At 43.5% G+C, this 116667-nt stretch overlaps 2 protein-coding genes across 11 annotated transcripts; one reads left to right on the top strand and one right to left on the bottom strand.

Annotated features, from left to right (window-relative positions):
* The first annotated feature begins 26141 nt into the window (after window positions 1-26141).
* FBXL2 (F-box and leucine rich repeat protein 2) lies at window positions 26142-79530 on the top strand. The gene is made up of 15 exons (XM_061996394.1): window positions 26142-26259; window positions 39371-39432; window positions 56098-56152; window positions 57444-57518; window positions 61029-61123; window positions 64066-64134; window positions 64221-64316; window positions 64628-64754; window positions 64959-65033; window positions 68386-68516; window positions 72378-72438; window positions 74078-74122; window positions 74407-74463; window positions 77312-77524; window positions 79423-79530. The coding sequence occupies exons 1-15, from the start codon at window positions 26257-26259 to the stop codon at window positions 79528-79530; spliced, it is 1272 nt and encodes a 423-aa protein (XP_061852378.1). The 5' UTR covers window positions 26142-26256.
* Window positions 79531-81181: 1651 nt separating this feature from the next.
* On the bottom strand, window positions 81182-114223 carry UBP1 (upstream binding protein 1). 10 transcript variants are annotated; one of them, XM_061996216.1, is made up of 17 exons: window positions 113675-114223; window positions 106328-106479; window positions 101317-101393; window positions 98806-98911; window positions 98117-98223; window positions 96221-96373; window positions 95957-96067; window positions 94745-94852; window positions 88460-88560; window positions 87669-87723; window positions 87425-87515; window positions 86094-86184; window positions 85370-85482; window positions 84362-84440; window positions 84119-84280; window positions 83496-83547; window positions 81182-83106 (listed from the first exon to the last, which is right to left on the bottom strand). In XM_061996216.1, the coding sequence occupies exons 1-16, from the start codon at window positions 113785-113787 to the stop codon at window positions 83499-83501; spliced, it is 1668 nt and encodes a 555-aa protein (XP_061852200.1). In that variant the 5' UTR covers window positions 113788-114223; the 3' UTR covers window positions 81182-83106; window positions 83496-83498. The 10 variants fall into 10 exon arrangements, with proteins under 10 accessions (XP_061852200.1, XP_061852199.1, XP_061852201.1 ...); XM_061996215.1 differs by having other exon boundaries at window positions 87425-87518; window positions 113675-114222; XM_061996217.1 differs by lacking the exon at window positions 84362-84440 and having other exon boundaries at window positions 84119-84306; window positions 87425-87518; window positions 113675-114221.
* Between the last annotated feature and the right edge of the window lie 2444 nt (window positions 114224-116667).

Raw genomic sequence — 116667 nt, 5'->3', positions numbered from 1 at the left:
ATGATGGAAAGTCATAGGAAAGGTCACTTTTCATATCAGAATAAAGCACAATAGAAATGGAGTTTCTGTTCAGGAAAAAGAGGGAAAAAAAGATACTTCTCTGTGACTAAAGCATGAGACGCTGTTTAACTTCTTCCTCTGCAAAATGCAATAGCTTCAAGCATTCCAACACTCTTGAGTAACTGAAATTAAATGGAATATAGGTTTTAGGTTTATTTATCATCCTAAATTTTAATTATTTTGTTTAAAGAGCAAGCAAGGTGGTTGGTAAATTGCTCTAACCAGCATTACAGAGTCTGGAACTTCCTACAGGCTGGACACGTTGGCCACGGCTCTCCCTAGATGTGGTGGTAAGTACTGTGCAAGCAAACAGCATTCGGGTTCTGCAGCTTACTGACACATCAACCTGGGAGTCCACACAGCCTCTCTGTCTTCATGTATAAATGGAGATCACCAACTCAACACATAGGATCATAGAATGGTAGGGTTGGTGGGGACCTTTAGAGATCATCCAGTCCAAGCCCCCTGCAGAAGCAGGGTCACCTAGATCAGGTCACACAGGAACGTGTCCAGGCAGGTTTTGAAGCCCTCCAAGGAAGGAGCCTCCACACCCTCCCTGGGCAGCCTGTGCCAGGGCTCCCTCACCTCAGCAGGGAAATAGTTTCTCCTTATGTTTAAATGGAACCATTTGTGTTCCAGCTTCAACCCATCACCCCTTGTCCTGTTGCTGGCTACTATAGAAAAAAGTGCTGCCCCAACCTCCTGACACCCACCATTGAGATATTTGCAAATGTGAATGAGGTCCCCCCTCAGTCTCCTTTTCCCCAGACTAAACAGCCCCAGTTCCCGCAGCCTTTCCTCATATGAAAGATGTTCCAGTCCCCTGTTCATCTTGGTGTCCCTGCACTGGCCTCTCTCCAGCACTTCCCTGTCCCTCTTGAGCTGAGGAGCCCAGAACTGGACACAGGACTCCAGATGAGGCCTCACCAGGGCAGAGTAGAGAGGGAGCAGAACCTCCCTTGACCTGCTGGCCACACTCTTCTTGATGCATCCCAGGCTGCCATTGGCTTCTTGGCCACGAGGGCACATTGCTGGCTCATATTCAGTTGATTATCAGTCAGGACTCCCAGGTCTCTCTCTGCAGAGCTGTTCTCCAGCAGGTCAATCCCCAGCCTGTCCTGGTGCCCATCTTTCTCAGATACAAGTCTCTTTACAGATACCTTTGTATTATCACCCTTATGGGAGACATCTGATTTCCTGAAGTCTACCAGTTGAGCTGCTGCTAGAAACAGGACATCAAGAATTACATGTAGAGGGGTCTGAAACACCTAATAGATGATACAGCATTTACATACAAGCACTGCAATGACTGACATCTCCAGGACATGGAGCCTGTGCCACTGAAAGGCAGGCAGGAAACCTCAGTAGTACTGTACACCTATTGTATTCACGGATAGTACACCTACTGTTTACTGGGTTCCAAACTTATTCTGCAGCTATATCCAAGCTTCCAACTGGAATAGGGAAAGAAAAAAAAAAAAGAAGAGGGAGAGAAAGATTTCTTTGTTTATAGAATGTGAATTATGAAGCAACTGTAGGAGAGACAAACATTTCTCGGTGTCTGGCAGCCTGCAACAGTCTGCTAACTGCAGGAAGGTTCATTTTATTTATACTGAGTGTTTGCACCTAATTAAATGGAAAAGCAGGAACGTGCAGAGCTACCTGAAAGTAATTCAGGGAGCTGACAAAAAGAAACAGCAAGCAAATGCTGTACAAAAGGGAAAGGCACAGGCCCCGCTCTGTGGGTGGTGTGTGCTGAACACAGGGACCCCAGTCACCGTGCTGCTGACCCTGAGAAGCAGTGTGACTCTGACACTTACATCATGTGGGGTCACATGTGCCAGGCCACGACCCTCCTATAAATCATTGCTGTGTGAACTGTAAAAAAAACCACACTTCTTTTCTTGAAGAGCAAGTGTTCTCAAGAAAGTAATGAAGGTGTCTGGCCATGAAACAGCAGCTGCAATGTCACTGATATGCAAAACTGACTCTTATTTTTCCCCCTGATGAGCAGAGGTAAGCCCAACATCTGGCTGGTTTGGGTTGGTGTTATTTAGGGGGAGGGTAATAAGTTCTACTTTCTTCTTTTTCTAAAGCCTTTCAGCAGTTTAATGGGTGAAAATTACGTAGCACTGTAAAAAAAAAGCACTTGAATTTAGCCAGACGGTTTCTCTTTGGTCTCTGGAGGCTTCTGGGTACAGACAGACTCTCTGGATTTCCCTCTTCAGCCTGCAGATGAGCTGCTCCCATTTCACAGTTTCAGCTTTCTTTTCTCACACCCTCTAACCTTCACCTGCCACAGTCTCCAGTTAGATGAAAGACAGGACAGCTAAATTCAAGGCTACCTACAAGGTGATAGCTGCTCTCATGCTGAGGATAGGCACCATGAGCAAGCATGGCATGTGACTCATCTTCTCATGGTTCCTGAGCCACTGACAGAGAAAAGACAGTCTCTTTCTCACTCGAGGATCTCCCTGATGCTGAGAGTCTCCTCTGAAGCAAGGTGCCCAGGCCAGCACCCACACCTGCACCAGCAGGGTACCGCACTGCAGCTATCGCTCTACTTCACCTGGACACACAGGGCCAACAAGCGACAGCATTTATCACAGATTCCCATATCCACACCCACCTTCAGTCCCTCCAGCCTTCCCTGAGCCCCATTCCATGGAGACCCAGGAATGCTGAAGGCCCAGAGCACCTGTGGCAGGGAGAGTTTGGACCCAGCACTTTCATCAGGTGCCACCTGTCTGGCACGTGGCGCTTGGCATGGAGTTTTCTTCCTGTGGCAGAACTGTGCTCCAGCATCTCAGCTGTGGTATTCAAAGGTACACATCTAGTCCTTCCTTTTGCTAACAGACCCTTTCAGCTTTGGGAGGAGGAGGTGAGCAGAAAGCTGCTAAATGGCATCTTTGAGAGCAGCAAGCACTCCTCGTCTGGGCAGTGGGAGATATGCAGGGCCATGGCTGTAGCGTTTGTCCTGCTTCATGCATAGTGATTAATTTGCCATTTATTTTACCAGTCACCTAATCTTTTGGCTTTTGTGTCTCAGCCTCCTTCTCCAGCTATTTCCTAAAAGTTTATGTGTATTATAACACGTGTTCCCTGGACCTTACCTTTAGCTTGCCATGAGCTGCTAGCTCTGCCCTCTAGTGCTGCATGCCCTGCAGGAACCAGTCTGTTACACACCCGTGTCTTTGACAGCCAGAAACAGCCTGTGTTTAACAACTGGCTGGTCAAATGCTAAATGGTCAAAAATCTACATGTTGGCTAAACTGACTTGACATTTTCTTGTGCTGGGAGTGGGTTACCAGTCTGCTTGTAGTCATTTAAACAACAAACCTCTGAACCACAGCCCACCTAAACCCCCAGTGTTTCACATCATCAACCAGCTCAACTGACATCCATTTCTTCCACATATATGTGTCTCAACCTGTGGCTCTGATCCTCCCCACAGGTTCTCAGCTGCTGAGGATGTGACCCAGTGATGCTCTGAGTAAAGAGCAACTGAGAAAGTTCTTCACCTCAGTGCCTGGTCTAGTCATAGAATGGGAGTCTCAGCCTCGACACTTTGCAGTTTGCAAAGTAGAGAGTCATAGAATTGTTTTGGTTGGAAAAGATCTTTAAGATCATCAGGTCCAAGCAATAACCTGACACCACTAAGCCATGTTCCCCAGCACCTCATCTATAAGTCTTTTCAATATCTCTAGGGATGGGGACCCCACCACCTCCCTGGGCAGCCTGTTCCAATGCTTGACAACCTGCTCAGTGAAAAAGTTCTTCCTCATCTCCAATCTAAGCCTCCCCTGGTGCAACTTGAGGCCATTTCCTTACTTGGGAGAAGAGACTGACTCCCACCTCACTACAACCTCCTGTCAGGTAGTTGCAGAGAGTGATCATGTCTCCCCTCAGCCTCCTCTTCTCCAGGCTGAACATCCCCAGGGCCCTCAGAGGGTCCCCAACAGATTTGTTGCCCCTCCAGAACCTCAGTGTCTTTCTTGTAGTGAGGGGCTCAAAACTGAACCCAGGCTGTGCAAGGATTTTTGACAGTGCTTTACACTTAAACAGTAGTATTTTTAAGTAGAGCTTTATGCAAACTCTACAGTGATGTGTTTCCTTAATTCCATGAGGAGAAAATGATGTTTGTCAAACACACTGAAGCAGTTGGGATAATGTCATGTTTCCTAACCCAGCAGTGCTGAGCACAGCGAGATGAAGGCATGGTTGTTGGTGTCAATGTTTGAAATGCCTTCCCTCCTTGCACAAGCCATGCATGCCATTGCTGAGGTTACTAAACCTTTTGGTAAGAAAGTAGGGAATAAGAGAAAGGCATATTCTGAAGAAGCTTTGAGTCTTTCTTGTCATAGATGTTCATTCATATTTGGGGAAGGAAATACCTTTCCACACTTCCCATCTTCCCTTCTTCCAGTCAGCCCACTTAGCTTTCACAGACAACTCTTTCATACATCTCTGTGATCTCCACAAGATATGCAGGTTCTTGAGGAGAGTGCACCTGAGCACCTGGTAGTCTTATGCTGCTGGATGCTAGCTTAGAGTTTTACTCAAAGGCTGTTGAGGAACTAGCATGGCAAAGTAGGCTGGAAAAGCTAATGCAGATACAGATGGTACCAAGTTCCTGTGGGAGTGTGGGTCCCTGAAGCATGGAGAGGAGAAGGGTAGAAAGAAAAAGATCAAGCCCTTTAGCTCATAGGCTGGGGAAGCCTAATTTATGTTGTCTCAATCTCCCACCTACATCCCTGCCCACAGTGTGGCTTTTCATCTCTTCAGAAAATGTGCTCATCAAGTTCCTCTCAATCTCTTCTCCCCCATCTTTTCTCCAGCTCCTCAGCTTGTGAGTCTTATGCTGATACCTAGCTCTTGATGGTGGGGTGGGGAGGGAAAGTTGAAGAAGCAGAGCCACATTTGCTGGGCAGACAGTGGGCCAAGAGAAGTGCAGCTGGTTGAAAGACAATGCCAAGGTCCTGTGCAAGGTGATGGTTACCAGGGGTTCAGAGGTATGAGCAGGGGGCAGTTGGGTTGGGCAGTATGATGTTTCAAAGAAGATACAGTACCTAAGCAACTTACAACAGCAGAGCTACCTGCCATCAGGTTTACAAAGCCTAGGTTACACTCTGGGAACAGCACCTTCCATCTTCTCCTTTTCAATGCAACACTTCAGTTTCTGTCAGGGAAAGCAGATAACACAATATTCAGACCATATTCACACTAACCAACAAATACCATCCACAAGATCTAAAGTTCTCTATGCTTCCATCCTTGCAGTGAGTCCAGTCATCAGGAGTTGACTACTACTTAAACAGCTGCTAAAGTACACCCTACAAGCCATCAGGATAACCCAGGTTGGGCATCAACATCATTGGTGTACCAAAATCAGTAGGTGGTCTCAACAACCTGTAAGCTAATGTCAGCCCCTTGAACTGGTCAGCTGTTGCAAAGGGTTTGAGCTGAGTCATGTGAGAAATTGTAACTGGGGAAGCCATAAATGCATTTGCAACCATCCATTTGTATTACCCACTACAAAAATAGGAGTGAATTATTATTAGCTAAAAAAATACTGAATATATATATATATCTGTTGGCACATCGAATTTAAACTGACACCAAAACATGCACTAGGATATTTTTGATGTTAAAATGTTTATTTTAGAAAGAAAAGCAGCATTCTCCTTCATTCAGTCAAAGAAAATCAACAGTGTGTGTCCTCAATGAACTGAGCATTTTAGCTCTATAAGGAGATTTGCCATAACTCTGGACTCTCAGGCCAGTCCAGGGGTTGAATCTTACTATTGAGGAGATGACTAATTTTAGGGGTTTTTTTAAATATATAGAAATCATTCATTTCATTTGCAACTGAAACCAAACCCTGCCCTGAAGTTGGGGACATCTGCGATTTGCAATTGTACAAAGAGGCTGGGAGAACTGAATCAAAACAGAAGCTGTTTGTGTGGACGTGCATGGACACACACACACACACACACGTGTGTGGGTTGGGTGAGCTCTTGTGTGGGTGGATGAGAAAGAAGAAGGGAGAGGAAAAAAGGAGAAACACTTTCCTTGCTTCCTTACCTTTGCAATTCAGGACCTGGCAATAGGTAGTTTCCAGACATGGATCTAATGTTGCAGACCTCATCATATGCTGATACCTTCAAAACTAGATTTGTGCTTACGGCTTGGACAACTTCAACATTTATTTTCTGTGAGGCATGTGAGCATGTGCTATGTTTCAGTAAATGTATAAGAAAGATGCTCTAAAGCAGGAAATTAAGCTAGATCTAGGTGACCCTGCTTCTGCAGGGGGGTTGGACTAGATGATCTCTAAAGGTCCCTTCCAACCCCTACCATTCTATGATTTAAAGCTTAATATTTGGAAGGGAAAAAGAAAAGGTTATGGAATAGGAATATTAATTAGTGAGGTATCTGATCAAATATTTGCATAAATAAACCAATATTCCATTCTACAATACCTATCATCTCATTTCAGTAGCTGAGACTTTGCTGAACAAGCCACTTTACTAAAAGCCAATTTTAAATGAGTAATGAATTATTGACCAATAGTCAGTGCCTCAAACGAGACCTGCTCATTCTGGCTTGGTCTGTGGTCACAGCACATTTATCAATCCATCTCTCCTCTTTATATGACTGACCTGTTTTGGTCTCTTTCAGTCTGTTGCTCTTGTGGAGCACAACCAATGCTTAGAACTGAGCCAAGCAGTCTTAGGGGAGGAGAGATGAGTGTGTGAGAGCTTTGCATGTGACTGCAAGTGCAAACAATCTGTGCCTCTCAAGAGAGGGAAACCTATTTTGTCAATAGTTCAGCCTTCTTTACTGGTCAGAGTTGTACTACAAAAGCAATCCCAGCTTCCCATCCCAGTCATGGTATTGGTGCTTCTGAAGGTTACCCTTAGACTTGTCTAGTTTTGTATTCAGCCCTCAGTGCAAACACTTCAATCAATGTAGATCATACAAAGAAGCTTTGCATTTGAAATCTAGGGAGGAAAACAACCCTCTTAACATCCACTCTAGAATAAATATGGTTCATCAACTACAATACAGGTAAATTCGGCCTCTTGAACTGCATAACCTATTAACTGCTCTGTGTTCCATAGGGACACAGGAGACACGGAGTGGCTGAACAGGGACTAGATGTGACACATCTATATCACAAGCTGTAAGAGTAGATGGATACAAAGAGAATATGTTAAAGCCAGAAGTCTTGCTGGCAGATTTAAGGGAGATGGGAGACATTTGATGGACTTAGCAGATGTTTGGGACAGAGGGAGAAACATGTAAAAGCCTAATCATAGAATGGTAGGGGTTGGTGGCGACCTTTAGAGATCATCCAGTCCAACTCCCTTGGTAAAGCAGGTCCAATAAAAGACAGAGCAAGGAAAAGACAACTATATCAAATGATAGAGATGGGAATGCTACAGGAGACACTCTAGTAAGAAATATACAGAGGGCTAAAAGGGGAAGGAATTCTAAAAACAAGAAGAACCTTCTGCTTTGAAGAAACAGATTTTCGTGTGTTTTGCTGAATTATTCCTTCAAGACTTCTGAAAGTCAGGCATCACAAGTACTCAGGCTATGGAAAAGCAGATTGTGACAGCCCTCAGCACAGTCACATACCTGCTAAGGAAAACAAATCTTGCACCTCAGAATAAGAGTGTCCCACCAACCCAGCACTCTGAGAAATCTCTGCATTTCAAGTGAATTTTGCCCCCTGGAAGACACACGCTTGCAGGGCAACATGAGCATTTAAAAGCTTGAGAACACCTGCTCTCTGAAGGTCCACATGCTGCTGCTCATTTGCTTTGGCAGGGCTAATTCTTGGTTAAATATTGGCATAGCTTCAAGTCATTAATTACAGATACACAGCTATTTACAGCTCTGATCACTTCCAGAGCCCCAGTGCTGCTGCCACTACACAGGAACAGGTACAGGCAGAATGATACTTATGGCTATAGGTAGAATGATATTTCCTGATTGTCTGCTTTGCTTTCTCCTCTTAGATCTTCCCCATTGTGAATATTGCCAACCTCCTGCTTCATCTCTGTTTTCACTCTTGCTTTCCTTCCCCTGTTTTTCATTTCACCTGTGAAGTTGCTGCCCCTCCTTCCCTAACTCTCCATTCCTGTGATTTAATTCATATTAACTCGCCTACTTTCTTCTTTCTCTGTCATCTTGCCCTGGACTACATCAAAGTATGAGGGAAACAAGATGAAGGATTGCAATTCTAGTAAGCTTATTGCACTTCTCATGCCATTTGGTACATGAAGCCGTAGCACAGGGCTGGGGCTTGACTTGAGAAACAGCAATTTTTGTTTGGAAAAGAGAAAGTAGCCTTGTAGCACACGTGGTTTCTGAGAAAACATTATCTGAGGGTACCCTGAAGGCTAAGAAACCAAAGGCAAATAAAAGGAACCTCAAATTGATTCCTTTTAAGCCAGAAGGCAAATAAAAAGGAACTCCAAATTGATTCTTTTTAAGCCACCCTCATCACATATGATTTTGCAACACAAATGCAGAGCAGAATCTGCCAAAAATGAGTCTGAGCTTCCTCCATCTCTTTGCTTTCTCTTCTACCCTTACCTGTTAGTGCAGGATTTTTAAAGCTTGACTGCTAAGATCTGTCACCTGCAAACTCACAAAACGGCAATGTGCACCCTGAAAACTGGCAAAAAGAAGCAGCAGTGGTTAAAACAGGGAACAGACAAGTTTCATGACCGGTGTGCTCCCTCCTGACTCCATTCCCAAATGGGGATGCATTCTAAGTTTGGCTCTGAAACCAACACACTCTTCTGCTTTGTTTCTAGGGCTGCTCCATCAGGCCATGTGTCCTCTTTGACCACAGATAGTAAATAATGAGGAAAATGAGCAGTACTGTGAGAGTGAAAACAAGTGGTGAGCACGTTATTTGTCCTCAGGCTCCCAGGGGTGAGAAAGGAACCCGCTAAACCATAACATCATCTTCCTCTTGGGTCTGCTGGGGGGCATTTGGCTTACCCTGATTTGCTTTGCTTTTAATAGCTTTCATGATGTCTCAATAACAGCTCAGCTTAAATAAGAAACTCCTCCATGCTTGACCACATCTTTGCAATGGACGACAAACGGTTTAACTCTCCTCAGCTTTGCATTTTGTTATGTTAGAGGATGGAGCACCAGCAACAACAACTTACAGAAGTGCAACCATATTGCCTGTTCTCAGTTGTTTCCTTCTGTTTGTGTAGCTAAGGTGTCTGGCACCCTGGTAGGTACCACAGTATTTCTGGTTTCATTAACACATGTACTGGAAATACGACACGACAGGCTCCTCTCTCTGCAGCTAGTACCTTATTTTCCAACCCTTTTCAGGCATGAATCCATCTATTCTGAGCTCAGAAATTGTGGAATCCATAAAGGAAATAGCATACAAAGAAGAAAAACAGCTATTTACAATTATAGTGACTGGCTTTCTTTCCAAGAAACGCTGGGTTTGTGTATTCCTCTGCCCACGGTGTTTCAGGTTCTGCGGCGGATCGTTTGATGGGTCTGAACTGGAACCGTGTTCAACACAGGAGAGGCAGAAACAAGTGCAGGAAGCTTGGCAGCACTGCTGCTGGCTGGGATCTGGAGACTAATCGACAGTGTAGTTCAGGACACGGTGAGTTAGGGCTTAATTGGAAAGACTGAGCCATCAAAGGTATCCAGTAATTCCCATCCAAACCGAACCTAACACAGGAATGCTATGGGTATATCACAAAGATGCCTGCCTACTTATGGCAATGTCATGGGGAAGATGAATGTTTCTTAAGTCTCAGGAATGCTAGGAGAATGTAGATTGAGGTTCACCTTTCCAGAAGTACATAAAGCTCTTTCTGCACACTAACATCACCCTGTTTCTCCTCTAAGTGCTGGCACACCTGTGTCCATTGTGAACTCTCTTGCCATTTCGAAGCTTTTGTGTTACTGGGTAAACAGGGATAAAACAGACCCTCAACTCATCCTGGCTCTTTCATGAACTCCACAGAAAGAAAAGGTGCTTGAAATCAACAGGAATATTCGAGGCTGGAGGGTGCATTTAGGAGCTGGCAGAAAGTGGCTTTTGAAGCAGCATCTTTTTGAGAGTCAAAGGATCCCAGAGATACAGCCAAACTGTTCACAAAATTCCTGACTGCAGCGCTCATTTGTCCAGTTCATAAATCTGCCTCTCTCTTCTTTAAAGTGCCAAAAGCTATCTAGCCAGACATTCAGCTTTTATAAGACAGTCTAACAAGCTGTCTGGCTCAATTAGTTGAACTCTGATGGTTCTCCAGATTTTCAGCCAGCAGACCACTTTGTAAGGAAAATATCTACTCACAGACCCCGTTCCCTTCCGGCACCAGTAGCTGAATCTACCACATTAGAGTTCTAAACTGGTTTTTTTTCAATGAACCACAAGAAAAAGCTCTGCAGCCCATCCACACACCACACTTTCAGATCTTCGATTCCTCAGCCTGGTTTTTTGTTGGCTGTCTTTGCTGTAAATGGTGGAAATGATACTTTCTATGGGCTGGTTGTGCATAACACACCGTGAAAATAAAAAGCCGTGTTTTTGGTTATGACTGAGAAATTCGGAGTACAAAAGTACTCTTTGGGATTTATTCAGCTTGAGCTCACTTTGTTCTTGGATAATCCCATAACAGGCTGTTCTGTATCACTACAGGTGTAAAAAGCCCCACAGAAGCTGGACTCCCTTACCAAGTTAGATTGTATATGGTTATATGTAACCACTGCTTCCATTATAACTTCTAGTAAAAAGCTGGTCTGGCTCAGTTAAACAGAAGCTGTCCTTATAAAAACAGTTAGGGCTTTCAAAACAACCATTAGAATGATAGGTTTGTTATGATGCCTCTTCCTAAAAAATGACAATGCTTAAGAAAATACAAGCTGGGGATCAAACTGCAGGAGAGCAGCTCTGCAGAGAGAGACCTGGGAGTGCTGGTTGATAATAAACTGACCATGAGCCAGCAATGTGCCCTCGTGGCCAAGAAGCCAATGGCAGCCTGGGATGCATCAAGAAGAGTGTGGGCAGCAGGTCAAGGGAGGTTCTGCTCCCCCTCTGCTCTGCCCTGCTGAGGCCTCATCTGGAGTCCTGTGGCCAGTTCTGGGCTCCTCAGCTCAAGAGGGACAGGGAAGTGCTGGAGAGGGGCCAGTGCAGGGACACCAAGATGAACAGGGGACTGGAGCATCTTCCTTATGAGGAAAGGCTGCAGGAACTGGGACTGTTCAGTCTGGAGGAGACTGAGGGAGGATCTCATTAATATTTACAAGTATCTCAATGGTGGGTGTCAGGAGGTTGAGGCACCATGTTTTTTATTGTATCTAGCAGCAGGACAAGGGGTGATGGGATGAAGCTGGAACACAAAAAGTTCCATTTAAACATAAGGAGAAACTATTTCAGTGTTTCAGTGAGGGAGCCCTGGCACAGGCTGCCCAGGGAGCGTGTGGAGGCTTCTGCTCTGGAGGTCTTCAAGACCCACCTGGACACGTTCCTGTGTGACCTGATCTAGGTAGGACCTGCTTCTGGAAGAGGTTGGACTGGATGATCTCTAAAGGTCCCCACCAACCCTACCATTCTATGATTCTATAAATGTACTCTTTTTTTATCCTAGCTGTTCAATTAACCTAATTCTTCAGGTTTTTTTACCTAATTCTTCAAGTTTTACCCCTGACAGTCATACAGACAGATTGTGTTTCTCTCCTGTCAGACAAGGGGCAGAGACATTATCAGCTTCATGTGTTTCTACTGATTGTCACTAATGGATTCAGCAATATTCCACCAGTTCTCCCAAGAACTCAGCTGCTTTGGTGACCCTTCACTAGTGATGTAGGCATCAGTAATGCAGCCACACAGACAATATACTAAGGAACAAAATCCAACCAGAAACCTGAAAAATCAAAGCCTCAAAATGAATTATTCCCCACCATCTCATGCACTGTTTTCCTTTTCTAACTTTGGCCATGCAAAGCTTATTCAAATATGTCCCATCCTGTGACTAGAAACTGAGAGTGATAACATTCTCAATCATGCAAAACACAAAGAAAATAGGCAAATACACAATGAGGATGCAATGTTCTTAGAGCTCTTATGTTTTCATACATTCAGCAAGCAAATTCAGAAGAAACATACAGATCAGGTTTTGTCTGTGTTTAGCTTTTGGATTTTCACCAGCCTCTAGCAATACAAAATGAATCCAATTCAGATGCTACTCCTGTGTGCTACACAGCTAACTTAATTCAGCAGAGAACTTCAGCTAAGTGCTAAATGCATAACGTGACAATTTATCATCCTATGTGAAGCAAATATCAGAAGACAAAAGCTGTTTTTAGACTAGCTGCACTGACTTCAACACATTTTAGGGCAGGCTTTATTTTCATACACTTCACAAGTCAGTACTCTGTGAGACAATCAGCAGGATTACGTGGAAAGATGTTGGCAAAGTAACACGTAGAGTAAAACAACTCTGGTCATTATTCTCAATTATATTTTCTATATGATTGTTAAAAGCCAACCTTGTTGACCCAGCAATATACACTTGGCTTTGGAGCCACCATTGCTGCTTAGCAATGTCTTGGGAAATCCTATGCCTTTGAAACTCTGTGCAAACTGCCTGCAAGGAGCCAACATTAACACTCAGGCTGAATTAGAAAATAGGAAAATACACAAAAGTAAGTAGTTTAAGGACAAAGTTGTCTCTAGCTAAAATGGAGCACCGATTCACAGTGACATTATAAAAACACTAAACTATACATTAAAATTCCCAAACATCACTGCTATTCACGACTGGCCAACGCAAACATTTGTTACTTCTGTGTCTGAGGGTGAATTTGTAAGTTAGGAAAATGATGTCAGGATAAAAGAACTCAAAAGCAATTTTATCTGATTGGCCGGTGAGTTCAAGCACTGAGATACTAAATAAATATTTGACAGCACCATTCCATAGTATAATTTATTTCACATATGCACTAAATTAAAGGGAAAGCTTTTCTGAACTGCAAGCAATTTCCAGGCAAACCACTGAGCAGGATGACGGCGACCGCTGCCATTTTGTCACGGCTGAGCACTTTCTCACTCTGGTAAAGGTCACCAGAGTTTTAAGCAAATAATCAAAACCACAAGGCAGAGAATGGTACAGGATATCCACTTCTCTCTACTCTTGATGGGGAGTTTAAATTTGTACCACTGAATGCTTCTGCTTATGAGGGAGGAGGAAACAATGCTGAATGCTTGACCTTGTATTTATGTCAGTAGAGCTACCACTATAGATAAAGAGTTTAGAGTTTTGCCTAACAATGGGCATTTCTGGGACAATTAATCCCAGCATGATAGGGCTGTTGTTAAGATCCTATTCAAACCTAGGATGTGTCCTAGTGAACATATGGAAATATGTTATCTATGCAATGACCAATACTCACAGGCACACCGACAGACACAAGAGATATGTAAGAACAAGTAGATGTGATGTACAAACAGACCCAGGGTTCAGAAATCCTTTCAAAGAGGAAACTGAAATAGAGCATGCACCATGTGTTTTTTGGTTCTATGCTGAAATGGAAGTTGCAGAGGCACTAGACTTTCAGGTCCCTGCAGTTTTGGAAAGCATAGGTGTCTTTAGTGGTTCCTACCAAAGCAGAGCTCTGTAACTGAAGAGTTAAGCTAAGAACAAAGGGTTTCACGTCATCACAAGGGCTCAGAGCTGCATTTTTAATGCTGTAATCATGGAAATAGACAATAAAGCTGATTTAGACCTCGTTGAAACGATAGGGTCAGAGTTAGAATGGAAATTCCCTCAAATTGAGAAACTACTACACAAATCTTCTATTGAAATGCCCATAGAGGCAATAAATAAATAGCTGCCAAGATCAGCTGGTTTATATCCCAAAGGACTTATCAAGGGCAAAGTTCATAACCAATTATGAGAAAACACAGGTAACACATCTCAAATGCCAGCCTTACCTATATGTAATACCATATGCTTTTAAAATACTATATTGTACATGCCACTACAATGTTTTGGCTGTTAAATGCAAACCAAAAAGTGTTTAATAATAGTTACACTTAGAAAGTGACCATCAAAAAGTCTGTGCTTTTTTTTCCCCATTACAGAAAGAAGAAGAGTTGCAGATATCTATTTATCAAAAACCATAAGGAGGCAAAATGGCAATGAAAACTCAATTTAAATGGGGAGATTTGTTTCAGGATTACATTTTTCAGGGTTTTATAACACATTTTATGTTTCCCACTTTATTCTCTTTCATAACTTAGAGAAGCCTGGAATATCTACTGATTGTCCTCCAAATCACGAAACCTTAACTAAGATATCATTCAAATACTTGAACTAATAAAAGGAGAGTGAATACTTATAGTATTGGAGGTTCTGCATTTATCTTCACTCTCAGTCTAACAATTGATATCATATGTGAATACACATGCTCTCATCTTCTTGATATACTTTCTGTCATGTGCACAGGACCCTCTTCTTTCTAGAGAGTGCTAAACCAGTAAAATGCATCTGTTGTGAAGCTTCAGTAATACAATACAGAATCTGTATGGCACTTTGGCATTGTTCTGGGTGAAAAGCATTACATGCACAGAAGCTGTGTCATTAAAAGAATACAATTTGAGAGATTAGAAAGAGAGCAAAAGAGAAAGGAAACAGTGGTTCTGAAAGAAAATAATGGTGCTGGGAAGTCAACATCCTATCTTCCCAGGCTTTACAGTGCCACATAATTACCAGTGTGAAGTGGCTGTTCGCTTTGTTTCTCATTGCAAAACAAACTCTCTTTGTGGGCATGGATGTTCTGATGCACTTTGGAATTGACTGCAATCCACGGCTATTGAAACCCCAGCAACAAACCACTTTCTAACAACGTGCAGGAGGAGTCAGAAGGTTAATTCACAAGTGAGTGCTTATTCAACTTACCCGCTAGCCTTATTTACAAAGGTCAGAGGTCTAGATATCTTCTTTTGCAATTTCTTCTGGTTTAAAGCTTCTGGTCTACCACGCTCACACAGAGATGCTGCACCTTCTTCATATGGGTAAGTACACAAGCCTCCAAGCTGGGCACAGACTGGATGCAGCTTTTGGGTTTGTGGGTGTTTAAAAAGATATTTCAATGACAGATTTAGGTAAGTTCATGCATAATTTGTTGCACAAATGTGGATTATCTGTATTCTTTCAATCTACAGGGATTAGATTGTTAGATTTAATAGTGTCTCTGAGAAAAGGAGGTATGAAGCTGTGGCATACTGAATGAGTACAGAACTTCTGAATACCACTGCTATGAAACAGCTGCTGTGATGTCCAAATTATGTGGGCATAAATTGGTGAGATTAACTTAAAATTGGTGACATTAAACTAACTGTATTACAGCTACACTTGATTCTGACCACACGTAGTTTGAGCTGGTATGACACAAGCTGACATCAGGCAATTGCACTGCTTTTCTTTCTCTGATCTATAATTTCATTGACTTTTGGCCAGTTTTTCCTACCCTGTCACCTTCTGTCATGACTCTAGTGCAGTGCTGCGTTGTCCATCAAGCTGTGCTAAATTCTCTTCCGACTTTTTTTCTGAGCGTAGGCTTTGCTGATTTACATGGTGCTTGGAGAATTGGTTTGTTTTGAAATGAGGTTGGTTTACCATCCTGTGTTGTAAATGCCACTCTAAACAGTGCAAACACATATGTTGGTTTGGCTTATCCATGTCTTTCAAATCCCCAATGTTATGCTCCAGTAAATGTTACCATAGAACTTTAGCAACAGGCACATTCCACCCATCCGAAGCCTAATCCTCTACAAATGTGCTCGCACCAATGTCTTGCTTCTCAGCATCATTTTCTACTTCATTTCTGTACTGTGGAGTGCTCATTCTTGCTGTCAAGTGCCATTTTCATCTGGAATGGGTTAAAAAAAGAGGAGCAAAGAAAAATACACGTGTCTACAGGAACAAGGATTGGTAAAGCAACTGGAACTGATGGTGTTTGTTCGTTAGTGATTTCAGATGTCATGCCACGCAGCGAGGGTGTGAAATCAAGATTCTCAGACTTTTCCTCACCTGAGGAAGAGAAAATGTTGGGAGCAAAGTGATTGCTGGGGGAAATTGTTGTGACGGTCACTGCTTTACTCCTGCCTCACTGAACCAGGAGCCTGCTCCTCTTCATTCATCACAAAGGGAATACAGACACCTTGTTTGCGTACTTAATGCATATAACACATTCTTCCACAGCATCCATTACATAAAGGCCATAGCTCACCTGGCAATATCTGCAGTCCTAAACTCTCTGACCCTTTCTGAGAAGAAATCTCCCTTATTTCCTTCATCTGTAAGACAGATGAAACCTTCAGGCTCCAGGGCCTTGTCACCAGAAGAGGTGAGCAGAAGAGGTAAAGCCAGACCAAAGTGGTGTCCCCTTGGCTGAGGCACAGCTGTGTGGGAAAGACCGGTGGTCCTGGGGGTCAGGAAGCCAAAGCATCAGCCCTGGCAGCAAAGGCCAACTGCATCCCGTGCTGTATTAACAGGAACACTGCCAATAGTTCCAGAGAAGGTATTATCTTCCTCTTCTCAGTGTTTGTTAGACCATATCTGGAGTATTACATACAGTTTTGGATCCCCAGTACAAAATAAATTGGAGTGAGCTCCCAAAAGGCCACCAAGATGGTTAGGGAGGGTTGGAATGCTTTTCCTATGAGGAGAGGTGGACCTAATAGAAGCCTGCCAGTGCCTGTTGGGAGGCTGTTCAGAGATGAAGCCAGGCTCTTCACACAGTGGTGCATGATCAGAGGCCAAGAGGCAACAGCCATGAGACCAAAGAACAAAGGTTTTTACTGGATACTAGGAAAACCTTTTTCTCTATTAGTAAAATCAGGCAGTGGAACAGGTTGCCCAGAAAGACTGTGCCATCACCATCCTTGGAGGATTTCAAGATGAAATGGGCTAAAGCCCCAAGCCACGTGCTCTGATCTCAGAGCCAGTTCCACTCTGAGCAGCAAGTCAGACAGGACGACCGCCTGAGATCCCCTCCAAGCTGAATTATTCTGTCATTCTGTAAGTCTAAATCATTATGTGTGCTGTTCAGAGAAACAGCTGCTGGAAAAGGCAACTTAAGTTGCTTCTTATGTGTGGTTTTACCCTGTCTGACATTCTGCACTCGGATGAATACCGTGTTGCAGTCTGAATGATTTTAAGGCGAGTCTAAATTCATGGCTATCTTCCCAATTCATAAGCTTGAGAAATGTAGAGACTTCTGATGTTTCCACTTGAGTTTTTTACTTCCAGCATCCTCTCTCCCAAATCCACACCTCAATCCTGTAAGGACTCAGTACAGGGTCTCCTGTGCTGAATGCCAGGAATAGAGCAGGGGCATGATCATGGACAACTCCAGTGCAACCATGTAAAATCAGATAGAAAACATCAGGAAGAGATAAAAGGAGTATTTGCAAGCAAAGTAATTTAATTGATATGTAAAAATCTTTCTCTTCCTTCCTTGCATAAGATTACTGTTTGCTTGCCATCACTTCAGGACTGATACTGGTTTGCAGGACAGAATGGAGGAGTATATTAGCTAAGGTCACATACATCATCCGTAGTAATAGTCTCACACTATAAATGATAACTCTTTCTGCTTGAAACTTGCTATTGCTTCACCCAGCTGTCACTACTCCTCTGTATGACATTTGGTTTTCATTCATTCTCACTCTCCTCCAAATGCTGACTTTTTCTCCTCATAGTTTCAGAGATGCAAAGACGTCAGAGATCATTTTCTGAGTGATTTCTGCCCTCAGTGTGAGCCAGTCTGTGAAAAGAAAATATGGAAGCCTAGAAAACATACACAATGGATACAAAAAACAGGTAGCACTTACAAACAGCTTTTCACTAGTGTCAAGTGATTTGGCAAGTAGCTCTTTAAGGAACAACCTGGAGGACTTCTGTTTGCCTTCACCCCAATCATTGGACATCACTGCAATGTCAGATGGGACCAACAGCAGCTATTCAAGAGGTCAGGGCCTTCCCACATACAAGTCAGATGCTTTTACATCACCTGACACTGAATGCAAAATATTCATGAACTTCCAAGGAAATCCTAAACCACCCCAAACCTTGATCCTCTGTCAGTGTCATCTTCCCAATGAACTCCATGAAGTTGAGATCTTGTCCCTAGACTAATTCCTTGCTCCATTCTGTATCTTTGAAAGATTCTCTCTATTCGATGTACACTGCCTGTGAATTTGTTGTAAATCTAGAAAATCTTTATTCCTGCAAAGAGCTTGTCATCCAGAATTAACACAGCATCATAATGCATGGACCAAATAAGTGTGCTTTGCAATTCACGACCTCTAATAAAGCAGATGGCACCTCACTCATAATTTCTAGCCATCCTTTGGGATTGCTCAGCTGTTTCTATTTTCCATATAAAGTATAATTAAAAAAGAAATCCAAGTGAAATTCACAGTATGAATTCTTGAACTCATTTCACTGATGTCAGTAGAATTACAGTGGAGATTAATTCAGTTCTGTGACTGTTTAGCAAAGAAGATGTTAAAGTTATAGATTGGTTTGGATGGGACTTTATTTTTCTAGTAATGAAAGGACAGGAAAAACATATTCTGTATAGATCCATATATTGTTTTAGTAACACATCCCATCTGAAATCAGTCTGATTCACCCTTGATAATTTATTATTCCCTTCACTAACGTGCTTATTACAACAGATAGTTGAAGGGTTGCCATTAGGATTTTGTCACCACTTGATGCAACCCAAACTGAAAGCTGTTTTTACATCTCATATATTCAATGTTTGAAATATATTCCCTACATAAAAAATGCAGAGATTGTGGAAATTCTCTAGAAATATGATCTTGGCCTTGTTTTTGCATGTTTTTCTGTGTTATTGCACAGTTTTTTTGGATATGTTACAGTATTTCCAATCAGCCATTAGTAATAGGTTTAGCAGTTGTTCAACCTCGCTTAAAATTCTTACTCTCATTTTTATTCCATAGAAGGCAATTTAGGGATCCATCAGCAAACACTTGCTGTTCAAAGCAGTGCTTACTATCATTAGTAGCCCTTGGGAAATCAAAGTAGCAAGTATTTTACCTAGTAATGGGAGTCTGGAGAATTGGAGCTTAGGTTGCAAATGCTCATTTCATTTTGAGAGAACATTCAAGGCAATCCATGTTTCACACTTCAGGTGTATGCCATGTTCTGTAACAGCTGCTTTCTAGTTCTAACACTGCTTCTGACCAGCTCTACATCACTGAATATGGGCCATACTGTCTCCATCATTCAGTTTACCTGGATTTAGACAAGGAACAAAATCTGTCCTCGGGCATTTGAGAACAAAATGCTTCATTAGGTAATTTGAGAACTAACTGTCAGTGAGAAAATGGAAATGGAACCCTTCTGAAGAGCCCATAAAAAGCAATCTTTTCAAAGAGATTTTTCCCTAATCATTTCTATTTGGGCATCACACCTGAAACTCCCAACTGCTGTTTTGCCAGCAGCAGTATCTAGTGGTCTGACTCAGGGGCACATGGCACTAAACACTAAAAACCAACAGCTTGATAATATTAATAGTTATGCTTCATTTTGTCCATATAACTATGTTTACATTTTGAGGCATCTAATTTCAGGTTCCCTATACAATCAGTGGAGATTCTTAACTTCCCACAGGGACGGGAATCTGTCCTCTGTGAGATGGCATCTGGAATACTGTGTCCAGTTCTGGGCCCTTCAGTTCCAGAAGGACAGGGAGCTGCTGGAGAGAGCTCAGCACAGAGCCACAGAGATGATGGAGTGGAGCATCTCCTTCTGATGAAAGGCTGAGGGAGCTGGGGCTCTTTAGCCTGCAGGAGAGGAGACTGAGGGGTGATCCCATTAATGTTTACAAATCCATAAAGGGTGGGTGTCAGGAGGATGGAGCCAGTGATGGCCAATGATAGGACGAGGGGCAATGGGTATAAGCTGGAACAGAAGAGGTTCCAAAGAAATACAAGGTAAAACTTTACTGTTGAGGTAAGGGAGCACTGAAAGGGGCTGCCCAGATGGGTTGTGGAGTCTCCTTCTCTGGAGACATTCCAACCCAGCTGGTTGAGTTCCTGTGTGACCTACTCTAGGTGGTCCTGCTCTGGCAGGGGGGTTGGACTGGATGAGCTTTCAAGGTCCCTTCTAATCCTTAAGATTCTGTGATTCTAATTTAAGCAGCTAATTTAGATGTCTAAAACTCATCTGTGTCCAAAACTGTGCATTGAAGCAACTGAATATAAACAAAACGAAACAAAAGCCTCAAGCATTCAGTTCCAAGTGATAATGTGGGAAGAAATCACCACTGAAAGGAACAATGACTGGAAAAGAACCTGCAGACTGTACAAAATAGGTATCCGTGCTATCTCTTCATCTCAATTCCCTGCCGTGCCCCAGCCTTTTGTTGCTGAGCCAGATGAGAATGACCTCCCTGCATTTAAGTCTAATCCAAAGTCCAATGTTTCCCAATGTTTGCTTTTTCACAGAATCAAGCACATTTTTTACATTTAAGAAATCATAAATAAGAAATATATGATAATGGAAATGGCAGAGGCACAAAATATCTGCTCTGTTAAAGCAACAGCATGTATGCCAAGTTTAGGGAAAGCAGACATGCTGCCAAGGCATTTGACCACAAACATTTTCATTCTCCATTTGAAAGTCTGATATTTATCTTCTCCTCTATCCAGTAAAACTCCATTCAAGTTTCCACCTGATAAGACAACACAGATGCAATGATTTTTTCTTTTACCTGACCAACAACTACATTAAAAGGCTTTTATTTCATGGTTCCATACAAACATTATTAGAAACTTCCAAGATACAATGTACAGCATAGAACAGGTTTATCAAACATCACTTTCAAACTGCAAGGTTGTTGGATGCTACCACACACTTAATCTAAACTCAAATTAGGTCCACTAAACTTCACCCATAACTTGAGTGAAAAGACCTGAATGCTTTTGACTATTTTCATTCAAATAAATATACATACATTCCCCCCAAAAGACAAAGCTCAAGCAAACATATTTGCCAAATACCTTTAAGAGTTTACATCTGTTAGTGAGTGGCTTAAAAAAGCCTGTAAGCTAAAAAGAAACAAGCAAAAAGCACAGCAGCACAGTCTACGAGCAAAGGACTTTATCATTTTGTAAAGGGTACCCTGCTGCATCCCTGCTTCTGCCAATCTGATGTCTCACATGAACCCACAAACAGGAATTCATTCAAATGAGCATTATCACTAGGTTTTATTGAAACATATTTTGATTAGGACAGGCAACAAAATATCACTCTTCTCGTGAACCTAAATCTTATTTTTATTTGCAACCACACAGATCTTACTACATTGAGCATTTATGCCTCTAATTTTGACTTCATTTTTTTAAACAGAGCTCTGAGCCAAGAATTCTAGGCTACTGAGGAAGCCATACATGGTGAAACTGCTACCACAAGTCTGTACCTCATGGGAAGTTAGTTTATATCTGTTTCTGTTGATAGACATATGCAACAGCAGTTAAACATATGTACTGTGTCCTTGTCAGGAACTTAAGTCAACTTTTCAAGCTTTTATTAAACTAGTCTTCCCAGACAAACATCTTCTAAGGGCAAATGTGATACAAATTTCAACACTTTTTACTTCAACTAGAAATTTCAACACTTCTTATTTAAACCAGAAATGAACTGAAAAGAAAAAAACCTTAGCAGAGGTCCTTCTGCATGGCAAATGAAAGTGTGCTCTGAAACACACTTTAAATGTACCACGTTAGCAGGAACACAGCTCGAGAAAACTCTGCAGCTGGACTTGGAAGAACTTCTATAGCAGCTCTGTGCTATTGTGCTTATTGTCTTCAGTAAGTAGGTGAGGGTAACTAACCACATATGCACTTCCAGGACTGGTGCCATGGCTTATCAAAGTCTCATACACAAGTAACAATTGTAAAACGTTGCCAGCTCATTAATATTCGAGTTCAAAGGATTCTATCTGATTCAATCTTTGTTCCTTGTATAAAGTAATTCACCACCACAAAGACACAGAATTGAGTTTAAAAGCACCTCTTTGAATTTTTCTGGGAATAACAGGAACATAAAGGAAGGATCAACCATGATCTCTCAAAACTGGGAAAAATGTGTGTTACAGGAAAGTCTTAAACACAAAGCTGCCACACAATCTCTTTTTACTGACTGAACACACCATCCAGTTGACACTCAGAAGACTTCCTCATTTGTCTGGGATATCCTGGTGTTTGGCAGCATCTTCAGAGACACTCTACAGGGTCTAGAATTGGGCTGCCACGCATTAAGATGACCTCGAACATACTCACAGACCTGCATATGCACAGAAGCTGGTGACTTTTGGGAGACACTAGGCTAATATGTTGGTGCTATGCTTAAGGAAGAGAAACAGTTTGGGAAGTCTTGACCTATCAGTTCTTACAGAGCAGTAAATGAAAAGATGTGTCAGACATTGAAACACCATGCTTTAATGTGAGCATGTACAGCATACCAGAAAAGCATCCCAGCAACAAGACAAAATCCCTTCACCATTTGTACTCACAAAGGCAATTAACAGATATGAACACTCCTGTCACAATCCTTTAACTTAAAGATGAGCTCCTTTAGACCCAGTACAGTAGCTTAAAAAGTTAACTACCTACAACCAGTTTCCTACACACTTGTAATCAAAGTCCTACTCAGCTGAGCTGTGTTAACACAACCAGTCTTGGTGCAGGTTAGCTTGAAGCTTACCACCAAGTAAGCTTGACGAGCCTCTGCTAATGCTGTAGAAGCAAGGGCTGTAATAAATAGTTGGGAATTGTGGCATTTCTCTGGGATGTATTTTGATTTGACTTGCATAAAGGGAGATGAGGAAAGGTGTAACTGTTAGCTTGTTTCAAACCAAATTCCTTCAGCCAGCAAGGCAAATTCCTGGAAATATTTATATGTAGATTTATACACACATGCCCACCACTAAGAATACTGACTCACTTCTAGACTCGAGGGAGTTCAGTGATCAAAGGACCACTGTAGATCAAACTACTTGCATGGCAAGTTCCCTACTGGACTGAAAAGGTTCAGTTAAGGCAGCCTGGCAAGGCTCAGGAACAACACACACAGCGAAATCTTCACTGGTTATGGAGTGAAGTTGGGGAAAGTGTGAATGGGTGGAATCCACAAACAAGAGCCCTGATACAAGACTGGGCTACTTAGTCTCAACGGCCTGAACAGCCCTGAAGCTGCTGTTCAGCAACAGCAGAGACCTCCAGAATCACACTGCTAACCCACCCTCTCATGAGTTCATTTTCTCTGACAAGTACAGAAACTATTTCTCATTTAAGTTTGGTAAAAAGGTAAGAAGGGAACTGAGTCACCATTCAACAAGAACCTAAAACAATGAGGAGGAATTTCAGACAGTCAAGTCAAAAGGCCAAGCTGTTGAACACAGCTTTGCAGCTCACAAAATATAGAAAGACCTCAGCAATAACTTACTTAATCAGTCATCACAAAATGGCCAGTGCAAAGGTATTATCTATGAACCTAATGATTGTAAAAGAATGCTAAAATTAGAGCTAGCTGGGAACTGGCTGAAAACAAGACACTGACCATGCATGGATATGTTCTCTTAACATTTCACATGTGTATACTGACACATTCCAGAGGCAAGAAATGAAGAAGGCAGACTAGGACATATATGCTTCAGTGCATGCATTTCTGAAGTCTCTTAGTAAGCCTTTCTTAAAATTTTAAGTGGTAACATAACATCAACAAAAAGAGGAGTCCAGAAAATCTGTATTGCAGTGCTCTGACACCGTTAATTGGTCCAGATCCAAAGGTATGGATCTCTTATCCTCTCTTATCCTAAACAAATACACCCGTGGCAAATATACGTCTGTCCTCTCTTTCTCAGGGGATGAAACAAGGAGCTTTCTTTCCTATAGTCCTATTTCATTCCTAAATCATTGATTCAAATCTGCTCTGCAGTGTTTTTACAACACTTTTGAATCCAATGAGAGCTGGTGTTAGGCCATGGAGAGCCTACTTGCACATTTGCCTCCTGTCTCGGCTTCCTTGCACAATCAGTTCCCAGTTGGGCTAATTAACCTGAACTCCTCTTCATCATATACTGTTACTATTTTGCAATATTCCCTTCTTTTTGCAAAATCAGATCTTTTTTCCCCTCTTTTTTTCAAGTTGATGCAACTCAATCTAATTCTGGTTCCCTATTTTTTCTTTTTACCGTAGTGGTAGGAAAATCTGTCACTGTAACACAGTCCAGAGATTTGCATTGAACTAAAAAATAGATAATCTCGGGGGTTTTTTTAATGTAAACTCAATAGATTTGAGAAACTTGTGGTTTGGGCCTTCTGTGATTCAGCTGGACATGTCTAAAATGTTTACAAGTACTCCACATTTCTGAGGCTTTCTTTTCAACTATACAAACCAGATCAACTGTATGAACTGGGTCCTTCTCCAAAACCTGGAGTGTGTAAGACAGTGGATTCAGAGATGTGCCAATAAATGGTATGTGCATGTACCAACTATTTCCGTGAGGGTTCTGAGAAAGGACACTTTCATAAGAAACTAAGGGGTTTTTTTACTGTTAATCAAACCAGAATGTTTCATTCCTTAAAGGAATGAATGCAGCCCGTTCCAAATAGCAAACTCCTGTTATTCCACAATGGCCACTTATGTTTCTTAGAAATCTGAAGGACTGAATCAACAGAAAATAATACCTGCTGGGATAATTTTTTTTCTCTCCCCAATTTTTCCCATCTCCTTGGTTTTGCATGTGGTGTTGTGGCTGCTGAACAGATGTAACCTGTAAGCGTGCTATTAAAAATATTGTCGTTGGCTTTGACGGTGGTTTGACACAGAGGGTGTTTGCAGAAGCAAGCTGTGCCCTTACTGACAGCACACATCGCTTTAAAGCTCTTGGCTCTCCCACAGATGAGCTTTTGTGGATTTTTCTGCAATTTAGGACGTTGTCATCCCCGGTTATCTATGGCTGTGGTCGCAACAGGAGTGACTGTGTGCTCTGCTTGCAGCCTCTCCAGTTTACGAGGCGGGATCTCGGAATAAACACGTTCTATTTTTCTATACATAATAAAAAATACTATTGGAAAAAAACATACAAGAGGGACTGTGAGGTGCTGGAGTGTGTCCAGAGATGGGCAACAAAGCTGGTGATGGGTCTGGAGCAGAGGTCTGATGAGGAGTAGCTGAGAGAGCTGAGGTTCTTTAGCCTGGAGAACAGGAGGCTGAAGGGAGACGTGAGCACTCTCTAAAACTACCTGAAAGGAGGTTGTAGTAAGGTGGAGGTCAGTCTCTCCAGTAATGAATGATAGGACATGAGGAAATGGGCTCAAATTGTGCCATGGGAGGTTTAGTTCGGACTTTAGGAAGAATGTTTTCACTGAGAGGGTTGGAATGGGCAGCCCAGGGAGGTGGTGGAGTCCCCATCCCTGCAGATATTTAAAAGATGTACAGATGAGGTGCATGAGGGACACGGTTCAGTTTAATGATGGGCATGGCACTGTCCAGTTAGCGGTTGGACTCCATCTTGAAGGTCTTTTCTAACTGTAATGATTCTATGACTCTACGATTCCACGTTACCAGTTGCTTTGCCTAATATGCCAAGCTGCAGAATGAAGGAGCATGAGGCTGCTACACCTGCACGCCCAACACCCAGCAGACTTGACGGGAGCCTGCGGCTGAGGCTAAACCCCACGGGCCGGCCGCCGAGGACTGCATGGGGATCAAAGGCGGCTGCTTCAGAGCCGCGGGAGGGGCTGGGCTAAGGCGACAGCATTCCCTTGGCCGCTATAACAGGCCGTAGCGCCCGTCAGCAGCACCGTGCGGAGGCCCCACCCGAGGCCGGCCCCGCCGCCCGGCCGCCATGTCGCCGTCCCCGCCGTGACGGCCCCACCTGAGGCGCGAGGGCGGGGCGGGGCCGCCACGGGGGCGGAACCCCACCGCGCAGGGGCGGGGCCGGTCACGTGGGGCGGCGGCGGCGGCGGCCCCGCCCCGGCCCGGGCTCCGGCAGCGGCGGCGGCGGCGCGCGCGCGCAGGCGTTGCACCTGGCGCCCTCTTCGGGGCTCCTCGTCGCCAGGACAACCGGCTTCGCCGCCGCGCCTCTGCCATGGTGAGCCTCCGGCCCGGCCCGCCCCGCTGTCCCCCCCTCGCCGCCGCCGCTTGTCACGGGGGTTGGCCCGGCCGCTCGGGGCCCAGGGCGGGGAGCGGCGGCGAAGCGAAGCGGGGCGGGCAGGTGGCGGGGCGGTAGTGGTGGCGGGGGCCGTGTGGAGCGGCCGCGGGGCCGGGCGGGCTCTTCAGCCCGAAGGGAGGGCGGCGGCTGGGGCAGGCGAAACGTCTGCGGGCGGGGGGTATGCGGGGTACGGGCGGGCGTGCACGGTGGCGGCGCGGATGCGGCGCGGGGAGCGGGAATGTGTCTGCTGGGGGCTGTGGCGGGCTGCGCCGGGCCCCGCTGTAACGGTGCGGAAGAGAGAGGCAGCTAGTGAGGTGTAACGGCAGCCTTGTGTCCCTGTGTAACGCCAGAGCAGCCATGGCTGGAGCCTGCCTGGCTGTAGAGCGAGTCAGGTGTGGCACGGTCAGGTGTTCCCCTGTGAAACATACGTGTGTGTACGGGTGTGACAGAGGTGTGTCGTCCCCCCGTGTGAAGTAGGGAGGAAGGTAATGTGTGTGTGTCAGTGCACGGAGCAGATGTGGGGTGTTAGAGCACGGATGGATGGATGGATGGATGGGGTGCTGGGCCGTGCGCTGAGCAATCGGCTGGTGTGTGTGCAGTGAGCCAGGGTGTGGCCTGGGGTGTGTGGGCATAGCAGATGTACGGCAGGACATGGGCATCGTGTGTCAGCCTGTGCGTGTATCTGCTGTGATTCGGGCTTCGGATGCATGTGTGTGTGTTTGTAGCAGAGATGTGACATTGTGTGCAGGGACGTGACACGGCATTGTGTGTGGTTGTGTCTGTATGCTGCTGTCGGGTACAAGCTTGCATCTGTGTGTGTGTATATATAGTGAACACTGGGTGTGGAGAAGTGGATATTTTTATAGGCATCTATGTTATGGGTGTGGCAAGGACCATCTGCACTCTCATATGTATGTAGCAGATCCAGGGTATGGTATTTGGTGTCTATAGAGTGTCAGTTGTTTGTATGTGTAAGTATCCCTAGCTGTGATGGCTTTATATGTATGCACAGATGCATTTGCAATGGATTTGTGCTATGTGTGTGGTGGGTACGAGGTCTGTATGTAGAGATGGTGTGTCATGGAGCGTATGTGTGTGGAGGGTGCAGCAAAGGAGGAGGACGGGTGGAGGTTTGCTCCGTGGGGAGAGTATGTGGGGATGTGATACAGTACGTGTACACAGCAAGTGACAGGAGAGAGGTGCATCATGGTGTTTGTGAAAGGAGGATGACAGGGTGTGTAAGGGGGAGTGAGTGGCGTGTTTACAGACGATATTGCTATGATCCCTGTTTTCAATCGCAATTTGAACATCTAACACCTTACTGCTCCTCTGTTTTATACAGGAAGAAGGCACAGGTGCTAGCCTTTCACATGTGGGGAAATGCACAGTGGCTCAAGGCAGAAAATCAGTTGATGTGTTTATTTATGTGTGTGTAATGATAGTACATTTCCTGTAGCAAGTTCTGCTGGGGAGAAGGGAGTGCTCATCCTCACAAAGGAAAGGAACATATCTCTGTGGCGTTGTAACTTTTCTTCCTTTGCATCAAGGTTCATTTGTGCTCCCTCTCATTCTTCTCCTGCACTCTGCCTTCTGTTGTTTCACAGTTCTAGCCTGTGTGTTTTGAACCTAAGCAAAACAACCTTGAAAACCAAAATACGAGATGGAAAAAAAAGTACAGACAGACTGGGATTGCAGTGCGCTGCTTTGTAGAATCACGTTGGATTTGGTTTGCAAAGGTTTTAGGATGTATCTGTTGCAACAAGGAGGAGTAAACATCTCTGAATGAGGATGCAGGTGGTAATATTGGTGAAGTGGTTATGATGTGACTTAATGTCTTACTCCACATTAGTTTTCCATCAGACACATTTGCATCAGAGAAGATTCACTTAGAAGTCGGATGAATAAAGTGGCTTTATCTCATGTTCTAAACTTGTGGAAAAACGACAGGCTGAGAAACAATGAGCAAAATACTGAAACTGTTCCATATCAGCAGTGAATATTTTCAGTTTTCATTCATTTTATTCAGTGAATGCTTATAATTTTAATTTCTTAGAGTCCTGTTTAGGTTTTTCTTTGCCTCTTAATTCTTCCCAGCTGCATAGTTTGAATTTCAGGAAAGGTGAGGAAGCAATTAATTTTGCCCAATAAAAACTAGATCATTTACTATAAGGAGTATCCATGTTCCTACAAATCTGAAGGCCCATTAGCTTTATTGTTTACTTATTTTGACAATAGACTGGAATATTTAGTCAGCTTGGTTAACATTCAGGATAACATGGGGCTAGCAGATGTGGCAAGTTTAAAACAAAAGTCAGGTTTTCACCCAAGCATGGCAACTATTTTTAGGTTAGTGTAGGAAAGTAGTACTAATCTTGGCACTGTGACAATATCGATCTGAATGCCAGCAGAAGGCTACACATTAACAGTACTTTAGCTGTTTTGTCAATTATGAATCAGAATAACTGCAGTAATTTCATGTAAATTATTATCAACTCATCTAATAGTTCTGGTTGTGTTTGTTCTCGATCGGAAATGCAAGGAAACTGGATGTGCTAAGTAGGACAAAACCAGATGAAATTGTGAAACCAAAGAGTTCTCTCCTGCAGTTCACACAGTAGCCTTGAGCCAGTTTAGACAATAGCCACAATGTTCACTTGCATTCTTTCTAATAATCGTTTTTAGGAAGGTGATCCGTATACTCCATAGATTTCTTTTCTTTTTCCTTTGTTTTAGCACAACTGAGCAACTGTTCCAGTTTCTGATCACACTTGAGCTGTGTATTTTGGGTGACTTGATTTGAGTGTGATAGGGTTGCAGTCCAGCTGTCTGACTGAGCTTTTACAAAACAACTTTCCCACTTGAACTTTTAACATGGGGTGGGATATTCTGATTGTTTGTAAAGCTTCTGAGAAGGAAAATTCTAAACACAGTCACTTCTAAATGGAGAAAGGAAGGTTTGCCTTCTTAAAACTGCAGGAATAGGAAAAGGTACACGTGAGGCATGTCAATTTCATGTTTATTTTCCAGTGTCAAGGAATTGCTTGTAGGTCTGTTGAGACTGAAACTCATTCTTTAGCACGCTGTGCTATGAATATCTGAAGATCTCTGTATATAGTGTGTTTCTACAAGACTGCATGAAACCAAATGGATTCTTTTTGTGATACTAATTTTTTTTGTAGTCCAGTCCCTGTGAGTGGTAGAAGCTGCCTTTCTATTCTATTTCAGTACCCCTGTGCAGAGTCTCACAGTTACTTGGATGGTCACAAGGAAGTACGTTTCTCAGGTGTTTTGAACTTAGGCTTTTGCAAATTGCATTTGAGTCTCTGTATGATAATTAAGGAAGGATCTGTTATTTAACCTATCCAGGAAAAAGAAAGCACAGAATCTGTAGGTTGGATGTTGCACTTGGGGAAATGGTCTAGTGGTTGATAGGGCTGGGACAAAGGCTGGACTCGATGATCTTAAAGTCTCTTCCACCTGAAATGATTCTCTGATTCTGTGCATAGTTTTTGCGGACTCCAGTGACCTCTCTCCTATCCCCAGCCAGTCCCCTTTCCCCAACCAACCAAGCAAATCTATAGTATGAAATTAAGCATTTAAAGGGACTAAAATAATTTCTGTTGGGTACAGAAAGGTAATGGAAATGCAACAATAGTTGCATTGATTACAATGCAAGGTCACCTTAGCTGCTAAAGTGAACTCCAGCCCATGTGGTCAGTGATTCCCTCTGGGTTGTTATCCTTTCCCTGGAGGAACACTCCACTCCTGCTAGAGAAAGATTGGAACTGGAAGTGTGCCTTTTTCTGGGCTTATGCCCTTATGACTACTAGGAACCACGAGCTTCTGCTGTGTAGCCCACAAGAAAGTACTTAAAATTTGGTGTCACGCTGTTACCCTTAAAATATTTGCCATACTTGATGATACAGGGGTTTTTTTCTATCCTAGTGTTATCCTGTGTTCCTCTTCAGGCAGAAGGAAGTACTAAACTCTGTTTTCATTGGATTTGATTGCTGTTAAACTGGTTAACCAGTATGTTCTGTAAATGTAAATCAATAATGAGTATCATCAACTCTACGTAAACATGAAGCTCTACCAGTATGTCAAGTTTGTCTGTCCTCAAAGGTTGAAACTGAGGTCAGAGCTTCATAGAAGAGGGGCATTTCCATATCACAACTTTGATGTTACATGGTATTCTAAAAAGTAAGGGGCAAAATATCTGAGTGTATTGTAGTTCTGAAAATGGTCTATAGTCTACTTCTAAAGCAGGAGTATCAAGGTTCTTTTATTTCTGTAGAATTTCAAGACCATAAAGTTTGGAAAATACTGACAGTTAAGCAAGTGTCCCATTTCTAAATCTCAACCTTTCAGTACTAGGGAAGGCATTTGGTCTGACATAGCGTTTATGATGCAGGTCAGGCACTGCTTTGAAATGTCTTTGTAGGAGCTATAGAGTCATTTCTTACCTTTTAGGTCTCAATATGTTTTTTAAGAGCAGTTATGTTGGAGGTACTCAAAATATTTGTTTCGCAGTTACTTAGAACAAGGGGTTCTGCTTCAACCAAGCAATCAGGACTTAATCTCATTTACAGTTGAGCTAAGTACAGGAAGAACAAAAATTGCCTTTCTGGATATGGAATTGCGTGGCTGGAGGGAGGACTGTCAGTTCAAATTAGAATGGTGCAGACTCCTGGGGAAATGGACCTGCAGGAGAATCACTGCATGCAGACTCTGGGAAGATTTCAGGTCTTCATTGTCATGCCATCAGTGTGATGGTTTGTATGCTAATATTGGAGAATGGGAATAGAATCTGGCCATATGTGTGACAATAAAAACTACTATACACAGGAATGCTGATGCAGAGGAGGAGTTTTGAAACATATACTCCTGAGGGCTCTGATGAATCAGTGATGTGGATTAGATTTGGATGGCTGAGACTGAATGGCTATCCATAACACAATATTGCTGCAGTAAAATAAACAGACACCAACTTCTTGCTCAGACTGATTTTTCAGGAATCTATCGTACTCTGAACATCTGAGCATGTGTGTTATATAGCATGTTTCTGTAGACAGACTGTGTGAAACCCCATGGATTATTTTTGTGATGAAATCAATTGTAATTCAAGCACACAGACCCTGTGAATGGTGTGATGGAAGCTGCCTTAGAATCTATTGCAGTGTTTCTGCTTAGAGTTTTAAAGTTACTTGAGCAGTCAAAGGAAAATAGCTTTCTCAGGTGTTTTGAACTCAGGCTTTTGCAAATTGCATTGGAGTCTCTGCTTGATGCTTTAGGAAGGATTTATTATTTGTCTGATCAAGAAGCACAGAATTTGTACAATGTATGATCTGCCCTTGTGATGGGCTACAGTCAACAACTGCTTCATCCATCTGATTTTAGTTTTCTGCCACAGATTTGTTATTTCCAAGCCTGTAAAGTAGATGACACAGGTTTCCCCATGTTTAGCTGTCAAGTGATTTCTAGATTTCACTGTTAATTGAATGCTTTGTTTTGTTTTTTTAGGAATAATGTCTCCATCTTATACTGCTTTTATTTAGAAGTGCTTAGTCTTAAAAGAGGACTAATGGATAAATATCTGAAGAAGGAACTATTCAGTCATTAAAAATGTATTTATAAAGAACACAAACTGAATTAATGATGTCCAATCAGTGTATGACTAACAGATGATGAGGATAAACCTTTGTCAAACCTGTTTTTTCAGCTGACTATTTATGTATGCTTACAGAATATACAGGGATACAATTAACAGCTGTTTCCAAACTTCCTAGTGTTAAAACAGTAGTTTTTGGGGTTTGTTTTCATCCCTGAGCTGAACTAGTCTCTAGTCACAAAGAGTTAAGTAAGGGATAGTTTATTTTTCCATGTAGTTTAGCTTTGTTTTACTGTCTCTGGTAGTGGTTAGAACAAGATACTCTAAAAGACAAAGAGTGAAGTAAGTAGCCATAATCTGAATGGAAGGTTAGACTTCCATGTATTTCCCATCTCAGAATAACATGAGGGAAGCAGAGTTTGCAAACCCTTTTTTGCAGGTAACAGTGTAATGCTTGTGTGTTTCTGATGGGTGTTGGTTTGAACCTAGGGCTTTCTGTCATGCAGGCTACCAACTGTCAGTCACATTGATAGCAAGTATTGATAAAATGCTATCTTTGAACTGAATTTTGGGCCTGCAAGTAATTAGGTCAGTCATTACTTCTTTGAGCTCTTCATAATTTGAACAATTTCAAGTAGGAACCATCACACTCAAGTCAGACTGAAATGTTAACGTGGTACAGAAAAATGTATGCAACTTTGAGTTTGTTGTGTTCCTCTTTGACTTGTGTCAGAATTCACACTGAATTAAATGTTTAATATATGTCACAGTAAGACAGCAGTATGTGAAAGTGTGCTTAATACATGGGGCAGGTTCAGAGGCTTGCCATCTCCATGGTGACTTTGTAATAGATGAGGTTAAGTCTTGCATTAAGGGATGGGCAGCTCAGCTAACGGGTCAGGCTAACCTGTTAGGCATTAACATGTTGGCTGCTTGCAGTAATTAAGATACACCCTTGGAAAAGCTTGACTGGTGGTTTCCAAATACGTTGGCAGTAGATGACTGGCCTTCTGAAAAATACATAGGAAAGTGTCATGTGAGCTATTTGGTCAGCTGAGAATGAGCTGGTGTGCCTGAGAAGACAGGCAATACAACCTCCAAGCACCTCCTGCTCAGTGCTAAGAGGCAGCTGAGTTGAATGGCTGATAGCCTCTAAATAGAGTTGAGCAGTTACAGACATTTGCAAGTTCACAAATGACCTTGATCTGTCACCCAGTGAGAACAGGGCCTTGCAGGGCCAGACTGATGCCTTCCAGTAAAATGTGAATGATGTGGTATGAATACCAGTGCTGGCAAAACAAGAATGATGACTCTTCTGGAAGAAGCCCAAGCAGCAAAATGGGCAGTGTGGCCAGCTGCTTCTGCCTGGCAGGTTTTTATTGTATTGGACAGCACTTACTCTGAGGAAAAGCAATATGGCCCTTGTAGGCAGCCCTAGGACAGGCAAAGGCATTATGGGAAGACAAAGAGATGTTCCCAGGTGTATCTGGTCTTGTTCTCTGAAGGAGAGATGACCAACATAGTAAGAACAAAAGGCTTTGATGTCAGATGTTAGTTGTTCTGCATCTGTCAGTTCGTGACAGTTCTGAAAAGGATCCTGAGGAAGGACCGGTGTGAAAGATCCATTGGGGTGTTTGGCAGTGAGGAGGAAGCTATAAGCCTACTGAAGGCTGTGCCTTGGGCTCTGCAAATAAGTATCCAGGGGAAAAAGAGTTTAGCGACTACAACGGAGCAGGGTGGCTGGGATTTTAAAGTGCACAGTCAAAGCCTGCAATGGAACACAGCGAGCAGCTGGAGCATAGGAGTGAGAGCCTGGAGGGCAGATAGTGTCTATGTGTTGAAATGAAAGACTTTGCCAGTCTCTCTGCTGTGGGCAAGCTCGGTTCAAGACAGGATTGCCTTTCGAGGTTCACTTCGGTGTGTCATAATTTTACTGCTTCTACAGCAAGCTTTACCATGGGTTCTAATTTAGAACAAGTCCTGTGCCATCAGCTGTTGTGTCTTTGATATCACTTATTTCGGTGCTGTTAGCAATGCATATCCCTTTGCCTGTCTCACACTCCTTTTGTTGCCTAGATACGGTTACATTTTGCTACTTGCATGCCAGTCTAATGCATTAATTGTACACTTCTGGAGGAAGCGCCAGCTAGCAGCAGTTCTCTGACCATCAGAGAGCACTCTGTAGTGTAACATCAGATAATCTGACATTTACAGTAAAAGAAGATTGTTTTCTCTTTTTTTGCTCCCTCCTCCACTTTTCCACTGCATTTAAATGGAGAGGTTTTTAGGATGCCATTCATTAGTGTGCTCCTGAACTGCTCTGGGCAGCACTGCAGATCTGCTGGCTCTCCTGTCATGAAGCAATGTCAGTAGCATGATGCCCAAGCAACAATGAAGTGTCTCCAACTGAGATGTGCAGCAAGCTGATGGGGTTTGTGTTTGGTACAGAACTCTACACATCTGGAGAACTAAATAAAACTTCAGTTTTATTTTGTAAGGATTTTCCTTTAAAACATCTTGTTCTTCTGATGCCTATTACTGCATAAATAATACCAACTAAATACTGTTGGTGCCATTGAAAACCTGGAAGATTTAATGCTGTTTACACATGGCAATGTTTACATTTTAACTGGGACATTTGCTCTGTCAGCCATAGCAGAAGGGAAACGTATGGATTTAATTCCAACCTACAGTCTCATTTGATGACAACCTTGGGTTTTATTACAGATTTGATAAATAATGCAGCCTTATTTTCAGTATATATCTGTCTTCTCTTTTTGCTGATGTTCTTAGGGGTCTCTCAAACTTCATCTTCTCGCTTTCCCAAGTACACATTTACCCGTAAATTACTTGCTTCAGCACAATTCTAAGCAAGACTATTTTTTGAGTGTCTAGTTTTTAATAACTTTTTATGTGAGAAGTTGACAGGTTGAAAGTCCTTATGTATTCTGAATTCAGTGGAAATTAGATGCATAAATATATCTGTGGAACGGAGCCATAATGTCTGAGCTGCTAACAAAACTGTTTCATCTGTTAAAAAAAAATAGAGCTCATCAACAGAGGACTGGATCACAACCAAAATGACATTATTAATAAAAACCCAAACAAAATTAGTAGCACAACCTTATTTTGATCTTGAAATACTAGTTGAAGGGAATTGCTAAATGTTTTAGTTAAGCATGATAAACCAGGTTGAGTGTTCCTTGGTTTCTTTGTAGAGAAAAGTGAACTTTTTTGAGCTTATTACAGTTCAAACCCACAATTGCACACCTTAATCAGAAAAGCTTTCTTTCTACTCAGTAATTTTGGTGAAAACAGCAGAACTTTTAGCACTGTTAGATAGGAGAATGATATGTGGTGCTTACAGTGGTGGCAAGCAAACTGTGGTGTGCCAAGAAGTTCCATTCTAGGACTAGTAGTGATTAGCGTGGTTAGTAATATGGATGGGGAAGCAAAATGGGGAGATTGTTCTTCTATGATTTGGTGGATTCACACCATGAATGCTTTGTACAACAAAGAGATTCAAAGCACTTAAGTGTAGTTGAAAAGGAAATTTAGTGTAAGTAAGAATCAGGTCCTGTTTTAAGGAAATACTGCTTTTTTTAGCACACTTTAACCAGTCCTTTGAAAGTGCCATGAAGGTACAACCACGAGAGGTCAGTTAAAGAATGTAAAAAATGGCTCAAGGTGCAATTAACAATCAACTGCAGTTTTGTCTCATGGGTTTTTTCAGTTTATTCTTGTAATTCCTTTAAGCATGTAGAGATTTTCCCCATCTCTTCTTATGTTTAAAGGAAATTTAGAGCTGGTTTTATTGTAACATATATTACATATGTTCAATCTCACCCACCCTTTTTCCAGGTGCACAGATTTACTCATCGTATTTTTGGGTTTTATACAGTTAAACCCCCACCTTTCTAGAGTTCGAGATGCTTTGTCATAACACAGTCAAACTTGCTACCAAATGCAAAAGCAAAGAAAGAAGAAATACTCTTTCTATATCCACAGTATTGTTATTTTGTATTGCTCTAAACGGGTATTTTGAGGTTATGTCACGGTCAGCACTATCTGTAATGGAAAAATAATAAACTACATTTAACAAGATTATTGACAAGAGCATTCTAAAAAAAACCAGAGTATTTTTTACAGTGATTGAACACTTCCTTGATTGACTGGTTTTGGTGTCTTTAAAAATAAACAGAAACCGAAAACTAGAAGTTACATGATAAAAATCCAGCTAGAAAAATGAAAAGAATGACACAGTTTACTTCAGAGAGATAATGAGTAAATGTACTCATGTTAGTTATTTCATGAATGTAAAATTTCAGACTATCAGCAAATGTTCAAAGAAGAAATAGCTTGTTTTCACCTTTTGTCTTTTCCATGCACACATTTGAAATCATGTTACAGATGTTCATCTAGAGGATGACTGCCTCAGTTGCTCATTTGAAGGAAAACTAGGATTGAAGAGCCTTTCCAGTCCCTTTCTTCTTCTGAGATGCAAATGTAATATGACTCTAGAGGCTAATATACTTTTTTCAGAGTAAGAGTGTACTTTAAAGGACCACTTTAATTGTTTAAAATATTCTTATTTGATGAGAATAGCAATATTTATGGTATGCTAACTGTAGCTAATGCATACAAGACCACATAAAACTTAATGCTTGAGGAAAACAGCATTGAATCTGTTTGTGGCCTGATCTGAGTCATGTAGCAGGCATTGTAGTTTTTGTGGCTGGCATGTTGCACACTTCTCATATTTGGTAGTAAAAGCTGTGTTGCTTTTTTTCAGTTGTAGCTGTGTTCCTAAATGTATGCATATTCATCATATCTACTCTCATGTATTCAAAATAGTTTGGCCATCCAACTTTTAAGTTAAAGTCTAACGATATCTCACATAAAAATAGAGATTATAAGCTTTTTTCCTATAAGAATTACCAGTTGGATTCTAGGTTTAGATTTACATCATGGCCCTAGTAGGAAAAATAGTTGCTGTTCCCAAAAATCTGTGCTGAGATTTGGCTTGTTAATGCAGGAGTTGATGAGTGGTTGGAAATACTCAAAAGTTAGGGGTGTGCATTGTAGCTGTTTCTATGAAATAGGAACTTGCTTGTACCTTACAAACTTAAATGCTGTGTCACCTTCACATGGGGAGCGTGTGTTTATGTTACTGTACATCTGAGAATCTACAGTGCAAAGAAGAAATGGATAACAGCTTTTGTCCTGGCAAAGGGATGTCTTGCATGGAAACTAGTAGCAGTCTGCAAAGTAGCTTTATTTAAGTATATATACTTTGCATGTAAATGGGAAGTGTGTGCTAGCTGATGTAACTTTTAAGGCATTATCTGCAACTGTGCAATAATTAAGTTAAAAGAGGATTTTTAGTAGTCTGTGACACTAGATGTTCAGGTGCTGGAGCAGAACTGATGAGATGTAAGTTCAGTTGTCTGTTTTACCATGGACTTTGTGTCCTCTCTTGGAATTAATGTCAATTTTTGCAGCTTAATGTTTTTTGCCCTATAGTGCACAAAATTATTTCCCAGTTGGCTCTTTAGCAACCTTAAGCTCTATGAGGCAGGTATATGTGTCTCCTTTTTCTGAATGAATACTGCAATAAACACAATTAGGCCTATGTTTTGTCTGTTCTAAAAAAGAAATCCCAATATATACCATAGTTTTCAGCTAGTTCACGAATCTGTGACTTGCCAAGCTCAAAAGCCATAAGTTACAGGAACCACGTTGATGTATTTCAGTGTAAAGGCTGAAAATAGCACCAGCCATAGATATCGCAGGTAAAGCAGAACCAGAGCAAACCTGAGCTTGTGGTTGGCCTTGTGGAACTGCTTAAAGCCAAGAACATCTCTCTTCTGAGGGAACTAGAATTGTCCTATTGGAATAGATATGTGTAGGTGTTTTATGCTTTGAACATCTACAGTCACCAGCCTGTGAATAATTGTGCTGCCCCAGTTGCAGGAAAGGAAGCGTGATTGAGCTTATTGGTCCTATTGAAAGTTGACAGTTTTATTGTCCTCAAATGTGTGGATAACTGCACAGAGGTGATGGATGAAGAAAGTGGCTTTTGCTGTTGTGTCAAAATCGAGATGCAGTTAGACTTGAAATCAGCCTAGGATATACTGCAAGGGAAAAAAGAGATTTTTGATGGTAGCCAGAAGTTTCTAATCTTAGAGTATTTTTTAGTGAGATATACTCAGAGTGCCCAGATGCATACTATCTGCTCTCTCCCTGGTTTTTATGAAGACAGAGACAAGCTTACATTTGGCTTTTTATTCTTTGCTTGATGCACCTTTTTTTCAGAACCACCTCTTGTTGAGCTTCCTCTCTTTTTAAAACCAAGAAGTAAAGTATATGGTATGTGTTAATGGTAGGATGGACTAGGGGTAATACCCTGATGCTTGAGTCAGGAACAGCACATTCTTAGTGATGGACAGGGGAAAGATTTCTTCAGTAATTTTTTGTGTTTCTGTTTTTTGTGGTTTTCATGTTTACCTTTTAACGTCCACAAAAGTCTCAGCTGTTTTGGATTCCTCTTTCTAACATTTGGTTCTGCTAATGTGGACTGCAAATGGACTGCAGAAAGGTGTTCTCTTTACAGGGAAAGCAATTGCTTGTGACTGACTTCCTCTAGTCTATGCCACGTTTCCTTAAATTCTGATTCACCTTCTGTTTCATTTATTGCTGTGTTCCCCTATTTACAGGAAGTTGTAAGTCTGGCTGATATCTTCTTTGTTTAGTATTTCTGTGTAACTGTTGTCATCCTTTTCTGCTTTTGTGGAAGTGTTTTCATTTACCATCTTAGTATTACTTGCCTTTTCCCTTGTGTGTTTTCTTTCAGTCTCTCCGCTTTCTTTTTCTTAGGAGATTATGTAAGGAATAAGCAGCTCTGGGTGAGAGGTATTTTCAGTTTCTCTTGTAGCATTTCTTGAGGTGCTTCCCTTGCTTATGTAGTAGTGACTCTCATGTCTGTGACAGTAAATTCTTTACATCTTTAGTTATATTTTATCCATATTCTCATACCTGGGCCAAAGTATTTGTACTGCAGGCAATGAAGGATGGGAGCTGAAAAACTTAAGTGTCCACTTTCTACTTTTGGTAATGGGATCATTTTAAGACTGTGTGTTTGTATGTGTCTTGCTGTTGCTAGAAGTTTCACTACTGCCTAACATACTTCTTTAGGGGATGTGAATGTGGTTTCTGATTGCCTGGTTGATGATTATTAATTTGCACCACAATTTCTGTGCAGTTCTACCTTAGGACTAGGGAAGAGCAGGTGTATGTGTGAGTGCGGTCCAGTTGTGTATATTGAGATAGTTACCAACTAACACATTGAAAAGAATTAAGCACCTAAGTAGAAGGTGAAAAGACTCTCTAAAATGTGTTTTTCTTGTTGGTCTTTTTAAATGGGTTTTTTTTTTCTGTTTCTAGGTTTTCTCAAATAATGATGAAGCCCTTATTAACAAAAAACTACCCAAAGAACTTCTCTTAAGGTAACTCTATGTAATGGATTAAGGAGTAAAAACCCGAGAGTTATACATTGCTTATGTGGCTTGTAGGCTGTCTAGTGTTACTCATTCTTTCCTAAATTGGTCTTGAAATAACTAGCAACATACCTGATGTAGTTCTTGAACTTTATTGGTACGTCTTGATTTGTTTTATTGTGTTCAAATTATACTATACTACAGAAGGTGTCATTTAATAGTGATCTTTTTCTTGCATATCAGAAAATGAAGTGGAATAAAATGTCCAAAAAGTGTTGGTGTGCAGAGTAGTTCACTCCCACTGCACAACATTTCATCTGTGTGAAGAGCCTATAATCCTTTCTCCCATTTGGGGTTCAAACTCCTGTTACAACAAACTAAAATATAAATTCAACTTCCAAGCTTTCAGACAGTCTTTGCAATCTCTTCCTGTTACATAAGGCAGAGCCAACAGGAGGAGTTTTCTTATTGTAGGGATTCATCAGTCATCAATTTCGTCAGCTTGCTGGTGGATCACCATTGCAGGAGGTAGCTACAACACCAAGATCAGAAAGTTCAGCCCGTGGTTGAGACTGATGGATGTCTTCATGATCTCATCTTGTTGAAAGCTGATTTCAAGCAAAGTGTAGACTGCCAGATGTAGAGATACAGCTCAACTGGATGTGATCACTTCAGAGCTGGAACTGAACCAGTGCAACATCTTCTGTACCTGCATATAGGTTTTGTTACAGTTTGAGGGGAAAGGGAGGGGGAAATGTTTGCTTATAATGGTGCAAATAGAGATGGTGTCATTAAAATTGAGCTGGTAATTTCTTCTTAATACACTTAAAGAGGTGTTTGGATTAGCTTGTGTGTATGTTATTGCTTCCTGTTTGATTTGAAGTGGGAAAATGTCCCAAATAATGGTACTTTGCATCTTGTGTCTGAAGAAAGTGGTTTTAAAACATTATCACTTCTTCTAGTGTCTGTGCTATCACAGTACTCTCATGGTGATATTAAAGAAGCAGTCATGTTTGTAGAACTCAATTCCTCACCAGGATTTCCATCTGGCTTGAGAAATACTCATTCCATATGGTGATGATGTTCTAAATTAGACTCGCAGAACTGTTTAGAAAATGTGACTAAATGAGATGTGTCACTCAATGCAACCCTGAGCAGAGATTCTAACAACTTTGTTTTGTTACATTCAATGCCTCTCATGAACCACCACATAAAAGTCCATTTAATATGCTGCCTTCTTAACAAAGAATCCTAATCTGCACGCACTTCTTTTCTAGCAATAGGACTCTCCAAATATCTGTGGAAATAGCTGTCCTTTTCACTGATACGGGTGCTAGATATCCCATTTGTGTCATTCAGTAGAGTTTGTTGATGTGCTTTAGACAGAAATATGTGCAGCTGAGATAGTGGATACATCTTCTTTTGAAACAACATTGCTTATATAATATGCCTCAGTTTTCAATGTAGGATAAAAAGGAAATATTTGTGAAGCTGTATAGATATTCCTAAATTATTTGGCTATGCTAATTACATGAGTAGCAGCTATAAAATCCACGTGTTGAGGTTTCTTGTGAGAATTCCTGCATCTAACTTCTGTGTGCCAGTTTCTTGAATTGCATGTTTAAACACCAAATTTGGTAAGTTCTTTAAAATGTTGTAAAGGGAGCAGACAACACTGTTTTCCCTATTTGTTTCATTTAGCAGTATCTTTATTCCAGTGAATATCTTACTAGAAAGGACATTTTTAAGAACTCTGCAGGAAAAAAAATCCAGTGCAAATAATTGAGCAGTGCCAGTGTTTTAGCTGTTAGTTAAACTACTTACGATAACCTCTTACAAAGCAACTCTGAGGATGTATAGGCTCACCTTGGATTCAGCTAAGTAAAGAAGTGGTGCAGGTAGGCACTGCCACTACACTGGCATGGCGGTGTCCAAAGAAGCCTTTTGCATGACTGAAGGGCTTTGTGGGGCTGGAGAAACAAAATAGCACAGGCCAAGCACACAGCATTGGTTCAGCCAACCTTCTAGTTCTTGTGCATCTATGTCCTCTTTGCAGTTGCACAGGGATCTGTCTCCCAAAGTAGCATTACAGCTGTAGCCAGAGTTGATCATCTGAGATAGTGGAAGGGGATGGTGATCCTTCTCAGTGAAGGTTGTGATGATCTCATGCTGAATGCTTGGACCTGGATGATGGTCTGCTTGTAGGCAGAGAGAAATAAAGTCCATGTTTTATAACACCCATGATGTTATTGTGCTGACCAGCAGGGCTTTGGAATGGAGAGGGAAGGGGATGGGTGGGAGAAATGCACTGTAAACCTCCTTTTGAAATTGTGCTGCTGCATAGACAAACTCGTAAGTCCCGAGGCAGAGCATGTTAGAGAATGTTGTGATGGGACACGGGTCTGAGTTCTCGTCCTTGCAGAGTGTAGTTATCTAGGGAAATTTAGGAGTGCAAACCTGTCTGGCTGAAGGATTATCAGTGGAGAATTTGTTTTTATGCTCCTACACATAAATGCTTTTGTGTGACTGAGCCAGAATGTCTCTCAACATCTAAAACAGTTTATGCTTGTGCTACAAGCAGTTTTAAAATTGTCTTGCTGTGTGGTTATGACAGAAGACATTAAATATTGCTGCACTGAGTGTAATTAATATCCTATATTAACTGTGCAGTCTACCTTTGAGTTAAAAGGAGAGTAAACCAGTTGCAGTGGAAACACTTTGCACACAGTGCTGGGACCGAATAGTAAATACTGATGGAAAATGTCATCAAATGCTCTTAGTTTGTTGTTTGCATATATCAGATATGTAGGAAAACTGTTGAAAAGTACTAGAGCTCTTTTTTATTTTAAAAAACATTAAATTCAATGCATGGGAAAAGTATATTTAATATCTTGCTACAAATGGAAATAAAATGTAAACACAGTTTCTTCTGTTGCAAGAATTTGTCTTGTTCTCATCTGCATCAAGTATTTAAACTTTGTGATCTAACTATAACAAACAATCCATTTTTTTTCTCTAAAATTGAGAAACCTTTTTCTGATGGTAGACTTAGGAAATACTACCACTAACATTTATTCATTTGTTGCTCTAGCTATACACATTAAAGTTGAATGAAGTAAGCCCTTGCCCTCATACAGCAGTTCTTACTGTTTCTCAGTCGTATTAGTCCAACAACCAGAAATACATTGGAAGGTCTTCAGGAAAATGTCATGTCTCTTGCACATTGTCTACAGAATATCTACTGCACTTGTAAGTAAATGACTGGAACCCTCAGCTTCCCATGCAAGAAGCTTATTTGAAAGAATATGAAACCAAAGTTTATTTGTTCCTTCTTGAGAAGACCCAGGTAACTAGGCAGAAGAGGAAGAGACTAATCTGGACAGTGGTGGTTTTGAAGACCTTGGTTTGAAGGGACCACGTGGCTTTGAGGGAGGTAGAATAGCTTGAGTGGAGAAGGGAGATGTTTCATTTGTAACTTTTTCTGGTTTATGGGCGGTCATTTGTAACGTTGGGTTGTTGGAGCTCTTTTTCCTGTGAAAGGAACAGGCAGCTTCTAAAAACTTTGATTTGTTACACTGCTAAAAGTACTGTTAAAAGAAAAATGATCATCCCTGCTAGCTATTGCAGTGCTATTAGTTTGCCAGTTGGCAAGGAACACTCTTTCTCCTCTGCTCTTACCCATTACAAGAAGTGAAAGGTTAAACAAATGCTCAATTGTATGATATTTGAGTAAGAATCCTATGGAGGCCTCATAGCTCGTGTAATTTGAACAATGTTTTCAGTCAACTGTAGCTTTATTTTTGTTCTTAGCTTGTGTTTATTGAAAAGCATAATTTGATTATACACTACATTAGTTGGGGAATTGCATTGATGTCTGAAGTTAATAAACCCATATCTGTTCTTAGAAGAATCAGAAATCAAGTCAGAGAGTATTGCAGTTTTAACAGTAACATCAGTTCCAGTAAGATGTCCCAGCCTTGCAGATAACCATCTTGTTCTCTTTTTATGTCGTTGCTGTTTTAAATTGAAGGGAGAAAACCCAAATGGGTTTTTAAAGTTACAGTATTTAGTTTGAAGAGCATTGCAAACAAAAATTAGTGAATATAACTAATATTAGAATGTTCACTTTCCAACAGCTTCCAAATATATCTTAAGTTTTGTGCTTGTTAAAAAGTCATATGTGTTTGACAATGGAAGTATAGCCAGTGTTTTGGCATGCAGAAGGACAGGTAACTTTTGTTCATTTGCATTTTAGCATTCTGTGCTAGTAAGATTCTGCATGAAAAGCACAAGCTTTAGAAACAGATGTTTATTCCTTTTGGCCACTTGAACCATTTTCATTTTCTTTCTGCCTGCAAAGTACCAACTTTATAAACTGTACCACAAATGTAGAAGATGATAAGAAACGTGTTATAAACCATACTTATTGGATGATGAATAACAGGTTTTAGCCATCAGACTCAAATTTTGAGTGCTCCAGCAGGTGTAAAAGAGGATAAGCGAAGTTTTGGGACTCAGATTAGGAGAGGAACTGAGGAGTTGTGTCCCCATAGCAGCTTTTCTTGAGCATGTGGGAACATGCAGCTTGTGAATTGGCTAATGAAGATATATTTTCATGTTTCCATTCTTTGTTTCTATCCTTGCGTGCTACTTTTTGCTTAGCTTTTAGTGTTATCCATCATTATGGATAAGAAAAGTTACCAGAAGCATAAAATCAGTGAAGGCAAACATAGTATTTTATATATCTGAAGTGATGCTTTACCATCTGTGTTCTGAACTGTGGAGGAAATAGAAAAGAAATACAGCAAAGGTTACAACAAGAAACTGTCGTGATGCCATTTGTATTTCTTAGTGAGGTACTGTAGGTACTTCAAAGGCCCACAACTGCTATAAAATTTGACTGCTGTAGCTTAGTGTACAGAGTACTGGCTGGTGAGGCAAAGAACTGGAAAATATATACTTGTAACTGCAACTGTTCTTAGTTGGGAAGAATTTCATAAGCAGACAAACAATGCGTGTGTTTTGAAGGGAGGAAATCTATCATCTCAAAACATGATTCATTTTCTCCACTTCAAGGATTAAATTATAATTAAATAGGGCAATATTTCACCCAGAGTACCAAAGACTGCTGTTCAGTATTTGACAGTCTTGGGAAAGCATTCCAGTTGTGTAATGCACATGCAGTCTTTGATTTTGACTTTCGACTGTTTGAAGTCCTCTGCAGTAGTCTGCCAAGCAAGTTACAATATAGCTATTCAGAATCATAAACACCCAAATTGATACAAGGACATGAACTGCATTCATACAGATTATGAACTGAATTGATGGTATAGGAGTTGCTTATGAAAGTCAAGCTTACTTCCTTTCTGTATCTTTAAACAAATCCATGGTTTCTGTAAAGGGAAGCCTAATAGTGCCTTGTACAAGTAACTTTCATTGAGAAAAGCCCTTTGATTTACCATGCCTGGAATACATCTGTCCAAGGAATTAGTGCAGAATTATCTACACCACTCCAGTCTCACACTAACTACTCAGTATAGCAAACTCCTTTACATAAGGATAAGGGAGATGTTTTTCTAACTAGCAATGTGAAGACTAACAGGAAGCAATCAAGAACAGTGGGGACTGAACAGCATGACATGAAATCCAGACCCACGCCTCTGGAGTCATTTACTGATTTCCAGTGGTCCTGACCTCCAAAATAGTGATCAGAAGACCAACCAAGTGATCAGAGTGAACCACAGGCACATGGACAAGACATAGCCTCTGGAAAGTGGTTCAAGATTTTGATCTTTAGCCAGGGAAACAACAGAATTACAATTCTTTGAGACTATTTAAGACTCACAGGGTGTTTTCAAAATTCTTATGTGCTTTTAATAATATTGCTATTGGTTTGAACATGATTTACCTGGTGTTAGTAATGGGTAGTCATTTAGTTTCTCTGTGCCTTCAGGATAGTGCATCACCTCAAATACACCTCGAGAATGCATCAGGATGTTCTGGTTAATCGGTTTTTGTTGCTGTTTTCTAATTGCTCTGAAGTGGGAATATGTTTTAAAACTTCCTAGTGATTTACCTCAAATTCAAGACAGAACTTGTGCTCTGAGAAAGCTGCAGAATTAATGGGTAGGTGGGCAGCTACCCTCTTCAGAATATGGAAAAGGTTTCATGTTGACCTTTTTTTCCACTGGTACAAGTATTGTTTGTCTGCTTACGAAACTCTTACCAAGATCAGTTCCAGATGCAAGTTTATATCCTTCAGCTCTTTGCCCCACCAGTTGTCACTTTGTATGCATTTTTTTCTGACCTCTTTTTATGAGATGCTGAACATTTGCAAATGGTTATATGATCAATTCAGTTTGGCCTTCTGAAATTGGAGTAGGTGGCTGCCATCCTGTATTTAGTATGTTTAAGTGGTTTTGTTCACAAACAAATGCAAGAGTAAGCTTAAAACTGAATGTTTTGAACAGAGAAGTTTCAGATGGAATTCCTTTAACAAGGTGAGAGATTCTAAGAACACAAGCAGAAAATTGCACACTAGTGCCCCTGTGTATCGTGTCAATTATAAAGGGGGATTTGGAAGTGGAAGTGGTTTTATTTCCCCAGGTGCCAAATAAGATTTGTGAATTCTGAAAAGGATATACTTTATTATTTCTACTTAAATCATTGGGACTTTATAAATGGAGTGTTTCAGCATTACCTGGTTCAAGTATAGATATCTCTCAGGAACAAGCTCGTAACAAAGGATAAGTCGTACTGGAACAAACAAAATTGAATCATTTGCAGCAGGAGCAACAGCTAAAAGTGATATAGTAATGACTATACTACATATATAGATATAGCAATGACTTACACAACTCTTGGGATCATGACTTACCATTTATTTAGTTTCATTTTTGTTTTTCTTTTATTTGTTTTTAACCTTCTCTTTTGAATCTGTTCTTTAATTAGTGAAGACTTAATTCCCTTTAGAGTTTTATTTACCTGGAAACTGGAGTCTGATTTAAACTCAGTCTCTTGATGAACAAATTATCAGAAGTATCAGGATATAAAGAAGTCATGCTTTTTGTATCAAGCTAGGGAAGGCTTTGAGAGAGATGTTTGTTCTCATTTCTATGCAAAAAGTGCCATCAGACCATAAAGGCAATTTAAAAGATACTGTTAACTCCCTACAAAAACAACTTGTTCCCATTTTCTTAAGTATTGGTGCAAGACAATTTAAATAACAATACCAAATACACTTATTTTTCTCTGTAACTCTTGAAGTCTTTACAGAAGAGATGTGCTTTCTTATCTGTGTCTTCCTGATGCAGAGATATCAGGAAGAGAAGTCCTTTGTTCAAGGCCAGTAGCAGAGCTACAGCTTGGACCAAGTCTACCAGATCCTAGTCTAGCAACTAATCAAAAGTTTCCATAACCTTTCTGGCTGCAGTGACCGTGATTTATGGAGCATCCCTAGACTACATACCACAACTGCATCACGTTATTTTTCCACATCTCTACCTAGCCACCAGCACGGGGTGTGAGTATAGTTAGGTTTTGGCTGTTGGTGCCCAAACTGAATAATCCCTTCACCCATGGGGAAGATGGACAGTAGGATGGTTGGATGGGCCATCAAGTTGAATTGAGACTGTGGGCTGCAGGTTAAACCACTCTGAACAAGTGTGTTACAGTTGCTAAATTTATACTTCATAAAGTCACTCAAAAATAAAATGTCTATCAAAAGAATGGAAGAAAAGCTGAGATGCAAAGTGAACTCCAGAGATCACCTAATCCCAACTCCTCTGCTGAAAGCAGAGTTGGCTGGAGCAGGGTACTTGGAATTGTCCAGTTGAACTTGAGTATCTCAAAGCATTTTTTTAAACAGAATTTAGTCTACTGGTTAATGCCAGAATACTCACCCCCAACCCAAAAAAACCACTTCAGAAAAAACCCTTATGCTCTAGATAGTAGCTGAAACTTTGATAAAAATCACAGAATCATAGAATGGTAGGAGTTGGAAGGGATCTCTAGAGATCATCTAATCCAACCCCACTGTAGAAGCAGGTTCACCTAGATCAAGTCAAATAGGAACATGTCCAGGTGGGTCTTGAAGACCTCCAAGGAAGGAGCCTCCACAACCCCTCTGGGCAGCCTGTGCCAGGGCTTAATTCTTGTATTTAAGTGGAACTTTTTGTGTTCCAGCTTCATCCCATCACCCCTTGTCCTGTTGCTGGCTACTATAGAAAAAAGTGCTGCCCCAACCTCCTGACACCCACCCTTTAGATATTTATAAATGTTAATAAGATCTCCCCTCAGTCTCCTCCAGACTAAACAGCCCCAGTTCCTGCAGCCTTTCCTCATATGAAAGATGTTCTGTTCCCCTAATCATCTTGGTGGCCCTGTGCTGACTCTCTCCAGCACTTCCCTGTCCCTCATGAGCTGAGGAGCCCAGAACTGGACACAGGACTCCAGATGAGGCCTCACCAGGGCAGAGTAGAGGGGGAGAAGAACCTCCCTTGACCTGCTGGTCTAGCTGATGCAGTCAGGGAGTCATACAGGCTGTAACATGCAGGCCTCTAGAAATTGCAGAATATTGTAGCTCATGCAAGCATCACAAGAAGTGATTGAACTGGACAGTCTGAGGCTTTTAAAGTGGGAAATCTGAATCACCTGCCCTCTGCAAATATGTGTTGGGAGTGCTCTCAGTTTGTTACCAATTCATTTCTAGGTAAAGCACAGGATTTGCCTCATCCTTTTCTTTGAAAGATAGTATTTGGTCTTTAATTAATATTGTCTTGGGAAAGGTGAAAGATGATTTTTGTTATTAAAAAAAGATGGAAAACTCATAGCAAAGAAAGGACTCTGAAACTTTCTACTTCAGCATCCCTTGTGGAAGCACCACAGTGAGATTCCGACACCAGTCTTATTAAAGACTTCATGATGTTAAATGTTACAATTGTTTTCTCATAGCAGTTGTTACAGTTATTCTGCTTAACTTTCCTTTGCCTTTCTATTACATGGATCAGAAAAACCACTATAATGAAGCAATTACTCCAAGTGTTGCCATTTATTTTGAGTGAAACGTGCTGAAACTGATTCTAGCACATACCTGACCTTCTGTGAAACCTCAGGTAAAATCTGTTTCACAGGTTCAACTTTGCTTGGATGTTTACTATATGTAAGTTTTGTGTTTGAGTCTTTTGCTAGACTTCTAAAGGATTATAGAAATATAAAGCAAAGATGCATTAAGGATGCATTAAGGATGCATTTTTGTGCTATCTTCAGGATTTCATTTTCAGACTAAAGTTACTCCATGATTTGCATAATGTAGTTATATCAATAGCTGCATAATTGACCCCATAAAAGGTCCTGCCATGTAATGTTTGGTGTATTCTGTATGTTTGGCAAGAGAAACAGAAATGGCCCTTCTCAAATTTATCATTGGGCATTTTGTTTCAGATACTGAGAGAATTAGGTACTGAAAGTGTTGCTGCTCTGTTACATATGGTCATACTTATTACAAATAAGTATGTTTTAAAGAGTAATATGATCCACTTGTCTTACAAGTAATGTACAGGCTATAAAAAGTTAGATGCTGTCCTATAGCTATAAAATGAGTCCAGCAGAGATGATTTGTAGAAAAAGCTGACTTCTGCTTCAACTGAAAAGAAATATTGGACGTCCCGTAGGCAGCCTGGTCTTTTGCAATGGCTAGTACTTATGGATGGGCTGTGTAGCAATAAGTGTCTTGGCAAAGGAAAAGGAGGTTTGCCTTGTAAAGAAATGGCTTCTGATGACATGTTAGTTATTGAAAAGTGTCTTAGCCTGACTAGCTTACAAGTGGAAATTGCAGAGATAAAAGTTACCAGTCTTCCACCACCCCACCCTCAAAAATAAGCAGTTTTCATTTACAAAGTCACAGGTTTTCAATTCAAACCTTTCAGTTAAAGCACCAATGGAGGGTCTCGGACAGTTTCTGGTTTTATAAGTGCTTTACTTCACAAAGTAGCACATCCCTAGTAAAAAGGGATTTGTTTTAATAATTGACTTGGAAGATCAAGCATTACATAATGTAGAAATTGGTGTTTGTCAGCCTTCTGTGATATGCTAATAAGAGCAAGGCTCAGAAATGAGCTAAAAGTTAACTTTTTAATAGAAAATAGTCAGACTCCTTGAGCTTTTAATGTGCTTCCACCTTTTATGTTTCCAAGGCAAGTATTATTATGTGGTTTTACTGAATAAGATATTAACCGGAATTTACTAATGGAACAGGTTCTTAATGCAAAGTTACTCAAGTTGGGAGGTACACCAACACTAGCATTGTTGATTTAATCATATATAGATATCAATTTATGCATGCAAGACTCTACTTTCATGGATTATGGGTATGAATTATTCAGCTTATCTGCCTTTTTTTCTAGCCTGCATATTTTATTGTACTGCTGGACTGCAGTTATGAGTTGGATGCCTCATATCTCAGTAGAGTGCTCAGTAAAATGAGGGAAGAAGGATGCAAAGAAACCTTCCACATGTAAAGAACTATAATAATGTTTTGTCTTTACTGAATATGACATTTTAGGAGAAATGCAAGACAGCTTCTGTGGTGGTTGTGAGACTTTGCAACTGTGCTTTCAAGTGTCATTAGTAGTGAACTGAGAGTGGATGATGCTCTTTTCCCCTATCACTTGTTAACAGAGTCTGCTTGGGCATTTTTCCAAGAAATTCTGAGAAGAGCCTGCTAAAAGGACAAAGTCAAACCTGTGAAAGCTGTGCTTTGTCTCTCTGTGATACTTCTTCGCTGTCTAGGCTTTACTTTTCCACATTACATTTACATTCTAGCAGGATGTAAAGGACATCCTTGAGGGGAGATTTGCTATGCAAAGAATTATACAAGTCAATAATGAAGTCCTTAATGAATAATGAACTTCCTGAAAAAGTTCTTAGTAAAAAGGGGGAACATATGACCAATTTTTCATGTGCTTGTTTTGTAACAACTGAATGGTGCAGTAAAGTCGAAAGGATCTGCTGAGCAGATTACCTAGATGATGTGCTGCCGTCAGTTGGGCATTTCTTGTGCTTACCATTTACTTCTTCTTGTCATCCTTTGTGTGCAAAACCACTATAAATTTAAAGGTGTGAAGAATGGAAGTTCTGTCATAGAATTCCATTCACAAGTCTGTTATTTAAAAAACCAAGCAAACATAACTTAGGTTATTGCTGAGGCATGTTAGAAATTATCAAGTGTTTCTGTCGTAACAAGTGTTACAGTTTGGGCCCAAAATTCCAGACAGTCCCAGTATGTGACTGTGGTACTTACTGGATGTGTTTTCTTATCAGTCCATATAGTATTGTATCAAAATACTTAAAATGAGTAGTTACCAGGCTGTTATTTCAAGAGCTTATTCCTTATGTGATCAAATTTGGAAGGGCCTTACAGAGGCGAGAGAGAAGCAGTTTGACTCTTGCACAGCTTGACTTTTCACTCTGTAGGTGGTACACTGTTGGGGTTTGGAGAAATAATTGTTTCTCTCTGTGCCTCCGGGGAGAGGGAAATAAAATATTAGGAGTTACCCAGCTCTGTGTTTGGAAAAACACGGGACAGTCTGTTTATAGCACACAATCATAATGAAGCATGTGTGGAAATACGTGGGAAGATGATAGAGATGGTAGATCCTCACTTCTTGTAGTTGGTAAGACCATATAAATTGCAGTGAAAATACCCTCAAAGGTGATTTAGGAGGCTTGTGGCCCTCTTATGCTGAGTTTTGGTGAGTTGAGTATGAAGAAAATTCCAGAAGACTCGGAAGGATACGAATCCACCTTGCAACACTTTTAACTAGGCAAGGGAGACATGAGCAGAAATCTCAGCCTCTCATGGAGTACACAATGGAAAAACTCATCATCACAGATTTGTTTGATAGAAAATTGAGAGAGAGAAACATAACTGACAGTTGTTGTGGTTTTCTGGAAGATAAGTGATCAGACAATATCATTCATTGAGGCTAAACAATTGGTCATCTTAAGCAACCAAATTGACATAAGCCAGTTGACTTTAGCATTTGACCTTTTCATTTCCAAATTGGCACTCTGTCTGTGCAGTGTATCAATGCATGTTAACGGGATTCAGGATTGGTTACCAATTGTTGCAGCAATCCACAGATATGCTAGCAGAGGTTTAATTTAACACTTTGGAAATCATGGCATCAAAAGTCACTGGAGATAGAAGTTACCAATGACAAAAAAAGAACTGTAATGGTAAACTACTGTGAGGACAAGGGACAATGGGTAAGGTACTGTGAGATTCTTATCTGATGCTCTGTTGAAAAGACCGTTACAAATGAAATGGCTCTGAGAATGGGGCTAATGAAGTCATACTTTAGCCTCTGTGCAGCTTTGTTGATACTAGCAATGTTTTAATGCTGCACTTGTTTCTAACATTTGAAGAAACATCCTGGAAAAATGAAAAGTGCAGAGAAAATGAGATTTAAACAACTAAAATTACAAGATTGTTGAAGTAAAGATTACATGATAAGTGGCTTTAAAACTCCATGAGGAAAAAGTACTCGGTGCTAAAGCACTCTTTAATTGGGTGAAGAAAGGTAGAAAAAAGCATAAAGAAGTCAGACATTTGCCTTGGAAATAAGGCAAGCATTTTAAAAGAGTGATTAACCAGTGGAACAAACGTGGTGATTTTCCATCTCTTGAAGGCTTTCAAATCAAGAACAGATCCTTTCCTGAAAGTTGAGCTTTAGCCAAATAAAGGAGTTGAGGAACTGTGAGCTTGTACAACCCTTTGTGCCTTTGACGTGAAGCTCATGCATGCTGCAGGTACCATTAAGATTTGAAAGATCTCCAAGGCCAAACTCGTGAGGCACATGTCCAGAGTGGTATGTGCACAGGGATGAAAAGTCTTGAAGAGCTCTTTCCATTGTTGGTAAGTGGGTTCTGCTTCATGAACTTGATACAGGATAACTATGGAGAGCTGGGATGCTGGCAATCAGAATAAACGATCCTAAGCTTTGCTATCGACCTAGTAACTTAATTTCCTAATCCTGCTGCTGGCTGCATGAGCTTCCATCTACCTAGCTATGGTCTCAAAGGACAGAAGTGCTATACAACCATCAGCTGCCCTACTTGGTAGTTTTTTTCCACTTTTTAAAATTAAAGTGCCTGCTGACACAGTCCTTCACCTGAGCACCTGACAAGGTCAGTGTCTGACACTGACAGGTGACTGACATTGGCAGTGTTGCCATCTCCATCTCAGTTTGGTCGTTGCATTACAAGTCTCTTAAAGACTTTCAGGTTCTTTAAAGACTTAAAATTACTTTAAAACTTAAACTCTTGTCTCTTGTTGTCCAGTTTCCCTAATTGGTAAGTGTTTAGTACTAGTTGGATCGTACTAGGATTAGTACTAGGACTAATTCGATCATACTAGTATTTAGTACTAGGTGGATGTAGAGCTGGCTGAATGACAGCCCAGAGGGGGGGCCTCCAGAGTTGAGTTTGGAGGCCTGTGGCCAGTGGAGTTCCACAGGGATGGGTTCTGGGGCCAGTCTTGTTCAACATCTTCATCAGCGACATGGGTGAGGGGACAGTGACCCTGAGCAAGTTCCCTGATGGCACCAAACTGGGAGCACTGGCTGATTCCCCAGAGGCTGTGCTGCCATTCAGTGGGATCTCAACTAGCTTGAGAGTTGGGCAGAGAGGAACCTCATGAGGTTCAACAAGGACAAGTGCAGAGTCCTGCATCTGGGAAGGAACAACCCCATGCACCAGGACAGGCTGGGGGTCAAACTGCTGGAGAGCAGCTCTGCAGAGAGAGACCTGGGAGTGCTGGTTGGTAATAAACTACATATGAGCCAGCAATGTACCCTTGTGGCCAAGAAGGCCAATGGCAGCCTGGGATGTATCAAGGAGAGTGTGGGCAGCAGGTCAAGGGAGGTTCTGCTCCCCCTCTACTCTGCCCTGGTGAGGCCTCATCTGGAGTCCTGTGTCCAGTTCTGGGCTCCTCAGCTCAAGAGGGACAGGGAAGTGCTGGAGAGAGGCCAGTGCAGGGACACCAAGATGATCAGGGGACTGGAGCATCTTTCATACAAGGAAAGGCTGCAGGAACTGGGGCTGTTTAGTCTGGAGAAGAGGAGACTGAGGGGGGATCTTATTAACATTTACAGACATCTAAAGGGTGGGTGTCAGGAGGTTGGGGCAGCACTTTTTTCTATAGTAGCCAGCAACAGGACAAGGGGTGATGGGATGAAGTTGGAACACAAAAAGTTACACTTAAACATAAGAATAAACTATTTCAGTGTTTCAGTGAGGGAGCCCTGGCACAGGCTGCCCAGGGGGCTTGAGGAGTCTCCTTCATTGGAGGTCTTCAAGACCCACCTGGACATGTTCCTGTGTGACCTGATCTAGGTGGGGGACTAGATGATCTCTAAAGGTCCATTCCAACCTCTACCATTCTATGATTCTATGATTCTAGTTCTGGGGGCCTGCAAGTAGAGAAGCAAGTGTGTGTTAGCACTGCATATGTGGGACTGTACTATAGAGGGTGAGTGTTGAGTAAATAAATAGGATGGTGGGGGAAAATGTTTCCAAGCAAGATGGCAAAATGACTCTTCACAGTTGTAAAAGAATTTACTGTCATCTGTTGTAGTAATTAATTGAATCCTAATCATTCTGATTTTGCTGGGCTGTAATGCATGCCAGTGTTGCTGTTTGTTCTGGTGGGGACAGCCTGGAGCCCCTTGTGAGAAAGTTTTGCCTTTAGAACAAAAGTAAAAGCCTAAAAGCATGAGGGGTATTTACACACACTGAAACGTTTCTCGTTTTAATGTAGGATAACCACTTTGACTTTTTGACTTTTTTAAAAGTCACTTCTTTCAGAATGAAGGAAAAATAAATACATCTGTTCTGCATTTGGTTACAATTGACTTTTTTCACAGAAATCACGCATCAACGTTGATCTCTCAACAGCAGTAATGTAATCAAATGTAAGACAGACTGCCAGACAGCTCAGAGTAGTGTGGGTGTGTGAAATACCCTTTCTTCAACAGCTGAGAGTTTCTTCTGTTGTTTCTTACTTTGGTAGGACTTGATACATCATTCCTAAAGCATGTCACGTTCTTCAGTTAGGCAACAATGTTGTGTCATGAAATGGTTTGTCACAACTCTCCCTTCCATTATTACAAATAACGTAGAGATCTGTGTCCTGTGCTTCAGCTTCTGTAAACCTGAGCTAACCCTCTTGATTCCACTCATACAGTGGGACTATGAGGAAGCTTCCACAAGCCAAGAAGCTTTTTCAGCTCTCTAGCATCATCTCCACACCCTCATCTTTTGCCTCTTGGCAAGGGGAAAAGTGATTTCAGAAGAGGGTTCATGGTGGGTCACTGGTATAAATGCATTGTGTACTTTGTGTATAAAGCTACATTTCTTCACGTGGGCAGAATGGATGTTCAAATGACAAAACAGATACTATCAAAATGAATGTCATTGACAGGGTTTCACAGAGTGTTTCATACCTTCTGAGAATGCCTGCTCTTTTGTTTGCATGCCTAATACTTTATGATAAAATGTATTACCATACTGTGAAACAGAGAAAGTATTTTCATGTTAATGGAATATTGGGAAACTAATATCTGTAGTGATCACAATAAATGTCCAGAAGGCTGTTTTGTTTAAGAAGTGCTTCCATTAACTTCCATTAACTTACCACAGCTAAAAAATCACAGTGCTTAAGATGCAGGCATGCATTTCAAGCTCCAGCTTTAAATAGTAAATGGAAAATAGTAACTAGAGCTTTTCATTATTAAATTCAGCACCTCTTGCCAGTTGTTGACAGTGTTAACATCTCCCTGTAAGATGAAATTGTTATCATTATTGTTCATTGTTTTGATAACTGAAACATTCATTGGCAAGCAGGTAAGTGAATTACAGTAACATCTTTCATGATTTTGGAAGTAGGATCTATATTTTATGCTTAAGCAAATAGGGGTTTTTTTCCCCTCTGAGAACATCCTTTGAACCTATTTCCTTGCTGTTTGGAAGTGGTGTTTAGCAAAATTCGTTTTGACGGTGAAAAAAATTGATTTCAGAAAACTCTGAAGAGTTGGCAGCCTCGAGGAATTGATTCCATGGTCACAACAGCAATGCTGAATTTTCAATTGTAGTTGTTTCCTGTAAATGAGAAAAAAAAGACACTGAACTGTTAGTCATGGTAGTCACTGTGAAACCCCTTTCAACATTTGGGGCATCGTTTTTTGTGTTAAATTCCTGAACCTGGATTTCTCTCTGTGGTGTTTTCCTTTTCTTACTCTCCACCAGTCTCTTTAGACATTTGCATAAGTGATTTCTTTAATTGTAGCATAGTTGAAGGTATATAAGCTAGTTTCTCTGAATTAAAAAGAAGGAAATCTGTTGTCATTTGTATGTGTTTGGGTTGTAAGGAGGGGGAATCAGAAAGCAGACTCTCAGAAGCAGCACCTGCTGGTTCTAATATGTTGGTGTCTGTCTTTAGACAATAGCTATGATATTATTCTAAGTCTCAATAAGCCAAATCCTTTGCTAAAAGACTCCTGTTGCATTTAACATGCTGCTTGTGTAACTGATGTCATAGAACCACAGAACTGTGAATGCATGTGTCAGCCTGAATTTATAATGAAACACTTAATTGTTCTTTTCTTTTCTTCCTAGAATATTCTCTTTCTTGGACATAGTTACTTTGTGCCGATGCGCACAAGTTTCCAAGGTATGTGTTTCTGTTGGGGTGTTTTTGTTCTTTGGGATGCTCTTCTCTTAATGACATGCAAAACATGAGCTTTAGGGCAATCTGGTTTCTGTCAAAAAAGACACCCCAAATAGTTCTCTCAGTCTCTTTGTTTATTAGAACAGATAAACAATGAGTCGGGTTTTGCTTTCAGATGTGGACTTAGTTGCTATGTACTGGACTTGTGTTTAAAGGCTATGGAAAAGATACCCAGTCATGTATGCTCTGCATCTGGAGAAAGGATTAAGTCCAGTTTGGCATGATGGCATTTGCTTTTTATAAAGCATGTGGCTGTATAACAGTGTTTTTCAGACACATTTTCTGCTTAAAATTCCATGTAGTTTGGTTAATGTGCACCATGTGTCTAAGAAGTACATCCATCGTTTGCTTGCCAAGTACAAAAGGTGTTAAGTAGATGGACTAGTAGTAGAGGAAAAAGGCACACAGATGACAGAAAAAGCACACTAACTAAGCCTTTATGTTTAGCTTGTCTTTATTTTCTCTCTTGAATTCAAATGATGTTCTGTTCCCACATAAGTGTGTGCAATGAAGTGTTTTCTTATACAACACAAATGACCTTTTTTATTTCATGCTTTTCTTCTCTTAATGAGGACTGGGGTTTGGTTTTGGTTCTTTTTTAGTGGAGGGTTTTCCCATTGTTTATAGAAACATGTCATTGAGTGTGTAACTATTTCATTCCTACTTCAGTAAGTCTTGGGAGTCAACAGCAGGTTTTGTTAGAACCTTCAGCTGAAGTGTAGAAAACAGTGGAAGCAAAACAGATTGAAGAAGTGGTATTTCTCTCTCTGAACTCCTCATCAGCTGGATGTGGTATTCTTTTGTCCATTTTTCAGAGTAGATTTTTTACTTGATTGGCTTTTTTATTTTGTTTTACTTTAAACAGCTATTGCTCTGACAGTGAAGGACAGGTTCTCAAACACAGACATGTAACTTAGCACGTGTGAAGGAAAGACCTGATCCTAACAGTGGAAAATCAGCAGTTTTCTGAAAGGTTTCTGTTCCTCTCAGAATAGTAACTAGTGAGGTTGAGGAACTGTGGTTTTATTGGAGAGAATCTCATCTGCAGCTACTTTTCTCCATATAGATCTAGCAAAAGTCATTTATCAGCCAAATTGACAAAAGCTTGTTTAAAAATGACACCCAAAACGGAATGTTTTGTTACATTTGGGTCGGTTGTATTTGAACTGCTGAGAGGGGAAAGGAAGGAAGCAAGCAGTGGAGGTATTACATAAACTCTGTTTGTTTTCTGTAGGCATGGAATGTTTTAGCTCTGGATGGAAGCAATTGGCAAAGAATAGACCTCTTTAACTTTCAAACGGACATAGAGGTGAGTGTCTTGGGGTCTTTGCATTCCTATGGTGACGTTTCAGAGCGCAGCCCACAGACTGTGCCTGCAGTCACACATTTTAAAGGCTAAAGATCAAGGTAATAACACTGTAAAGGAGCAAATGGAAAAGAACTCTGTATTTGCCTTTTTATACACTGGATGAGTACTTCAATTTTGGTTGCCACCCACGTATCATATGATTTGTAAGTATCATACACATATTGGGCTCTGGAAATTGCAAACTGCTCGTTTCCAGAAAGTAAAGGTATAAATGGTGCCTCTGAAGGGAGCGAGAGCCTCGGAATCACTTTCACCATCTAGAAGGATAACTTTGCTGGTTGTGAGTCTCTCTGTGAGGTTGCCATCTAGTGCTGAAAGATCTCTGGACACTTGCCTTATGACTTTGAGACTGTAACAGTAAAATGCTGAACAACTTTTCTTCACCACTGACTTGCCTAGGTTTGAGCTGGTGTCTATCTGATTACCATGTTATGAACGTTTGCTTTACAAGGTTTGAGCCTTGCCTGAAATGAAGGTACTTGGGGATTAAAGTCTTTTTCAGCACATAATAAAAGGATTAAGGCAGTCTTTGTCCTCCATAAAGAAAACATGTCTGCATTAATGCTGTCATAGGTGTGCTTAGGAAAACAAAATACAGCGTCAGAAAATGACAACAAAAATCTATGGGGAAAGACAATTCCTTTATTGAATCTGAACTGGTTTATTACTTGTTGTTTGATGCCACAAATTAAATTTAGAATACAGTAATGAGTGTGCTTCTGGATTTTACGTTTTAGCTTCTTAGTTACATGAATAAAATCCAGATGGGTTTCATTTGGTATATTTTGCTAACCGTGGTTCAAACTGTTCCTAAAGCCTTGCAGGAATATAGAAGGTAACTGTTTTTCACTGCTCTTTTAAAAATCTCTTACCAGCTCCTCTGCTATCCTGATGTTATCATCCTGGTGATCTTATTCACATTTATAAATATCTAAAGGGTGGGTGTCAGGAGGTTGGGACATCCCTTTTCTCTACAGTAGCTAGCAACAGGACAAGGGGTGATGGGATGAAGCTGGAACACAAAAAGTTCCACTTAAACATAAGAATAAACTATTTCACCATAAGAGTGAGGGAGCCCTGGCACAGGCTGCCCAGAGGGCTTGTGGAGGCTCCTTCCTTGGAGGTCTTCAAGACCTGCCTGGACATATTCCTGTGTGACCTGATCTAGGTGACCCTGCTTCTGCAGGAGAGTTGGACTGGATGATCTCTGAAGGTCCCTTCCGACCCTACCATTCTATGATTCCATGTTAAACATGAGGATCTTGCAGAGGCAAGAGAAAGATTCTGACATCTGCCTCTGTCTGAATGTGTCTAAGAAGACTTGGAGCTTTAATGTCATCTTTTCAGTTGCCTTTAAAAAAGCTTGGGTTTCTCATTTGCTGAGAAATAGTACAGAGAAGCTCACAGGTCTGTGGTCCTTCTGTTGGTAGGCTTTTTGTGCATCTGAAACATTGCTGCTTTTTAGAAACAGCATCTTGGATTTTTGCCCTTGAGACGAAGTGTTTGTAGCATTGGATTCAGGAGAAGGGATAAAACTAAGTTACAATCCTTTTCTGCTATAAGAAGCTATTGTGGTTTTGAGCAATTCAGTTACTTCAGTATATTATATTTAGGTACATTTGTAATATAATCCCCTCAAATTTATTGGTAAGACTGTGTTAAACCAGCAGCTACTACATAAAGTACTTTTGAAAGAGATGCACTTTCACATTCAGTGTCTGAAGAACTCTGGTTTTTCTTCAGCTATTTTAATGACCTTTTTTTGCCTGTAGATGTAGAACAGGTAAAAGCTGCTAGTATAGTATTTGCCAACTTTATGCTTAGTTGGACTTTGCACTGTTTGATGGTGTTTCACAGAGCACCAAGCCATAAAGAACTACAAACTATAAAGAACTATAAAGAAAAGTTTCTTTCCTACCAGAAAGACACATGAAGATGTTCTTGAAGTTAAATGTGCTTGAGGATTTCTTGGTACGTGGAACCAAAAGTGAGCTGGGCTAATTAGAAGAACTAGTTTTTGGGAGTGAATTATTCAGAAGCTAAACACATTTGAATGCACTTCAGTTGACTTTTTGAGTATGCTCTTTGTTGCATTTTTAATATGCTTAAAGAAATAAATAGGCTTGGGAAAACTTACCTCATGATTTGTTTCTGTTTTCATTGAAAAATGCAGTAGGATTTGGGTTTTTTTCTGCACTGTAACTTGCATTAAATGTCATTCACTGAAGACTTTATCCTTCCAGTAAAGGTGAATTCTGAAGAGTTAGAAAGCTTTTCAAAACCCACTGTTTTGTTTATATCATGATTTTCAGTCTGATTGGTTGGTTTTGTGGAAATCTGTTCTTAGAGGTAAGATAAGCAATGTGACTTGTGGTCTAGAAACAAGCTCTGATAGGAAAACATTTTCACACAGTGCTAGCCAGGACTTTGGCATTAGAGGTGAACACCAAAATGTAAGAAACACTTCACTGTTCCAGTAAAATCCTCATCATCCTGCATGGAAAACAAAAAACATCAGCTGCCCTGTAATTTTCTAAGTGTTCCTGCTTTAAAACAAGAGAGATGAAAAGAAAAGTTGCTGTTATATATTAGTCTTGTTTGTTAAATGATCAGCATTGATTTCTTTTACCTTACCTCCCTAAAATTAGCCACAATGTGATGTCTAGCCAGTTTTTGCTGTGTCCACTTGTTTTTTCCTAGTCTTTTCCTACCCAAACAAAAAGGGTTATTTTAAAAAGTATATTTATACTGTAGTTTAATTAACTTTTTTTTGCATAATGCTACTTTCAGGTTGAATCTCAGCAGCACTATGCCATTCTGCTCCATCTTAATTTATAACAAGATGTGTTCTTGGGAGGTAAATAAACAGATATCTCAGGATGGAAATAAAAAGCATTGTATAGAAAATATGGAGTCAAGTAGGAAGTTTTGGTTTGAAGCTGTGCTTCAGTTTTGGCAAATAGAGGCATAAAGGCTGTAAGCTTCACAAGTGGGAAAAGTCTTTTGGCATTCCTGAGTGTTAGCAACAGACTCTCAAATATATGTGACATCCAAGACTGACTTATGGGCTCCAACAAACCTTCTGGATGCAACTGAGGTGGCTGCTCCCACCAAGGTCCGTGTCTTTGTAAACAGTCTAAACTTCCCTGCTGTAAGAGTGTCTGATTTTTGAAGAACTGGCGTGACCCTGGGGCAGTTCATCAGCTTCCTGACACATCTGACAGAACTCTCAGATCATTTTAGCAGTCTTAAGGGGTAGATTTCCCTGAGACAAAGCAATTGAACCATATGTGATAGACTGCAAGGATTGAGTTGAATAGCACTTCAGTGTGAGTGTAGACTCTCAACAGGTTACTTAGTTCTGGTGGGGTATGGCTGGGGCATTTCTTATTTGATTAGAGTGTTGTGACAGAATAAAACTCATCAAATCTTCCTTTTGTTTGCTTTCAGGGCCGTGTTGTGGAAAATATATCGAAAAGGTGTGGTGGGTTCCTGAGGCAACTTAGTCTGAGAGGATGTCTTGGTGTTGGAGACTCCTCTTTAAAGTAAGTCCAGTCCTAGGTTGAGATATCACTTATTTCCTAACATCTGGACCAAAAGCAGTTGTTGTTACATTTGTTTGGATTTCTAAGTACTGTCTAATGACCCAAATGGGATACTTAAGTACTAAGTACCTTCATAATGACTAAAGGGGATGTCTCTTTGAGATCAAAGGGTCTATTTTCTGGAAAGGAGTTAAGAAATGAGAGCTGTGCTTTTCAGAAATGGGTCTTTTTCTTCCATTAGTGTGCAGTCAAAATTTCTTCAGACCTGTACTCTGGTGTCATACAATATGAATTTCTTTAAGATTAGTAGTCAGTTTCTAGTTTGTCTTCTAGTCTGGACAAGAGGTGACCCTAGCAATGGGAGGAACAGTAAACACTGAGACAATTGAGTGCCTTACAAAACTGGGAGAAGCCTGGGATTCTTTTGCTCTAACGCAAGCAGACAACAGGAACATCTCAGGAGTCTCAGAACACAGACAGTGTATAAATGGAACTGTGCAGGTTGTTCCCAGAAGGTTGTTTGAATCCATATAAGCTTTTCCTATATGCAGACTGTTTAGCCAGGTTCCTCTGTGGATATTTCTCAGTGTTAAAACCCAAAGATCCTGCTTTCAACTGAAGGGTCCCTAAGCTACAAGTACTTCAGGGCTCAAAGAATATCTGGAGGAAGCCTCAGGCTATAGCTTCTTGTGGTTATGCTTTCCTCTGCTGTCACAGGAGACTGGGCTGGATGGTGTTAGTCTGACAATGTGTGGCCATTTTGAGGTGGAAAATACAAGCACAAGGATTTTGTTAAGCGAGGGACATTCAGTTAGTGTCACCTTGTAACTGAAAACCAGTTCAGAAGAGGCTCTCTGACACTCAGCTGAGTATTAGGAAGCTGGATTCCTTTATTCAGCAGGGGCTGCGTGGGAGGTCAGTCCTCCTCACTCATGCACCCTGAGAAATGAAGGAGCACTCCTTCTATATATCACAGAAAATGAACTCCCCACCTCCTCATTGCACATGCAGTACAAGGGGACATTTGGCATGATTTGGGTGGAGAATTGAGCAAGTCATATATGTTTAGCATACCCTTTTTAGCTCATTGTCATCAGCTTGAGGAGCATCAAAGGGGTGTTAACTGCAATATTAATTTCATGAAGCAATGATCTCACTTTGGGCACTGTGGCCTTGCTGAAACGGTGTTGAAGTTGTTTGTCTGTTCGATCCCATGGTTTATATCCAAAACATAATTGCTTTGCTGCCCTAAGGCACCCTCAAGGCTCTGTCCCTGGGCTGCTTCTCAGGCTGATTCTGAAGGCCTCCTGCTCACAGATAAGTGGGCACTGGAACTTTACTTAAATACTTTTAACTCTTTGCCTACAATTCTCTCATAATTCATCATTCAAAGTCTAAATCATGCTTGTATAAAATAGCAAATGAGGATAGGGATTTGGAGGTCTATAAATGAGGAAAGGTCTATAAAGGAGAAACCTCTGAAGTCTGGTATCATTGTGACCTTTAGCTCTTTCTAGAATCTCTAATTCAGTCTAATTCACTGGTTTGCTTCTCTAAATTCATCCAGTAACTAGTTAAGCAACAGATTGCTTTAGTAACCCAAAAAGGCATCCTAGCTTCAGACCCAAAGATTTCCCCAGAGCTCTCCTTGCCTCTACTGCTCCATGGTGTGTTTCTACCCTCAGGCACTCGGGTCTCCTCAAAGGAAAGTGTGTTATTACCAAATCCCAGATTACTGGCAACTGCTGTCAAAAGAGAGGAAATTTGCTGCAATGCTCCTCCAAGTTGCCAGAGATGCAAGATGGTCCCTGTGTCCTCAGCAGGGGAGGCAGTAGCAGAAGTGGAGCTTCTGATCCCTTCCAACCCCTACCATTCTATGATTCTACATCAGTTTTGGTTGTGGCAGCTCTCTCAGGACACGTTCCCCATGCTTGAATGTGAGGGGCAAAGTTTGCCGTTCCTTCAGAGCGCAGCATCTTTGAAGTGCTTTGAAGACTGTCTCGGTTGTACATCTCCCTCCAGCACATGGATTTTGGAATAGCTGTTTTGAGAATTCAAGTGGAAAGTCTCTCCAGTGTAACTGCTTGCTGGGTTTTTTTCCATTGTTTTCAATCCACACTGGAGAGCCAGGACGTTGTTACCAGCTGAGTATGTAGTCAGATCTGCTAACCACGGCAAGCCTCCAGACAAAACCGTTTCTGTGTGTGTTTCCTCCACCCCTGCCAATAAAATCCATGCAGTTGGAGGAAACATGGGCATAAAAACAGTGTTCCAGAAATGCAGCACAGCTGTAAATATTACTCCTCGAAGATGAAAAGAAAGTTTATGTATTTCCTCTGGGTTATTAGTATAAAACAGGCTGTAGCAGTATAACAGCTGCAATCATCCTTAAGAGTTCATACCCAGTAGTGCACACAGATGCACTTGAGTTTTTACAGTCCTAACCAACAGGGTCATCTGTGACAGCCATTGGGAATCTGTTAGGCTGGGGTCCCACTTCCATGCTGCACAGGTACCTCCCTTGTCATTTGACGTGGCAGCAAGCTCCTTAAGACCTACAGAGGCTTCAGCAATGAGATATGCAAAACCTCACCCCAACAGCTTAATATTTAACTTGATGGGACATTTAAACCTTTCTGTGTATGCCCTTAATGTTTTTAGTTAAGGCATTTGAAGTCAATTCTGGCTTATACATGGCAGAAGTCAACACCTTAAGTGACATTTGAGAGAGGAGCAGCACTCGGTTTCAGCAGTTACCCGAGAAAGGAAAAAGCAACCACGGAGACAGATGGATTTGAGGTGTAGCCGGTACTTTCTTTGTGGCTTGCCCGTGAAGGTTTGGGATGGAGGAGGCAGGAGGCAGCGCACAGAGCGCGCCCTAGTGGCGGTATTACAACTTGCGCCTTTAGAGCAACCCCCCAGCTCCTTGTTGCTGTTTTTAGGACCTTTGCACAGAACTGCAGGAACATCGAACACCTAAATCTAAACGGCTGCACAAAAATCACCGACAGGTAAGCCCAAGGGGTTTTTTGTTTGACGGGAAGGTTGGGAAAAAGAAGTAGCTGAAGGTATTTTTAGTGTGTCTGCTGTTTTGCAGCACGTGTTACAGTCTTAGCAGGTTCTGTTCCAAGCTGAAACATCTGGATCTGACATCTTGCGTAGCCATCACAAACAGCTCTCTGAAAGGCTTAAGGTAAGAAGACTCGGTGTTTTGTGTTAAGGAAAAGCACTTAAAGAGCTATCCAGCATTTTAATAAAGCTTAAAAAACCTCAGTGCTGAACCTTAATAGTGTTGTGTCAGCACTGGCTGTGTCTGAAATACAGGACTTCTTGGGTGTAGACTGTGATGTTTGTGTGTGGTCCTTGCTCGTGACTGTTCTGTGGAGGCCTGGCACAGTCCACTGGCTGTCATTAATTTCTAACAGTGTGTTTAATTTGGGTTTCCCACTGTTATGACTATTTGAAGGCTGGATTTAACTTTATGTATTTTTTTAATTCTCCCAGTGAGGGTTGCAGAAATCTGGAACATTTGAATCTTTCCTGGTGTGATCAGATTACGAAGGATGGTATTGAAGCACTGGTGAAAGGGTGTAGTGGACTAAAAGCTCTATTTCTTAGAGGTTGCACACAGGTACAGAACTGCTTGGGTGATCCTTTAGGAATAACATTTTTATTTGGGGTTTTTGAAATCTCCATGAATTAAAAGCTATGATTTGTTTTTGTTATAGTGTGTTGTTGACTATTACAAGATGTGTGCATCCTTTGGGCTGCTTTGCCGTGCTTTTAATTCCTTGTTTCTTTTCCCGTGCCCGCCCGATTTCATTGCTCAATACAGTTAGAGGATGAAGCATTGAAACACATTCAGAATCACTGTCATGAACTTGCAATCCTGAATTTGCAGTCCTGTACAGTAAGTATTTGAAGCTTCAAAAGATGCATTCTCTACGAATCAGAAACTGGTTTTGAGTGCTAATGAGTTATCTGCTGCACACTTCATTCAAATAGTTAATCTCTGCAGTTTACAGTATTTTGTGTGGGACAGAGGTCATAAATGGGCTGGCTCTTTCTCCAGCTGAGTGTGGATTTTGAGTGTTGGGTTGGTTTTTTTCTCCCTCATTCCATCTTTTAGCTGTAGCAAGAATTAACTATGTTCATTCAAATCGGTGTATGCAGATTTACAGATGTGGCTCTTGTTCCCCCATCTGTTAAAGTCAAACATTTTGCTTCCTTTTTAATGTTAAGACTTCTAATTGAGCAGAAGCCATATCCTGGGCTACAAAATGGAGAGTAAATGTAATGGCATCACAAGAGTAGATGATTCACAACCATCTAGGTAGCAGGAGAAGGGCAAGATGTCTTGGTAGTAATGGAAGAATGAACACATTCATTTGTAGTGAATTGACAGGGAATCATTCATGTGCTTCAAATTCTACTTGAGAGTACACAAAAACTAGATTTGCTTTATATTTGCTGGTTCTGATGTGACTTTTTAGGCATGGGGAAGATATCCTTTTAGGTGTTAAATGTATTTAAGGCATTCTTTGTCTGTAAATAAGCCTTAGAAAATACTGACATAAATCAGAATGTATGAAGTTAGGGGGTTTTTTTTCCCTTTTGGAACATTTTCTCCAGTTTTATTGCTAAAAGGTATCATAAAATCTGCTTAGGCTAGAAGTTCCAAGTCTGTTTCACACATTATTGCTGTATGAATGTGGCATGGGACCAGTTTTTATTAAGATGAACGTTTTTGGACCCATAGATTTCTTTAGAGTGCTGAACGTTTTGGAGTGGATTATTAAAAGTTAGTGCAGAAATGATGGACAATATGAATACAAAACTTGAACTTCTATGAGGGAGATGTTTAGTGAGAGTGTTTCCAGGCTTTTCAGTCAGAATTTAGGTGCCCACTGAAGCTGGATAACGGGAATGAAGGGAAGTTCCTTCTTTTGGTCAGAACCACGTTTAGATAAAGTCAGTGCTTAGTTTCCCTCCCTTTCACTCTTCCTTTTGCTGTCCTCCTCCTCCTCCAAAGTTCTTTCTCTGTTGTCTTTTGCCTGAGATAGAGCAAGGCCAGCCTCTTCTGATGGTTTCTGTGGAAGGCTGTCCAGAGGTCTGATGAGCCTCTACTAATCTCTCATACTTGAAAGAATTGTTGGCATAGAAGTATACCAGAGGTTTCCCTTGCCCGGTGTTTATTGAGTGTTATCAGTGTTTGTAGTCGTGTAGATATTGAAGCACAAACAGAAAACCCTCACAAGGGAAAGTATTTTTCCCTTTGGATATTTTTGAGCTGACACTGTGTGTCCTGCCTAGTTCCACGTGCTTTAAGCTTCATTTCACTGGAGACATATCCTGCTTGCTGTGGCTCAGAACATGCTTCCAGAAGCAGCCAGGCTCTTTGTGATCAAAGGGCCAGCACTTATTTTTACACAGCAGGTCTCCTTGTCCTTTATATGGTCCACACTTTAATGCTAGTGGCTCTGGTGTATGGACCTTGTGAAATGTTAGGTCAGCTCCAGCAGCTATGGACTAAACAGCTCTGGAAACTACACACCTGAAAGGTACCACCTTCAGAGAAAGGTTTTAGGAACTGGAGACTTGCAGGAGTTTTTGGAGCACTTTTATTTCCTGAAAGGGACGTGGGCACTGAAATCACAAGCAAGTTCAGAATGGAATGGAACTTGAAAGGTTTGTCCATCTCCCAACAGCAGCATAAAATTTACATAGTCCTTACCTCCAAAATAGCTCCTTTTTCCAGTGATAGAGTCATGCATATCTCTCAAAAGGGAAACCAAACAGTTCCAGAGAAGAACACTTTTTAGAGAGTCAAATCCAGAAAGACCTGCTTGATGTGTTCTTTCAATGAGACAAAAAAAGAGGCTTATCTTCTTGTCTGTAGATGATGCAAATCCTTCTGGATCCACAAAAAGACACCAAGACTTCCAGGTCTCAGTCTGGAATAATTTGTATTTGACAGGGGGGAAAAAAAAGCAAATCTAAACTGCTGATATTAAAAAGTGCTGGGTTGGGAGAGGAAGCTTAAGGTGAGCTCCTTCTGCACTGAGCTACTGCTATGAAAGGTGACGTTTGTGGCTGTAGCCTCAGAAATGTGCTATAGTAGTATTAGTTGAGTGACTTATAAAAAGGAATGTGTACTCTCCAATTCAAAATACAGCAGAAGTCTTTGTTCTTATTGGAAGAATAATGTTAGGCCAGGGAATAAAAGAACCTGTTTCACCATGAAGGCTCAGTCATTCAGCAGAATGAAATTGTTGAGTTAGGAGTGGGAGGAGCAGAGAATCCTCTTTTCCAGAATAGAAGAACTGTAAAAATAACAATGTTTGCACACACCCCCCCAGTAACTTCGTTCCTGTTGCTATTTTGTGTGCAGCTGCATTTCTATACAGTGCAGATTCTCACAGAGTCACAGAACCTCAAGGGCTGGAAGGGACCTGGAAAGCTCATCCAGTGCAACCCCCCTGCCACAGCAGGATCACCTAGAGTCGGGCACACAGATTTTCTGCAGCTGTATTTCTTACAGTCCCCATTTCAGAGAGAAAACTGTTAAATTCATATTCCAAATGTAGAGTTCCTATGGTGAATATCTAGTACAAAACAATTCTGAGAAATGGAAAAGCTCTTTAGAGTGAAGTCTTGCAGCTAAAGACAACTGCAGCAGGTAGGGCAAACCTGGCTTTACCATTTCTCTTTAACATCTCTCTTCTGTAGAGAATGGATTATATTTACAGTTCACCTGTAACTGCTGCTTTGAAAAAAGAATCTAAAAGTGAAGGATTTTTACCTTTGAGTCCTATTGCTCCAGCACAAAACAGGTATTTAGCTCTCCTGCTCTCCAGCCTAAAGCTCTCTTTTAGACTGTCCCTGAACTTACAGAGATACTGGAACAAAAGAGCTGAACTTTATAGCAACCATAGACACCCATTTACAAACACAGCTGCAAGCTGTGTCACACACTGGCTACTAAATTAAAAACAAGTGAAAATCACAAAGCAAAACCAAAGGGAAAGAGGAAGGGGACAAGAAACAGCTCAGACTGCCTGGGAGCGGAACTCGAGATCTGTGGAGAAAAAAACATAGTAGGAATTGTGTGTTGGCAGTGAGAGTGGTTTCACCATGGAATGTTCTGGTTGTGCCCTGGTTATTTCCAGTGTGACACTCACACTTCAGTGATATGACTTGAGTTTTGTTCTTGGCTGGTTCGGGGATAAAGGGAGTAACTTCAACCTTCTTCTGTGTTGCAGCAAATCTCAGATGAAGGCATTGTAAAAATCTGTAGAGGATGCCACAGACTTCAGTCTCTCTGTGTTTCAGGCTGTAGCAACCTTACAGATGCTTCTCTCACAGCACTTGGTCTAAACTGTCCAAGGCTGAAGTGAGTATGCCACGAGCATGTCGTGAGTATGTCATGTTGTTACAGGCCTGACCTAAGACATTCCCTTCTGAAGATAATCAGCTGATACCCACAGGTTTGATTTAACTTTGTGTTGTTTGTGTTACCTCTGCAATCAAAACATTAACTGACAAGTACTAGCTGAGTATAAACTTGAGGGCTGGTCCTGTCTAGCTCTCTAGCTCTCTCTCAGCCCACTGTATAGTGGAGAAATAAGAGTTAATACAACTAGAACATGTGGAACCTCCTGAACAGTTCAGCTCTGTGCTTCTAGCTAAATATCTCGGGTGGTAATTAAGAGCCAGAAGAAAAGGAGATATAAAGCCCACTGTGTTGTTTTTAAAGGGTAAAAATATCTCTGGTTTTGTTGTGTCTTGTGATGTTTGTACTCTGCTGGGGTTTTATCGCACTTGTTTGTCTTGCTACATCCTCCCTGAGTATTGTATTTACAGATGTCACTAGAAATATGGGTTTAATGTGCTCTGCAGTACTGCCTGGCACTCCTGAACTCTGACACTGAGTGTGCTCATGGCTGCAAGCACTAAGGACTGACATTTCTGTGATATGTGTTGAGTAGCAGTTCAAATAATACCAGTTTTGCCATTGGTGTGACCTGTGCTAACATGTATGTTGTGGTGGTGGGGTTAGAAGTGGGGACAGCTCCAGCTTTCATAACGAAGCTCAGTCATGCAGCAGCTCTCTGCTTGTAGAGACAAACAATACCTCTTGTAAGGTCTAAGTTTAATGCACATTCAATCCAAACAAATGCATTTTGGATGCCACTGACTTACCATTCAGGACAGGAGTGTTGAGGAGTTGCAACTTGTGACACTTCAGTGATGGGTAAATGGAGGAAAGTGTAGATCAGATAGGAGGGGAAGCTCCATTCAAATGGCAGCATGCAGCAGGCTGTCACACAGCATTCCCTTAGCTGACTCAATGGAAAAGAGCTTTTGTTACCGTAGAAAACCTGTCCTTAAAAGAATTCCAGAGTGCCAGTGCCCTTCATGTAAGCATTCCTGCTCTGCAGAGCTGATGTGTGCCCGTGTGAGGGGCTTAGGGGTCTTCTGGCACCCTTCACCCTGCTCCTTTAAAAGCTGGGCTGTTATTCCTGATCTCTGCCCTCGGTTCCTCTCAACTCACAGCTCGGATTGCGAATCAAAAAGAGCTGTATTAGTTTTGCAACCCGTTCCCAGGGCAGCACAGCTGCAGCAGAATCTGTTTTGGCTTCGGTAGGTGAACTGTTGGCCCGTCCTGTGCCACGAGGGGGAAGGCGTGAGCCGTCCTGGTGCGGTCCTCGGGAGCAGCCTTTGCAGTGAGCGCAGCACGGGAGCACCAGAGGAGGGACAGCTGATGCACATGTCTGCTGCGAGGCTTTTGGGAGTGAGGGTAGAAAGGACTTGATAAAAATGACGTTGGAAATCCAAGGGAAATGGAATTCCACACGTCTTTGTGCCCTCGAAGGATCGTGGTGCTGAGTGTGGAAGGAAATTGTGCTGCCTTTGGATGTGCTGGCCCTGCTGGGGAGCTTTGGACTATTTGCTGTGCTGCTCTCACTTCTGGGTCTTGGATGTTCTGCTCTGCTGCTGTTACACTGACAACATCTACCTGGAGGAAAATCCTAAGCTTGCCCAGCTCCCTTCAGCTGCTTTTATCCCATACATGAAGATAAAGCTGTCTCCTCATCCCTTTTTATATCTGCTCATTCATTCTCTTTTGAATTGTTAAGTTCCTGGGGGGTGTTTTGGTGAGGCTTGTGGAGGACAGCACCCAGGAACCATGGATGTCTTGTCGAGGTGTGGAGTGAGGATTTAGCCCCACAGCTATTCTCTCCCACCTGCTGCTAATTGAACAGAACCTACAGGAGCTGCTGTGAGCAGAGACACTCCAGGTGTACCCAAAAGACATCAGCAAACAGGGATTAGAGCTGTGAGGTCTGCTTCAGAGAACATTGCTTTGTAAGAGTGGGGAACCCGCTCTCAGATACCATTTTGCCTCCTCTGTTAGGTGCTTTGTCACGAGTCACTGGGCAGGGAAGAAATGTCAGCTGCATCTGGCAAGAAAGCCTCTATAATTATGTACAACCTCTAAAACAAAGCACAAAATGGAACTTTGCTGATTTTCATGCTGACCAGTGCCTTCCCACCTGTTTCTCACGCTGGGGCTTGATTGCTGCAGCATGTGTATATATAGCTCACTCTGCCTGCTCTGCTCTCTGGCTGGCTACACACTCAGTTGCAGGAAAATGAGAGCTGCTTAGGCTTCTGGCCTCTTACCCCTCCATTTCCATATCCTTCTTTTTCAACCAGATGCTCAGTAAGTAGCATCCTCACTATTTTGTACACTGTGGATGTCATTTTTCCCCCTCTCTTCAAATGTAATGGGACTGGAGAGACAATGGTTCTAAGTGTAGGTGGGCTTGAAAGCAAGTATTTGATGAAAGGAGGAAAAAGTATAACAAGTGTGACCTGAACCATGGGGGTTTTGTGGGAGTGGTGAGTTTTTTCCTTTCCTATTTGTTATCTTGGGTAGTTTTCAGAGTAGCTGAGAGTATTTCATGATAGGCTGCTAATTGCCCTTGATGGAGAGACACCTACTCCACAAATGGGAGCGTGGAAAGAAAATCCAGAGGTGTTACAACCACCCCTTTGGGAAGCAGCACCTGCCTTGTGTTGGCTGTCCTTGAGTGTCCACCACACTTGAGATCCTTGTTGAACACCAGCACTCTGAAGTGGTTTTCCAGGGTGTATCCTGGGGGACTGCTCACCTCTGAACTCAGCTGCACTCTTGCTTTTGCCTTGGAAGAGCCTGATCCAGCCCAGTCCGAGCCTCACAGCCTGTGCTCTGCTGGGGTTGTGTTACTCCCCTGCCCACAGGATGGCTTTTGCCTTTGCACTTTCTCTCTCTAAAGAGCTTTCTAATGACCTCCTAAACCAGTGGAAGGATCTAGATGCCTCTCAGTGTTGCCACAGCTTCTTTTGTCCCTCTTTCCCTGCCTCCTCCCTGCAGACCCCAGTGCAGAAGTGGTGGTACCGTGGTGAGGGGCTCAGTTGTACTTAGATGGTGCTGTGGTTTCCCCTCAGTCATCCTTGGTACTGACTCCACCTGCAAAATGAAAGGTGTTCATTAGAAAAGGAAAACAGAAGTGACAACATGAGTGGGATACAGCCCAGGCCTGTTCCTCACAGCACTGGGGCTGCTTGGGGCAGCTGACCTTTTGTTTTTCAGTCACTCCCTGCTTCCCAGTGCCTGTGGAAAGAGTGGTGGGTTTTGTCTTGCCAAAACAAGTTGGTTGTTTTCTCTAGTTTCTTGTTTTTACTGTGGGCTTTTGGAGGTGTTATGTTCCTTGCTTTCTGGTAACTTGCTTCACTGTGCCTCCTGCAGAGTGCATTTCCAGTAAGCAGTTTCTCAGCTTTGTGGCTTCCCAACATCCTGAGCTGAGGTGACAGGTTTTAAGGCTTCCTCTGCATTTGCCTTAACTCAGGGGTTTGTTCTCCCCTGTCTTTCCTCACAGAACACATGAGAAAACCTGAGCATTAACTCTCTCTTACTGAAACAAAAGGTGAAAATACCTATCATGATGTGTCCTTTTTCCCCCACTAAGTGCTGAGGAGAGTTGAAGAATGAACTTAATCTGTGCTGTGACTATTAAGAGTCTTTAACAAGCTGGATGAAAGCCCACCTAGGGCTTCTTAACTGCAGATCCCTGGGAAAAAGAGGCTTGCATATCCACCTGCTATTGAGAGCTTGAAGTTCAGGAGATTTATATCTTTAAGCTTTCTATCTGAAATGCATTTTCTCTATGTTAAACGATTTCTTTAACATTTAAACAAACTTTTCCAGGATTTTGGAAGCTGCAAGATGTTCACACCTAACAGATGCTGGTTTTACCCTTTTAGCACGGGTAAGGATCATTTTGGAAGGTTTTCCTTGCTACTGAGCAGCAGTGAATTGATGCAGTTCATGATCATAGAATGGTAGGGGTTGGAAGGGACCTTTAGAGATCATCTGGCCCAACCTCCCTGCAGAAGCAGGGTCACCTAGATCAGGTCACACAGGAACGTGTCCAGGCAGGTCTTGAAGACCTCCAAGGAAGGAGCCTCCACACCCTCCCTGGGCAGCCTGTGCCAGTGGAGAAGTGTAGCAAGTTTCTGTGGCCAGGTTTTGGTAGTGGAGGTTTACAGGGGTGGCTTATTTAAACAAAGAGCTGCTAGAAGCTTCTCCTGTACCTGACAGGGCCAGTCTGACATGGACTCACCGCTGACCAAGGCTGAGCCAATTAGCAATAGAGGTAACACCTCAGTGATTAACACATTGGAGAAGGGGAAGAAATTGCTGGGCTGATGCTAAAGTGCAACAGCAGCCCAAGGGAGTGAGAATGGGAGAGCAACATCTCCACAGACACCAAGGTCAGTGGAGAAGGTGCCCAGGTACTGGAAGAGAGATTCCCCTGTGGACCATGGTGGAGAGCATGGTGAGGCCCTGCTCCTGCAGCCGTGGAGGCCACAGGGGAGCAGAGATCCTGGGGTTCTGCTGGGAAGGGATAGGGGAAGAAGAATGAAGTAGGAAAAGCCCAGTGGAGGAGGGGACTGAGAAGTGATTTTCTTTCTGGATTATACTTAGAACTGCAACTTGATCTATTATCTACTGCTGCACTTTACACTTTATTCCCTCTTTTCCATTGAAACATACCAAACCCAAATTTATTGTGCTTACCACAACTGGAAACTTGTGTTATGTGTTTTAGACAGATTTCCCCTACAAAAGTGACACATACTTGTGCTATTTACACCCCAAAAAATCTAATCACTCAGCACTCCAGCCTGGGGCTGTTGGTCCTCAACCTCAAGCCTGCTTTTGGCAGCTGCAAGTGAAACTGTTTATTCCTGTGCCTGTAAACTCTGGTTGGGGTTTGGGCTGAGCCATGGCACCGTGTGGTCTGCTGCCAGGTCACAAGGTGACATCATTTCCTTGAATTTAGTCATGAGCAGAGATTGAAAGCCCTTGGAAGAGCTTGTGTTGGGAAGATTGCTTGGGTAAATGCTGCTTCTCTGAGCCCAAAAGTGGTCTGTGCTTGATATTTGCAGCATTCATTAACAAAGCAGATAGTTAATGAGGCTTCTGTCTCCTGTGTGATGGGAGACAGGAGATGTTCCACAGGCTTAGATGAGTTTGGGGCAAGTTGATGGAGGCACAAGCTGGATCCATCTGTATGCAGATCAGTAGCTTTCGTTTGCTGGCTGTAAATACCTCACCTCTGGCTTGAAGCTGACCCCAAAAGGGGAGAGGGAAGGGGGATGAGTGAGTGCTGCTACCTGCTGTTCAAACCCTACAGAGCAAGAGCCTTTCATTAGTAAGACAAAGGCTGAAACAAAGAGGTTTGAGAGGGACTTTTTAAGCCATTTTCTGTCCTTTGATAGTGATCAAATACTTGAGGGGCTTTAGCTGACAGTTTCCCCTGTGCTGTGCTATCCCATACTATTGTCCCTGGGTGTGACTTTATGTCTCTGTGTTTCATTTAATCTTTTGTTGATCCATTTCAGAACTGCCATGAGCTGGAGAAGATGGACTTGGAGGAGTGTGTTTTGGTGAGGTTTGATATGAGAAGGAACATTGAATGTCCAGTGTGAGCTTGCAGTGTGTTAGCACTTGCAGTTAGATGTATGTGCCTTGGGCTTTATTCATAGTGCTGTGTTCATGATGGTGAATATGGGACATACTATAGAGGGAAATGCTTGAAGAGTAACAGGTGATTGGGTGCTTTCCAGAAAGAACAGAGCCTGAGTCTGGTAGAGAAAGAGAGATCTTAGTTGAGGGTGGACTCTCCTACTGCCTGCTGCTTATTGTTGTTTGTTTGATCTCTTATTCCTAGATAACTGACAGCACCTTGATACAACTTTCTATACACTGTCCTAAGCTCCAAGCATTGGTAAGTTTAACTCTATGTGACCTTTTCACATCTCCCAACATCACATTTGTGCACCAGTCCTGCAGTACAAACCCAAGCTGTTCACTCTGTGCCTGCCCTGATGCCTGTCCTGTAGCTGTGATGGTTTTCTCAGGGGGTGTGGCACTGCAAATAGTGAGCAGCAGTTTCAGGGAATAGAGTTGAGCTGGTTTTCAGTCAAAGTGCTCCAGAATTGCTGGACTCCCCTTACAATAGGAGCTCCTGTGTTTAGGGCCAGTTGGTCCCATAAGTGTAGGCTTGTTATGTACTCCTTCAGCTCTCTGTCAGAGAACAAGCATCTTTATAATCTGTTCTTGGATGGGATTAAAGGAGGGTTTGCTGCTCTGTTAATTAAATTGTGTTATGATTAGTGAGTGGTGTTCAGTGTCACTAAGGTGGCAACGTGAGGTGGCTTTTTAAAAGGAGCTTGTTCACTGGTTTTTATTCTTGTCATTCTTTAGTTTTGCTTATTAACTGTCCAGGCTCATTTCTGCAGCTTCATTCTTAATGTTAAACCAAAGGAGAGTTGTCAGGAGCTGTGGAGCTCCCTGTTCTGTGATGGGGTTTGCTGATGTGTAGGAAGGATGATGGCTGAGAATTACAGGGAAGGAAAAAGCACACTAGCAAGTGCCAAGTACTCTCCCTCAGCTGAGCTTGGTAGTTCAGATGTGAAATCCCATGCTGTTGGTGGTTCTGTAAACTCCCAGTAGCTGTGCTTTAGCATATGTTTAGGTGTACTTGCAGTTTAAACAAAATGCCTCAGAAATCAACTTTGAATGTGTTTCTTGGTGTCTGGAGACTCAGGAGACAGTGGCAACAAGCAAAAGCACTGTTAGAGTGATTATAACCAACTCTTAATCTTTGCTGGTATCAGACTATTCAGATGTTTTATTGATAGAATCAGTTTCCAGAAGCAATTTCAGCTGAAAATGTTCAATAATTGTCCATTCAGATGGTTAGAGAGCCTGTGAAATACTCATCACATTCCTGGAGGTGAGCAGACAACTGAATTCTGCAGCTTAGTTGATGATGCTGTTCCTTACTGGCCCAGAGTATCACGCCACAGTTGATTTCTACACAGCATTTAGGGTGTATCAACAAAAAAACCCCAGAATTTGACCATATCTCTTTGTTCTAAAGATCCCAAGCAATTGCCTTCATAAACTTCCACATAATTAACACTTTCTAGTGGGCTTGTGAAGTCAGACCCACCACCTGGTTTAATGAGCAGTGTGTATCTTGGCACATCTGTTGTACAAGTTCTAAGAACTCAGCTGTGCACCCTGTGATGACCCAACACAGTGTCTCAGGAAAGCTGATTTTCTAAGCTGCTTATTTCCTGGGGTGGAAAACTCTTAATTAGCTGCTTACTGGAACCTGCCCCCCTCTTCCTTGAAACAGCAGGTCTAGCAGAAGTGTCTTTTAACCCTGCAGCTGCTGACTGTTTCCAAGTTGTGAGCCAAAACCTCCTGAAGAGGTACATGAGGTACAGGAGAGAACTTCAGTGTTTAAAGTTGATAGACTTGCAGACTGTAAACGTGTCATAAGGTGAAGCAGTGTTGGTAGGAGCAAGGGCTCTGTTTCTGTTGGCTTTTGGGGATGGCACGTGCCAGCTGTGCTGCTCAGGGTCACTGCCCTTGCTTGGCCACTGGGTAAAGTGGGTCAGACTTAAGGAGGGGCTGCAGACCTGCCCCCAACCGCTTTTCTCCTTAGTTGTTCATCCTCTTGAGCAAAGGAGGAGAAAAAAGTTGAGGAGGGGGTTGTTCTAAAGGGCAGGACAGACCTCATGTGCCTGGTAGGGGCAAGAAAGGCCCGTGGCTGTAGCTGAGGTAGAAGGGTTGCAGCTGGCAGTCCTCAGGCTGCATCAGCTGGCAGTGGGCTGGAGGGAGAGAGGGGAAGGCAGGAGATCCTGCTGAGCACCATTGTTTGCTTGCTCTGAGATAAAAAGGGCTTTTGGATCACTGCTTTGCTTCCTCAGTTGCGAGGAAATGCTACTTCAGATCCGGGCAGGGTTGGACTTTGATACGTGCATGAAGGCAGGAGGCAGCTCAGAGCCCCAGGTGAGGGGAGCAGAGGTCAGAGGTCCCACAAGAGCTTTTGTTTCACTGGGGGCAATCAGTGGGTTTTTAAAGCCACCTCTGAGGAAAGTCTGTTTTCTGCTGTGCTCGTCATCAGTGCAGCTCCAAAAGGAACCAGGAAACTGCTTGACCTGGTGCTGCTGCCTGAGATGCTGCAACTTCTTCCATGCTTGTGAAAGGCAAGGGAGCAATGACACATGCTGCAGAGGAGCAGGATTTTGGGGGATGATAATGTGTTGCAGGACAGAGCTGCTCCTGCAGCTGTACAGGAGGGTCCCTGCAGGGCCAGGCTGAGGTGCCAGGCGCTCACAGTTCCCCTGAAACGTTCCTTTGGCAAATGAGCCCAGGGTGATTGTTGCTCACGCGCGAGGGCTGGCGCAGGCTGGGGCTCGCTGCTGCGGCTGCAGACATGGCAGCTGGGAAATGCTGGCAGCAGATCCTCCTCCGCTCCTGGATGCTCTTGGCCATCCTTAGAGCTGTCTCCCATTCCTGGCACGCCTCCTGCTCTGCTCTGGCCGGCTTGGAATTTCCACCTTCACAGGAGCAAGGAGGCCTGAGGTGTTGGCCGAAGCTGTGGCGTTGGGGATCCTAACTCATCTTGAAGCCAAGTCCAAGGATGGCTCTTTCTCTTGAGCAGACACCTATTTTTGCTACTCTTCAGCCACTAGAATGAAGGAGGACTTCTGATGTTTGAAAGACAGAGTAACTTAGGACGGAGTGGTTGTGGCTAACTGTCTGCCTCTCTGTTTTAGAGCTTATCTCACTGTGAACTGATCACCGACGACGGGATTCTTCATCTGAGCAACAGCACGTGTGGGCACGAGAGGCTGCAGGTCCTGGAGCTCGATAACTGTCTTCTCATCACCGACGTGACGCTGGAGCACCTGGAGAACTGCCACAACCTGGAGCGGATCGAGCTGTACGACTGCCAGCAAGTCACGCGGGCCGGGATCAAACGCATCCGGGTATGTGGCGCTGTCCCTGTCCCTAGGCCGGGGCCTGACTCCCTCTAGGGCCTCAGTGTTCCTTTCCTCTGTGAGCAGTAGGAGTTGTCTGTTGATAACCCGTGACACGATCGCTGTTGGAAGGGGCAGCCTCACCCTGAAGCTTGTCTGCAGCTTCGTATCCCGGATGAGCACCCGAACACTTGTGCAAGTGGAAAGCTCATCTGAGAGCCACTGCTGAGGGCAGACCCCCAGTTCTATTCATAGCTGCGTCCTGGGGTGTGAGAGAGGAGGAGTTTCTTTGCTGACAGGGTTGTGAGGCATTGGAAGGGGCTGCCCAGGGAGGTGCTGCAGTCACTGTCCCTGGAGGGGGATGTTGCACTGAGGGAAGTGGGCTGGTGGTTGATAGGGCTGGGACAAAGGCTGCACTGCATGAGCTTAAAGGGCTCTTCCAGCTGAAATCTTTCCATGATTCTATAGGCAGGGATTGTGAAAGATGAGATACAGACCAGTCTTTCTTCTGTAGCCAGACCAAATGTGTTCTTCCCCACAGGGGAACACGTGCCTCTGCTGATCAGGGCACTGGAGCATCTTCCTTATGAGGAAAGGCTGTGGGAACTGGGGCTGTTTAGTCTGGAGGAGACTGAGGGGGGATCTCACTCATATTTATCTCTCAATGATGGGTGTCAGGAGCTTGGGACATTCCTTTTTTCTATGGTATCTAGCAACAGGACAAGGGGTGATGGGATGAAGCTGGAACACGAAGTTCCATTTAAATGTAAGAAAAAACTGTGAGGTGATGGAGCCCTGGCACAGGCTGCCCAGGGAGGGTGTGGAGGCTCCTTCTCTGGAGGTCCTCAAGACCCACCTGGACATCTTCCTGTGTGACCTGATCTAGGTGGGACCTGCTTTGGCAGAGAGGTTGGACTGGATGATCTCTAAAGGTCCTTTCCAACCCCTACCATTCTGTGATCCTCTCCTGCCATGCAGCTCTCTGGGCTGCTGGGGGCTTTGTTGGGAACTGAGTGGGAGCCCAGACATGAGTGTGCCTTGGCTGGATGGGGCAGAATTGCATGGCAGAAGACAGCTGGGGCAGCAAAGTGTCTTAGACACTTTCTTTCCAGCTGCCCACTGTAAGGAGAGCGCGCTGGTTGGCAGGAGCAGAGGTGTACCACTGCCTGTGTCTAGTGACTGTTGAGTCGTTGGTGTGTGTGTGTGTTGTGTTGTTGTGTATGTGTTGAGTCATTGGTGTGTGTGTTGAGTCTGTGGTGTGTGTGTGTTGAGTCATTGATGTGTGTGTTGAGTCATTGATGTGTGTGTTGAGTCATTGATGTGTGTGTGTGTTGAGTTGGTGTGTGTGTGTTGAGTCATTGGTGTGTGTGTTGAGTCGTTGATGTGTGTGTGTGTGTGTTGAGTCATTGATGTGTGTGTTGAGTCGATGTGTGTGTGTGTGTTGAGTCGTTGATGTGTGTGTTTTGAGTTGTTGGTGTGTGTCGAGTTGTTGGTGTGTGTCGAGTCGTTGGTGTGTGTTGAGTCGTTGGTGCGTGTGTGTTGTCATTGGTGTGTGTGTCGAGTCGTGTGTGTGTTGTTGAGTCGTTGATGTGTGTGTGAGTCATTGATGTGTGTGTGTGTTGAGTCGTTGATGTGCGTGTGTTGAGTCGTTGGTGTGTGTCAAGTCGTTGGTGCGTGTGTTGGTGTGTGTGTCGTGTGTGTGTTGTGTGGAGTTGTTGGTGTGTGTGTTGAGTCGTTGATGTGCGTGTGTTGAGTCGTTGGTGTGTTTTGAGTCGGTGGTGTGTGTCAAGTCGTTGGTGCGTGTGTTGGTGTGTGTGTCGAGTCGTGTGTGTGTTGAGTCGTCGGTGTGTGTGTTGTGTCGAGTCGTTGGTGTGTGTGTCGAGTTGTTGATGTGTGTGTCTCCCCAGGCTCACCTACCTCACGTGAAGGTCCACGCCTACTTCGCCCCGGTGACGCCGCCGCCGTCGGTGGGAGGCAGCGGCCAGCGCCTCTGCAGATGCTGCACCATCCTGTGAGCGTGGCAGCCGAGCGCAGGCCGCAGCCGCTGTGCCGCAGCGCTCCCGGGGCTGCTGCTCCCTCCGCTCTCTGTCACAAGAAAAGCGATTGTTTTGTTCCCCGGGTGACAAACGTTTACGGTGAAGGTGCAGCCGTGGCTTCGGCTGGGACGCTTCGGTTTGTAGCCGCGGCTGCTTCCCGCCCGGCTGCTGGGGGAAGCTCTGCCTACGGCGGGGCTCGAGGAACCGAAGCTGCCGTGCTGGTGCCACCCACCACGGGCTGGGAGGACAAAGCAGCTTCGGCAGATGTTGACCAAAACCCGCAAGGTAACCGTCAGCTCTGGAGCGAAACGGCTCGTCAGCTTCCTCCTGAACTGCCCGACAGGACAGCAGAGGTCATGGCACAAGGTAAGAGAGCACCTCCAGACGGCTACCCACGTGCTTTCCAAGTTGTTGAAGCTGCTTCGCTGGAGCTGCCCGTCGGCACCGAGCCAGCCCCTGGCTGAAGCACCTTTTGTGCCCGACACCATCGGCCTTTCCCAGGGGCAAGAACATCCCTGTGGCCTGCCCCAGAGCCCGCCACGGGCCCTCCCCTTCCCCTCAGGCTGCAGGGAAAGGGCACAGCCCTTCCAGGCCCAGGGAGGGGATGATGCTGTTCACGCTTCGCTACCGCTGACGGATACCGGGTTCAGTTGCAGGAACTACGCTGAGCAGGGGATTCAGTCCGAGGCTCTTTGTCCCCACCCCTATTTTCAGGGACACAGCGAGCCAGGGGGCAAACGGAGCTTAGGCAGGAGTTGAACCAAACCAAACCTGTGCTTTTTGAATGCAGGAAGCCAACCTCTCCACATTTTGGGTTATTTAAGAAGCTGTCAACTTCTGAATGATAGTAATAATGATGCAATCTATGTATTAACTCTTAGGGCCGTGCTTTCATTCTTAGTTTTTCAGTGCTAGAGGGTTAGAAAAAAGAACTGGACTTTTTTATATTAAGCCACTTAATTATCTGAGATGATTTTCAGTTCAGAAAGCTTTTCTGTGTAAGAGTGACTGTGTGTGTACATTTTAAAGAGTTCGGGGCCTGTGTCGACTGAAAGCTAAGAGAAATACTGGAAAAGCAGCTGGAGAAGCTACTCCCAGGCAGTACTGCACATCCCCTCTCGAATTTCAGGCACCTTTTTAAAGGAGAGGAGCACGAAGAGACTTTTGTGAGTGGGGTAAGGGCAGGGCTGAGCTGTTGGGCTCCGTGCCCGAGTGGAGCGGGGTGCGGGGACGCGGCTGCAGCGGTACGGTCACTGGGACTCCCCTCACCCAGGCTGCTGCAAGAGAGAGTTTGAAGCAGGTTTCACTCTGGGCTGTACCAGGAAGGTCATTGGTACCAGTATGTCAACGTGTGTTGCCTTTGTTGGCTCTTTTTCTTTCCTAAGGCTATACTGAAGCGTGTAAGTTTATTGCTTTAAAGATGATGTACAGAACCCAACTGGAACCTGTAGGACACTTCCATAATAAACCAAGCGGCTGGTGTCAAACGGGGATGCGTTTGGATTCTTTCAGGTTGAACCTCAGTTCTCCAGCTCTGCTTTGTATCCCTGAGGCTGAAATCCCAGCAGAAGCATCTCCCGGGGCTGTAGGAAGGGGGATGGGGAGTAAACAAGGAAGGGAAAAAAGCACATTTACAAAATTATTGAAAAACATTTATTATACTCAATTGAAATGTGTACATCTCATTACAAAACAAAAGCCATTTGCTGGTGCCATAATTTAATCCCAATTTCAAGTGAGCTGGGCAAACTACTGTACAACTGGGGTTTTTTTTTTCAGTGTTCTTGAAAAATCAGCTCTTTGGATACTTTCCAATCAAGGGGGTTTTTCCACCTTCATAAAAGATTTGGGTTTGGATACGGCGTGAGCTGAGAAAGACACGAGTGTCGGCTGGAGAAAACAGGACCAAACAATACCCAAAGGTGAACAACTTAAATGGTTGAAGTATGTAAAAAATAGGGAGGGGGGAAAAAAGAAACAACCCCAAAGCCCAACCCCCAACCCCTCTAAGCTTGGATGAACTGAAAGTCTCCAAACGCTACGGCCTGAGGAAGCTTTTCCGCTAAGCAGTCGAGGCAGTGACGGAGGAGGGAGCTGAACCTATCCCCGCTGCCTTGTGCCGTGCTGTAGGAGTCGTTTACATGGAACACGGCGGCGTAAGAAGCAAACTACACCCGAGCTTTGTAAAGCCAGAGCTGGAGGAGGAGCTTCCCCGAGCAACCGACGCGGCTCCCGGAGTCGGCCCCTCTCGGTACCTAACGAGCTGGAAACTTAGAAGGTAACAGAGGAAGTGCTGTGCCATGTGTTTACAAGAAACAGCCAAACTACTGCGAAAGCACATTGCCTGTTGGAAAGAAAGAGTGAGGTGTGTGTTGGGAGGGAAGAGGCACCGTCCCAGGGCCAGCGGAGGAAGCGCAGCCGCCAGGGTCGGAGCCTCCCTCCACCGCTGGCAACAGAGGGACGAGGCTCACTGGGCTGGTATTTAGTGTTCCTTATTAAGCAAGTTCTGGGATGTTGCTGAAAGCTCTGAGAGCCCCGTGGTGCCAGGGCAAGGGAGGCGGTCGGCCCTGCTTGGTGGCCTCTGGAGGCTCCTCCCCGCGCCGCTCGTATTGTCAGACCCACGTTCGTATGAGCAAAGGGTCGGACTGCAGCAGTGCTCTGCAGAGGAAGCCAGGGAACTAAACAGAAAGGATGCAGAGGCAAGGCTTTCCATAGAATCATAGAATGGCAGGGGCTGGAAGGGACCTCCAGAGATCACCCAGTCCAACCCCCCTGCAGAAGCAGGTTCACTTAGGTCGCACAGGAACACGTCCAGGCGGGTCTTAAATTCATTAAAGCAAAACACAATTACTTGGGTACCCTGTAGGGTTTCTATTAATCCCTCCAACAAGGTACTGTGGATAATGCAGTTTGCTGCATGCATATATTGCATCTGTCTAGGGCTTGGGAAAGCCCTGCTCTGGCATTTACACTTCTTACATACAACTCTTATACACAATTTACAGAGGAGGCCGTTCTGCCAGCTTTACTCTCAGAAGACCCAACAAGCTGATGGCTGTTGGCTTTAACTACTCACCTTCCACACAGGTCACCAAACATCAACCCAGCAGCAGGTACAAGCAAGTAACAGACAAACTGGCACAGAAAGGTCAATGCCCCAAGTAAGTTTACATTCATCTCCGACTGGATACAGCTCCTAGAACAGCAGCAGTGCTTCGCTTCTACACACTGTATCTACTGGCCATAATTCGCCTTATTTCAGGAGAGGGCAAGCACCTTTGCTCGCTTTGTCTTCCACACCTGTACATCAGCTGGCACCACACCTCTCACGAGGACACTTAGCTATGGCAGTGATAAGAAAGTTCACCTATCAAACAGCTCGTTAGAAAGGTCATTTTGTGTTTTCAATATGAAACATCTTATACGGTGAAGGTAAAGCCTAAGGGTTGGGATGATCTTGGTAAGCTTCAGTCCGTGGTTGGGAGCGTCAATCAGTCTGGCAAGCGAGGGTGTGCTCTCACTTCAAAATTATATGGAAGCCTTCACCATTTTCAGCTGGGAAAAAAGACAAAACAAGGCAGTGTTGAGTCTCGGAGCCGTGGAACTGCCCCTCCCTGGCACCAACCCAGCAGCAGAGGGGCTGTGCAGAAGCTGCTCGCCCTCACCAGGAAACATCCCACCAGCAACTCCTTGCTCAGACTAAACTCTTTAACTTCTAAAGATCTCTTTTGAGTTGTGGTTATTTCTGAGCTCTTCCTGTGACAGATTCAACCCCCCTCAGTTGGCAGTGGCAAAGTGAACAGCACTGAAGGAAGTTAAAACTCCTGCAAGACCAACACAAAGCCTCAGCATAGGCTTTGAATGGTGCTCAGCCTTAAAGCCAGGGGGAAACAGCACTGAGAAAGCCCAAACCCCGTGGATTTTGTCAGGAAAAGCCACTGTACCTTTTATTGTGGTGAATAAGAAACAGCTCTCATCTTGAAAGTTTTGAACCATCTACAAAAAAAGCCCAAGAAGAAGGTTTGAAACCCTCCTGAGCACAAGCAGCGCACAAGATAAACACACGGAGGGGTAAGCACAGCCTTTCACAAGCAATTGTGTATCTTGGTTCTGTCCAGCAAGTGCTGACAAACTAAACTAAAATAGATGACTGTCAAAATACTGCTTGTTCATCAGTGACAGGCAGCTGGGAGCCCCTGCCTGGAGCTCTGAATATGTGTAGCAGATGCTGGGAGAAGCCAGCTTCACAGCCACTCCCTGCCTTTGGGCACGTTCAAAGCACCTACTAAGTGGTTGCTGCAGCAGCTCAGAGCTGTACACACCACTTGCCTCTCTCTTCTCATCATCTGAGAAGAGAAAGTTCTCTTCAGAAGTTTCTCTGAAGAACTTATTCAGGTAAAGTGACATTTCAAGGCTCCTTCTGCTTGTTTTAACGTAAAGGAAGAAATCCTTTCTATGTCAGAAAATACTGGGTTGCAGTATCAAAACAACAAAGCAATCCTAAGAAAACCTTCCATTCTATTGAATTCATCACTCAGATTTGTCAAGAAGGTAAAACTTCCCTTACCTGATCACTAACAAGAATGTGGATACCTGTGGGACCCTGCCTGTAAACCTGGTTGATCTGATGCAAAGGGATATTGAAGGCCAGAGCGAGCTTGCGTGTGACTTCGGAGGCTGCCATCTCTTCCAGGTAGATTGCATGATAAACTGCAGGGAAACACAACTCCTTCACTAGGCCTGTCAGCCTGGATCCTGCACAGAGAGGTGCAGTCGTGTCACACAGACCTACCTGCACCTTTACACTCACCTACAGATGACCCTGGCAGTGGCTTTGGGCCATGTGGAAGGCAGAGGTCCTGCATCTGCCTCACACTGCTGCACTGTTGCTTTAAATAGGGATGGGCATTTTTCATTTAAAAAAAGTCTTTTTCAACTGTCTGGAGGAATTTCTTGCAGATCACGTTGGAGCTTAATGAGTGGCAGGGAGGGAAATCAACACAGCAAACACAAGAGCGAGACAAAGCAGCTCTTTGGCTGTGATGCTGTGCGGACAGTTCTCTGCCAGAAGCCCAGGGCAGCTCCATGTTTGCACGTTCTTCTGTCCCAAACAAAAGGCTGCAGCTTATCCAGAGGCAAAAGTTGTACTTGACAGAGGCAGTACCCTATTTACAGATCCTCCTCCCCCTCGATTCTTGCATGGAAAACACACGACTGTTATGCTAGCAGGAGCCTACACGGGTTTCAGCTGGGGGGGATGGAGGTCCCCTCTTCCCTCCATGCCAAGAGCAAAAGAACCATTTCCAGTAGCTCCATTTAAGACTCACACAGTTACAATTAAATATTAAGGTCCTGTCTGTGCTGAAGCAGCTCTCTGTCAGGAGAATAACACCAAAAGCATGAGCCCACACAGTGCTTGGCTGCTTCTCCTTGCCCAAGCTCGATCAGCTTTAGTTCAGTGGTCAGCAAATAACAGCACATGGGAAAACCCCCCCCAAGTGTTTTACTTGCAGATGCTTCTACCTGCACCTCCACTCATCTGGTTCATAGCCTGGCTGTACCAACACAGCAATTTGAGAGCTCCTTAATTAATTACCATGCAACTACAGTTGGTTTTATCAACGGACTGAAAAACCCCCCATCAGCGATTTAATGTTCTGCCCAGCCCGTGCAGCGTCAGAACTTGTTCTGAACACGACCTCCTCCGCTTTCTCTGTGCACCCACACACAATTCAGCCTCCTCTATTTCCCACCTCTCTGGGTTTGGCTCTTGAGGCCACAGAGGCGCCCCGAGAGCCCAGCCCGCGCTGTACCGTACCGTATATTGCACCGTTGCTGCTGTCGCCGTTGCCCACGTCCTGCCTCTCCAGCTGGATGCTGCTGCTCAAGGGCTCCTGGCAGACATAGATTGTTAAACGGGGCCGAACAGACCTGCAAGGCACAGCACAGATGAGGTTACTGGCCCTGGAAATGCACTCAAGTGCCACAGCACCACGTTTGTTGTGCCTAACGGTAAGCTTGAGATGTCTTCACCCAGCACACAACAGCAAACTGCTCTCAGGGTAAGTGGTGTGTGGGATGCTGCTGCGTTTTAACAAGATGTCCATCAGTTGTAAGTCCATCGGGATGCTGCTGGAACAGAACTGCTGAGGCACAATGAGAGCTCCTGCAAAGGTCTGTGAGAGCCTCTGTAAGAACCAACAGCCGCTTCGGGCCGTCAGGTGCTCAGCCGGGACGCTTCTGTGGTAGCAGCCAACGTGTGTAACCCCAAAGGGCCTCGGCTCATTCTTAGCTCCCCTAAGTCAGAATTGCTGTGTCCTGGCAACAAATCTCTTCTGAAGAAAGCAGCAGCTCGCCACTGCACTGGTCCCAGTCTGACAGGGAGCCTGCAGCTCCCCAGGGCTCTGCCCTGAAGGCCCAGTGCAACAGCCCGCTGCCAGGACAGCTCTCACGGGCACCAAGGCCCAGCCTGACCCTGACAAGGGACTCCAGGCAACAAACAGCAGAACAAAAGCCACTGAGCCCCACGTGAAACACAGTACCTGGATTTCAGTGCATTGTAGAGCCGAATTCCATCGGCTGGACCACAGATTTGTACCAGATCTTCTCTTGTCAGCTTTAATAAATCAGCACCTGGACAAACACAGGAGGGTTTCATGACGATCATTTTAGAACATCTCTGCTTTCTACAGTAACTTGTATGTTCATTTAAAGCAAGAATGACAAAATCTACCAGTGTGAAAACGGGATCCTGCAAACACACACTAGTCATCCTGAGAGCAGGCCCTGGCCAGCACTAAGAAACAAGGCTTCCCAAGGTGCTTACTCCCACTGGGTGGCTGGTTGTTCACATTTCAAACAAGAACACGGCCCACAGGGCAGCCAATTTCTGTACAGACAGTTCTGTAGCCAGTCAATGGCTGCACCGACTCAAAGTGTCAACTGACACCCAGATTAAGTGTGTTTTAATCACCTGCCAATGACAGAGCTGAGATATTTGATGGCTCCTCTCTCACTGCTTCATCCCAGGTGTTCAACCAAGACCTCTGTGCACTGAAGTTGTTACAGTGCCCTCAGGCTGGCATCACTACATCAGTACATCATGGGGTGAATACATTTAAAAAGAGTTTGCTTGGGTTCTTTCAAAAGATCCTGGGAATAAGCAATCTGTCTGAAAAAAAATAGCTGCTGTGTGATGAGTGAGGAGACAGGAAAGGAAAGACTGACTTCTTTCATGAAAGTACTCCCCAGACAAGGAGGTCTGAGCCCCACACAGTGCAGCTCTGGCCAGCTCCTGCTTCCATGAGCATAGTGGAAGCGACACTGACACACACGTAATGGAGAGCAATCAGACCTTCTGCTGAAATGAAAACACACAAACACACGTGGGCAAAGGTGCTCTCCCGATGCCTGGCACTGAAACACAGCTGGATATGAAAAAGGGTTTGCCATTTCTGTGGACTAGGAGACTGTTCAGAGCATGGGAGGATGAAAGCTTCATGCACTACGATGAAATGGAACTCCTACAGAAAGATGTGAGGTGGGGCAGATGTCAGCAACCTCTTGCACTCAGAGATCACTGCGTGGTGGCTGCTGTTAGGAAACAGCAGTAGCAAAACGGCCTCCTGCTCTGACTCACCAAATTCCTTCCTGCTTCTCAAAGATGATTTTTGTGAACTATCATCAGGAGAAAAGAGAAGCCACCTTCACTCTGGGCTTTGGGTGAATTTGTGCAAAATACCCCTGAAAGGGCCTTTCAATGCAGACTGAATGTTCAGTAAGTAAATGACAACAAACACCGATGCCACTGTGCCTTCAGGGCATCAACTTCCCCCCCAAAACTTGCCAAAATAAGAAAGGAAACTGTAGGTACCTGAGAAATTGGAAAAAAGCCTTGTATAGGTAGAGAACCTATGCTTGAGCAACCACTGCTGAGCCTCCTGGATTGTGGCTGAGGGATGAAGCTGCTGCAAGGAAGGAGATCGGATATGATCATTTGGGTATTAAAGAAAACCAACCCCAAAACCCTTTAAATCCCCTCCCTCAGTAACTCTTAGTGTCAAATCAAACAGTGACACAACCATAGCCATAATCAATACCAGAAAGCAATCACTCACATCTCCAGACCCTTGAGAGGTTCCATCTCCTTGATGATTTGGGGAGGAAGAATTGCTACAGATGGGGGGGAGGAAGGAAAAGAGAAGGTATTAGTACAAGTTTATTAAGCAAAATATTTAAGTATAGCCAAAAACTAACTTGAAATTGCCAAAACAATAAATAAACACATTCATTATCAGCTGGAGAAAGGGCTTTACCAACATTCCCAGGAGGTCATCTGGCCCCTTCCCTGTCTTTAAGGGTGACTGAGGAAGAGGCAGTAAAAGCCAGGGCAAACACCCCCCCTGTAAATCATCCCTTGGCCACCCAAGTTGGAATTACAGTACTTTAATCAATGCCTCAATAAAAATATGTTTTGATCACTGCAGTTTTGGCTGAAAAGCTTGTAAAGGTTATTGCTGGGGTGGGTTTTTCCTTGCAAGTTGTATTAACTGCAGGTGGAGGGAACAAAGACTGTTGTCACTGAGAAAAGCTGAATTGTATCCATAGACAGGGGCTAGAGGAGAATAGCTCAGGGGTAAATATCTGTTATGTGACAAAGGACAGGGAGAAATGTTCCCAACAATGTATAGTACAAAGGAAAACTGTTGAAGCAGAGGTAATTCCTGGTAATTGAATCCCATGATGCAAGTGTCAAACTGTGAAGTGATCACACAGGTCACAACAAATCTCTCATTCCCCAGTGGGACCAGCAAACACTTGCCAGCTCCTGGATGTACTCAGGAAAGACTTCTGAGGAAGCCTGCTTGTGTAATGTTATCTTTAACGTGGATAGAGAGAAGAAACCCACCTGTCTGGGACACTGTAGGTGTTATGCTGAGCAGAGGTAAAAGTGGGAGCAGGAGTAGGGCTGTTCACAAATGTTGTGGGAGTATCAGGCCACGGTGAGCACTGAAGATAAACAATTGAAACATCAAGTTTCTCGTGATGATACTTTGGCATTCTGCTGCACAGCTCTTTCATTTAAAGCCAGGCTTTTTCCCACAGACTGCTGTGCTTTGTAATTGCAAATAAAGATCCCCTCCATCCCACACACACATGCAGATACTCAGGGAGAAATCACACTTCTCTTAGCTTGTTCTTTCAAGGTGACTCTGAAGGTATTAGTGGTGGGACTGACAGAAGACTCAGTGTAAAACAAACCAAAAGCTCCTTTCATCCTAAAAGGGGCCGTTTGAACTGCAGCTATCAGGGCCTGACAACAGGTGTTCAGCAGGACTATGAAGCAAGATTTCATCTTGTGGAGAAACTTAAATGCATCTGCCCTGAGAGCAATTAAAGACAACTGGAATATTCAGGAGCAATCTTGTGAATGGCAAATGTTTATTCCTCTACTGCAGGAACAGAATGATGCTTACTGTACTGCTTTCTCTATAGCTCAGTGAACTGGGAGGTTTATGCCAAGCTTTAAGTCCTCACAAGTACATGATGAGGCAGCTGTCCCAATTTAGCAAGTCTTTTTTGGCTATTTCCTGAATAATGATGAAAGCCCTTCAAAATGAGGCTGCTTTTTAGTGTTCCCAACTCCACTGCAAGCTCAGACTATGAAAGAAAACTAAAAACCAACCAGATTTGGGTATGTTCAGAGACAAATGGACAGGGTCAGAACAAGCAAACTGCCCCAGACCCAGTAAGCAAAGGCCATGCCTGTTCAAACAACAAAGGCTTCTGAACCAGCTAAATACACTGTAAGGAAACTTCCAGTTACACACAGCCTGGCAGGAGGGAAGAAGAAGGAGAGGAACAAGTCTGACCTAGTCTGAATGGAAATGTGCTTCACAAATGTTGTGTTGACTGTTGTGTCTGGGGCAAATGGCAGGATGACAGCTGCAGTGTCTGTACAACACAACATTTCTGTGCTGGACTCCAGCCTTCCCTCCTCAGGAAGACTGCAAGTTCCCCAGCGTGGCACATACCCTGACCTGCGTGCCAACAGCTTCAACACTGGGAAGTTCTTCAGCTCTCCAAGACCTGACTGAAGTCACTGTGTATAAGCCACTCCTGAGACTACAAACAGTGCCACCCACGGTCTTCCAGGACCTTCTGGGGTTACCCACTCATCCTCCTGGTATGGGTCTGCCAGCCTGTCGTTTCTCAAGCTCACTTTAACCTTCATTGCAAAGATGTTATATAACAACAGGTAGTTCAGAGAGGCCTGCACTCCCTAGTTATGGGGTCCAAAGCCATGGTTTTGTAACTCAAGTTCACCATAAGAATGTTGGCCTTGTTCTGAAATGTCCTCAGTGCTAATTCATTGCCTTTAATTCTCTGACATTCTCTCCCTACATTTTAAATGCAAGATGTTTATCTGGACACAGATGCAAAAGAAGCATTTTGGTTGGAAAAGACCTTTAAGGTCATCAAGTCCAACCACTGACCCCACCCTGCCACAGTCACCACTGACCCAGGGCCCTCAGCACCTCAGCTTTGGGATCCCTCCAGGGCTGGGCACTCCCCCAGCTCCCTGGGCAGCCTGGCACAGGGGCTCACACCCCTCTCAGGGAAACAGTTCTTCCTCAGCTCCAATCTAAACCTCCCCTAGCACAACCTGAGGCCGTTTCCTCTTGTCCTGTCACTCGTTACTGGAGAGAAGAGATGGCCACTAACACCCTTAGCACAAGTTTCTATTTAGCACACATTTACATACTTCAGGGGCAGGGAAGAATGCCCTGGTGTCAGAGAACAGCTTTCAAGCCATTCCCAAGGCACTGCAGTTAATGTTCCTGTCCTTCAAACCCAGATTGTTCACCACAAAACTGAGTTTAAATGCAGGAAGAAGCACATTGGAAATATTTGTAAGAAAACTCCAACCCAGAGCAAGTCTCTTTTCTCCTCTTATAAACACACTGTCCTGCCTTCTCTCCTCTTCCAGCTGAAGGGTGACTGTGTGCTGAAATTGAATCAGCTGGTGAGAACAAAGCAAAACAAACCAAAATAAAGAGCAGTAATTCCAATGCCACTGCCACATGCCTGCTGGCTCAGGTCTCCTTTCTGCTCTCTTACAGCTTGTGGCAGGAAAAAATGTGTATTTGAGCACTGAGACACTGGAAGGTTCAAGGGACGAGAAAGCCTCCTGTTAGAAAAAATGCTTCTGGAATCACTCAGACACAGAACACTCCTGCACTTCCCAAACAGGATCACACTCCTGAGACTAAGCTTCCTAACAGCCTGCATGCCAATTCAGGACACTGGGGGTGACAGGGGCCACAGAAAGTGACACAGCTTCCCTCAAACTGCCTGCAAATGCCACTGCCAGGGACAGGGCACTGGACTTGGCAGACTCATGGTCTGATCAGTCAGGACACTTAAATCCAAAGCTCAGTTGACCAAAGGACATTCAGTAAGCTTAGTCATGCTAATACACAATCACAGAATCACAGAATGGTGGGGTTGGAAGGGACCTTTAGAGCTCATCCAGTCCAACCCCTGCCAAAGCAGGTCCCACCTAGACCAGGTCACACAGGAATGTGTCCAGGTGGGTCATGAAGCCCTCCAAGGAAGGAGCCTCCACAGCCTCCCTGGGCTGCCTGTGCCAGGGCTCCCTCACCTCAGCAAGGAATTAGTTTCTCATTATGTTTAAATGGAACTTCTTGTGTTTCAGCTTCAAGTCCCTGGCCATTAGATGAAAGCTTAAAAGAAACATGTCACTCCATCACAAGGAAGCATCCAACTCTGTAAAGAGCCCCAAGAGAGCAGAATAAAGGTGAGCATTGTATCTGCACCCGTAATGAACAAGGAACAGATCCTGGTGAATTACCAAATAAGTTGGTTTTGAGGTCTCAAGACTAACTGGCCCCCATAGCTAATCCTCTGGGACAGATGTGCTCTGGAAATTACAACTTCCAGACACTCATCAGTTCTCGAAAAGGAGAAAATGAGTTTGGTTTCAGATCTTTTGACATCCCTCTGTATCAGGAATGACGTTACAAAGTGCTGACCAATGGTTTTTACTGGGTGAAGACGGGAAACCTGACTTCTCAGACTCAGGACAGTTAGCACTTAAACTCAGAACATGCCTAACAGCTAAAGAACTGCAAAAACCCAAGCCATAAAATGTGAAGTCACCCACACTGCATCTCCTGGATGCCACTGATACTGCTCTGTGAAGTGCAGAGAGATGGAAGGAGAAACAAACTGAACAAATACCATATGCTTATGTCAATCAGTTTTGCTCCAGCTCCACTTTAGGACCCTCAGAGCCTCTAGAAGGTTTTATATTCTAAACTTCTGCACTGATCCTTCACATCCAAAACCTCACCTTCCAATTTACTTCAAGGTCTACACCTGCATTGTTCTTTCACGTGCCCTATAATCAGTTCTAACTGCAAACAAAGTGACAGTTTGACCAAATTGTAGCTTCATGTATTCTACCTTGTGACACACCACAGATACTGGCATAAAAACCAACTGAGACACTGCAGAGAGAAAAAAGTGCAAAGACACAACTACCACAATACAGACTTGCCTGCTTTTTCAAATTAAAAGCAGGGGAAAGAATCTGGTGGGGTTTTCTCTCCTCTTCCTTAGATGGGCTCTAGGTCCTATACATTTGGAAGAGAGGAAACAAAATAAGAGTGCCTGCTTCATGAAATGGCCTGGGATGAAGGTCACCTGTACACTCTGAGGTCCACAGGGCAGCATTAGGGTTTGAAGCCTTTTATGTGTAGTGAAAGAAGAAAAAGCCAATGCCCCAGAGCACTAGAGAGAGTCTTAACAAGTAGTTAAGTCTGCATCTGCCTGTTTGGAAAGCACTGAGATCTATTGCTGCAACAACTGAAGTGAATGCACTGAGTTCTGAACCACCAGATGAATGAAAAAGAGTAATGGGAAAGCTGACCTAGATGGCATTCTTAGGAAAATGAGTGGGAAGGAAAAGATGAGTTATTGGAAATGGAAACACAAGTCTCTGGGTCTTGGAAAAAGGGAGAAGAGCAGAGCAGAATGACCATTCAGAAAAGAAGCTTCACCAAACACTTTGTGTTAGAACCTCCTATCAATTAAACTGGCAAGAAAAGAGATTAGATTCAATGTTTCCTGAAGAAAGGAAAGTAAGAGGCTAATCTGTCCAAATCAGGTTGTGGCTGAGCTGGAAGGAATCACAGGAGAGGAAGGAAAGGGAGGGAGGAAAGAGAGAAAATGAGAAATATCCAGCAAATAGAACAGCAGAATCTCAGAGGGGCAGAGTACAAAAGCCAACATATGGAATGAGATGCACAAAAAGCAAGGAAATAGAAACCAGACAGCCTATACAACAGATGAGGTGTAGGAGGGAAATAACGCCACCCAGCTTTGAAAAGGAACAGAACTATGGATTCCATCAACTAGCAGTACTGGAATTCAAGGGAAGGTAACAAAGGCCCTATTTCTGGGCACTTAGGAAGCAGCACTGGCCAAATAACAGCCAACACTCTCAACTTCATCAAGAAAAACCACATTGCAAGCAGTCCTGTGTTGCTCCTGCAAGGGAGCCACGGCTGCTGGGACACGTGAAGCGCGAGACCCAGCGTGTACACACACAGACTATGTGCAAGTGGCAGTTCTCAGCTGTACAAGGAGCTGGGTGTTCCTGGGTGTGAGCCCCTCTCTGAGGGCTGCACTGCACACAGGAGGAAAGTCTGATACCAGCCAAACCTTCTGGCAGCTTCATTTGGGAAGACAAGATTTGCAAGGTCGGAGTTGCTCGGAGTTGAGACGTGCACCATCCCCCTGCCCACTTCTACACTGAGGCCCAGGAGAAAAAGCCTCTCTGGTGGCCTTCAAGCTGTTCCCTTTCATAGAAGCTTAGTATTCCAAGGGATTGGTAAGGTCAGGTTGGACACACTTCAAGTATCGTTTGGCTGCAGTTTGTCCTACACTGGGATTGGGATTTCTCATCTGTTTTAAAAATACCTAATCTGATTGTTCTTCCCATGAGCAAGAATCACTCAGTGAAGTAATTACAACAGAAAGAGAGCAGAGAGAAGTAAAAACACCACGTAGGAATGCCTCCAAGGACCAGCTTCCAAAGATGCTTCAGGTGTGCTTTGTAAGTGCAAGTAATAAATGCTGTTTTCTCCTGCCTACCTCCCCTCCCAGGGCCTTCTGGAACAAATCAAGTCTGCACTGCTAAAGAATCCTAAAGGTGCATCTTTAACCCCCCCCTAAGAACAGCAGAAGATAAATTCAGGCAGCTCAGTGATTACAAAGCTTTCAGGGGGCAAAGAATCCTCAAAACAAGCTCCCCCTACATGGCTGAATATTGCTTGTTCCTTCCCACCTGGTTTCAGTGTTTATAATCAAGATGCATTGGCTCAAGCATTTCATAAACTAAAACTTACACATCACCTCCACAGAGCTTAGATAGCAAGTCAATAATGTCTGAGGGGCAAGAGTGTGACAGTCACTGCTGAAGTGCAGGTGCCGGCACATAACTGCCTGCCACAGCCACGTTACTAGTTGACGTTGGGACTCGCCAAAGGGAAGATGCAGGATTGCATCTCAGCTGAAAACATGTAAAGCCCCAGTGACATTCACCTTAGGAAACAGCATTTAAGATATGTAGAATGCTACCCTTGGACAGGAGGAGTGTACAGAATGCTTGTTGGGAGACACACACAGGGTTGGGTGTGCTGACTCTGCTGAAGCTCATTAAACCTCCTTGGAGCGTAGTATGTAGGGGAAAAATCAGTAACTACCAACCACCTGCAACACTACACAGAGCTTTAGAATACTCATGGACAGGGAAGCTGAAAGGGCAAATACAGAATAAACAGCTACATCTTGCTGTTCTTACTTCCACTAATTACACACATACAGGAGAGCAAAAAGCTGGTTCATTTCAAGTGGCACAAATGGCAAGCTCTTGACTTTTTTTCCAAGTTACCCAGTCCCTCTGCAACAGGTTTTTAAGTGTTAGATTTAGGAAGGATTCCTTTGCTGAAAACAGACATGGAGCAATTGGTATCCATCAAAGGGAATAGAATCAAAAAGGCAGGGCAATCAGAACGTTTGTAGTTGACGTGAGGGAAGTTTCTCCTAGATCTAACACTGCACAAGGGTATCTGGCACAATGAAAAGGTAAGCAGAAGGCCCTTACACTGCCTCGCTTTGCCAGAGAATCACCGTAGTCTGCTGGCAAAGTCCGCTTGCTGGACTTTTTCTGCTCATGTTCAACTGCATCTTCAATTATAGGCTCAAGCCTCATCTGGACAAACACCAAAGATGTGGATCAATTTCTTTTCATCATACAGTGAGGAAAGATCTAAAAGGCTTTTTAAAATTGCTCAAATCTTTAGTTAACTGCATATAACTCACTGATGTTTAGCTACAATCATAGAATGGTAGGGGCTGGAAGGGACCTTTAGACATCATCTAGTCCAACCCCCCTGCAGAAGCAGCTCCCACCTAGATCAGGTCACACAGGAACGTGTCCAGGTGGGTTTGGAAACCTCCCAAGAAGGAGCCTCCACACCCTCCCTGGGCAGCCTGTGCCAGGGCTCCCTCACTGAAACACTGAAACAGTTTTCCTTATGTTTAAATGGAACTTTTTATGTTCCAGCTTCATCCCATCACCCCTTGTCCTGTTGCTAGATACCATCAAAAAAAGTGCTGCCCCAACCTCCTGACACCCACCATTGAGATACTTCTAACTATTAATGAGATCCCACCTCAGTCTCTTCTCCAGACTAAACAGCCCCAGTTCCCACAGCCTTTCTTCATAAGGAAGATGCTCCAGTCCCCTGAGCATCTTGGTAGCCCTGTGTTGGCCTCTCTACAGCAGTTCCCTGTCCCTCTTGAGCTGGGGAGCCCAGAACTGGACACAGGGCTCCAGCTGAAGCCTCAGCAGGGCAGAGTAGAGGGGGAGCAGAATCTCCCTCGACCTGCTGCCCACAAAACCTAGTGAGGCTCTGGCCTTAGTAATCTCCAAAAAATAAGACTCTGAAGCTCAAATCTGGCAGATGATTAAATTGTAGATTCTCCTCCTTTTTTTAACATTACTTTTGCCTGTCAGCTGCAAGGTTTTTAGATCTGTACCGAAAGCCTTGCTCTAGGGTTCAGCTCAGTACAGTCAAGCAGTGTCCAATGTTACTGTGTTTGAACACAAGCAGCTATGGAGTATCTAAGTGAAAGTTTACTACAGAAAATCATATACAACTGAATGTTGCTGTTCAATGGACAAGTCTGTCAAATAAAAAGCTTATCTTTGTGTAGAACTAATTCCTCCCCAACCCTTCCAAGACTGCAGCTAAGTAACAGCTGTATCTGTGTGTTTTGTCCTCAGTCAGCAGATGCAACTCTGTTTTGTTACCTCTGTAAGAACTGTGGTGTCATATGAAGGCTGATACTTCTCTTTTTCATGTGCAGTTCGCTTTTCCATCTTTTCTCTGTCTGTTTTCTGTTTCCTGTCTGCTCCTTTTGGCTAAAAATGAACAGTTACATGAACAAGAATGCAAGCAGAAACCGGTTTCAGAATTGAAATCTGATCTCAGAAGTCAAGCAGCAATATAAAGACATCTCCCATCTTTATGAGAGCTTCTGAGAAACTTGTGAAGTGTCTGTTTCTCACTGTTACCTTAAAGACTTTGATTTGACAGCTGGCTGAATGCAGATGATCTGTGTACTCTCCGTTTTCAGTCTGTTTAAAGGTGTCGACCTGAATCCTAAACGGAACTCCTTTCTCTCCTCCATGTTTACGAGGGGTGAATTCAGTGCTGATACAATGTACCTGGAAAAAGAACAACCACCAAACAAAAAGGACCCTCAGAAGTATTCCAGACATGGATTTTATTGGCTTTACCAACATCATATCCCTTTTCTAAGGTTGGGTAACAAATGAGCCATCCTGAGGAGCAAGCTGCAGAACTAATGTTTCGTTCTCTTTCATGCCCACACGCAGATGAAACCAACGAGTGTGTCACCAAAAGCTCTCCGAAAAGCAGAACTCACTACAGGCTTTTATTAAATGAGAACTTGATGGATTTTAAGGAAAAATTTATGTGGATGACTCTCTATCTCATGAATACAGCAAAAACCCTTTGTCAGGATACCATGCTGCAAAGCATCACAGCTACAACGGAGTTGTTTGTAATGAACAGTAATGAAGCTACAGAAGGTCACTGACTGCAAGAGTTTGTCATCTTCTCCATCAGAATAGAGACTGGATTTATAAGCTAAATATCCCTAATAGATATCTAAGGAAACTTTGTAAACCAGGAAGTTATGATGAATCTCATTGGACACTACTCCTGGTTCTTTTGGCTTCCTTTAAGCCAAGCTCCATGGGCACCTTGCCCTCTCCATGGCTACAATCCTACCTTTTCATTTCCTATGGCCATCCACACCAGAGAACCACAGACTGGAAACTGAAGCTTAAATACGTAACCAGTGCTGCTGTCCTGTGCTCTCTCTGCTCTTTGCAATAAGTGAACTTATACCTGCATAATAACAATCAGCTCCATTGGATTCACTCTGTTACTCCTTCTTCTAAGGATGTGCATAAACAAAAGTACTCAACAGTTGATCTCACACTTCTTCCAGGAGACCACAATTTAGTACCTGTGTAATTCTTCCTAGGTAAAATGCCTTTGATTGTACTAGAGCAAAGTTGATTTATTGACAATATGGAGTTTAACCTAATTTAGCAGCCTCAGCAAGAAACTGCTGCTGTCTCACACTTTACACCCAAACCTTCTGAGACAAAAGTGAGCTAAAACTTCCAATGCAAACCTGAACATTCTATCTAAGTAGTTCCCAAAGAAATGCATGTTCAACTGCCCTGACTATCAAGTACATAAACACAAACCCTACCACAGGGAAACCTACTGACAGAGTAAGAAACATCTTTGAATGGCTGATTCAGAACTCTCTTTGTAGCAGATGACTTTTCATTTCATATCCTCAAGCCAAGCCTCTGCTCACCACTGGCAGAATGGGCCTCTCAACCCCAAAAAAGGGTAGTGACAGTTACTCAGAGGGATATGAATTAATTCTAGTACATTGTATAACTAAATACTTTATTCATGAGAGTTTTCTTCAAAGAGCTTTTTGAAAGTCTTGTACTTAAATTGTTTTTAAAATATGCTTTTAGAAACCCCAATCACAGAATCTCAACGGCTAGAAGGGACCTGGAAAGCTCATCCAGTGCTACCCTCCTGCTAGAGCAGCACCACCTAGAGTAGTGCACACAGGAGCTCATCCAGCTGGGTTTGAATGTCCCCAGAGAAGGAGACGCCACAGCCCATCTGGGCAGCCCCTGCCAGTGCTCCCTCACTCTCACACTCAATAAGTTTTTTTCTTGTGTTTCTTTGGAACCTCTTAACAGAAACATGAACCTGTGTTTTTTTAACAAGCTACTATTTAATGGCTATCCCACAAATAAGAAACCAAGAAGCTTCACAGAGTGAATACACCACTGTTTGAGACCTGAAAGCCACCAAACACAGACAGCCAGTCAAGTAAAGTTTCAAACCTGAATAAAAGCAGATGTACATTTTGTTGGATCCCACAAAAATTCAACTGCATTGAGCTGGCTTGGATTTGTCTTGATATCAATGACTCCAACAGACATTGGAATATCTATTAAAGACAAAGGGGTAGATATTTAGAGTTAATTTGGATGCAAGGTTATCCTCAGCAAACACAGGGATGGGGGGAAAAAGGTGGCCTTTGGTGTCTTGAACAAAACACAAGGAACAGTTTCTTAGGACTGACCTGAAGAACCTTAGCAGGCTCAACATACACAGTGCTCAGAGTTTGGGGGTGGTTTTTATTCCCCTCCTCCCCATACACAGCTTAGGCACCAAAAATGTCCAAATTACACAAAACACAGAAACTGTGTTGGTGTCACTTCCACAATCCACTGCAGAAAGTTACTTTTGTCTTGTCTTCTCCTAATTACTGTAACATTTAGTCATCAAAATGACAAAGGTTCCTGAATGGTGTCAGGTTGTAGAGTTGCTATCCTACTTCTGGAGCATTCAAAGGTTTTAAAGGAATGGGAAAATGGCAAGAACATTTCTATTCCAAACACACTATGACAAAGCAGCATACAGAAAATTGGTCCTTGTTTTTTTTTTTTTCACCAGCTCTAGATTAAATGTGACCATGATCAATTTAAACTTGGAAACTGAATCTCACACAGGATAGAAATAGTTATACCTAAGTCGAGAAGTCTGTCCCCAGGGCGGTTCCACTTCCAGCCTTCTAGCTGCTGGTGCTCTGTATATTGCAACCTTCTGTCATGGAACACAACTCTTATAATACTCTAACAAAGGAAAAAAAACAAGCATGTGATGAGCCACAAAGTTACTGTATGTTTAGAAACAGCCTGAAGATAAAGCACTAAACCATTCCGAACTAGGTGCAGCGCCGATAAAGAGTTATTAGTGACCAAAACCACAGCAACCACTGGCATCCCAAAATATTCCACAACACAGAAATGGAACTGGGCAGCAGCACAGCTGAAAATGCAACAGATCATTACATCTGGTTGCATATTCTAAAGGTCACTGTGATTTATATGCAGTAAACTGAGCGACACTGAGAGTCTGGACTTGTGTAAGCAAAGCTAAGCTGCTTCAGGAAACAAACACAGCCGACTTCGTTGATTCTGAGAAGTGGGGACTCAAGTTTGACCATTTTCTCACTGGGAATACTGTGAAATTTTGTAGGAGGTTTTAAGAAACAAAAAGAATGGAAAACTCCCTTCCTGGCATCCAGCAGCATCTTTACAACAAATCTATTGTCTTACTTCTTAGCAAGAAGCAATAAACAACTTCCAAACTTTTCCAGCTATTGTGGCTGAAATATCCATCTGGAAATATACCACCACAAGTAACTTTATTCAGGTAGAAGCAATTACAGTATCTATTTTTGGGACCAGTCCTGGTACAGCTGTGTGCTTCAGTCACATTCTGTTGCAGGAATGCACATAACAAAGCAATTTGTAACACAGAAGGGGAAGAATGCTGTAACGCACTGATTGCTGATGAACAACCAAGCCTAGACAAATCTGCATCGTTTCTTGCCATTAGTCTACACTCTTACTTGTATTAACAGCAGACAAAAGGGTCCAAAAAACCCCAGAACTGTTTTATACAGTGTCTCTCCAAGCCTCACTGCATTTCCTTGGTTGTACTTCAAAGACAGCATAAAGCACACGGGGAGGTGGGGGGGGTGTGCACAAGTACACAGGCACACACTCAAACACAGTGCTCCTTCTTCACTTGCCAGTTTGCAACCTGGAAATAGCTGCAGCCACCTTCATCATCATGAAATGCTTTTTTGGTCAAAGGACTGGGACTCCAGTATTGAAATGAAAAGTTTGTTGATGCAGCATTACAGTCTCTGGCTATGATAAAATGGCCTTTATTAACTTTTTTGATGGCTTTGTCCTATTCTAGCTACACCAGGCAGGTCAGCACCACTATATGAACCTACAAAATTAAGAGCAGACAGATCCCTCAGGGCTACAAGGAAATAGCACCTAAGGGGGCAAAATAGCCAACATGCTAATTACAGCACGTGAGCATGCCAGGGTGTAAAAAGTCTAAGTACAGAGCTCACAAACCCCAGTTTTATGCTTGTGCTTAACACTTCCTGAAACGATCTTGGAACAAACATCCCACAGACAAGTAAGGACAAGGCCCTGGACTATGCAAGGCAAAGTTCATAGATTATGCACAGATCCACAGTACCTTCTGCTAACACTGAAGCACACGGAGACATCTGGAGATGGGAAGAGGAGCTCCATCGTGGAACAAGCTGCTCAATGAGCAGCAAAGCTGGAGAGAGCTAATGCCTATGGATATACTTCCAATACACTTCAGCATCTCAAGGGCTGGAAGGGACCTCAAAAGCTCATCCAGCGCAACTCCCCTACCAGAGCAGGGCCATCTAGAGTAGGTCACACAGGAACTCGTGCAGGTGGGTTTTGATCCTACTGTTGCAAAAACTACACATTGTCCCCGTGTGTCTTCCCTAACACTTAAGAAACATGCTCATAATACCTCCATTTCCTTCTAAATGATCCTATAGCTTCCTTCCACATCTCCTCATCACTTGGAATGGACAATGAAATGGCTCAGAAGACACTGGATACAAATTCATAGACATCCAGGTATCTTAAGCTTTGCACAGAATAATCTGGTCTTCAGTACACACAAGTACTCTGTGCACTGGGCATGTAGAGTCACACTTCCTATTTGTAAGTCATTCTGAGCAAGTATCTAGTGGCAGCAGGGAAAAACCAGTCTGTAAAGTGCACAGTCTCTAGATTGGATTTCTCTCACCTAACTAGAGATGCCTAAATTTGAATTCACTGCTAGCACAGCTTCCTTTTATCTGGCAGAAAGACAAGGGCACGTTTAGTGGAGAAGCATCTCATCTTAACAGATCACACTGCAGACATCATAAAAGGTACATGAAGGGATTTGTCCTCAGTTACCTAAAGCTACTGAAATGAACCCATTCATAAATGGGGAAATGAAAACATGTGTACTGTTTTCATTTGGAGTAACCCTGACTTAACAAAACCTCCCTATTCGATTGATTGGTCAGATCAGCTGGTGTCCCTCAGTGAATCAGAGCACAACAGAAGTTCAAGAGCTACTCTTTTCACATGCAAGCAGCAGAGGTCTGTCTGTAACACTCAAGAGAGCTCCAACTCACCTTCACCAGTTTTCCATTGATCTCTGGGATGTCTCCAGCTTTCCGATTATCGAGCATCCGGATCTCGTAGGACTGACCTTTGAAGGGAAAAACCCATCTATCAGTGGGAGAGTCAGAACAGAGCTACTTTGCATTTGATGCACCTGCATCAGCTTTGGCTTCACAGTACACAAGCACACTGGTACCTGAAGCTTCTAAGAGGTTTTCATGACAAGGTTCATTTCACGACCCGGGCATTAAGTCATGGAACAAGATGAAACCTTTTGGACCCTTTAAAAATACAGATCCTTTCAAAGCTCTAGCATTTCATTTTACGTGAAGTGCAACTACTTGTTGCTCTATTTTCCTTCTGAAAATAAAACCCCTTGAATCCCTTTATTTTTGAAAGTAAGGAAAGGAAACAGTGCTGAGAATCACAGACTGGTCTTCCAAAAGAAACCCTTGCAGAGTTGTGACACTCTTCATGCAGCATCCACCCTACTGTCCCACGTTCCATTTTGCTCATGTATTTGTTGCCTTTGTATGATTTTTAGGCTTTGTATGATTGCATTAAAAAAGGCCAGTTACTGGTTCTTTCAGAGGTGTGAGCAAAGCTGTCTGAATGGGATGAACTGCTGTGCTTCAACAGAGACGATCCTCAAAGGAATTTATTTGAACAGCAGGGAATTTGTTCTTGTATTCATTTCCCAAAATCACATTTCCCTCACTAAAATACAGGACAGCATTCAAGAGGTTCACTATATCAAGTGCAGTTTAGTCATTGCCTTCTACTCTACCCTCCAAACTACCTTTACACTCTAGTGCATGCTGCAGTTAAAAGGCATCCGTTGACATGCCCTACAAGCTTAAAGTTCAGCTGTCATTTCCCTGTGAATGAGCAAATGAGTTCTTCAGCACCTTGCACTGCTTCACAGACTGATGTTACCTCTGCCTATTGTCCATTTCGGGGTTGGTTTGGGGGTTTCTTGCTGTAACTGCATTAGCACATTTATGTATATACTCTGTACATATACAAGCTTTCTTTACCCCAGCAGCATTTGACTGTTGAGATAATCACTGATGACATAAATCCATAGAAAAATTAACTGGACCCAGTGCAGCTGAGTAAAGGAATTGATCATTTCTCCCTCTATATTTAACAGGAGGGGCTTTTTTTCCCCTGTTAGTGAGATCTATCCAATTATCAGTGTTACTTATAATCAGTGTAAACTCACACACCTAACATATGGAAGGCCATTAGCATCTATGGACAGCTAGCACTGTGAATAAAACCTCCACAAGTATCTCCTTTGTTCTCTCTCATTACTGGGGGTGGGGGGAAAGAAAATGATTGCTTGCTCAATAAATGTTTCAACCTTTCATAAACACAAATGAATATTAAGACTGAAAATCTGATGAAAGCCACAAAAATACCAAGGAGTATGTGACTCAAAGCCACAAAAAGAGTATGGGAATTTTTTAAGCCAAAGATAGACACATACCATTCTGGAGTTTTGGACAAGCAGCTGCTCTGGAAGAGTGAAAAGCAGCACAGCACTTACCTTAGTCACCTCTGTATGAGAGCTATAGGTGCTGCTTTCCCTGCTCTTTCCTGGAGCCTGTGGTTTCCTGGGTCCTCCTTTTTGAAGATCAGAGCAACATTTGCTTTCCTACAGTCCTCGGGCACCTCTCCTAGTCACCATGATCATTCAAAGACTATCAAGACTAGCCTCACAATCACACCTGCCAAGCTCCCTCAGCGCTTGTGGATGCAGCCCATCAAAGATTTATGTATGTCCAGTTTGCCTAAGCATCCCCTGACCTGTTCCTCCTTCACCAAGGGTAGATTATTTCTCGTTCCAGAGTTGATCCCCTCCTAATCTCTAGAGTGTGGCACTCCTGAAGACCAGGGACATTAGAAAAGACGAATAGAAAGAAGGCATCCAGCACCTCAGCCTTCCCCATGTCCTGTCTCACCAAGGTGTCTTCAACCAGGGTGGCTGAAGTCCTTCTACGAGGACCAAGGCCTGTAAAAATGATGCTACCTCTAGCTCTTCCTAGAAGGCCTTTTCTACTTGTTCCTCCTAGTCAGTTGGCCTCCAGCAGCCACCCACTACAATGTCACCCACACTGTTCTGCTCTTTAATCCTTACCCAGAAGCTCCCAGTTGGCTCATCCCTCGGCAGAGCTCCAAGCATTCCAGCTCTTCTCCCACATCAAGGACAACTTCCCCTTCCTTATCTTCTTGCCCTGCCTTTCCTGAAGGGCCAGTATCCCTCCATTGCAACACTCCCTGACACAAATCAACCCATCCTGTCTCCAGGATCCTTTTCAAAGCAGTCCCAGTCCATATCACTTTATCTAGCTGAACAGCAGCCAATTCCAAACATCGCCCTGCACTCTGATAGCATTCTCAATGGACTCATTTAACTGATTTTACAGTTAACAGGAACTCTGCAAACCCCCGAACAACCAACCATCATCACTCCACAGAACAGACTTCTAGAATCAGCTTCAGCTAAGAACCTCATCACATTAAATATTCCATAAGCTCACAGAATCATAGACTTACCTCCAGTTGGAAGGGACCCATAAGGATCGAGTCCAACTCCCTGCTCCTCACAGGACCACTTCAAACTAAATCATACGACTAAGAGATTCATCCAGATGCTCCCTGAACTCTGAACAACATTTTTAGCTGTTTCACTGAGTAAAGTCAGGGCTTGCTTAAGCATTGCCTTTGGAAATGACACCATAGCTTCACACACAGGGCAAACATTCCCACTGCTTCCACATTCCCCATCCAGAACACAAAGACAACTGCTGATGAAATCACAGAGGGTATTCACTTTCTACAACACTCCTCACTCACAAGCATCTTGAAAAGGACTTAAGGCAAGACACTGCCTGATAATGGGGCCAAACTCAAAACCAGATAACCCAAGTGACCAGGATTACATTTACTTTTTCTAGAGGGCTTAATCCAACTGATGCCACAACTCAGGGATGCCAACTGATCATATGAAATAGGCAACTTCCATATGATATGAATATGAGTTCAATATGAAAAAATCAACTCTCAAAATGAACCCAAGACTTTTTTTTACATATATATATATAGATAAAAACACATACACACTAAAAGCTAATAAGAGAAATTTAGGGGAAGAAGTCTTAACCTAGACCGCAAATGTACTGCCTTTTCTCTGAAGTACTAGGACAGAAGAGACGTTGGCCAACTGGCTTTTTTCATCTGGGTCTGAAGTAATTTTCTTCCCAGAAGCTGGTACAGGGCTGTGTTTTGGGTTTGTGCTGAGAACAGTGTTGCTACCACAGGGATGTTTTGGTTACTGCTGAGCAATTCTTGCACAGCATCAAGGCCTTTTCTGCTTCTCACCCTGCCCTGCCAGTCAGGAGGCTGCAGGGGGACAAGGAGCTGGGAGGGAGCACGGCCAGGACAGCTGGCTGCAACTAGCCATAGGGTTATTCCCTATGTATTCCACACTGGGACATCATTCCCAGTATAGAAACTGGAGAAGAATGTTGGGGAGGGGCTGATTGCTGCTTGGGTGATGAGCAACTGCACTGGGCAGCACTTGGTTCTTTTCCCTCGAGTTTTCTGTCTTATTTTTAAAATAATTTTCATGACAACTTTTATTCCTACATATTTTACTGTATTAGATTTCATTTTAGTTAATAAACTTTCTTCACCTCAACCCATAGGTTTTACTTTTTGCCCCCCCCAGGTTCTCCTCCCCATCCCAGTGGGAGTGAAGGGAGTGAGAGGCTGGGTGGTGCTTAGTTGCTGGCTGGGGTTAAACCACCACACACTGCTACAAGCCATTCAACTGGAGCAAAACCAACATCTTCTCATGAAAACACACATGCTAACGATGCAGATTCTATAACTTGGTACAGCAATTAACTCATGGTCTCTTAACTGCTCAGAGAAGCACGTGAGCCAAGATGAACCCTTCCAAAAGATGGCAGGATATGGAAAAGAAACAGTGAACATCATTGGTTTTTAATTGCTTTTGTTTTTCATCCAAGCTCTGCTGTGGGACTGTGGCTTCTCATCACAGTGGTGTCTAGTGAGAGATTTTTTTAGGGGACTGAAGTCCACAAGGAAAACAAAAAAGCAAAATGAAATGTAGGAAATGTGATCCTGGAGTGTGGCCAGGGGAGACTGGAGTGGGGGTGTACAAAGACATTGATATGGTCCAGAACAAACGATCCACAGTTACCTGAGTTCAGAATACCGACTAAACTCAGGCCACCAACACCGTTTCCTGAGGTCAGGGAGGTTTCATCCCATGGCAATGACCACTTTCAGATTATTCTACCCAGCAGTTGTGGAAGGAAAACCAAGCCTTCATGCAAACCAACCAACAACTATGAGGAAAAGCCACCAAAACTCGCGTCAAGTGTTTACCTGATGACAAATGTAGACAGACAATAGTGAAATATGCACAAACTCCAAAGGTAACTACAAAGGTAAGCGCAGTCTGTTTATGTTTCAAACATAACACTGTTCTGGGCAGGCATGTACAGCTAATTAGAAAGCAATCACAGTGGCCTCTTGCATAATTGACATTTTAACATTTATTGTGACTTTGGAGGAGTGTTTACCTCATAAATATCACCCAGTTAACTTGATACCATCAACCCATTTAAACAGGGATGCAAAATTAAGTCTTGTACTTTAAACAATTGCTGCTTTAAATCTGTATCCAAACAGTTCCATCAGCTTGATTTTATTGGGGGAGGTGGGAGATGGAGAGGGGTAAGAGACACAGCAGGGAAAAACTGAAACAAAATGGAAAGAAATACAAAGAAATCACCCCAGACTATAAAGGGAAGATAGACTATAGCTATAAATCTGCAGGCTGCACAAAACAAAGACTGCTGGTAACATTTTTGCCATGCAACTCATTTTGGATGCACCCACGTGTATCGAAACACAGCTCTAGTTTTAGACCTGCACCACAAGCTGCACTCACTGTAGTTAGATGTGCAACATATGAATACCAACCTTGATTCAAGTATGTAAGGGTTTCATCATACAATTTCACTGCTGGGGATGTTGCAGCACACATAACGTACTGGAAGGGTGGATGTTTGGTCTCATTTTCTTGCGGAAGGCTGGAATCTTCCTGTTTGAAAATAGGCAGTGCCAAAACATCACTGAAAAGAACAAAGAAATAACTTTGTGAGACTGTTGGTCCTGTTTTGATTGAAGGAAAACTTATTTATGACTTCAAAAACACAGTTGAAAAGGTACAGAACTGTCAGTCTGTTAGTGAAACCAAGGTGAGCAGTGCCCAAAGCATTTCCCACCAACATTTTAAGCTAGGATACATAAACAATGCTCTAAGCAGACAACAGAATTGTGCTGTTCCTCTGAAAATTTCATCTTCAGTTTCCCTCTCCACTGAAAAAAAGCAGTTTACTCTTAACTATTCACCTGTCAACACAGACAAGCTTGCTAACACACATGCAGCTGGGAGCAATGCATTTACTTTCTCCTTCACAAGAACATATTCCCCAAAGTTATTGACACCATGAAAATCTTTCTCCCTATTAAGTATAATTGTATCTACCCTGTTAATTCTGCTGACACTGAAGATCTTCCAATCCTAACTCTTCTTGGGCTTTAGCACACTAAGTAGCACAAAAATGATTAAGCAGCAGACTCACAAAGTGTTAAGATACATAAAGCAGATGCCAGGACTCGCTTCACTTCTAGATGTTAAGACCACCAGACAAACTTTGGAACTGCAAAGTTTCTGAAGGGGAAAGAGCAACCCACACTGTGCACAGGCTGAAGAGAGAAAGGCAGCTTCACCACAACCAGCAAACACATCTGCTTTCCACTGAATTAAACGCAATTTATCAGCAGCAGATTCATTTCCCTTGTATACAATAACCCTTCATAAAGAAGACTTCAAGGAGATGAGTGAGTTCAGTTGAAGGTAGTGTTTTTCTTGCACTGAATTGTTCATGATGAAATTACCTGCAGATCCATGACACTCTGAAAATCAGTTTCTAAACTGAAGATTTTCCACCCCACCCCACCTGTTGATTCCATTTTTAACCTACGTGCATCTTCTGCTTCTTTCTCTTGCATTGACCACAGATGTAATGCATTTTGTAAAACAGCGATGTCTTATCTGTGTCTGCACTACTATTTGCATTTTGTACTCTCAAATATTTAGAGTAAAATTGGGCTTTGCTGTCCCTCACTTCCCTGAGAGCCTGCTTTGCTTAAAAGAGAACTCCTTTTGAGTCCCTGCTCTTATCTGGAGAATCAATAAGTATCAGTCCCATGCTCCATTTCAAAAGTGAAATTACAGCCAGTATTTTGGGGTCACAAAAGCTTACAGTATAGACTTGATCTGCATATTAGGTGGGAGGAGTGCAGCTGGGACACCCCAGCTTTTGTTCAGAGCCATGTGCCACATACAGTCAGGTAACGGCCAGCCACGTCACATTCCTCTCCCCTTGACTACTTGGAATAAGCTGTATTGACCTGAAAGAAGGAATACTATGAACAGTGACAAAGTGTAAGAAGCCTGTACCTTGCACAGACTGTACAGTCTCTCCTAAAAGTATCAACTAAAAAAAAGGCCCAGAAAGGACACCCACGCAGGTTTCTTTCCACTAGGAAGAAACCATAGGAGATGCTACAAACAGGTATGAAAGCAGAAAACAGCAAGACACTGTCCAAAAAAGCAGTGTAAGCCTGTTGAACCATACCATAGCCACTTTTGACATCAGCTCTTCAAACCAGAGGCCAGAGGAGGCTGCATGCCTCTACTAGATACAAGGGAAGAGAATGTGAAACATCCAGTTAAGAGAAGAGGCCACTCTTAAAGCAGTTTATTTATGTGGACAGAAGGAACATCATATCCAGAGGCACGACAGCAAATTTCCTGCCCTGGTGACCTGCTATTTGAGGATGACTCAGAAGAAACAGCTAGATGCTTCACACCCTGTTGTAAGGCAGGAGCAGAGGGCAGCCCAACACAAGAGGGAGCAAGGAGACAAGCAGAAAGCAGCATGTCCCAGGCAGAACTTCCACACCAAGAACCCGTGCTCCTCACACACTTTGGCACGTAAAACACCAGTGGTTTTATGAAGTGGAACTTGAAAACGGAAAGAACAGGGCAATGATACCAGTGTTTAAATTACACACACCAGAGTCAAAGTGCAACAAAGGAGGCACGCAAAGTGTCTCACCAAACACATGGCCTGTAAGTCCACACTAAGCTCAGCACTTGCTTTCACCTAAGTTTAAAAAGAGAAGCCTTTGGGGTGTTTATGGAAGATGCCTTTCAAGGCTTCCTTTTCCAGCCACAATTTAAAAGACAAAAATGCATCTGGTCTGGCTCGAGAATGAGTGTCGTGGTTAGTGAACTGGTTACATGAACAGGCAAAGCACTGGAAACCAAGGAACACAAACAGAAGACAAATTTAGACAGCTTTAGACCTGCATTTGCTAATACTTACAAAGTGGTAATGACTACCTGCCAATGAGAAAGGAAAAACAAAGAAGACACCCAACTCCTCAAGCCTACAATTTAGTTGGGAGCAAAATGTGCATTCTCAGATGCCCCCCCTCCAAACTCCAAACCCCCCTCCAGCAAAAGCATGAGGCCAATGTAAGGATCTTCATTTATTTTCCCAGATAAAAACATACATTTCTCATGTAAAAGACTCTTCTGGGTACCAGTACATTCCATAGGAAAAACAGAAGTCAAAGCAACTTAAAACTCCTTCCCAGACCACCTTTAAACACATACCACTTCAGTAACACTTTGATTCCTTCACTCATCCAGGAAGAGCTATCAGTGTTTTCAAACTTAAACATACACTTGTTCCCACCTAAAAACAGATAAAAGCTGCTGGCCACTAACAAGAGACAATAATGTATGGATAAAGTATTTCAAAGTGTCAGTGACAAAGAAATGTGAACTGGTTTAGAACCAACTACGAATTCCCTTTATAAAAAGCAATGTATTTTTTCTGACTTTCAACAAAGAAGCTACTAGCTACTGGACTAGATGATCTCCAAAGGTCCCTTCCAACCCCTACTACTCCATTCTACTATGAAGTTATGGGTCTGTCCTTCAGTCAATACATTTTCTGAAGCATTTGGAAAAAAACAACAAAAGTAATAGGGTCAGAAAATAAATGAAGGATCTCCTGTCCTTATAGGAACAGGAACTAGTGTGCCATCAAAATACAAAGTGACACCCCATCAATCATCTGTCTTATCTGTCTTCTGGATTGTATACTTTTGGGTGTGAGCACTAAAGCATCCAAGAACATGAAGGTCTTCTGAAACGGTAAAGCATGATTTACAAGGACAAATACCTTGAGAAAATTGCTTCTCCAGCAGAATTTGAACTACAGTTATGATCTCAATGCCAAACTCTGCACTGTTACGAGGCCTGAAAGAGCCACAGGAAAAGGGGACAGCTGGTACTTCCTAACGCTTTCCCACAAAAGCAAGATGTTGAGAGGAGGGAGACTCCTGAAAGGAGCTGCTGAGAAGCAACTTCCTCTGAAGCAGGTGTCAAGAAGCACCACACAAATGGAAAAACAGGTGCAAACGTAATGCCATGCCTGGGAATCCTACCACCCACCACAAAGAAACTCAGCTGGTTAAAGGCCTTAACTCTTGGGGAACAAAATGCAAAAAACAACCAAAGAAAGAACAAAAACCCCACCAACAAAACCTTTGTCTTCCTAAGCTCCTGAAAGTACCAGGGGAAAGCTGTAAGAATTGTATCTGCTCACGTTCCTGTTCCCTGGTTGCCCATCCACTCCCCTGACAAGGGGAGGTCAGGCAGCTGCTCTGATTTGCAGTACAGATTGCTCCTAAACGGGTCTAAACCTGTTGCTCTGCTCTCAATCCCACACATCCATCCACCACAAGAGGTGAGAGAAGAACAGAGAAGATAGCTGTGCAACATAGAGTCTTGTCATTAAGAATTAGACTGGCCTTGACTCTTTGAAACACGTTTACACCTTCAACTGCGAAGAGGCAGAAAAGAAACCCCCACCTAAATCAATGTCAGTGATACAGAACACGAGGTTTATCTTCAAACAGGTTTTATTTGTGGTGACAAAACACAGGAGGTTTAGGTTTGTGGGTTTGCTTTTTTCTCAGATGTCTATTTCCTGACATATCAAAAAAATACCAAGCTCCAATTCTAATCAGCACACCAGATCTTATTCTATGGAGTCTAGGTGTCAGTGAAAGTTATATTTTCTACAGGGCATAAAAATAGAACAGATCAGGGCAGTGGAAGCTTTATAATGTGTTCTGCAGGAAATATTCTGTATGTCTTACCAAAAAAAAAGGAACACTTTCCATATACCTTAAATAAGCACTCTAGAGATGATGGTCCCCTAAATCCTAACGGAACACACGGATGCTTTAGCCTAAACTTTGCAGCAGTTGACAGACCAAATTCCCTTGCCACTCGAGCATCTCCACAGCACAGGAAAGAAACAAGGCTGACTGCAGTTGGTTTCTTGTCTTTCCAAGCAAGGCAGCAGCCAGCTCCATTCTCCAAAGATGCTCCCTCCAAGTGCCTGGGAGATGCAGCAGAGTCAAACTGGCTTCATTCTCCAAAAATGGAGGATTGTTTGGATGTATTTCCACACAATCTTTTCTACAGGCTTTTCCTTTTCAGAACCAAGTCATCTCTTTCTAAATTGGAGTTTAGTTTCATAAACTTCGGGCTTTCATCTAGAAACATACACCAAAATAGCCACTCCTGAAATAATCAGCACGTTCTCCAATGACAGGCTTCAACTCTAGCACTACAAATACCCTTGGAACTGCAAGTGTTTCAACAGAGCCACACACTAAGCTTCCAAATTACGCATAAGAACTCAGTCACTAAGGTACTTGTCCTTACCTCAACGTTCATGTACCTTAATTGAAAGGAATTGGTTAATCAAATAATTAATTACATGAAAAGTGGGATTCTCCTGGAAGAATGGTAGGCAACTCCTGCAACTTGTATTTTCCAGGAAGCAGCCTCTGGTTATTTAACAGTCCACAGCAATGCCCCAAATTATACAACTCTTGCTGGGTTATGACAGATGTTACCACTGTGAGAGTCTTGCAGTCAACAGCAATACTTAAAACCCACCACCACTAAAGGTACCAGGTTTCTTATACAGGGTTCTGAAGGGGTTATTTGACATATCTGACTAGAATTACATGTGGTTACAGGCAGTTTCTTGCCACGTGACAAGACATCAGAACAGCAATCAGGTAAACTGGGTTTCAAGATGTTAAGGGAATTTTGAGAACTACTTAAAGCCACATGAATCTGCAGAGAAGCTTTGTCCTGTTAGCTCCCTTCTAAGAAAACCACAGTTTCTGGTGGACACGAGCAGTTTTCCTAGTAAGAATAAACACAGGAGTAATACCACATATTCTACATGGATCAGCTACTTCAGGAAGCATCAACTGCATTATACACAACCCAAAAAGGTAAAAGGACACAGAACCATGTAGCTTGGGGAGCATTCCCAGCATTCTCCTCTACACATTTCTTCTTCTTCTCTCATCTTTTTTTTTCATAAGTTACAAGTAATTAGCTTTTGCTGGCACACAGAACACTGACAGAGCAATACCTTCACTCCTCATGCTATGGCACTTCGCCACTCTCACACCACTTAACAGGCCATGATTTCCCTAAAGCAGAAATCTAGGGAACACATAACATAACTAACATACCTGCTGATTTAAGACTCATGTGTAGCTTAGCTCGTGCAATACATTTAAGAGTTGTTTTTAACTACTACAACTCTTGGTGTAGTAATTCAAAGTATCCCAATATCACTAAAAACACATTCAGGATTGCTGTCCATTACAAAAACACAGAATCTACACAACAGCAGCAAAGATTTGAAGTCTTAAAGTTTCCAGCAGTGTGCATTGCTGGGAGAAGAAATGAAGTTTACCAAACAAAAAGGGGGGATCTTTAAATAGTCACCCTAGCCAGCCTTCATGATGGAGAGGGAAAATCAGCTCTTCAACGGGAAGCCACGTGTTATCCACTGGTGTCTGCACGAGGAAAAGATAACCAGAAGATGAATGCTGAGAAGCCAGCTAAGCAACTGACATCCAGCTGCCAATAAAAGCTGCACACCACGGGCTGAGTGTTTGCATGACGACAGAAACAGGACAGAAGAGGAAGAAAATCCAGACGTGCTGAATATAAAATCAGGAGCAGTGTGAGGAAGAGTGGTGAATCATCTTGTTCTCTGAACTGGCAAGTTCTCAGATTGCTTTTTAGTTCTTAAAATAACAATACAATCAAAGCCCACACCAAACAACCACCCCCCCCCCAAATCAGATACACAACTTGCCATAAACCTGCTGAGCTCACGATCCCAAAAATGGTCCTCTTTTCTATCCAGCCAAAAGCCTTACGTATAACTGAGCAAAGACACTGCACTTGCAGAAACTGAAACTTGTGGTGATCTCCAGTCATCAGGTAACCCTATGAGATGATATCTTCCATGGGGATAGGCCATCAAAACGATCAAACACCACAGTTTTACTTCCCCAGACTCTCAAAAGTACCGACTAATCTTGTTGAAAACCTTACAACTGAATCTCTCCCAGCATCTCCACAGTGGTTTCCCTCTGATGGCAGCTCAGGAATCCCCACGTTCTACCCAGAACCTGTACTTCTTTGGGATGAGCATGGTTTTATCTTTCCAAAGCACACCTAAACCCTATTTAAACACTTTTACTGGAAAACAGTTAAAAGGTAATGAAACTGACAAGCTGCCCGGGAACACAGAAGAACATGACAAGGAAAATATGTAGCTAAAGCCCCTGAATATGCAGAAACACAAGGGAAGGAACGTCCTGATGAAGGCAGAGTCATGCTGTTGCCCTGTTAACTGCCACGACGCTTACTTGCTCAAGAAGGCACGTTTGTAAACGTTCGAGAAAACAGCTATTGCTTTAAACGAAACGGAATTACACCCGCCGAGTAAAAGATGACGATCCTCTGGAATGTGTGCCCCGATTCCATCGCCAGGAAACAGAGAGATGGCATTCTGACAGCGGAGATGGCACAGAGAGGGCCCAAGCCTCCGAGCAGCCCGCCCTATCAGCGGGACGGCTGCCAGCAACGGGGAGGGCTGGCCAGGGCGAGGGGCAGCCCCCTCACGCCATGCACAGCACGATGGTACGGGGGAAAAGCCGCGAGATACGGGGAAAGAGCCTCCGGAGGCCCGAGGGATGGAACAAAACCAGAGGGAAGAAGAGGGGGTAAGCCCCAGCTCGTTCCCGGGCTGCCCCGGGCACACACACATCCCCTCACCGTGAGGGACCCACCTCATGCTGTAGGCCCCGGCGCCCAGCTCCTGCCCGATGCCGGAGAGGCTGGCGTCGAAGTCGTGCACCAGCCCAGACTCGATCACTTCGTCCATCTTCAGCACCCACGCCATCTTCCACCGCCCCCCGCGCTCCCGTGTGCGGCCGCGGGAGGAGCCGGACGGGGAGGAGCCGCCGAGCCCCGGAGCCGCCGCCGCTGCTCTGCCGGGAGGCGGCGACTCGGCGGGCGGCGCCGAGACACGCCGAAGGGCTGGAGGGAACTGAGGGAGGCGGGGGGAGCGAAACGCGTCGGAGGGCGAAGGGGGAAAAAGGAGTCGGCGTTCAGCCCCGGGAGGGACCAGAGCGCGGGGCGGCTCTCAGCATCCTGCGCTCGCCCGGCCGCCGCGGGGGGCTGGGGACCGGGCGGCCGCCGCCTCCTCCTCCTTCCCCGCCGCCGCTTCCCGCCGGTCGCCGCCCGGGGCCGCCGCCGCTTGTGCCACCGCCCGAGCTCCGACGCAGCCCAGCGGCGCGTCCCGCCGCATCATTCGCAGGGGGCGAGGCCGCGGCGGCAGCGGCGGCGGCAGCAGCAGCGCGGGCCGGGGCCCCGCCGGGAGCCGCCGCCCGCCTGTACCGGCCGCCGCTGGGGGGCGCCCCGCTGCCCCCGCGCGCCTCCGCCGTGCCCCCGCGCCGCGCCGCCGCTCACGCCAACATGGCGGCTACTCCCGTCCCCCCCGGCCGAGCGCCTGCCAGGGCGGGGCCGCCGCCGGGAGGCGCGCCCATTGGCTGGCCTCTGCGCCGCCGCCCAATCAGGGAGGGGAAGGGAGGGGCGAGCGGGAAGCGCGGCCAATGAACGAGCGCTCCGTCACGCCAGGCGACGTCAGCGGGTGACGCGGGCGCGGCGCCCCGCCCTCGGGCCCGTGCCGCGCTGCGCCGGCGCGCTTCCGCCCGCCCCGCGGCATGCCGGGAGCGCGCGGCCCGGAGGCGGAAGGCGCGGCGCGGCCCGGAAGCGCGGGCGCGGCGGGCACAGGGAGCGCGCGGCAGCGCCTGCGCCACGGCTGAGGGCGCTTCGTGACTCATTAATCACACACAGCGGCGGGGGGAGCGGGGTCACCGACAGCAGCTCACACAGGAGCGTGTCCAGGCGGGGCTTGAACGGCTCCGAGGAAGGAGCCTCCACACGCTCCCGGGGCAGCCTGGGCCAGGGCTCCCTCACCTCACAGTGAAAGAGTTGTTCCTTACTTTCAAACGCAACTTTTTGTGTTCCAGCTTCACCCCATCACACGTCCCGTCACTGGACACAACAGAATGAAGTGCTGCCCCAGCCTCCTGACACCCACCCTTTGGCTATTTGTAACTATTAATGAGATCCCCCCTCAGTCTCCTCCAGACTAAACAGCCCCAGTTCCCACAGCCTTTCCTCATAAGGAAGATGCTCCAGTCCCCTGATCATCTTGGTGGCCCTGCACTGGCCTCTCTCCAGCACTTCTCCGTCCCTCTTGAGCTGAGGAGCCCAGAACTGGACACAGGACTCCAGATGAGGCCTCACCAGGGCAGAACAGAGAGGGAGGAGTTCTCTGCAAGTCTGTGGCTAGATGAACAGCTGATCTGCATAGATGAGGAAGCTTAGAAAGTGAAACCCATGCAGAGACAAGTCAGACAGGCACTAGCTACCGAGTTACAACTCTTAAAACAGGAGCTACCACAGACAAAACACCCCTTTCAAGCCTGACAACAGTAGCATGAATTCATTTATTTGTTACAACAAATAATTGTTCACACTTTGCAGACAGTAACAAGCCAAACCAGGGGATTATTTGATGGCAGTGACTGTAAAGGGATGTTTATCGTCTAGTGAATAGAGCAGTAGGCATTAATCATCATTAAACAGCAGTGACTACAAAATTAGCTTAAACCCCTATCATTGAAGAACTACAGAGCTCTGAGAACTCAAACCTTACCCTAAGCAGACATCTGTAGGCCAAAACTCGACTTCATAAGAGCAAGGTAGCATATCTGCTTCTGACAGATAAGGCAGGAGAAACCAGATAGAGTTTGGCTTACGCTTAGCTAAACCGGTTGGTGTGCTCCCCACGCTGATGTTAACACAGCTACATGGCAGTTACGAGACCATAAATTGTTGATTTGTACACTGGGAATGGTTCTGACAAAAATTCCAACCTCTGCTGGAGGTATGTGGAGTGGATACAACAGACTCATCCTCTTGCAGTTCAGTCTTTAACAGCTGGGTAAAACTTGTCCCTGATGAACTGATAGTGTTTCTAAAGATGTTGTCTTCAGCTATCACGGGACACAAAGTGTCCTTTTTCTGCTAAAACATGAATATTATAGCATAGACATTTGCCTTCATAATTATTTACATCCCTGGCTAATTTACAGCAAGTTTACTGTAGAGGTTTGAGGTGTTTGGAGTCTGTTGATTTTGAAGCACAAGCCTGAGATGTGTTTCTTTCTCTGGGGCGGGTTCTTTGGTCAGCCCCGTTCTCAGATCACCTGCTGCAGGTCAGCAGTGCACACAAAGACCACTTTCCAGCCAGGTGAAAAGATGATGAAGGGAGTGGAGCATCTCCCTTCTTAGGAAAGGCTGAGGGAGCTGGGACTCTTCAGCTTGGAGGAGAGGAGACTGAGGGGTTAATGGTTACAAATACACAAAGGGTGGGTGTCAGCAGGATGGAGCCAGGCTGTGCTCAGTGATGGCCAGTGACAGGACAAGGGGCAATGGGGACAAGCTGGAACACAAGAGGTTCCAAAGAAACACAAGGAAGAATTTCTTCCCTGTTGAGGTGAGGGAGCACTGGCAGGGGCTGCCCAGGTGGGCTGTGGAGGCTCCTTCTCTGGAGACATTCCAAACCCAGCTGGATGAGTTCCTGTGTCCCCTACTCTAGGTGGTCCTGCTCTGGCAGGGGAGTTGCACTGGATGAGCTTTTGAGGTCCCTTCCAGCCCTTGAGATTCTGTGATTCTCTCTATAGCCAGCTTGAAGTGCAAGGAGTTGTAT

This window comes from Colius striatus, chromosome 5 (genome assembly GCF_028858725.1).
Source record: "Colius striatus isolate bColStr4 chromosome 5, bColStr4.1.hap1, whole genome shotgun sequence".
NCBI classification, from domain to species: Eukaryota; Metazoa; Chordata; class Aves; order Coliiformes; family Coliidae; genus Colius; species Colius striatus.
Note: the sequence above shows the minus strand (reverse complement) of the source record. Positions and strands in the feature narration are given on the sequence as shown.

Bases quoted from the DNA above. Each gene is read 5' to 3' on its own strand.
- FBXL2 (XM_061996394.1), top strand. The intron at 56,153-57,443 runs GTATGTGTTTCT...TGTTTTCTGTAG, and splicing joins GATGCGCACAAGTTTCCAAG to GCATGGAATGTTTTAGCTCT. The intron at 72,439-74,077 runs GTAAGGATCATT...GATCCATTTCAG, and splicing joins GTTTTACCCTTTTAGCACGG to AACTGCCATGAGCTGGAGAA.
- UBP1 (XM_061996215.1), bottom strand. From the start codon at position 113,787: ATGGCGTGGGTGCTGAAGATGGACGAAGTGATCGAGTCTGGGCTGGTG. The intron at 85,483-86,093 runs GTACTGTGTTTC...TGTGCCTTGCAG, and splicing joins TACAATGCACTGAAATCCAG to GTCTGTTCGGCCCCGTTTAA. The intron at 84,281-84,361 runs GTGAGTGTAAAG...GGCCTAGTGAAG, and splicing joins ACTGCCAGGGTCATCTGTAG to GAGTTGTGTTTCCCTGCAGT.